The sequence below is a fragment of the Planococcus citri genome, chromosome 1 (assembly GCF_950023065.1).
Source record: "Planococcus citri chromosome 1, ihPlaCitr1.1, whole genome shotgun sequence".
In the NCBI taxonomy this organism is placed as follows: Eukaryota; Metazoa; Arthropoda; class Insecta; order Hemiptera; family Pseudococcidae; genus Planococcus; species Planococcus citri.
In genome coordinates this window covers 49,723,353-49,848,163 of record NC_088677.1, presented here as the reverse complement: position 1 = coordinate 49,848,163, position 124,811 = coordinate 49,723,353, and the positions used below count along the sequence as shown (strand labels likewise).

At 33.2% G+C, this 124,811-nt stretch overlaps 10 protein-coding genes across 17 annotated transcripts; 4 read left to right on the top strand and 6 right to left on the bottom strand.

Annotated features, from left to right (window-relative positions):
* Positions 1-3,670: 3,670 nt before the first annotated feature.
* Positions 3,671-7,726, bottom strand: LOC135832495 (esterase E4-like). The gene is made up of 11 exons (XM_065345771.1): positions 7,609-7,726; positions 7,043-7,187; positions 6,814-6,951; positions 6,546-6,705; positions 6,285-6,470; positions 5,994-6,205; positions 5,676-5,838; positions 5,411-5,577; positions 4,371-4,530; positions 4,104-4,248; positions 3,671-3,991 (listed from the first exon to the last, which is right to left on the bottom strand). Exons 2-11 carry the CDS (start codon positions 7,181-7,183, stop codon positions 3,724-3,726), a joined length of 1,740 nt encoding a protein of 579 aa, XP_065201843.1. The 5' UTR covers positions 7,184-7,187; positions 7,609-7,726; the 3' UTR covers positions 3,671-3,723.
* Positions 7,727-11,590: 3,864 nt separating this feature from the next.
* On the top strand, positions 11,591-39,438 carry LOC135832494 (ras-related and estrogen-regulated growth inhibitor-like). The gene is made up of 6 exons (XM_065345770.1): positions 11,591-11,909; positions 19,845-19,947; positions 20,026-20,082; positions 37,362-37,438; positions 37,702-37,890; positions 38,383-39,438. Exons 2-6 carry the CDS (start codon positions 19,863-19,865, stop codon positions 38,677-38,679), a joined length of 705 nt encoding a protein of 234 aa, XP_065201842.1. The 5' UTR covers positions 11,591-11,909; positions 19,845-19,862; the 3' UTR covers positions 38,680-39,438.
* Positions 39,439-41,632: 2,194 nt separating this feature from the next.
* On the top strand, positions 41,633-51,565 carry LOC135832493 (broad-complex core protein-like). 3 transcript variants are annotated; one of them, XR_010556322.1, is made up of 8 exons: positions 41,634-41,905; positions 42,108-42,301; positions 42,399-42,605; positions 42,687-42,920; positions 43,005-43,227; positions 43,303-43,395; positions 48,431-48,682; positions 50,227-50,367. XR_010556322.1 is itself a non-coding variant. In XM_065345769.1 (7 exons), the coding sequence occupies exons 2-7, from the start codon at positions 42,122-42,124 to the stop codon at positions 44,788-44,790; spliced, it is 1,227 nt and encodes a 408-aa protein (XP_065201841.1). In that variant the 5' UTR covers positions 41,633-41,905; positions 42,108-42,121; the 3' UTR covers positions 44,791-45,887. The 3 variants fall into 3 exon arrangements, 2 of the variants coding, with proteins under 2 accessions (XP_065201841.1, XP_065201840.1); XM_065345769.1 differs by lacking the exons at positions 48,431-48,682; positions 50,227-50,367 and adding an exon at positions 44,501-45,887 and having other exon boundaries at positions 41,633-41,905; XM_065345768.1 differs by lacking the exon at positions 48,431-48,682 and having other exon boundaries at positions 50,227-51,565.
* Positions 51,566-51,606: 41 nt separating this feature from the next.
* cnk (connector enhancer of ksr) lies at positions 51,607-58,750 on the bottom strand. 4 transcript variants are annotated; one of them, XM_065345761.1, is made up of 18 exons: positions 58,591-58,750; positions 58,059-58,201; positions 57,832-57,995; positions 57,551-57,732; positions 56,730-57,105; positions 56,431-56,666; positions 56,111-56,363; positions 54,815-56,027; positions 54,585-54,739; positions 54,320-54,512; positions 54,074-54,230; positions 53,759-53,992; positions 53,561-53,677; positions 53,111-53,316; positions 52,870-53,028; positions 52,614-52,796; positions 52,361-52,482; positions 51,607-52,292 (listed from the first exon to the last, which is right to left on the bottom strand). In XM_065345761.1, the coding sequence occupies exons 2-18, from the start codon at positions 58,114-58,116 to the stop codon at positions 51,966-51,968; spliced, it is 4,335 nt and encodes a 1,444-aa protein (XP_065201833.1). In that variant the 5' UTR covers positions 58,117-58,201; positions 58,591-58,750; the 3' UTR covers positions 51,607-51,965. The 4 variants fall into 4 exon arrangements, with proteins under 4 accessions (XP_065201833.1, XP_065201834.1, XP_065201835.1 ...); XM_065345762.1 differs by having other exon boundaries at positions 58,059-58,502; positions 58,591-58,746; XM_065345763.1 differs by having other exon boundaries at positions 58,059-58,137; positions 58,591-58,746.
* Positions 58,751-59,004: 254 nt separating this feature from the next.
* Positions 59,005-62,387, top strand: Pus7 (pseudouridine synthase 7). 2 transcript variants are annotated; one of them, XM_065345767.1, is made up of 13 exons: positions 59,007-59,388; positions 59,546-59,691; positions 59,764-59,912; positions 60,000-60,106; positions 60,194-60,332; positions 60,405-60,519; positions 60,604-60,807; positions 60,886-61,042; positions 61,114-61,308; positions 61,383-61,524; positions 61,603-61,789; positions 61,863-62,014; positions 62,114-62,387. In XM_065345767.1, the coding sequence occupies exons 2-13, from the start codon at positions 59,552-59,554 to the stop codon at positions 62,290-62,292; spliced, it is 1,866 nt and encodes a 621-aa protein (XP_065201839.1). In that variant the 5' UTR covers positions 59,007-59,388; positions 59,546-59,551; the 3' UTR covers positions 62,293-62,387. The 2 variants fall into 2 exon arrangements, with proteins under 2 accessions (XP_065201838.1, XP_065201839.1); XM_065345766.1 differs by having other exon boundaries at positions 59,005-59,388; positions 61,383-61,789.
* LOC135835263 (zinc finger protein 239-like) lies at positions 62,369-63,204 on the bottom strand. Its single transcript, XM_065349445.1, has 3 exons — positions 62,901-63,204; positions 62,658-62,827; positions 62,369-62,542 (listed from the first exon to the last, which is right to left on the bottom strand). Exons 1-3 carry the CDS (start codon positions 62,974-62,976, stop codon positions 62,369-62,371), a joined length of 420 nt encoding a protein of 139 aa, XP_065205517.1. The 5' UTR covers positions 62,977-63,204.
* A 2,196-nt stretch (positions 63,205-65,400) lies between these two features.
* On the bottom strand, positions 65,401-69,319 carry Orc3 (origin recognition complex subunit 3). The gene is made up of 16 exons (XM_065345758.1): positions 69,201-69,319; positions 69,068-69,103; positions 68,857-68,988; positions 68,680-68,785; positions 68,441-68,610; positions 68,133-68,368; positions 67,905-68,064; positions 67,734-67,847; positions 67,454-67,657; positions 67,269-67,385; positions 67,080-67,196; positions 66,528-67,013; positions 66,217-66,453; positions 66,026-66,142; positions 65,894-65,955; positions 65,401-65,805 (listed from the first exon to the last, which is right to left on the bottom strand). The coding sequence occupies exons 2-16, from the start codon at positions 69,080-69,082 to the stop codon at positions 65,697-65,699; spliced, it is 2,382 nt and encodes a 793-aa protein (XP_065201830.1). The 5' UTR covers positions 69,083-69,103; positions 69,201-69,319; the 3' UTR covers positions 65,401-65,696.
* Positions 69,320-74,043: 4,724 nt separating this feature from the next.
* On the top strand, positions 74,044-79,507 carry LOC135832488 (T-box transcription factor TBX19-like). Of its 2 annotated transcripts, XM_065345759.1 has the most exons (9): positions 74,044-74,266; positions 74,936-75,101; positions 76,731-76,826; positions 76,955-77,123; positions 77,210-77,344; positions 77,435-77,558; positions 77,645-77,689; positions 77,772-77,960; positions 78,620-79,507. In XM_065345759.1, the coding sequence occupies exons 2-9, from the start codon at positions 74,938-74,940 to the stop codon at positions 79,141-79,143; spliced, it is 1,446 nt and encodes a 481-aa protein (XP_065201831.1). In that variant the 5' UTR covers positions 74,044-74,266; positions 74,936-74,937; the 3' UTR covers positions 79,144-79,507. The 2 variants fall into 2 exon arrangements, with proteins under 2 accessions (XP_065201831.1, XP_065201832.1); XM_065345760.1 differs by lacking the exon at positions 74,936-75,101 and having other exon boundaries at positions 74,045-74,266.
* A 127-nt stretch (positions 79,508-79,634) lies between these two features.
* Positions 79,635-85,914, bottom strand: rad50 (DNA repair protein rad50). The gene is made up of 24 exons (XM_065345756.1): positions 85,356-85,914; positions 85,122-85,259; positions 84,925-85,037; positions 84,742-84,854; positions 84,315-84,657; positions 84,025-84,221; positions 83,703-83,956; positions 83,487-83,626; positions 83,281-83,406; positions 83,103-83,196; positions 82,815-83,024; positions 82,598-82,735; positions 82,366-82,517; positions 82,087-82,292; positions 81,830-81,999; positions 81,491-81,691; positions 81,197-81,403; positions 80,946-81,119; positions 80,754-80,879; positions 80,478-80,667; positions 80,310-80,395; positions 80,104-80,237; positions 79,877-80,005; positions 79,635-79,804 (listed from the first exon to the last, which is right to left on the bottom strand). The coding sequence occupies exons 1-24, from the start codon at positions 85,587-85,589 to the stop codon at positions 79,771-79,773; spliced, it is 3,909 nt and encodes a 1,302-aa protein (XP_065201828.1). The 5' UTR covers positions 85,590-85,914; the 3' UTR covers positions 79,635-79,770.
* A 2,185-nt stretch (positions 85,915-88,099) lies between these two features.
* Positions 88,100-93,867, bottom strand: LOC135832486 (uncharacterized). Its single transcript, XM_065345757.1, has 4 exons — positions 92,152-93,867; positions 91,917-92,046; positions 91,526-91,648; positions 88,100-91,335 (listed from the first exon to the last, which is right to left on the bottom strand). The coding sequence occupies exon 4, from the start codon at positions 91,236-91,238 to the stop codon at positions 88,458-88,460; it is 2,781 nt and encodes a 926-aa protein (XP_065201829.1). The 5' UTR covers positions 91,239-91,335; positions 91,526-91,648; positions 91,917-92,046; positions 92,152-93,867; the 3' UTR covers positions 88,100-88,457.
* Positions 93,868-124,811: the final 30,944 nt, after the last annotated feature.

The window sequence follows — 124,811 nt, the reverse complement described above, 5'->3', positions numbered from 1 at the left end:
ATGTAAGTAAGTAAAGTAGGTAGGTATCTAAGTAAAGTACCTCTGCCTATTCATATACATATTAGTTTATATGTATAAGTAACGTACGCACAGAGATTGTATAAACAAAAAGAAAGAAACACTTTTTAATGAAGATTTTCATTTCTAGTACCACCTATCGACTAGCACAATATACCTATCTCTTTTGTTCGTCCGTTCAGCGTGTTTGATATTCTTTCGTTCAACAACGTTCATTGGCCTTTGATACCTAAATGCTCAATTTTCTATTGATAGTGGTGGTAAAAATTGTTGAATAATAGGTATTCGTATATCTTTTCGCGATAGTAATATTGTCAATTTATCGTAGAAAATCTCGATCAAAATGCTTAGATAGGTGCAATAAATTCTCATCATACTCGTATTACTTATACATCTTGTAGTACACGATATAAAGATAATCGCGTGTACATTATAGGTACAATGAAAAAGAAGCCACCGAACGATCGAGTTTTTTTCTTCATTTTATCAATTTTACTCTTTAAGATATGTACGTATGTAGGTACGTACAAAAAAGAGACAGGAGTATTGTGAGAATACCGCACAGTGCAATATGTTTATCGTTTGATGTTTTCCAACGACGAATTGATAAGCTGGATATTATTATGGGTCAGTCACATCGCGCAAGCTGTAAAATATTAAAGTTGATTTATTGAAATTGTGAGACGAACATTCTTGAGGAGAAGTCGCACTTACACGTGCGACTTGCAAATACTCTCGATCGTAGGGTTACGTATATATTTTGATAAGAGCAATGAGCGAACAATGATCAATGTACAATGTATGTATCATAGAAGCGAAAATTTAGACCGATTATTAATAATAAGTGAGAGAGTAAGGGGTAGGGGAACTATGCGTATAATTTCGGAATCGACGAGAAGCATTTGAAATCATATGAAAATGTGGGACTGCTACGTGTGGGCATAGTTTTTTTTTCTACCTCGGTGCTTTAACCTCGTGAAACGAAAAGATTCCATGTAGGTATCTCGTGCGGTATCGTTCATTTTTTCCAATTATACTACTCTTCTCGGGTACCTTTACAAAATTTAATAAAACCTGCAAAGATTGGACTCGAATGAGGTTATATTATTGTATAAGAATGTTGGCATCCGATTTTTTTTTTTACGCAACAACATGGGCGACATAGGAGGGCCATTTTTATCAATGAAGCCTCCTCACGATATTTGAATTTTTTTTCTGGTCTATTTTATCAGACGGAAAGGATTTTGGTCTTTGAACTCATAAAAGGATATTGCACCGCGATATTGAAAAAAAAATCGGAGACTGTGCGCCTATGGATAGTGTGACCTTTTTATGGTAGGGGAAGGATTACCTATGTATTGAAAGTCATTCAACTTGACAATTATATCCATCTTGAACATCTTAATGATGCCAATTGTACCTACTTATACGTAGGCCTGTTGTTGAATTATATAAGTTTGAAATTTTCTCAGAACATAGACTTTTCTTTATATGTATGCGGAGGAAGTTATACTTTTGATTCTCTGCATGGCGATTCCAATTCATCGAGTTTTTTGGAAAAAGGCAAAAATAATGGAATAGGTACTTACTTCGCACATAATATAATTTGTAGGCTTATTTTGAGATAGGGGAATGGGCGTGAAAATGAAGTAGATAGGTTTCAGGTGAAAAGTTTTCTGACACGAAGTTTCCAAATTTTTTTAATTCTGCTGTTTCAGATATCAGGGGTTCCAAAAATCGCGTGATTCAATTTTTTTAAATAAAAAACATCGAAAAAATGCACGAGTTTAGCCCAAAACTTATGTTGATGGTGTTACCTATTGTCGCATCTAGATTTTGCAAGAAAAAAATTTTTGCAGCGAGGTATACAGAGACTCCATTTGAAAAACTAAAAATGCAATGTCATTTTACTATACTTTTGAAGGAGTCAGAGGGATCTAGCGAGCTGAAAACATCGACTCCAATTGATTAAGCAGGTAATTATTTCACAATTTCGGTTGAGGAGAAATTCACCATTCTACCCGCGAAAAAAGAGAACAAATTTTTTGTATTTTTTGATATTATTATCAGACTTGAAAACTATTTCCAATTTTTTGAAATGATATCAGAGAACCATCTTATTTAGAGTCTTGACTAGTCATTTGTATTTATTTTGAAATACCCAGACATTAATATTTCTAAGTTTAAAAAGTAACATCGCATCATCGATACAATTATTAGAGTAAACTGTCGAGTTGCAATTGCATTTTTTATGTTTCACGAATTACTTAGCACCTAAGTATTTCTGTCGAAATACGCTAATTTATTTTTGTTTACAACCAACGAGTTGATTGGAAATGAAATAATTTAAGAAACGTGCGTGTTACTTTTACGAGCTGCGACGTAAAATTGCAGTCATGTTGCATTCATATTATGCACGATATTATGCGACTTGAAACATATAAGGATTCTTCTAATATTCTACTCGTAATAACCGGAAAAATATATTTACACCAGATTCCATTTGCATTTTCATGTTATTCTACCGTCGGGTATGTGCCTACCTGTATAGTCAAGTTGACTACTTTTTTTTTTTAAAATATTGTATAAGTATAGGTAAGGGAGGAAAAATGTGAGACTTCGACACAGCCCTTGAATAGGTCGAATTTTGAAGAACATCTTTTTCATAAAGCTCAACGACTTCAAGGATTGTATATTTTTGCTATAAGAGATTTTACCGCATGAATGCAAAGCATTGTGTAATATGTTCTAATTGGCTTAAAATATATGGTTATAGAAATTGATTTTTAAGTTTATACATTTTTTCCCTATGTAAATTTCTTTTTATACAATATTATACCTACAGTCTGTTAGGCGGATTTATTTTTATACAAAAGAAATTTTGATACCTTTATGATAGATATTTAAGAGTAAGGTCAAGGAATTGAAAAAAATTGCTGTTTCCTTTTGTAAATTTAGAAGGAAAATCATTTAAATGGAATTAAAATGAGAGCCCAATAAATTGTGCCTGTCCTCTAAAAGTGTAGGTATGGGTGTAATAGTTAGGTAACTAGCTTTAACTATAGGTATACTCTCGAAGAAACTTGGACGATGATATCGGCGCACGATGTGATTCACGTTTGACCATATTTTTGAAATGAATCCAAAGTAAAAAGCGTTAAATGTTTTCCAAAGAAGAAGTTCCGAATTAAAAAGGATAATATGTGAAATATACTCACTGATGGGTTAGGTATGTTTGTGTTAAACGACTCAAAGTAAATAATTACTGCTTTGTCTGCGTCATTAAAGACCAAGTTCAATATAAACACAGTGAAAGCGGTAACAAATCATTCATTTCCGACATTTTCAAGATTTTCCATTCAACTTTTTATACGTCGCGGTTGCATCGAACGATCCCGATCTCATTAGGGTTGCCATAATTAAATGGAACTAAATAAACTTGATCTAAATAGACTATGCGAAAAGAATCGTGTGAGACAGAGTACCTACCTACTCTTATTTTAGCCATAATGGTTTATTCATAATGAACCTACCTACTTACATGTAAGTAGGTAGGTAGCTAGCTTGGTTTGGGGTACATTTCAAGTAATGTACCTAAAAAATTACTTGCGATCCAAAGTAGGGAATCCTTTCATCAAAATAAAGACAGTAAACACGTTAACATATTTCATTGGAAGTTGATTAAACCAAAATATCAGGTCATTTTCAAGGCTTGAACGAACTAAACATGCTCATAAAATTACTACCCGACATCTCATCCAGATTTGACATTTTAGTACGGTTTTTTTCAGGTTTGTTCACAGTAGGTTCTTCCTCTTTTATAATATCAATAAATTCATTCCATAAAGCAACTCGTTCAGGATTAATTCTATCTTCCACAATGGATAAATTTTCATCGAATAAAAGATGTGAAGGATTTTGAGGATGGAATGGTTTCCAGTACACTTCGTTAGTGGCAGCACTGTTGGGATTTCTGAGCAGAAATCAAAAATTAAAAAGTGAATTGGGAAGCAAGAATTAATCAAGTAGGTTATGGGTAAGAGCAATAAGCATTTATGTAGGTGTTAATGTTGAATTCTACTAACCCCGTTTTCACGAAATTCGTGACGAGTGAAACCATTTTTCTGATTATTTCGCTTTCTTTCTCCTTGTATTCAATGTTACCATCGGAATCTTCTAATAAAATTCGGTAAGTGAGTAGATATGAAGCATCGTCAGCGTGAATTGCACCTAAACAGATACTTAAGATGGAAATTAATTCCGAAACGATTTTCAATTTTTAAAAGTAGGTAGGTATCTGTAATAGGTAATTGTAAATAGACGTTCATTCTGAATTATGAGTTATTACAAACCTTTAATATCTTCTAATACGGTGTGTCCAAACCATTTCTTAGAAAAATTATATTCACCGTCAAATGTAAAATGATAAATATAAACTGGAGGGCTATCTGGATGAGCGGCTAACGAATCTATCATATTATTCCATTCGCAAAACCACATATCAGTGTAGAGCTGGAGAACAAAACAATACGGTGTAAGAAGTGCTGAAGACGAGTTGTAAAGGCTCCCCTTCTAGGTACATTTATACTTAATTTAAAAATTTATTGAGTAAAGTACCTACTTCAGAAACACACCTAATGAGTGTTCTATGTATAACACGTGTCGAATGAATATTGGTTTGCAGACTCTAGAAATTGGAGGGGCAAAGTAATGTGCATTGGTTGTTCTTACACAATATCAAGGAACTTTGATAGAAGCACTAAAAAAGTGTTTTTTTGTTGTCTTTTTTTTACTTTAGTACAAATTTAAAATATTGAAGAAGCCACGACTTTATAAATAAGTAAGTATACCAATGTAGCATGGTTTCCACTGTTTCCAGCTTCAAAATTGAAGACGTTACAACATTTTGAAAATTTCATTAACTTCAATCAATTACACCTCTTTCAAGTTTCAATTGTGAAAGTGAACAAAATCGAAAAGGGCAGCTTATGTAATACTTTTCTCAACATTCTTCAACGTAAAACACAATCACATTCTCAATCTACCTACAATTTTTGCGATGTAATGCAACTTTAGAAATTCAATATTTTGTATCATATATATTATAATACGTGATTCTGTTCCTTCCTTTTACAACGTAGGCAATCAATTTACAATGGCATCGTTTGGGTCGTTGATTATCAGGAGGATTAGGTATACTTGACCCGTGTTATTGAACACACAGTATAATAATCCAAGCAGAACGAACTACAATCAAGTATTCAGTAATTGCTTAATCTTTATAAAATTCCAACTTCCCTAAGTATCTAGATCTACCTATAGGTAGTACCTAATAGTTAAAATACTTAGTTCTTACCTATGAGCTAAAATTATTTACATCATGTACACTTACATTGGCTATTTCATCGGCCGTAGGTGCATTTTTTTGCTCAAAATAAAACGATCGAATTTTTTTGGTCATCATGGTTAAGGTATCTGGTGTTATTTTGTAATGCCATAAATTTTCTTTCACACTTTTTCCAAGTTTTTTGAATACAATTTTGAGAATGTTATTGTCAGCTGAATCACAAAGGAATAGTGGTAATTAGGTATGCACAGATATGGGCAAAATATATTTTTTCACTGTAAAAAACGCTTTTAATCATTCCTATACCTACCACATATAACTACCATTCCTTCTTTTTGGTTCATACTCAACAATGCAGGAACAGGTCTCATATCCGCAAACATTTCACGAGGAGTTTTCAACATAAACGCACCTTCCTCAATTCTTTCAATCGATGGAAGAAATGAAAATGCTTCAAATCTGATTACATCTTCCTTCAAAAATAACTCTCATATGAACTATTACATTAGTTAATTGAAGAAGTCCCCCCAGTATGAGAGTTTTGAAAAAATGATTTGAGTTTTGAGTAAGTAAATACCTAAGTAGGTACATATATAATAATCTATGATATAAATAAGTAGGTACCTACCGTTTTCTTTATATTACGTAGTACACCACTGCCGTTGACTATATCTGCGCCATTTTTACTCTTGAAAAATTTCAGCACTTGTTGAGGATTCTTCGAACCTTTGTACCCTAATACATTTGCCAGCTCTAAGGCTCTTTCATAAGGTGAAACTTGGTAACTCCATATGGGATTTAGAGCGTATCCACTTTGCAAAATAACCTTATGAAATAAACCTATAACAGACCAAACAATCATTTTTTTTCTTGAATGATTATACCTAATCGTACCTAATTATTGACAAGTCGTTCGCACCTTTGGACATGGGCGACATCATATGCAAATGCACACTGCTGGCCCCCGAGCTAATTCCATGTAAAGTGACATTATTTGGATCACCTCCGAAATATTTGATGTTATTTTGCACCCATTTTAGCAACATTACTTGATCTTTTAAGCCCATATTACCTGGGCATTCGGGTATTCCAAGGTTTAAGAATCCTATAAAATCTCTTTTGTCATAAACAAACTTCAGTTTATTTTACTAAAATTGTTTGAAATTTCTTAAGATCTTACCAAAAACATGAAGACGATAGTTAAAAGCGACAATAACGACATCCGATTTCATCATAAAATCCACACATCCGCATATCTTCGAAGAACAAGATCCCCAAGCATGACCTCCCCAATGAATTATCACTATCACTGGTTTCGGAGATGTTATTTTGCATGGCGGCTGTAATGTATAGACATTAGAGTAAAAAAAAAATATAGGTATAGGTACTTACTCGTTTGATGAGTTCGATATAAAAGTTCAATGATTATGATTAGACTTGATACCAACCTCAGGAGTGTAAATACTCGCATGTAAGCAGTCTTCTGATCCGATTAAGCTGAGTTTAAAAACTGAATATTGTAAGCAATCATCTCCTTCGATGGTGGCATCGCGAACACCTTGCCATCCATCAGCAGGCTGCGGAGGCTGAAATAAATTTCACGAATTACGAATTTGAGGATGTGTTTGAAAATAAGGGGGGGGGGGTGAATCATAAGATGAAACAAAATTCACTTACCATGAATCTTAATTCTTTTACGGGTGGTTTTGCATAAGGGATGCGCGAAAACCCATAATAAGTATCTCCGGTGAACGTGGAAATCCATTCTTTACCCAGCAATTTACCTTGAGGTATGGTAACATATAGCTCGTCTTTCATTATCCTGAAAAATTGAAATACATAAATAGATTTTAAAAATAGCTTTAAAAGAATGGGGTACCTAATGAGAGTATATTAATTCACTTTGGGATGAGATAGGATTAAATATGCGGAAACGTAGGTAAGTTAATTACTTATGTATAAGTAATCGAATGATAGCCATCTTTGTATACGCGCCACTGTGTTCAAATTTGGTGGGGGGGGCAGTCCTAAACGTAATTTACCTAGGTAGTATGGTGATGATTTTTCTTTGTGCGCTTTGTTACAAAATTTTCATACGAATGCTCTTCAAAAATGAGCAAAGCGTTCTTTTTTTATATAAATAAAACTTTGTCTGGGAGGGGACACGGCCGCGCCGGCCCCTTGGCCTCCCAGTAGTGGCGCCTATTTGTACCCATCTACTATCGAACGATGTATGTACTTACTTTATGAATATACGAGTAATTAAAATGCAGTACACTAACCACTCACTGCCACAATTGGTGAAATTTTCTCAACTTACTTCGAAAAATAGGTAGGTAGCATTTTTATCAAATTTTTAGTCAAAATAATATCTACCTTCTTATTTGTTTTTTTAGAACAAGGTGTTCGTACCTAGGTACTTGGAAGTCCTTATCACCTGTAACATTAATGTTATTGAAAACCCTAGGTAGATACAGATACCTACTTTTATTTATTATCACTTTACGGTGACGCGTTGAAATAGGTAGGCCTACTTCTCTGTTTGGGTTCGTCAATTGTTTAAAAATTATTCCAGGCAGTTGAAATTTTGGTTCCGAAAGTTTTGGAATATTATTCAACACTTGAGGTAGGTAAATCATTTATGTGTACCTATTACCTAGCTGCTTATTATATGAGTAAAAATACAACTCTCACGTAAAAAAATAAGTCCATTTTGAACGAGTATAGGTAATTATCATTACCATAGTCATTAGTCAAATAAAAAAAAAACTTTACGTTTCGTACTCACACGATTTTTGACTTATCAATATCTATGCTTACCTCTACCGACCGCTGAGTTGTCGTGGCGCACCTGTTGCTCGAACATTATTACCTCATGAAATTTCATGGGGTATAGGTAAACTGTTGTGGAATTTTCAACTTTTAAAAATCTTCTGGAAGTTTCAGAAATGCTGAAAACGGTTTGAAATCGTTTCCAATTGATTCGGGAGAGAGTCGAAAATAGAGTACCTACATGTCGAATTTCAGCTTTCTAGCTCAAGTTGAATTTTGTTTTGTTTTTGTTTTTTTTACATTATTTTTTAACCCTGATTTAATTTGAAGTTCACGCTAGGTAGATATAAAAAAGTGGATTTTTGCGCCCTTTTCAGAAGCAATTTTCTCCCCAATACACCCACATGGATTAATCCATGCGTTGAAATAAAAATTTTAAAGAATTGATTTTCAACATGAATTTGGATTCGAGCTTTCACAATTTATTCTTATTTTTTACAAAACATGATTTTATCTCATCTCAAATATCGATGGGTAGCTGACTACCTATGTCAGAATTATCAATCCTTTGATTATTTTCGAGCAAGGTAGTAAACTTGTCGAATCACCCTGTACCAATTTTTTGGAGCACGAAAAACGAATTTCTTCTAATTTCTCGAATACCTTTCAGTTCATAATACGAGTAAACAGTACGTAATACGTAAAGGTATTCCTTTTGTCATCTGTTTCTTATATTCTACATAGCTTTCAACATAAAAATATTGTTAAAAAAATAAAGGAAGACAAAAAAAAACACTTACTACCGTAGATGTTAAACAGAAGTACAAGTACATGCTCGAGTAATTTTCTGATGCGCTAATTAGTCTAGCCAATTTCAAAATATATAAATTGACAATTTTGAACTTAACGTGTGATAAATTAACGCACAGTTATTAATCGCTCAAAAATACTTGAGCGTTGTTTTTCAGTACTACTACACACTCACACACACGCGTAGACCAACGCAACAGATAAAGACAAGTCGTGTTTCCTCCCCCTCCCCCTCGCCCACGAAAATTTCGTTTTCTATAATTTACTCCCCGACCTTAACATAAGTTTACACATCGCGAAAACAAATCTCAACAAAGAAAAAGGACAGCTATTTGTAAAATTATAAGATTATAACGGCGCCATCTGTCTTCCTCCTCAAGGATAAAAGCTCGGAATTAATAATTTAGCAAATATGAAAATTTTTTAGTTCGATGCACCGACGACGACTAAGACGACGACAGTTATAAATCAACACGATGTTACCATTATTTATCCGGGTTAATTAAAATCGATTTTAAATCGAACGTGAGGTTTATTTTTAAAAAAATTTCCCATTATTTTTATAGTAAAAATTTGTATTTTTATGCACCGATCATCGTAATTCGTGGAATAAGATTCGTATTTACATTTTTATAATTAGAAAGTGACAGAAGAATGCAAATATTTTTTAAAAAACAAAATTTCGGGGGTGTGGTGTCCGAATAATTTCAACGCGTGGTTGAAAATTTGTTATCACATATTTGCGATATAAAATAAAATACTCGTTAAATTGTTGCGAGTAAGCTCATTTTTATTACGAAATATTCTAGCGAATGCGCGAATACACGTTTGATGACAAAATGAGACTTATATTTCCATATGTTACGCATTATTCTCGGAGCAAAAATTTTTACGACCTGCGATTCGCAGCAACAAAAGCTCAAATAGTATATCACTCGAACTAAATATGGGATACGTACTTTATTTTTAATGCCAGTTAATTTATATCGAAGAAAAAAAAATGAGGTCATTTTGAATCAAACCATTCAATTTTATTTTTATCATTTTTTTTACCAACTTAATACCTCTTTACTTGATGGAAACCATAGAACGTAAATTTCGTTAAGAAGGTACAGAGATGATGGCAGTGATGACAATGTAGATATAGAGATGCTGACGCAGGTAAAAAAACGGTCAAAAAGGTTACCCCGGTGGGTGGATGACGTCTGAATGAAGGGATTCTCATCCCAATTAAAAGCAGAATTTATGCATTCATTCATAAAATTTTAACTCTCATCTTCTTTCTGCATCTTTCGCTTATCAACACGATGAAAACATGACGACAGTAAACAAGCCGCCAATTTTTTTCTTCTTTGAAATGAGACTATTACCAAATAACTTTTGCTGCCATCTTCTTGATAGGCCAATATTTGACTGTATGTTATATTATGTACTCGTATGTGCCAGTACGATATCCCCTCGTGGGGTGTTACGTCACGATGGTGATGTGCTACGGCTATTACACTTCCGTTTGTGTTAGCAGATTTAGATTCGTGTGAACATTTTTAATAATAAATTCAAAATTCAAGTGTATGCACACGAGATCACGTCATGAATGCACAATTATAAAATTTCAATTGCACCTGATCACTGATCATGTACCTAACACTGGAAAAAGCTGATGAATAAGTAGGTACACATATTATGGTTCATTTATTGAGTTGGAGGGATAAATGCCTGTTAAAAAAAAAGTTTTTGACCACGACGAAAATAGGTTAGTTTATTGGTGAGTATAGCCTTTAAAAACTTAAGATAGGTATTTATGCAGAAATCATAACTTTTGGGTCTTTAGAAAGCTCGCAGTTGAGGAATCTCATCTGGCAAAGGAACCATTCGAAGTATTTTTGACTCTGATTTGAACTGGACTTTGATTTTTGAAAGCAAAATTATCTAAAACTTTCATAAACCACAATTTCTCAGCAACAGAAATTGATTTCACAATTCCAGTGGAATTTTTAAAAATATAAAATGACCATTTTTAGGGATTTATGCTCTTGCATGTTTGAAAAAAATTCAGGTAGGTATTTATTCAGTAAAAATGATGAAAATTAGCCCCGAAGATATGAATCAACTCCCTCGAACCGAATTTTACCATTTTCAGTCATTCTGAAGCTTCCAGCGTAATTTTAGATTTCCTCAGAATTTTTGAAATTTTTCAAAGGCGTGGAAATTAGTTTAAAAAAAAAACAAGAAAAACTGCAATCTAAGATTGTTTAAAATCCATGTAAGTACTTAATTAGGTGTGTCTGTGTTTTTGTAAAATTACGAAATAAATCAAATTGCTGTGAGGGACGAATCAAAAAAAGCTTCTCAAATTTTTATACACTTCCTGTTCGGATGTAAAACTGCCACCTTCGCCAAACATAATTTCGTTAATCGTTTCTGTACATACGCGTAACAGAGCGTGAAAGGTTGCTGCAGAAAAATTAAAACAGTACATCGAATAATAATACAAATCAATTAACTCCCCAACTTCTCCTGCCTTCCCTGCATTCCATCGGTGTATAGGTACATAGAACGGTAGAAGGGTGGCATCGACTCATGTACACACAGCGGAGCAAAAATTGCCAATTTTTGGCATGCGATACTTTGATATGGTTGTTGGCTGCCGTAGGTGGTCTGCACGAGTACACGTGCTCATGCCGGTGCTTAGACGCAGGCGCCAAACGTGTCCAATGTATTGTATAGTGTTAGTCTCGATCGCAATACTAGTTACACTTCGCAATTATTTCACTTGTTCACTTGAGTCGTACCTTGTCTAGTAGACGGTGGCATACTTGTGCTTTTAATATTTACGTAAAAATACGACGTGTAAACGTAAAGTATTTGTTTATAGTGCGTTAAAACGTTGATTTTTAATCAATTTTCGCGAGTTTTATTCACTTCGAACATTTTTCTGGAGTTCTATTTTGTCCTTTATTTGGTGAGTTTTTCACTTTTATTATCCTAACTTATAGTGTTATATTTAATTTTTTTTTTGAAAAGTTTCATATCATTTTCGTTGATTAAAATGTATTTTTGTGTGATGGTAGAATTAAATTAAAGGATACTCGCTTAAATTTAATGAATTGCAATATTTTTTAATAAGATGTAAAAAATTTTACAAACTAACGTTGAATGTTTTTTTGTGATTGTTGTTTTGATAGAATTTTGTTTGAATAATTCCTATATGACAAATTATCCATCGTTTTTGTACTCGTGAGTTTTTAAAATCATGAATGGAGCTGTAGGTGAATCATAAAATTGGTTAATCATTTTATCAATCTCACCTTCCTTATTTCACCTTTTTGTTATTTTGATTTAAACCACATGTTCCATCATTTTATGATCGTTATAAAAATTGAAATATACAAATCTAATTTATCTAAATTCTCAACTCGCATCTTCTCAACCTCTTACCTATTTATTTCCTCGCAATAAATCACGTAAAACTTATAAATATAGGTCAATGGAACATCATATTCAAACTCTAAGTCACCTAGTAATTAATATAAATTTTAATTAGCGAGTGAAAAATGACATCTAACGTAAAGGTCGTTCATATTTTATGGTCTCGTAAAATCGTACACAAAGAATTTCTCACAATGATTCATACTTTCCCTCGCGAATAATTTTTTGTAACTCGTGCTGCTGAGCTTTTAGACGAGATTCCATGGGATAGAAAAATGAAAAAAATTACCACATCAAAGAGATGTGATATTCTGTTGGCTAGAAAATTCCTCGCATTCGTCGTGTACACAAACAATTTAACGTTATTCGAAATTAAAATGGAAAAAGTAAACAATGCAAGGATTATACCATTTGCTCTTTGGCGAGCAACCCTGTGGCGAAAACTCGACGCGTTACTTAATCCATGGATAACGTTCAAAATCATCTACGGGTCAGGGTTGCATTTATAATTAGACTAAGATGGAATTATTTACAAGTTCTCGGCTGGAATGATTCATTTTTCAAGATGACTCTAACGATGAGATTTACCTAACAAATATAACTAGGTGAGAAATGGATAAATTATGAAAGGAATGAAAGTCGTTGAAAAGATTAAACCTTTCGCGGAAGCTCGAAAAAAATATCTGTGATCTTATCAATTATCATCCTTGAGACGAGAGTAATTGATGAAAAAGTTCAAGTAAAATACTCGTACACGTGAGGGGGCTGCACTTTGCATGGTTCAAATGAGCGAAAACTCGCGTGGCTTGAGGAAAAACTTTGGAATTAATTAAATATATAGGCTTCAATAATTGAAATAAATATAATTCAGTGATTAAATCAGTAAAAATCCACGATTGAATCGTAAATTTGACAAAATAAAATACCTAACCGATTAGATTAACAATAAAACAACTAAACTTAATGGATGAAAAATCACTGATTAAATCAGTGCATTTTATTTCATGATTATTTTGATGGTAGAATCTCACTTATTATCAACTTTATTTTGCCTATTTCATCAATAAGATTACATGTACTAATTCGAAGCCGAAGTTGCTATAAGGATTCAATAAAAAACCAACTGTAGGTAGAGAAACTATTCGAGCATCTGTTCTGTAAAATGATCTCTTCAGTTTTTCTATTTATTCTAGGTCTGAATGAAACCGGTGGTTTTCTATCCTGAAGATTGGTAACTTTCCAAAAATATTACCCGAGTGATTTTAAAATTTCCATTTTAAATAAGATGCTATGTATGTAAATAAATTTCACTATTTCTTCCTTATAGCCCAATGAAGGAAAAACATTTATATTTCAAAAGAAATTATTGTATAGGTAGTTGACAGTTGTTTTTTGGCCATATTACTTTAGGTTGAGATTTCCCCATTTCACGAGAAAATGAATCAAGTCCAAAATATTGTTCGTGACTGAATTTCCTACCCGGAGACTCATTTTTTTCAAACATCAAATCATTGATTTAATACGTATGTAGAAAGGGGAAAATGACTCTTTCTGAACTTTTACAGAATTCCGAATTTCATCCATTTTATTATCTACCTACCTTTATTCGAAAAAGAATTCCCTTGCTAAATTTCCTATCCGAGAAGTTTGAAACATGATCAAAAATTCGGCTAATAAGTAAATTACCTATGTTTCAAAATGCAACATTTAACCTCCATTTTATTTAAATTTTCAAAATTTAATTTATTGGCTGGATTTTTCATGAAAAATTTTATATTTTCTTCAAGGTTAAATAGAAAATATTCAAATTTTTAGCTATAACATATCGCAAAAAGGGTGAAAGTTGAAGTACGTAATTTGATCCGCATAGAATAGATTCAAATCTGGTGATGAAAAAAAACAACATTAATATGGCGAATAAAAAAAGTCCCAATGCATGTCCTGTAAGTATAATAGTGTATGTGGGGATATTCTGAAATCACAAAAATATTTAAATATTCATTTTGGATTTTGAATTACTTACCTACTTAGGTAAGTAAGTACCTATGTAGACCTACTCGAACTTTCACATATTCGTACAACACTACAAAACACGCCGGGGGCTTCTTAAACAATCGATTTTGAAACGTGCATTTAATTTCGAAAGAAGAAAGAACCTTGAATTTTTAAAAAATGCCCATAAATAGCCTATGAGATGAGATGAACTACCCGTGATGAAGGGTGTACCTAGGTGGAGTGCAATGTAGAGCGAATTATTTGCAGGAAAGTTTTTAGACTTTTGGGATTTGGAAAAATTATATAGGTATTCCACGTATCTACACATAATGTATTACTTTTAGATCTACGGCAGCCAACAACCATATCACAGTATCGCATGCCAAAAATTGGCAATTTTTGCTTCACGTGTGTCGATAGAGAAGACAGGGGGAATGGGGAGTTGATTGATTTGTATTCATCGGCGTCGATGATATGTATCCTGTCTGAAATTATACCTATCCAAAAAATTTCAACCCTACCAAAATGCATTCGTCGATAAATTTTATTTGAAACAAGCGTTCAATTTTCACACTCCAACGAACACGAAAATTTCGAAATTCGATACACATTATAAAATTCTTAGATACAGAGACTAAATAGGTACCTACTCGTAGTACATAGTTTTTTCCTCGCAAAAACCGTGCAAATTGGTATACTTAATGAGTTGACCTCCTCTTGTACCTATAAGGTATATTTTTACCTAAATTAACCTCATCAATCAAACTTTGGCAGGCGAAGTCGAACTGAACCAAAATCTAATCGAACAAGCGAGGCAGGCTTTACCGCTGAGAACATTTTGTTCTCCGCACGTTCGCGAGTTTTATGAAAAATGGTAAATTTAACCTCATCTCAGCGATCTATGACCTCGCGGTTATGTTTCGCGTTGAAATTTCTTGACAAAACCTTTCGTAAAATACAGGTAATTTAACGAGTAAATAATTTTTCATATTAGTCAACTCTTTCGAAATTGAGAAAAGTCGCGAGTGCTTGTGACAGAAAAATTACTGCTGGTGGATGAGGAAGAAGGGAGGAGGGAATTTCGTACATATAGTAGCTTTACGTGAATTATGGTGGGCGACGCGACTATGGTGATGGCGTGTACTTAGCCTACGTTCGAGATATCGAGAAAAATGATACGGAGGTATTTACTTAATTCGAAATAGGTAACTGAAAAAAGTGCAATGTGCATGTACATGGTTAGATTGAACTGATGAAGGTATTATTTAATATTTATACGAAAACCGACGACGTGTTATATTTTCGAGCCACAAGCTCGACTTGGTGGCGCCAATCTTTCGCATATTTTTCAATATTATAAATCTTGGCATAACATCGTATTACATGTAATTCGTCGTGTTCAATTTTATCGTACTTTTTCACACTTTCATAGTTGCATTTCTTAATCTAAAACGTCAAAGAACTCGTTAAAGAAAATACCTACCTAAATTTATCTTCGCTGCAATGTTTGAGAATTGGGATTTGACGTATGGGACGAGTGACAAATCATCAAATGGATGACTGCATACGGTTAGCAGTTAGCACTTTAGTTAATACTTTGATCTGTGTAGTGTTTTCAAGTACAAATTCTTTTTAAAAGATTCGTCTCAAGCTGTTAGTCTGGATTTGGTAATAAAAGAGTCATCATTCTTGATCCATAACGATCAACGCGTTTGCTGTGCATTGTGGAAGGGGTATAGGGTAAGGGCACCGCTGATACCAACGTTTATTTCAATTTTTATGGACTGTCTTCGATGATGGTATGGATTTGATTTTAACGCTCATTGCCAACTGACGATGAGTAACGTTTGCAAAATAATTTTTATGTTCGGTGGAAAATATTTTTATTTCGGAATATCAGCTAAAAATTACGTCATTTTTATTTTTTTGCGTTTTATTATGGCGAAGACAAGAGTGCGAAAATTATAAGTTTGAGGATACGGATAGAGTATGAAAAAATATTTTTCATTAAGCTAAAAAATAAACGAAACTACATATAAGAAACCCTAAGTAGGTATGTGATTAATTTTCTTACTGTACATAATTTTATATTGAGATTAGTAGGCTACTAAAATTGAAAAAATGCAAAAAAATAAAAAAAATATAGAACGTTTTTATTGAATTTTAAACTTGGTTGTGTCGTTTGTGAATTTTTCCATTACAATTTGGAAAAGTTACTTCATTCTCATTTTGTGTTTTATTATTACCTTCCAGTAAAATTGTCTGTACCTACTTCATGTTTTGAGACATGTACTTACCTAACCTACCTACTTGAAAGAAAATCTGGCTCCTTCCACTGAAAGCATAAGCAATTTAAATCACAGCGCCCATATAGCGCGGATGATGAAGTTGGGGGGAGGGGGTTAAAGTTGATCGATCTAATTGAATAGAGAGAATGGTCTTCGTTACAATTTCAACTTTCAGCTTTCGAAACCGATTCGATGATTCAAATCCTCCCCTCTTCCCATTCGATTCTCTTTAATACGAAAGTATTCGATACAACTTCTTAGTTCTCACGATTCAGTTAGTTATTCTCGATAAAACCGTGTTATCTCGCCCACATAAAATGTTTCAGATATGCGAAAATTAGTCTCCAGCTCTGTGAAAATATGTACAGACAGCCCTACGAATCCCTCATCTCTTGTCTCAACCTCACATTCGATCTCCTAAAAATAAACTACAAACTCCACTCGCTGAAAATATCACTTTACGTGAAAACTGTGTTGAAAATTTATGCGGAAGCACTCGCCCACTCGAGAATGTAAATCCAATAAATAATTAACTCAACAAGATACAGCATTTCAGCAATTAGACCATTAGACGCGAATTAATCACTCCATTCGTTGTGTATAGTCGTTGAGCATCGGCATCCTCCGCGCTCTTTGGGGCTGGACCGACACGCGTTTCCGATCTGCCAAAATACGCAGCGTTCAATGAGCTTCGATGTTTATACGACAAAAACGATAGTAAACAAGTGGATACTTTTGTTGATGCGGTCAGTGGCGTATTTACAAAATGTAGCAGCCGCTAGCCAGCCCCAGCCGGCGAGAAATGTAACGCTTACGTAACAATTATCCGGTCAGCTGGCCTTTGTAACCTTCTTTCCAACCGTTCAATTAATAATATTGTCTTTTGTCGAAAGTTTATTTAACGATGAAGACGATCATGATACCTACTTTGTTACCCAGCCACAGTTTTGTCAATATAGATATACTTATTCTGCAGTTCTTAACCTTTCGATGTCACGTAAAATTTTCCAAGATTTTACGCGTGTGGCAGGCAGATTTTGTCGAATGGGAATGGGAGACAAACTTCTTTACGTATCGTTTATCGTCTCGTCTCTTTTAGAATCATAATTTTCACTCCATAATTACTTACTTAGGCTTGAAACAAACTGATGAATTTGAATAGTTTTATTTACGCGTTTTAGGTTCTACGTTAATGAAACAAATTCTCTAGCTGTCTAGCAAAAAATAATATTTCACGTAGGATAGAATCTTGCCCAATTTACCTACTGGAAATTTTCAGTATCATTTTTCGAACATATGGAAGGTGTTTTTCAAGAAGTGTGCGTGTGGAAGGAGAAGTCATTGAAATTTTATTTCACGTGTTGAAAAAATTACAAAGAAATAAAATGATGAACGCGTCTTCGTCATTTTTTTCAATTTGCAGAAAATTGCATGCAAATATACGTGTAGATTGAATTCCTCAAGCATTTTTTGAATTGAACCGGGTTATCAAATTTCACCATTCGAGTTTTTCCTGAGACCATGATGATATTGGAGACGGTTTTGGTTCACATCTTCCGTGATTACATATTACATTTTTTACGTTTAATTTATCAGAGAATCTGGAAATAAGATTCGTCGCATAAAGTTTATTAAATACAAAAACAATTTGATTCGTAATTCTTCAGTCTCGAAAAAATTTCCTCGTTTAAATCGTGACAACGCAATAAGTGCCAAAGTTATACATTAAGAACGTGACATTTTCTTCAAATCAAAATTACTACGTTCCTAAATGAATTTCATAAACGACCATAATTGTTCAAATAAAATTACATAAACATACACAACCAATCAAGAAATAAGATTAAATAAAGAGATCAACTCGAACACGTGTTTCAAATTCAATAAGAAAAGTCGTAATTTACTTTGTGTAGCTGTGTACAAAATGTTCTGCTGAAATTATTGAAAAAAAAAGTTATTAATAATCTGCTAATTATGGACAATGATTTCACATAAATTGGACTTGTCACAAAATTTGAAAACCGGGTTCACCAATAGAATGTACCTACCTACAATAATTTAATATTCGAGACCGAAGGGAAGAGATGGCCAAATTTGACAATCAAAAGGCTATAATGACAATTATTTGGTAAGTTCTCAATGTGGGACTTTGTGTGACAACGTAACAAGGTGTCTAAAAATGTTCTCAATCAATAGGTACCCAGGCACGAGTCATCGGTAGGATTTTTCCATAATTTTTTTGAGTTTTTGGATATGATGATTCCTATTCCCTTTCCACTCAAAAACTACAGAATACTGATAGCATTTTTTGAAACAATAATGATGATTATTGTTATGTGGGTAGATGTTTATCAAGTTCAAAAAAGTCGCCCTCCCTTTTTAACAACAATATTAAAATTGTAATTAAAAATACCGAAAACCGTTGTCTCGACACTTTAATTATTTTTTAATATTTCAAAAACTTAATCAAAATTAAAATAAACATGAAAAATATTCGTAATTTACAAGCTTCGCCATTTCAAGAAGAAACTGGTATTTTTTCAAAGATAATGATCAACATTTCAAATCAAAATTTAATTTGTACCTAGCTAATTAGTAATAATGAAAATGTATCCAATCACCTCACACCTCGAATTTTGAAGGACTTGCGTAGGTATCATAGTTCAAAATGAATAAATTTGCTAATAAAAATGACGAACTTCGTTAAAAAAATTTAATAAAATTTAATTAAAATATTTACCAATTCGAATAATATGAAATGTTGAAATAGGTAGCAATGAAAAATACCCACATCACTTTCTTCGTCCATGACTTCTACCTTTGAGTTTTCAACTGTCCTTCAAATTTACTTTCAGTCGCTTTCATTTTTGACTCTGAAATATGTTATACTCGACCTCGAGATTTCCAGACGCCTTTGATGAGTACGTTTGTACAAAAGAAAAAAACATCAGGCGAGATCTCCATCTCGTTAATAAAACTATTTTCATTAATTTTGAAAATTTCACAATTCACATATTATTTAACCGTCCGGCGTCCAGACATGAGACCTTTAAATAATTCATTACTTTCTCATTAGGAAATAGTTAATTAAATAGATATCGTCTGCTCGCTATTTTTAACAATTAAATTAAATTTTTCTTTTCTAAAAAAACAACTAAATTGTAAACATATTTTTCACTTCGCAGGTAAAATTAAATTAATAAATGAAGACGGAAACGGAGAAAAGCACGACAAATTTAACTCGCGTCAGGATCGCCGTTTTGGGTAAAGTCAATGTGGGAAAATCAGGTAAGTTATCAAATTCTAAAGTACCCTAAATACACCTACGCCCTTTTAAGAAAAAATCTAACGCAGTATTTTCAACAGCTCTGACCGTTCGATTTCTAACACGAAGATATATTGGAGAATATCGTTCAAATACTGGTAAGTTTATTAAAGTATGCATTTTTTTTGGCAAATTTTTGCAGCTTTTTTTGTTGAAAACTTAAGTAAATAAACAGATATAGAAATAAAATATCGAGTGTTACGAAAGAGTCAAATTCTAAGCTTGTATTTATTTTTTTTAAATTCAAATTAAAAATTCTACACGAGCTTTTGAAAAAACAAATAAATTTATAGTTTTAATATCGTGTAGCTGCAAGAATTCGAATACTTTTGCCAGAGAATACTTTTGAAATATTGAGAACCTATTTCGTCAAAATTCCTCACACCTACTCGTTTGCTTATTTAGTTTAATTTTGAAAAAAAAAGTATAATTTTCAATCACGAGTAGGTACCTACTTTACATGTTATGAAACTCTAAACGCTGAAATAGCTGCTTAAATTGATGCCAAATTTATGAAATAAATTTAAATACAAGTCGTTTTATACATAGTTGTAAGTATGTATGGTATAATTCGAATAAGTTTGATGCGTTTAATTATAATAAATCTAATCTGAAGACTTTGGGATGTTGTTTATCAACATTTCTCGAGTACCTACCTAACTATTTTTACAAGCTTTCCTACTTGAATCTTCATGAAATAATTTTCAAAATCATACGTTCATAAAGGTTAAAATTTACGAAACATAGGGAACTAGAGGCACGCGAGCTTATCAGATGACAAATTCACTTTGCGGTCGGTTATAAGGATAATATACTAAATCCGGTTAATCTATTCAATTAAAGATTAAGAACATTATATACGCGTATTAATCCGATGAAAGGACAATGTTTTAACACGGTTTAAACATCGTTTAAAATTTTCGTGCTCACGTTTCATAAAGATAGCTTGTCCGAGATCTATTCCAAAAAGGTTACCTTTGAACCCAGGTTCTATAAATTTCCCTTGTGAAAGTTCAATAGCATCGATAAACTTTCCACCATGTAACACGTGAAAATTTGACCTTTTAAATTTTGTTTTTTAATCATAAAAACATTTACAATGTAAATCTCGCCTCCATCTGAAGGATTAAAGTTGGTTGACTTCATTTTTCTCCCCTAATTTCACGCATATTTCGATAGGTATTTCGGTAAAACAAGTAACAAAATGTACCAACCTATGTTGAAAGTTGAGCGAACATGAGGATTACTTGTTGAATAGGCTACGTTTCGCGAACCGCGAGGCAGAGGAGATTTTTGCGAATTAAAAATTCAATAAAACTTTTTACTTTTTGGTATCTACCAGTGCGTGATACGCTGTTAAATTTTCATTTTCATTTTTTTTTTGAACTCGAGACTCGAGTTCGACAAGATGAGAGTGAAAGAGAAGAGTGGTTAGGTAGCGTAAAATCATGTGCACGATATCTATGGCGTTTGTGAAACTTCTGTAGCCAAAAGTTCAAACACGAGTGATTCTTAAAACGATTAAATTCATTTTTAGATTCGTACTAAATGCTAGTTTTCTAATAATAACGACTTTAGGTACCGTAACCTGCCCGCGGTACTTCATCGTCTGCATTTTTTCTCGATCGAATTAATGGAATTTTCCCTGCCAGCGTCGCCTTCTTATACTCTTGGTTCGAAACACCGCTATATTTGCATATAACTTGATGTTAATTTGATTGGCAAGCTTGTCTGCTCGTCTATTGTTTTTTAGCACCCATTGTTGATGCTGTAAGTCAACGTCACTCTTCTAGATGTTATAAAAACCACCCCAAGGCTGGGAATACTTTCTTTTGTATTTAACAATACTAATTTCGGTGAAGACAATGCATCTGAAAAATACACACTTCGGTAATCCAATTTGTAACGGATCTTCATCTTGAAATCGAATAGGTATTTGAAGAATTCGCGATATTGCTAGAAGAAGAAATCCACTGAAGGGGGAAGCGAAAAGAAGATCTTGAGAATACCTACGATGATTTTTAATTCAAATGCATCTACCTAATACTTATACCGATCTTGCAATTAAAAAAAGAAATAAGGAAATAGGATCAGAAAAATGATACTTATCATCTTTGTTTCTGGTTGGACTTTTTGTATAAAATATTCGAAGTAATACCTCTACCTATGTATTTGTTGCATCGCAAGATGGCTCGAAAGATATTTTACTGTTTTTTTATTACGTAGTATTACACTTGTCGAACGAAAAGTGTACCGAAAGATTTTATAGCATACTTCGTACAAGTTACAAAAATTTTTATGGTTTCGCAGATTTTGTCCAACTTTGAAATTGAAAACACTACACCGTTTCAAAATTGAGTAGCGTCTTTATTAGAGCAAATTTTACATAGGTACTTTAGCTTTTTCATAGCTCGTAAAAAATTGTTTTCTTCAGGCAATACTTACCGTGAATTGAAACACACTTTGTTGGTAAATGTAGCTTTTTGTATGACCATTTCGGCGAATATCGTTCACCAATGAAACTTGTGCAGAACTACAATGATTCATTTTTAATTTTTTTTTTTTTTTTTCAAATTATAAAGTACCTACCTACAAAGAAACACAAAATATGTACCTATAGTTTCTCATCGAAATAGATTTTTATCAGAATATGGCACTCTCTCATTCTTGATACCTAGATGTAGATATATAGGTAGGTAGTTCAAAATCATTAAAATTCGATTCAGAGAAATCGTGACGCAGAGAAAAATCAGAAAAAATCTCTAAAATAGAATTTGTCCATTTTTTTGACATATTTTCAAATTTGTTGCGGAAGGTGTAAATGTGTGAAATTGGAGTTGATTTTTTATAATACCTATTTAAAATTTGATTAATACGTAGGTATACCTACCTATGTTCTGGTCAATTAAAACTTACCTGCTAATAAGTTATGTACGTGGACAAGCTTGGGGTACCTTATGTTTTAATTTTGAGTTTTTTTAAAATTGAAAAATAAAACAGAAAATAAACACGTACGACAAATAATTGAATTGAGGTTTTTTTATTTAGTGATTTCAACAATTAAAGCACCATTAAATTTGAAAACAACGCGACAAAAGTGAAGGGTTTTTTCGTTCGAATGAGAAATCGAGCCAATAACTCCTAATGAAAAAACCCCTCATCCCACTCAAATAATTGTATTCACTCCTTCGTATATTCGTCAACAAATATCAGAGGCCTAGATAATCCGACTTACAAATACCTACTCGATACATTATTTTGTAGGTACGTTAAATTCTAATATTAATCCATCGATTCGAAACAACAAAACAAAGTCAAAATAAACTATAACTCGAGCAAATGCTCACCGAATAAGGCGCAATATTATAATTATAATTAATCGAGATAATTATAACTCAGCCACGTTTGCCGACTAGTAGATTGAAAAATAACCAGCAAAAGACGTCTCTCTTTTTACCAACATAAGAAAACTTAGCAGGCTTCAGACTCTCGAGCACCTTGATATCTATAATGTATACTTCTGGGTACCTTAAGTATTATAGCTAAATATATAGGAATTCATTAATACTCGACCGAGCATATAATTAATTTTCATTGATTTTCAATCTTCGTCGAGTAGGTATCTCGAGACGCTTTTACCATAATAAGAAGCCGCCTGGGTGACACATTGTCCTATCTTTCACGCAAGAGGGTAGGTGTCGATAAACGAGAAAATTTACCAATTTATTAAAGAAAAACGATAAATTATCTTTCGGTCGATGCATTTCCCGCAACCTAAATCTGCCTATATTGAAGAGAACTTCGGGCAATGCTCGGAAATTACTTCACCTCATTATATCATCATCGAGCAACGACCTTTTATTAAAATTAAACACGTAAGAAACCTGGCGATTTTTACCACGTAAAAAATCACCGTATTGAGAGTATTTCTTTAGGTGTTTCTGTTTACATCCAAAGATTAATCAACCAGGGATGTCGTAGGTACGGTGTTGCCGCATCTCTGAGATTTATTTTTATTATAGTCAATTTTCGACCTATGGCTGAGCGCTGAGAGGCTGAAGACGACGTAAATATCAGATGTGTTTCTCAGACGGTAAATAATTTTTTGACCCGACTTTATATCTACATAGTAAATATTTACATTATCGGATTCGATTTTCATCTTTTGCATAAATCTTTTTTTAATTAAAATCGACATCTTTGTCGATGATTGTCAAGTTGAATTTTCTTGACATCTTTTCGTTTAGAACGCAGACGGCTTCGGGTGGAAAAATTTCACTCTTTAATCAAACAACGTCTCCGAGTTTTTTTTCTTTCGTAAATTTAGATTTTCGATGGTGTGAAATTATTCGACTTTTTCGGTTTCGCTCGCGACGACGTAAAAAAAGAGCGTATACCTACTCGTAGTAAAAGGGTGAAAAAATACGAAAAAATTTGCACAACATTTTACAGCGAAAGATATGAATGACAACATCGAGTATATGGGAAAAACAATTCGCTGAAAAATACGCAGTTATATTTTACCGTAAATTTTCTCCTATCAAAGTACATATATAAACATCATAATTTCAGGAATGTTTCGCTTCACTTACTCCGCGCATATTATGATAGTTTCCAAAGAGAGGCGCAGAAAAAAAGAACACGAGTTGCAACAAGCAACACCAAACACCTAATAATTTTTTTCGTTTAATTGCTTCGTATTCGTTCGCGGTGAAAATTTTTGTGAGGAAAAGAGGCATACAAAAAATTATATCCAAAATAGATAAAAACAATGTAACGAGAAACCGTGCCAAAAATTTTATTTTAATCAAGGTCGATTTAAAAGAGAAATTTTACGCGCCTAAATCTTCGCTCGCGTGCTTCGTATCGCTTCAGCAGCTGGGATTCGTTCATTTTTGTGACCTTTAAGGACCACCTCAGAGACGGGATGCATTTCATAACGAAATGACTCATTCCTCTTCCTTTTCATGACTACCTTGAACGAGGTATTTTTTTTTTGCGAAACAATTTCAATGATGACGTACCTAACTTTTTCCATTCCTTCTTTCCCTTCCTTCCTTTTACTCATTATTTTATGGCATTAATTGAAGAAAAGCACTTCGTTGAATCATAGAGGATGACCAAAAAATGAATGAACAAGCTTGATAATTGAATATTATCAATTTCGAGAAATAGGTATAGATACAAACTCTTCTCAATTAATTCTTTGAAATGAGCGTTTAACCATAAATGTTGATCAAACATCGAAAATTGAAAAATTCGAATTTGTACGTGAGTTTTTTCTCAACTTGCAAATTGAAGGTTAATACGAAGAAGCTCTTCGTTTTAATCTTTGAAAAATTATTCAAGTGGATATAATAACTCATTTGATGGAAAATATTACGTAGGTATATTTAACCCGAATTGCACAGTTTGTAAACTATAATGAAGGATGCAGATTAAATAAACATGAAAAATATATGTTAAAAAACACTATAGTAGATAAACCCCCCTTTTTTTTATAAATATCGAGGGAGAAACCTGACCTTCAAAAGAGTATATAAATATTTTCAACTTGACGGTAGTAAAAAAACTTCTCAGACGTTAGTTGATTTCAATTAGAGAAACTTTTATTTAAAACAAACCCCATTTTCATCAAAGATGAACCATTTATAAACGTTGTAAATCATCGAGTCGGTGTTTTTTGGAATAAGGAAGACTCCGATCAACGTTGAAGACGTTTCAACTGCAAAATAACTTTTTCTTTTTTAATGTACATAATAAAGTTGAAAGTATTTTTATATAGAATATTATACGAGTACCTATCAAAAGTACTTAATACATAGAAATTTTTTATAAATCGTGATTTGCACGAAAGGTACAGGTAGGTTGGTAGGTATTAAAAAGTTTCCATTTCTACGGTGTCGTTTTTCCTTATACCTACTTGAAAAATTCGATAGCCTTGTTCTTCTTACAGAACTATCCTATCCTTGACCTACTGATGGAAATTTTGTTTATTTGGTAAGTATAAGGGTTAATTCGTGCTCTAAAAAAGGAACACGATGCCAGCAATAGGATTATGTTTCAGCGAGATAGCCACAAAAATTTATACACTCGCACTCGTATGTTTCAACTAGCAAGTTTTGCAGTTTGTTTTCAACAAACTGCATTTGTAGGTACAAGTAGGTAGTTCTACCGCAATGTGTACGCAATAATTCTCGTTCATTCGTAAACATAGCATAATGTACTCGCATAAACTTCTATATAGGTATTCTAATTCATAAATCGCGATATACTACTCATTGAATGATGTAGATATGTATTTGCAAACCACAAATATTAAAAAACAAGATCGTAATTGAAACTTACACGTAGGGATCCATAATTAAAAACTCTTCTACTCGTTGACCAATCCACTAATAATAAAGTAGTTTGGCATTAAATTCTACAACGTAGTAACAAATGGACGCAATGTCAAAAACTTGATGTTTTCCCTGGTTTACTTTTTTTAAAGATGTTTTTTCTAGTGATTGTGCTAATCCGATGTTGAAGATTGAACCTTTCGTGGGAAGAAAATCATAATAATCTTAATCTCGCTTCAAATCTCATCTTAGAGCACTCAACTCTTGCAAATATTTCCAACGCAAAGGTGTAGGTACCTAGACCTACTGGGCTGTAGCCAAACTGATACATTTTTACAGATTATTTGAATTTTTTCGCAGCTTTCTGGGTTAATAATAAATAAAGGAATGTACCAAACATTCCATGTACTTACATAACAATAAAGTTGAAGCATCTTGTCAAAAAATTCATTTAAATGTTTTTTTTTTTCGCGGTTTTAATTAATTTTAAAAAAGTCGTCTCGAGTAAACAGAAATGAGAGTACGAGATGGAAGAAAAATTTAAAATTGAAGCTAGCGTGTGTTATGTTCAACCATGTGATTGTAGGAAGAAGAAGAGAAAGAGGCAGAAATTTTCAAATTCTTAAAAAATTGAAAAGTCACTAGGTAGATAAGTAATGATTACCTATTAGGAAAATACAAAATATTAAAAAGGAAAAAAACTTTAAAATGATTACTGGTTTTCTTACCTATACATACCGCATATGAGTGTCCCCACCCCCTCCTTCTACATTTAAGAACAAAAATAATACCACAATGAAGATCCTTTAATCTTGAAACAAATGTAACCGATTCAAAAATTCGATTATTCGAACCTTTTTAAATCACCCATTCAGAATTAAAGGAAAACACGGATTTTCTCCTGCTTTGGGAGTTTAAGATCGGTATAATTAGTGAAAAAAATCGCGAACCAAACATTAAAAAAACTCGACAAAAACTTGAAATTTACTAAAAGTGAAACAAATGGTAAATTTTTTAAATAAGATTTAGAACTGGATCATTTTTTGGATAAATATTTTGAAAACCAAAAAAAAAGTTCAAAAATTACATTAATGTTACAAAAAGTTTTTAGATGGTGACCATTTTGAAAAATTTTAAAAATTGTGAAAAAAGGCTGAAAAATCTGAAGAAATTGTTTCAAAGTAAATGGTATATTAATGACGGATTGAGAAAAATTAGAATACGATTTTTTATAAAATCAAATGAATACTTATGTAATTATTCTGCTGGTCATTTTTTTTCAATTTTTCTGGAGTCTTTAACATTACATTTATAAAATTTTTATATTAGAATAGGTATACACATAATAATTATTTACTTACCTGAAAAACTACAAAAAAAGTCACAAAAGAAATCGAAAAAAGTTTAAAACTAAAATAATGAAGAAAAAAACCAATTTAATAAGATGGGTATTTATGTAATCTTTTATTTAAATTCCAAAAAATGATAAAGTTTTTTTACCTTTTAAAAAAAAAACTTACAAAAAGTTTGAAAATCATTCTTAGACTAACAAAAAAAAAAAATCAAAAAAATTCACAGCAACCTTTAAAAAATAATAATACCAATGATCAAATCAAAAAATGCTTTATGACGGTCTATCAAAATTGATCTAAGGTTTTACGAAACATAGAATTTAGTTGAAATTGAAAAAAATTACAGAACATTTGCAAATAGGTATGTAGGTTATTTTTTATCTTTCTCGCCTTCTTGCTGCAAAGCAATTTTTTACTTGAAGTAGAAATGTTCTTAAGGCATATGAAAATTCAAGCCATATTTCTTCGCTTTTCTTCGACATAAAATTCGGGCGAATTAGTAAAATTACTTTCAGATCTTAAATACCTACTGAGAAATTCTTTCTGCTCCTTGTTACATACTTTATAACTTATGTTTCAACGTCCTTGTAGCAAACATTAAATAGATACCTACCTAGGTACACCTACTAACCTGAAAATTTGTAAAATTTTGCTTCTTAAATTAAAAACAAAACTATTCGCTAAATTTTATCAAGTCTGAAAGAAAATTTCAGGATCAAAGTAAATACCTAATCCGACCTAAATAGGCTTTTAAATTCTTATACAATTTTCAAGGAAATCGCTCGTGAAAGAATTCGTATAAATTTCATTTCGTTTTCAGGGTCATTCGTATCAAGTTTTTTACAGACATATAGGTACTTCTATTCATACTTTCCCATTATCTTCAATTTAAAGTTTTCAGACTATTCTGCGAATACCGAACTCAAACAAACGGAATTTACGAATTCAAAATGCTCCCATTCCAGAAGTATCGGTGGAACATAAGTTTTCTACTCGTATCAACATTTAAAAACAAAGACGCAAAATAAAATTCACGGAAAATTTCCATTACTGAAATACCGTCTGATATAAAAAATTAGATAATTCTCTGAATATTTGAAAATTTTATGCAAGCTAAACAAAAGCTGCCTTTTACTTAAGTTAATAATATTCCGATTCTAGACTTTAATCCTGTCAAGAGAATTAGGAACTTGAAACATTCGCTAACTTCGTTATCCAGCAATAAAGATCCCAATTACGAGAAATTTAAATAGACGCTATACCTACTACAAATACGAGTAAAATGGATTACCCATACTGGTAATTATACATCGAACCAACTTTTCTATCTATCTACGTTTCCTTGAAATAAGATACTTGCAGCTAATAGGTTAGGTAGATGCGACAAATTTAATCTACTTAATTTACGACCTTTTAAACTAGGTACCTAGGTATACGATCGTTCTTCTCTGCTGTGTTGTGATACGGGTAATTCATTTTTATACAATCATATTATAAACTATCGCATCAGATGCACGCAATGCGCATTTATGTGTAGGTACGTGGTTCACTTTTGCTGGTTAAATATTCATATGGGGTGGATACTTTTTCATTAATTTTTTCTAAGAATCACTGTTTAGTATACTGAGAAGCAAAAATCAATTATAAAGTCGCAGTTTCTATAAAACTACACACGAAATGATAGGTACCTATTTAGAAATTAGGTTCCTAGGCTATATGAATTCAAAATTATACCTACTACTTCATTCAACATGGAATCAGAGAACCGTCAATTATCAGCATTTAACGTAGCCTACGTCATCATTTTTTTCGCGTGGAAGGATGCTAAGGGAGGAGGGACTGAAAAAGTTGACCGACCACATACATATGTCAAGCTCAAGCCAAAAGTTCAGCATTCAACATAAGGTGTTTAAATTTATATTCTAAAATTAGTCCTAATTAATAATTCATTCAAAAAGCGGCACCGGGTACGGGGTACCTAAACCTATATGCTTAATGCTACACACTGAAACGTGCGTAATGAAAACAAAAATATTCTTCAAAGAGCCGTTTAATTTCTGTCGTATATATGTACTTACTTACAGAACTTGGATGTGCTATAAATAGGTGTGCAATTACGTAAATAAAACTATTTCAGAGGGAAGAACTATTTTCGGGTGACATTTAGTCGTACGTTTTGACTCAAAGTAGGTACGCCAAGATCAAGATGTGTGAAAGTTGAAGAAAAAAATTTTCGTCGTTGGTTAGTACCGTGAGAGTACTGGAAAGTGGAAAGTGGAAAAAAATTGGCACATCCTGTTCGCGGATATTTTTAACCGCGAGTTATGATTGAAAACAAAAGAATGGAAAACGTGTCTTGTGGAAAGACACGTTTCTGAAGGAAAAAATTGGGGTGAGAGAAAAAGAAGAGTACGTTTTCAACGTATCACACACGCTCGAAGTATGTAGTAATACGAGTATTAAATTAAATCGTAGTATAAGTCTCCGCAGGGGTTGTTTATCTTGAATGTGAACATTGTGAACAGCATGACCACGAGTACCCCTCTGCCGCTGCTTACTTGATTTACAATTTTACTTCAACTAACGCTAACGACGCATGAGTGAATAATTTTTGCAATTTTTTGCCAATAAAAATCTAGGCGAAGAGGTTATCTCAACATATTGTTCATGGTAATCCTCACGTAGTTGGGTAAATCTCTTGTAAAAAAATTAATCGGCTATTTTTATCGAAGGCACGTGGATGCAAAAGTAGGTATCCCATTCTGTGTAGCGGCAGAGGCAGACCCATGGATAGCCGAATTTTCTTTTTGAAATTTTGTTTTTTATTTTCCCACTAAAATGAGATGAAAGTTTATGCTATCTGAATGTGTTTTTAGCGGTGAAGGAAACCAATGACAATTTTTTCATGACTTATGGCATTTTGAAATTTTTAAGCGATCATTTAATAATAAATTTTTAGAGGTGTAGCCACCCTTTTTTTTTTTTTTTCATGTAAAATTGTCTAACCTTTAAAATTGAAGGAATTAAAAAACTTTGACATGATCTTCAGAGGACGAGGTGCGGTGAAAATATGAGTTTTTCAAGTCAATAAGTATTATCTCTTCCTTGTGTCTAGCTCTGAACTCTGTGCGAAAAATTGGGGTTTGTAATTTTAAAAAACATCCCGAAAATTTGTCATCGCAAAAAACCGAATTGTCTTCATTTTGAACTCGCTCAAAACATGTTTTGATTATTTTGCAATTTTTTTGATCCTTTGGAAGGAAAATTGTGACAAACGTGATTCTTCAATTGGTTAAATTTCAGAAGAATCTATCCCTTACCTACTGGTTAAAAAATTTGACCAAAAAAATGATCAAAATTCTCTAATAACTACGATGACGATACCAATATCAAAAAAATGTTCAAAAAACGACGATTACATTTTGCAAACAAATTCACAAAATTTGAACCGCGCCATTGATGACGCCGAAAAACATTGGCGACGACCGAACGGCGCCGAAACGTGTATTTAAAATTTTCATTAATAAAATAAAATGCGCCAGTGACAACAAGTTATGTATAAATGTCGCGAGTATTTGTAACTTTACATGTAAGAATAAATGTAATTCGTGGCATCTGTTACGCTGACGTCTGTGGCAAATTTTAATACATCGTCGTCGCATACTCGTACGTGTAGGTATCTTTTGGCTATCTTCATGTACAACTTTTCTCCCCGTCAACCATCTCCCGATTCAAGAATATCATATACGCGCTAATCCGGGGTAAAATTTTATTTATACGTGTAATTCCAGGAAATAAAAATCTATTATTTGCCGCAAAGTTTATAATTAAATTGTAAACAACGCGAAAATTTGTGAGCGTTGGATTTCTTTGAAGAATACGTACGATCTTCATTTCTTACCTACATACGTACTAGATAGAGAAAAATTAAAATTGACTATAACAAATTTATACTTATCGAGTTCGGTTACAGTGTACGTAGTAGGGTAATTTGTTACATCGAAGGGAAAAATTGATCGTTGTATCGGTCTACCTACTAAACCGTCAAACGTGCGAGCAAAAGTGACTGTTTTTAAAAAGCCTGCGAAGCAAATTCAATCAAACGTGGGAGACTTTAATAATTTATCGTACGTTCGAAGGACGTTTCGCCGTCGCGAGGGAAAATGTGACACAGTTTCAGGAAAAACCATAACCTACCGTTAAGCGGCAGCGTCCGACATCGCCGTCTAACTTGAACAACGAAAATGCCCCGGTATAAAATTCATTTTAAATTCGAATATTTCGTGATATTTTGCTGAATATGTAAATGAAACGAGTTCCACACAAATGTGCATGAGTAGGTATTCGGTACCTAGCATGCGAAATTAAACGTCTAGACGTTTGCTTTGATTTAGTAAGTAAAACAAATGATTACAGCTTTTTATTTGAAAATGTGCCATTCCAATTCGACGATGATAATTGATAAAAATGAAAATTTAATCTAGTACCTCTACCTATCCACCTAATTTGAAGTCATATTTGAGAGAACAAGACTTCAGAGAATGAACGAAGAGGAAAATGAGATAAAAATACATAGGTACCCTACTTATTATTTGGGTACCTATCTAATTATGTAAAACAAAAAAGTGGCTGATGCAATCCTATCTGTCGTTTGAAATTGAATCATTTTATCAATTTACCATTTTTTTACGCCCCTGCCCTGGTTACACATTTACGTACTTACTCATTAATACCTCTTAAAGACCTTGAATTTACTACGTAGGTACTGAGTAGGTAATAGGTATATTAGGTATCCACTTGTATCCTAAGTACCCGTGTATTTTAACGTAAACACTAGGTAATAAATTCCAACAAATTAAAAAATGTTCTCCCAAAACCTCCAGATAGAATGATCGAGGGAATTACCCATATTTTACGAGGGAAGATAATAATGTAAACACTAAACAATGCCTTATTTTGTTTGGTCGTGTAGAGAAAAATGTGAAAACAATACGACAATACCTATAGGTATGTTGTCGAGACTCCTCATCAACGTTGAACACCCGTAGTAAATGTTTATGATACCTATTCTGTACCTTAGTGTCTAGTTAACACTATTCGATATCTTATTTTTACAGCAGTTATGAACGCACTCAGGAATAATGAAACTAGAGAAGTGCCAAAATTCATACCTAATGATAAGGCCTTAAGGGTATTCTTTACACCGTTATCACTAAGTGTGGTTTCTGGTTGCATACCAGTTTTTCCTTAACATATATGTTTACATTTGGTGATTTACCTCGCGAACGACCAAAAATCACGAACTGCAGAGGTACATTTCTTCTTTCTATTCATTCACATTCAGACAATAGTGCATCTTTGTGCATACTACGCAACCTTTTCTTAACAATACTCACCCTCTCCTCCCCGCACTTGCCTAGTTTTTTAAACTGTCTAAGCTTCTTGTTGTACAGTATACTAGTTTTAGTGTGATACATTCGAGAGTGACTTTTCTGTACACCACCCCTACCTTCACCCTGCTGTGTATTTTTATACCTATTACCAGGGCTCCGATATTCTTTCCCTAAAAAAACCTAACAAGAATGATTTTTACGTTACTGTACTGTATATGTACACTCTACCTACCCATACCTACACCCTGCTGTGTATTTTTACACTTTTTCTCTCAGTTTGTTTTTTTTTTCTCGCAACTTCGCAAGTGTTATAGATACCTACAGTGAGTAAGACTACAGTAAGCTAAATTAGTAAAAGAAGAGAGGACATACTCATGCGAAATATGGAATTTTTGAGGGTGATTCTGATGGGACTTTTCACACTGATCTCGAGAATGAGAAAAATGATAAGAAAGTTCCACTTCATAAACATTTTCCGCAAAATCAATTTTCTGATGGAAATTTTTTTCCATTTTTCATCGTTTTTGAGGGTGAAAAATGCTACACGATCAAAACGTTTTTTAATTTTTGGGTCAATAATTTTTTTTTCAAATTTTGTTTCGAGTTGCGTAATAAAGACCTATTGCATTTTTGCGAATTTTGTTGATAAAATTTAAGAATGATGAGAGAGATTTTTCAATATTTCACTAAAGTTTGCCAATTTTTTGCCAGTGATCGTGTTCTAAGATGTCGCTTTTTTGATGGAAGTGCAGTGCTAAACCAAAATAGCTCAAACCAACAGGTTACAGGTGCCACTGAAAATCACCAAAACTGTCAAAACTGTGCAGTCCTCTGAAAACATTTCGAGAAAAACTTCATTCAAAAATGGGGGAAAAAATTAAAATCTTACCAAATAGACCTAGAAAGCTGACATTTGGAATATACCCTATTTTTGACCTGCCAAATCGATTGGAAACTGTTTCAGGCCGTTTAGAGTAGTTCTGGACCCTCCAGAAGATTTTTGAAATGAAATTCCCACAAAATTTCATGAAGTGGAGTTGGAAAGACGGAATTCATTCTGCAAACTAAATTCAATACGCTACGAAGTCGACTGCAGGTGGATTTCAAGTCATTTTAGAGTCTCCAGCGACTTTTTAAAAGTTACTGGAGCCTCCAGTATTGAAATTTTCACAAAAATTCATCAAATAGAGATGAAAAGCGGAAATTTACTCTCCAATCTAATTTTAGCACTCGTCGAAGACGACTTCAGGTGGGTTCAAGTCATTTTGGAGCCTCCTGAGACTTTTTGAAAACTATTCCTAGAGTCTCCAGCAGTAGTTGGAAAACCGAAATTTATTATGCACAGTACAAGCTAGAGCTAATTCGGACAGATTTTGTGGCATTTTAAAAAAAATTGAATTCAAAAAAGGCGCAGGAGAGGCTTCAAAATGACTTGAACCCACCTGAAGTCGTCTTCGGAGAGTGCTAAAATTAGAGTGCAGAGTAAATTTCCGCTTTTCATCTCCATTCAATGAAATTTTGTGAAAATACAAAATTTCAAGTTTCAGAAATCTACTGGAAGCTTCAGTAACTTTCAAAAAGTCGCTGGAGACTCTAAAATGACTTGAAATCCACCTGCAGTCGACTTCGTAGCGTATTGAATTTAGTTTGCAGAATGAATTCCGTCTTTCCAACTCCATTTCATGAAATTTTGTGGGAATTTCATTTCAAAAATCTTCTGGAGGGTCCAGAACTACTCTAAACGGCCTGAAACAGTTTCCAATCGATTTGGCAGGTCAAAAATAGGGTATATTCCAAATGTCAGCTTTCTAGGTCTATTTGGTAAGATTTTAATTTTTTCCCCCATATTTGAATAAATAAAGTTTTTCTCGAAATGTTTTCAGAGGACTGCACAGTTTTGACAGTTTTGGTGATTTTCAATGGCACCTGTAACCTTAGTTTGCAGAATGAATTTCGTTTTTCCAACACCATTTCATGAAATTTTGTGGGAATTTTAAGTTTTAAAAATTTTCTGGAGGCTCCAGAACTACTCTAAACGGTCTGAAACAGTGTCCAATCGATTTGGCAGGTCAAAAATAGGGTACATTCCAAATGTCAGCTTTCTAGGTCAATTTGGCGAGATTTTAATTTTTCCCCCTCATTTTTGGTGTTTTGATTTTCAAAAATTCACCAAGAATCGTAAAAGGCATTTAAGCACTTGAAATTTTGTCAGTTCCTTAGGACTCCCCTTTAAAAAAAGTTGTCCCGGAGGATAGGCTGCGGGCTGCAATTGATCCTTATGCGGGTCCCCCAACTAATATAAGTAAGTACTTTTTATACGACCAGCTTCGTCTTTTATTGCAATTGAATGTTCTTTTCAGACGTGCCAATTTTCCTCAAAGAGAGGAAATTTTTCAAAATATGCATTGTGATTTTTTACTTCTACTACTACCTCCACCTCTTTTCAAAAAGAACTGCCCCAGTTCTAAAAGATAGTATACTTGAGATTCTGCGTGGCGTCGATCAATGATCAAGGTCTTCATTGTCCTCAAAATCCAAGACCTCTTTTAGAGTTCTACTGAGTGGTTAAAAATGTATTCTAAAATTGCTTAGTTTTGGGTAAATTAGTATTTTGAAAATTGTTTCTTCCCAAATATTTTGTATTAAGGCAAAACATCGAAAGATATAATTTCTGAAACTGGTGGAATACTTTGGAATTCAGTTGTGTCAATTTTTCGATCATTATTGCCAATTTCATAAACTCGAAAAATTTGTATCAATTTTAACCAATTTGTCATTAAACTAAAATACTAAATATTAGAAACTAGTAAGTAGGTACTCAAATAATTTCAATTTATTGATGAAAAAAAATGAAATTTTACTAAGTAGGTAGTACACTAGGTACATACATGACAAACGTATCAAAAAAATTTCCTAGGTGAAACTCGAGTATTGTTGAAAAGAAAACCAAACAGGCCTATACTTACGTGAACTGAAAGCTTAAGCTTTTAAAAATTGATAATTCAAGAAGTAAAAACATCAGTTTTGACGATCAGAAAAGTCTATTTTTCAAAATTTGATACTTATTTTTAAAAAATTGAACAAGAACAAGCTTCTGAAATTTCATACTTCAAGAAGTAGGTAAAACAAAATTTTGACAATAGGAAAAAAACACGTCAACTTTTCTCGACGTTGACTATTGAGTTGATATTAAGGAACGTTTTTTTCTATTTTTTATTTTTGAAAAAGAAAATTTTCCATAATTTGTTAGTTTTGTAATTTCTTCAAATTTTATCCCCCTCCCTCCCTTCATAAAATTTACCACTCTAGGCGGCCGCCTTGCCTTGCCTATTGAATTAGAAAACTAAATCGACACCCAGTACCAGTAACCTCAAAAGAAGTCGGAAGAAGTAAACTGTAAAACCGGTTGCTTTAAATACACAAAATCTGTGAAGAACGAAACTACCCTTCTTCATAACGTCCAACACCCACACACACCCTCTATATTTTTTAGGCTGAACTGTTACTTGGAATGTCTCATGTCCCGCCACCCGCTCCCGCCCATCAGAGTACAGAACTTATACACCTGATTACTCCGCAAGTTTCAACATTTTTAAAAAAAATTTTTCACAGTATGGTTCAAAAAAAAGAGATCTAGCCGAGTACGTCGCCACATTTTTGATATATCCCTTCAGTTGCCTGCTTGGCGATTCGCAACTTACCATACTTTCGAGGCTTTTTTTGAGAAAAATAAATTGATAATTGCAAAAAATCGCTACGTAATCGGCTAGACAAAGGCATTAACATCATTTTAAAACAAATCGCAATAAAATCGGTTGAGAATTCACGGAGTAATCAGGTGCATAAGTTGGGCATTTTTCGCGAACCGAACCTACTGATAACGCGTGGTAAAGAATACCCTTAAGCATTTAAAAAAGATACGAATCTCAAATAAAAGATATCATGTCAATGTCATCAATCTCTCGACTTTTGAGTAACTAGATAGAAAAATTTTCAATTGTAAAGTTAAGCTATTCAGTCGAAACCAAAACTCGTGACTTTCTTTTATTTAACGCCGCACAATCAACGTAATTTTATCGTAAAGTTTTTTTTATTAAAATGTCACCTAATTCACTTGAATGTTTTCATCATGTGTGTAGTATACGTATTATACTTTTCCACTGTCTGTTAACTTACACGCGTGTCAGTATATTGAAAAGAAAAATCAAACCGTAATTTAAGTATGATATTACAATACCTACTTTTTTATGGCAAATAATTAAAACCATGCGCGTATTTTTTTCTGTTTCAGATCTCTTATACAGGCAAACTGTTACTATCAATAATACACCCTTGGAAGTGGAAATAATTGATGTGTCCGGAGAAACGGTAAGATTTTTTTATTATGCTAAATCATGACTGCCGAATTAGCTTAATTTTCAAAAGAAAAACAAATCTACCTATTTTTAGAAATTGAAACTTAATTTACAAATTAGTCGTTCATTTTTTTCTTAAAAAAAAAAAAAAAAAAAAAAATCAATTGGGACTGTATAATAACAAAATTGTTCGCAAATCGCATAGGTAGCAAGTTTATCGTATAAGTGTAACATTCCAGCATTTTGATATTTATTTAGTTTTTTATGCGTTTACAGAGAGACTGTATTTTACCCGAAGAACAAGTTCAGTGGTCCGATGGCTGTATTATAGTGTATTCAATCACTGACAGAGATTCTTTTAATTACGCATTAGATACTCTGGAAAATCTTCACAAAATGCGATCATCGATACAAATCCCGATAACGTTGCTGGGGAATAAAGCTGATCTCGAACATTTACGAAAGGTAATTAAAATTGATTAATTAAATACCGTTTAGATACCTATTAAAAATCGCAATGTTTTTTAAATACATAACCAACATTTTTGATATTTGTTATTGTTAAAATTGCTTACAAAATCTAAACGAATTCCTAAAACCAAACCAAATGCCAATGTCGAAGAAATAAAATGATGTTAAAGTTGGTAAAGCCAATAGATACCTATGTTGTAGATACCGGGTATCATTAAAAAAAAATTATTTCAAAAATAATTTCATGAAATTCTCAAACATACATTTTTCCTGCTTAATAGTCAAACATTAAACACCTATAAGTAGGTTAGTAGGTATATCAATCTAATACTCGTACCTAATCTGTCTGAAGTTTCAACTGGAAATTAATTCAAAAAAATAAAATGAAACATATTTACTCGATATAATTTACGTAGGTATATCAATTGAATATTTCAATTTTTTCCATTAATTATTAATTAATAAATTTTCATGCTATGTTCACAGGTTGATGTCAAAGAAGGTAGAAATATCGCCGCACAATATGGTTGTCAATTTTACGAAGCCTCGGTGGCTGAAAATAGCAATGAACTGTACCAAGCATTCGAAGCGATCATGAATGAATTGAAATGTACCAGTAGTAATAACACAAATGGTATCGGCAGACTGCGGAAATTCTCAGTGACCAAAATGATTGGAACGTTGATAGGAAAAGAATCGAATAAGAATCATCAACATATGCAAGGTGGCACCGTGATGGTGATACAGAGATCAGATCTGCATAAAAGTCGAGATACTAAATAAAAAACCTGATATCAAAAAATTGTCGTCTTGAACTGTGGAAGGAAAAAAAATCATCGAAGGTTTCATTGAATAATAGCAAGTTTTGTGATCGAAATGACTGAATATGTTATCGATTACTTCAACTATTCCATTGTATCGTATCGTTTTTTTAATTTCCTGTTTCCATTATTTGTAAATGTACTGTTTTTAATGTTTTCTCTCGCGAACATTGTAAACGAATAGAAAATTAGCGAATGAGATGTGAAACTATCGAAGGTGTACCATACGAGTAGGTAATTCTATCGCCGATATGAAATGTACCCGCGCAGAATAAGTAAGAAGTGTTTCATTTGTAAAAGTGTGTGTTATTTTTAACTCGCGTCTTTAATGTTTTTTCAAACAGTAGGCGTTTCGTTTGAGTGTTTTACGCCAAAAACTTTTGTATATCGAATTTTGTTTAAGTTTCCATGCATGAAAGGGTCTTTAAAAGTGAACGCGGTGCGGCGCTGCAACGTATAATATGTATGTATATGTATTGCAGGATATTCAAAAGTACGAATACTAAATGCCTACCTATCCATTCTTTGTGTTGTGTGTATACTTTATTTTGCTTTCATCATTGTATAATAGTTTTTGTGTTGGCTGTGATTATATTTCTTTTTGAACATTCTTCATGTAAATTAGTTTTAGTGTTTGATTTTCGGAGTGCGTGTTTTATTATGTTTTCTACAACCTGTACTTGATGTAAGATTTATGTTAAATACAAAAGTTGGTCAAGTATTTGTTCTTTATTTCCTTAGATACTCGGTGATCCCATTTCAGCACATATGATTATACTCAATACTCATATAGTTCATAGAATGTGAGTAGGTAAGTAAACAAAATTCTTCAACTTAAACCTCGATTTAAGGAGAATAAATCAAACCTTATAAGAAAAGAAGTTATGAGATATTTTTTAAACATTCGTACAAAATCGCAATCAACTTGGTTCGGTACTAACTTTCGGGCCCATTGAGAGGAGATTATACTGTTATATAATTTGCAAATTTATTGATATAATGAGATTTAGCGAGCTGTGTCAACCACACGAAATTGATGTAAACTGTTGGTTTAAAAACTGAACAGTTTTTGCTCATTCATTTCTGCTAACAAATATTTTTCAATAATTTTCGTGGCCGATAGGCCTACTGTGTTTTTCAACTTGGTACGTGTAAACACAAATGATGGAATTGTTGAAAGCTTAACACTTCGCAAGAGTATCTAAACGCTGCGCCTGTAAAGACGACTTATGCAACTTATCAAATTCACGAGTAGGAAATAATGCAGAATAGTGGATATTCTGAGAAACAAGTACCAAATTATCGAGACACGAACAGAAGAAGACCAATTTGCATTGAGTCAATTTCTTTCTTACTTCCTTCCTACAGAAAAAAATTAAAATAAAATAAAATACATATCAATACTTGAATTTGAAAACAATGAGTTCATAATTTATTTTTAAAAGATTTAATACAGAAATATAACAAAATAGGTACTGAGGTTGTTGTTAGCACTCCGAGGCATCCTTGGATTTAAAAATTGCAATGAGGTTTTTTTAAATTTTTACAGAACAGTTTTATTTTTTGTTTGCATCAGGTTTCAATGATTAAATAAGCAGTTAATTCAAGAAGAACCGAGATGGAACGGTAGAAGTACTGAAGAGAAAATTATATGAAGGTCCATATTTCGGACCTCGACTTCCCGTCCAAAATACAATAATACCCTATCCCCATTTCGTTAAATTTTATTCAACGGCTTATCATAATTTGCAAACATTTTCTAATCATTACCACAAATTTTCTTCTGGTTACTTTAAGATCAGTTTTGTCAATTTTGAGAGCTTGAGCTGACATTATCCATTCTCCAAGTCCCGAGCTAAGTCTGGCTCTGTAACTCTGTACTCATTAGAATGGAACTAACTGACAACGGAACCTCGGAAGTGCGCAGTAACCGAGTTGATCCGATTTTTTTTCAAAAGTAAGAGGACCCCTAGTGCAGCTCACCACAAAATTTATAGCATACACATTGCACAGTTGCAAAACTATGAGTCCCACGGGGTTTCAAAGGTCTCAAAATTTTGATTTTTGGCCAATTTCGCCAATAAAAATATATTCCGAAAGCAGTAAAATAGTAAACCTCAGGATACATCAATAATCAAAAGGTCATAGGGCCCATGAGATAGGTAGGTACATTTTGGATCCCAAGGCCCAAATATTCGAAAAATTGTCCAAGAATGGTTGAAAAATGCGATTAGGCAACTATAACTTTTGGAACCGCCTGAAACTTGACTTTTGATTAGAAAACTGAAAAGACGATTCCCAAAGTTGTAACTGCCCAGCTGCATTTTTCGGTCATTTTTATACATACAATTTTTCGAATATTTTGAAGCGCAAAAAAAATACCTCATATAGGCTGTAGGCATATGCCCTATGACTTTTTGGCGCGCTTGGTGATCCTTGGAAATATTACGTATTTTCTGTTTTAGGCACATTTTTTTCATTTTTTTAATCCGAAGAATTGGACAAGTAACTATAATTATTTTGAGACCTTTGGACGTTGACCCACGTGGGACCCGAAGTCTTGGGACTTGGTTATCTTATCTTATCTCATACAGAAATTATCTTTCTGTGACAACCAATTTGATTGAGTCTGATAGTCTGAAAAATCTCGGCGAGAATTCGAAAAAAAAAAAAAATCAAACAAACAAAATCAAATTAGAAGAAATGACGAAGGAACGAAGGATAAAGGACGGGCAACTTTGTAAATTCTAATTTACGAACCACTGAAATTGCCTCAATAGCGAAAATGTTGCATACTTCTTTTCCTAAACATACGTTTATGGTAGGGAATGAGACATTGTAGTAGTAGTGCATAAAGTGTATGTAATTGCATATGTGGTAGTAATTCAAGAAACTAGAGAGCGCTGCACTCAGGTTAACTGCTCACATTTGTTTATTTTTAACATTTTGGAATTTTGTTAAATATTTTGTAATTAGTTATCATGTTAATTTAAAATTTTTACGTATATTTAAATCATGAAGGATCTTGAGGATGCAGTGTAAAGTGTGTTCTGTGATTTGATATCGATGCTGCAATAATCGCTGCTAAAATACTTGAACCTAAGTCAGTAAAAACTCCATGTGTAATCACTGCAAATAATTCAGTTAGCAGAATCAAAATAAACTTCACTTTTCTTTCAATACTTCACGTAAGATTCGATTTATCATTATTTGTTCTTTTGTAGCTTTCAAATTGCGTTTCTGTCTAGTGTTTATTGATACTTACTACGAGATGTGTTTATTCCTAATTATGGCGCTTTATGGAGAAAAAAATACTCATTGTTGTGCTTAAATCGATCATGTGTTTTTCTAGTATATCATAACTCTATATCAATGTTTTATCATTTTTAGGTTAGAGTGTCGCCATGGCGGATCACTTTTGTTTACGATGGAATAATTACCAGAGTAATATGGTCTCTGAATTGGATAGTCTGAGATCCGACAAAGACCTGGTAGATGTAACGTTAAGCTGTGAAGGCCATTTACTGAAAGCACATAAAGTCATACTTTCAGCGTGTAGTTCCTATTTCAGAAATGTATTCAAGGTACATGGAATTATATAATGTTAATCGACGGACTAGTTTACATAATACTAAAATAATTTCAATACTTATTCTCGAATATTATTGTTATTGATTACAGGATAATCCATGTAAACATCCCGTAGTAATTTTGAAAGATGTAAATCATGAAGATGTCGAAGCGTTATTAAATTTCGTGTATCAAGGCGTAGTATACATATCGGAAAAGAAACTAGCATCATTTTTGCAAACTGCCGAGCTTTTACAAATTAGAGGCTTAACTGGAGCCGCAACCATTAAAGAGACTGCATTCGAGGATTCTGCAACGGTATTTTGGACTTTCATTTTCATATTAATGTCTTGAAAAAATTACGCTTATGTCTATACATTATCATCGCGTTCGTTACAGAATCAGAACAAATTAAATGACAAAACCAGTGTTCCCCCTCCTCCTCAGTTATTGACAGCAAATGTGATAAATTCGTGGAAACAGAATGCCTCTCAAACATCGTGTTCGTCATCAAAATCATCTCAGAGTAATCCTCCGAGTCCTTCGCTTCCTTCGGTAAAACGTAAAAAAAGTAACCCTAGTAGAATACCGCAGAAAGAGAACCTCGATTCGACTGATACTAACAGTAACCAAGTACGTATTTGATTCGTCGTTGAAGTGTTTCATTTTCTCTTTTGATGGGAACGTTACATCGTTAAATTCTATTTGATTTTAAAGGATTGTTCTGAAGCTGAGAGTGATACAGCACCACTTAAAAGAGAAACCGTCGAAGATGCTGAGATGTCAGAAGATTACAAGTATCTAGAAGATATTTCTAAAGAAGAAAGTAGTCGTGATAATTCGGCATTCTACGATAATCTCGAATCAGACGAAACTGAGGAAGAAAATGGCGACCCGAGCAAACCTAAATTATCGAATATGAACGCCGACAAGCTCTTAGGTATTGTATCGTTTAATTTTGCATAGGCGACAAACATACAAGTACGACTATTTATTTAATTTATTCTGAATTCAGGTCTTTCAAACTCAACGAATTCGAATTTCATGAATATGATGGCCAATTATCCTTCATCTCAATCTACATCAGATCAAAATTCCTCTTTATCTGGTGAGTTTTTAAATCCCAGTGAAAGTATATTATTGTGTATTTAATTGCATCGAGTTTTCTTCGTATTCTTTCCTCTTTATTTTTTTTTTCGAACGTGTTTTTCGATTTTGCCTAATTCGCATGATTTCTGCGCCTGTATTCCGTAGTAAGTAGATTTTTTTGAAATTTGTGTGCTGATTGCTGAATTAACTCACCACTTTCATATATCTGTTTCAACTATTCACCTTATAAATCGTGTAAATGTGAACCAGTTTGTTGCATTTTGAATGTAGGTATGTATTGCTCTTGTGAATGTTGAGCTGAGAGGTACCTTTGATTTTTGATTAAAGATAAGCTACCAAGTTATGGGTACGTGCATTTCCCCTTCCAAATATTTCTCGATTTTGTGGTGTCCTAATTAGTAGTTTTTATTGCATGTCTACATATTTCGATGAATTTGAATGAGGAACTACCTGTTTTGATTTTCGACATTTTGCATCTGTAACTTGTGTATGTGCATTGATTTGTGTAACAGACATCGATCGCAGTGGATTGAAAATCTTTTTCATAATTTTGGTAAACAAAAAAAAGTAATCATTTTTTGATAAACTGACAGTAAAATTGATTTTTTTTCTTTCATTTGCTTGAAATGTCTGTTAAACTTGGAAAGAATGATTATAAATAATTTTTTATTAATAATTGGTAACGGATATTTTCTTCATCTTTCGTATTGTATTCGTATGTGATATGTATTATTAGGCGTAAACCGAAGCGAGTCGATACAAATGGCTTCCCTTCGAGAAATAAGCCTTATATTATTTATAAATTCTATTGTTACATTTAGCTATTGGTAAACTGGTTTTAAATTCTTTTCTATCTGTTGCCTGCGAAATGTTATTTGTTTCAACAACGTAAATTACTTTTGGTGTTCGTGTATCTGGACATACGAGATGAGATGGAATACGTCATGTGTTGTTTTCTCGCTCATCTGGAGACATTATGGTGAAATTCTCACCAGGGGGTAATCTTGTGTAAGGGTATTATCGAGCGATGATCGCATGGTGTTGCTGTTTCGAGCCAGTTCGTGATCGATTTTCACAAATGTAATGTGAAATATTATTTACAGAATCCAAATGGAAATGTATGTTACCTCAAGAATGTAAAATTTGTCATAAGATTTTTTCCAATGCTGGAAACTTACGTCAACACGTAACTAACGTTCATACTCCTGGACAACCGGTTCAGTGCGAAGTTTGTAAAAAAGAATTTAAAAACAAGGAGTACCTGCGGAAGCACAAAGTCATCATACATAAGGCTCCTTTACGCAAACAAAAAATGATCTCGGCGGCGTTCCCTATTAATCGCGAGTCACTTCCTCTCGCTTGGAACCTATGGGAACAAAATTATCAACAATAAGGATACATCTAGCTGCAAATAATCTCGCGCTTATATTAGCCGATTTTCAACGATCTACGTAATCGATTGTTCCTATTTATTTTACTAGTTTTGTTTTATTACGTAATCTTTTGCCATAACAGTGATTTATTTATTTTTTAATTTTTATTTATTAGATGGAATATTTTCTATGACATAAGAAAAGACTGCGGTTATTTATTTATTATTAACGTTTTAATTGTATTTTCGTATTTAGGTATCGGATATCGATTCTGATACTTTTTTGTTTGTTTGTTTTTATTTTATTTTATTTCATTTCATTTCATTTTAATAGATTACTCGACGTTAGCGTAATATGATCAATTTGCGATACGATTATAATAGTCTTGATATGGGAAAAAAGTCTTTTGTTTTTTCTAATATACCTATACTTTTGTGATTGTATGGTGATAATTTTTATGTCCTAGAAGATAGTTCGTTGATTTTTCTAATTATTATTGTTCATTATTGTGATTTGTTTTGTATATGGTAAATTTTATGTGGATTTATTTAGGTAGTAGGTAGGTACAAGGTACTACTCATTCGAGTTTCGTACAGTGAGGTCGAATAATTTTGAATACATTCAAGGTAGGTCATGATTTCAACAATTTATTTTGATAATACGAACATCTGATTCGTTGAGAACACGAAAAACCTCTTGTGATTGGACGAATTCATTATCTACCTAAAATGTATCACTCTACTTCATGTAGTCGTACTGATCAACTAGTCTGGAAAGTGCTCCGGAGAATGCTTAATTCGTATTTTATTTAGAACTGGATTGAGTCGTTCTACTTATTGATGTAAAAGTAGACAATCAATTTTTTCGTACAGACTGAGGTATTTTGTGATAATTACGTGTAAGATTGTATTTCATTTATCGTAATACCTGTATACGTAGAATGTAATTTTAATTTTTTTTTCAACTCGATGAACGACAACATTCGTTATTTTACGACTAGATCGTATCTTTAATGATGTCTTATTGTGTTGGTTTTTGTAAAAATAGGTTTAAGGAACTGGAAAGAATTTTATACCATAATGGTTTTCGATGTAATTAAATATACTGGTTTATTGAATCCTCGGCTTGTGTATGAGTTTAGGTACCCCTTTTCGGATGCACGTACTCTCCATTTATTTTCTCGTAAGGTTCGCCAATTTATTTTATGGGAACTTGAACAAAAAAATTGTTATACCTTAAAATACATAGCTGAGAAACCAAAAAAGGTTATCTTAGGGTTGTAACTATTCCGAAGGCATTTAGAGTACATTACATAAATGCAAATATGTAGGTATTGAGAATATGTGAGGGCGCATACGGAAAGGGACCTACCGACCAAAAAAAAAAAAAAAAAAAGTTCTCTGAAATTGTTGTAGGAACCCTTATTTACGTTATCGAAAAGAAATTTAGAAAAGTAGTCGAGAAAGAAAAGCAAAAAGAAATAATGATTTTGAAAAAATTGAAGTTTTCAAAATCATTATTTCTTTTTGCTTTTCTTTCTCGACTACTTTTCTAAATTTCTTTTCGATAACGTAAATAAGAGTTCCTACAACAATTTCAGAGAACTTTTTTTTTTTTTTTTTTTGGTCGGTAGGTCCCTTTCCGTATGCGCCCTCACATATACCCTTGAAATTCGATGTGCGAGTGCTTCATACGAATTGTACATATCAGTATCAATTTCTGAGCGAATCTTGGTTTCTTCGAGTGATTTGAATCATTTTTACGATTCTTATATCAAACTATCAAGTATTTAAATTTAAAATTTGTGAATTTAATTCTTGTACATTTTCTCGACTGTTTCAAATCATCTGATTTTGTGTACCTTTTGTGTGCTTTACCTATTCGGAGCTGACGAGAATCAAAACGAGCCCAGTGTAAATGCCATTCTGCCCCCTTCTTTTACATTAGAAAATACCTCGAGGAAAAATGATTAAATTACTCGTATGAACTTAATGTTTTTTATTTTTGAAAAAAAAATCAAGTTTTCAATGAATTTTGAAAATTTTACATCTGCACGTTTAATCATTTCTTCGTTCATCTAGGATCCTTCATTTTTTGGGCTCTCCGCGAAATCGAGACCTGCGGCAAATTATCCATTTTGCCCACTCTCCCTGTCTATAACCCTTCCTACAAATACATATGATTGATTGATTGTGCCATAAATTTTATTTTTCATTTCAACCATCTTGTTTTTTGTTATTGTAAAATATGCAGGATAACTGCTCGTTAGGGTACGTTTTGAAAACTCGATTGCACTTTTTTGCGTGCGTAACTTTCATAAGACTATTGTAAACATGAATCGTTGATGTTAATTATATGTAAATTGTTCTTATTAAAGGGCAGTACCGCTTATTTTTTAAGTATTGCCAAAACTTGATGGTTGTCTGAACACGAACTCGAGCAGTTCCCAAAGAATGGAAAAAATGCAATAAAAATTTGTTTCAATTATTTATTAAAAAAAAAATTGTAAGACAATTTATTTGAGCTCATTCTTAAAATTTAGGAATTGCAGGCCTGTAGGTTTCTCAGTTCCTCATTTTCAAAAATATGCCAAATGGGGGGAGAATTCCATCTTCTTTATTGAAAAAATTGAAAGTAGTAGATATTTCGTCGAAAAAATTTAGTTCAAGATGGAAAAAGTGTTTTTCATCAAGCAAAAGTCAGAAAAGAAATGCACATGAATTGAAAAAATGTAGTAAATGAAAAATAAATCTTCTCGAAGTCGTGTAAAAATGATTCTAAATGTCAAAACAAAAAAAATTATTTTAATTGAATCCAAATGGTTTAAAATCTTACAGTATCTAGATACTTGACGATCTATTTTGAATTCAATTTTGAAAATTTTTTTGAGTAATTACACGCGTTTTTTCAACAGAGTAGGCAGGTAAATACTGAAATGAAAATTGATTTTAGATTTAGATAGTCCCGATGAAGAACTGATTTAATTCATAAAATTTCCTGAAATTTAAAATAAGATGAATTGTGAAGTGTTAATTTTATCTAGAAATTTTCTGAACTATTAATGCTTGACTGATAATTTTTTATTTAAAAAAATGGCAAAATATCAAATCCTTATTTTACTGGATGATTTTTTTCGAAATGAGTCATTACTCATTTTTCATTTTTTGTGTACCTATAATGCCCCCTTTTTTTCTCCGTCCCATCCTTGTATTCTCAGTAGTGATACGAAAATTCAACATACGCAGAAACATGCGAATAATTAAGTACAAACGTAGGTATTAAGGGAATTTTCCCAGTTTTTTGGTACTTATTATTTACTTCGGGTTTTTCTTTAATCATTTCATAAATTTGTTTCTTAAATTGCTGTATTTAAATTTCTCTTTTTTTGTGAATGTGTCTTTTGCAAAATCATCAGTTTCTGAGAAGTTTGCCTCACCCCCCTCTCCAAGTATATTGAATAAGTACGTCGCCTTATTACATGCTGCTGATGAACTGATTTAAAAATTTAAAAAATGAAAACAACAAAACTAATACACCATTTTTTTTTCCATTGTGTTACTACATAAATGTGTAGACATACCTAATTACCTAGACCTAGACCTACCTAATACTTGTAATTTTTAATTCAGAATGTTTGAACCTATAACGATGAACTTTCAGGTTCGCACTTAGCACAGTGCGGAAATTGCCCCCATTGCGGAAAAACTTATTCGAATCAGTCTGCATTAAAGTATCACGTTCGTCTGATGCATTGCGATTTGACAAACCAATTCAGTTGTTACCTCTGTCCGATGTCTTTTGCGCATCGGGATGATTATAAGGCCCATATGTGGGAAATACATAAAGTGAGAAGTTAGCGCGCGAATTCGCTCAACTTTTAATGCAATTCTGTCTACTGCCATCGTTCAATCCGTAAGTTCGACAAGTTTGTTAATGAGTCAGCATTTTTTTCTTTTACATTCATCACCGCAGCATGTTTGTTATGTGATGGGGGCATTTCTATAAATGGTACTTTTCGGGCGCCTTTCATGTTGGTCATTTATGTATCTGAAAATACTTGAAGGGTTCAGAGGTGTATCATATTAACGTACTGTACTTATGCTTTGCTTAGGTCTAACACTGTGCTCGAGTTTTACTATATTTTATTAACTTAATACGTATTTCTATATTATCTGTGGTGTAATTGTACTCGATTAATTCGATAATCAGTGAGAAAAAAGATTTCACCTATATTTAATCGATAGAGTATCTATAACAATAAGGAATTTTTTCACCAGTCCCATTATCTTTGCCTTCTCGTAGATGTTAATTTTATTTTCTAAACAATCAGCGTAATTATTTAGATACCTACTTACCTATTAAAATCAAATCTCAAATGTAAGTTTTTTTAAAAGTAGGTGGGTAATGTAGCTTATTTTGACGTTGTTGGCAACTATTTGCATATTTTTCAATGAAAATGATATAGTTTTTGATGTTTTCTTATGCACTGTGTGAAATGGTGTGTAAATTAATTGGGTAGATGAGCCAATCCATTATTTATTTTGTTTGAGAATCGCGAGCAGCATTTCAGAAATTTAGATAGCAATGAAAAAATGGCAACGTAGCATTCTAGATCATTTGCTTTTGTGAGTAGATTGCGTACCTACTACCTATGTGCTTGAAACTTTTGCTCGTGATGCTTTTGTTTAAAAATTACTAAGGCACGACAATTTATCTTATAAATCAAATGTTCCTTTGAAAAATTGTAAACATTAGGTAGTAGGTACCTACCTACCTATCTACCTATCAATTTGGCATAAACGGCTCATCATATCAACTCATCGTCTGCGCGTGTGCCGTATTTTCAATCCTGTACATGTAGGTAGGTATTTTACTTACCTTGGTGCCAAAATTAGACTTTTGAAAAAATGTTGGTTTCAGTTGAAATTTTGAATGTCTAAATGAGGTCCCTGATCAGCTATACCTATTTCGTTTTACGATCTAACTAATTCCGAAGCTAAAAACTGTTTATAGTATGTTTTAGCCTCTTTCCCTGAATTATGAAATTTCAGAGGTGAACTAGCCTGATTTTTAAAAATATCTTTTGTAGGTTATAGGTGTAAATTGATCGCTTTAATCCTCCGCTGGTATAAAATGAATACCTTTATTTAAGAAAAAAACTATAGGTAAAAGTGTGCGTAGCAACGGGTTGTTTTTTAAATTTGAATTAGGTATTTTGAGTTGATTAGTCGTTTTATTTGATTCATTTTAATTATTTTTAAATTGATGAGTCGCTTCGTTTGCAAGTACCTAAGTCGTTTCATTTGCGAGTAGATCACTTTGTTTGCGTGTTGCTCGCCTAATGTGCTACGCACACTAAAGAATTATAACACTGGTACGTGGGTATATTAACTTTATAATAATTGTATTAAATAGGTAATTGTATTTATTCACTACTTCATTTATCCATTTTATAGAGACGAGACTGGGAAGACGTCCGTGTCCATTGTGTCAGAAAATCATATCGAATAAATCAAATTTGCTGAAACACATGAGGATTCGACACAGTGACGAGTATAACCCAGCTGGTTGTAACTTGTGTGGCAAAGTTTTCAAAAACAAGTATAGTCTTCGAGCTCACGTTAATATTTACCATAAAGAAACGAACACTAGTAATAATTACCCATTTTCATCGTATCCTCAAACAAGCTCATCTGAGTGTGGTCATAGTTTATCCAATAATAATTCTAGTCTTTGTCCATCTAATTCACCACCTGTTTCGGTCTTTTCGTCTACTCTAATGAATAGTAATTATGTACTACCTTCTGCAAATGATATCAATCCTCTAACACTTATGTAGAAAATTAACACTGAATGAACACCTTCGGAGTTCTTCAATGAACAGTCTCCTGAAATTAACGCAGCTGGTTGTATTTTTTGTACATCTACCTACATCAATCTATCGAAAAATACCTTTATTATTGTAAATCTATGACGAAAATGGTACGAAACTGAATATGATTTGATCAAAACGTAAAATTTTTTGACCTTGTGTCGAATAAGGCTGTTTATTAAAATTATAGGTAACAATAATCAAAATTACTTACCAAACAATTTGTTTTTTAAACGTTCGTTATCATTACGTTTTATGTGTACTAGGCTCCCAATTTCTTCTTTAATACCCAAATTGCAAAAATTTCGCCACAGAAATTGTTCTATTGTAGTAAGTAAACAATTTGTAAATATTTTTATATACATATTTTTTCTTACGCAGGCATTCTTGCTTGAAAATGTGTTCGTATGGTTTTGTTTTTCTTTTTTTTTTTTGGTGTGTAAGTTATTGAAGTATTATTAAGTTAATTTGTTAAGCTTTAAGTATATCTACAATCTACATGTGTGTTCGAAGATCTAAAAACTATTTACTCAGTTTAGGGAAATAAAGGTGATTTTCTCCTCGTATACCAAAGTGATAAAAAGAAACTTACTAAATTGAGTTTGTTTTAGGTACTTAATTAGTCTTTTTTTTCCTATTTTATAACTCGATCACTCTATTTTAAAATTTCAATAGCGTATATTCTGGTTACTCGTGTTACGAAGGCAAAAAAAAACTCAATTTAAGGTTTATTCTTAAACGTAATTTTGAAAAGTTCGATTAGATTAGAATGTTTGACTAATATACACTTCTGTTTACGTAAAAAATAACGAAATAGATGATAATTGATAACTCACTATCGATGTAACAAGAACAATGGCGACTAATGTGCCTTACGTTTTAGTGATTCACTTCTTTTCCCAATAAAGATTTTTTTGTAATAACTTGTTTTTCATCGAGCCTTGTTTAAAAAATTACACGACTGAAATAAAATATATAATATAATTCACAACAGAGAAATAGAAAATACTACGGATATTGCACAACTTTTGTATAGAAAAAATTAAAAATTACCTGGGAAGAAAAAAATGAATAAAATGAGTATAAAAAGTGAACGAATAACAAATCTGTCGATATAAAAATTAACAACATTCAATACTAAAGAAAGAAAATAAGACAAAAATAGTAAATCGAAATTCTCGAATAATTATTCAAAATGACTATTACGAGCTACATACGATAAAATTTATGTTAAAAAGGGTAAAACAAGTAATATAAAATACATAGAAAATGAAAGATCACGAAAATTGAGATTGAATTTTCGTATCAACCACCGACCAGTCGTTAGAAACGTTTGAAATTATTCGAACGGAAAAACTCGTCGTTATTTCTATCCTCTCTACGGTTAGCGAAATTGAAATTATTGTTCTCGTTATCGGTGTGGAGCACGTTAGAAAATGGCACTTGAGTAGAAGAAGCATCTTCTCCGAAAGGTTCTCCTTGTCGTAAAGTTTCTAATTCGGAACGTTCCAGCGTTCTCATACGACGATTACGAAGCACATCTGATAAGCTGTATGTTCCTGGTTCGAAAACTGGAGGGTATTCCAGACCGGGGTATTCGGGTGTGCTGGATACAGACGGTTCAAGAGAATGAGATGTCGTTGCAATTGGCTAAATAAACGTAATAAATTGCATTAACAGTTGGAAAAAAAATTAAATAATTAATATTGTAAAATTACCGCATTATTTGATGCAGTATGTTCCAACAATGAACTGGGATTTTGTGATGTAGCAGGGTTGGGTGGAAAAGTGGTATGCGATTTTTTATCTCGAAACAGAACTCTTCGAAGACGTGGTGAACCTATGAAAAAAAATTGGTATACGTTTTACTTCACGTGAAACAAAATATCTTCAATGATCATTTGGGAAATACGAATTTTAAAATCACAAACAAGAGGCCAGCTTCTAAAGACGAATAAAAATAGTTCTCACTTATCAAATTAGTCTTCTGTCCGTCGCTTTTGCTGCTACCAAATAAACTCTTGAAACGGAGAGTTGAACTGGATGTTTCTTCAGTTTTCTTTTGTTTCACGTTAACGGTATTAGTCGCGGGGCAGTTACGATCCAACGTCATTTCAAACGCAGGTTGTAGACGAGAAGATTCTTCATTGTGATCTATCAATACCCAAAAGCATTCTTGAGTTTCCGAAAAAGATGAAAACGCACGTCAAGATATCCACAAACTTACTGTTATTAGAGGTTTCCCATGGAGGTGGTTGATACTGAGCAGGTTTTTTGAGAAATTTAGAGCGAAAATCCGTCGAAGATGGATTTTCAAAAGATATGTTATAGTGACTAGAGAATTCAGATCTTGATCGAGAAGGAGGTAGAAATGGATGCTCATGACCTGTTGCGATAAAAAATTCGAAATTATTATCGAATTGGAAGCATTAATTATAATTTCATAAATTTTCCATCATCACAGTTACCAGTAGCAACAGCAGCACTGTGGCTGGCTATGGGTGTGGGAGGTGGGGGAGCATGGCACTGGGGTACCCGTAAAATGTTCGTTGCATGAGGAGGATGTGGTTGTTGCTGTTGGTGCTGTTGTTGTTGTCTCCTCTCTTCTTCCTGTCGACTCAGCATGAAGGATTCCAGAGTCATAGAGCCACCAGGTTGAGAAGCCTCTGGTGTTCTGTAACAATAATACACAGATGTTAATAAAAGAATAAAAAATTATTCGAAAATACCTTTTTAAAAAAAAAAAAAATCAAATCCCTCAACAACTTTCACAGCAACTTACTTTGTTATTATTCAGAGATAAATCCCTGAGGTAAGCGTGTAAAATAAAACAAATACTCAAGATTTTTCAGACTTAGAATTAAATATCGACATCTTCAAAATACTTACGTATAATTTCAACCTAATCTTTATCTTACCTTTGATTATTTGCATTACACTTGGCTAACGACGCTAATCTATAATCAGCCATATCCGGAGGTCTTGTTGGACTAGCAGATGGCATAGGAGCGGTACAAGTTAACGATTCGGGTCGACTAAACAATCAGAATAAACGAATACGTGAAATTCAACTGTTATCTTGAACTGTTCGAAAAAAGAGCCAGGTGATATCATACTTGGAATCCAATGACAAACTAGGTTCGGGTAATTGAGCAGGAGGTTTCTCCATCGGAGGTATTCTGCGGTAACTCCTGAACTGAGCGGTTGGAACAGCAACGATGCTCTGTTTACTTCCCACGGGAAATAGTTTACGATATTTACGATCCAAACTGGACACATGATTGCCATCGCTACTTTCTTCTTTGGCCAGTTTACGGGAAGGTTTTTTCAACGAATTGAATTTTTTATCTCTGAAATGCAATTCTATTATGAGTCACAAGTACAAATGAAGCTACTATGAATGATTTGAAGAACATTCTGACATAGCTCACCCTTTGTTATCTTGAGTATGACTCAAGTGGCCGGAAATAACGGAGAATATTTTCTTGGCGGCGACATGAGGACCATGTTCATGACCACTTTTATCTTTTTTCGTGGTGATCGTTGGACTTTCATCTTCTTCGCCGTCAGTTTCACTCATGACGATAGCTAAAAAAGATAACATAACAAGAATTTTGTTTGGTTACGTAAAAAGAACAAGAATTTTATTTTTTTGGAATATTTCATTGATATCTCACTCTGTTCTTCTTCAGAAACGGTAACTTTAGAAAAAGAGTCTACCCAACCAGCCAGATCTTCTCCTGATTCAGCAGCGAAGTAAAAAGTAGTTCCTGTGTGGTATACTTTGAAAGCAAAATTTTTAGATTTGACTTCCTCTGCAGGCGAAACAGTAAATCCCGGAAGAGAAATCATTAATCGGGCGTGTGAAGCCTGAAACAAAGATCACAATTATTTTCTCAAAACCATTTTTTTTATAAATAGCACAAAAGAATTAGGCCTCACATCTCGAGAATTGAACCCGTAAAAAATAGTCCCTTTGATAATGAACCATCCCTTAATCCAGTGAGGAGATTCTCTGTTGTTTTTACGAGCCCGATGGTAAAGTGTTCCTTCATGATCACAAGTTCCCAGTTCTTTAACACTGACGTTGCGTCTTTCTAGAATACAACAGTATAATCGATTAAATTATATTTTTATAAAAAGTGAAATGAGCCACGGTTTCATTAACTTACTCGCTAAAAGAGGATTTTTCTTCCTCGGCACCTTAGGACTCTTATGAGAAATATTTCTCGAAGCTGATTTGGTAACACTGACGGCTTTCTGATTAGCTTTCGAATGGCTGGCTGCATTTTTTAAAGGCCTAGGGGGCGGTTCCGGCGGAGAAATGGGTTTCTTATCGATTTTATGACGAGGAAACGTAGCCGGTACGTCGATTGTAGTATGGATGACTAATTTCTCCGTCGGTGATATGGGACTGTTGATGATCTGTTTAGGAATTCCATCATGAGGTAAATCATTCAGCTCGTTTTTGGGTTCTCTGTCAAAGATATTCGATTCGGGGCGTATTTCTTGGACAGGAATACTTCTTTCTAAAGGAGGACGCAATTTGGGAGATTCTTCACTCAGCGAATTAGCTTCAGATTCACTATCCATAATCATCAATGACGAATCAATCGTATCCAGTATTTTATTTTTATTCGAAGATAATTCTTGTTCTGAAGGTAACGACGCGGAAGACTCGGTCAATTCTGGCTCGACAACACCATCGCTTCTGATTTCCAGGTACTCGTTTTGCTCGGATTCTATTTCAAGCGAATCTTGTTTAATTGGCTTGGTGAACGGTTTCATGTCCAAGGACTTTTTAAATTCGCTCAATGAATCAGATTCCGAAGTTATATTATCCGGGGCCGATTTCACTTTCTCCTCTGGTAACTTCATATTGAACGTCAATGGTTCTTTGGAGTCAGCCGAATAATCGTACGAAGGAGTACTGTAGCTTTTATCCAATTTACCACGTTCTCGTCTAGGACTACGGTCGTTTTTCTTAGCCATATTGCTTCGCAATGGAGATGAAGGTTTACTCGAGCTTTCCATTTTAGCTACGGTATTTTGAGCGTTGGATAAAATAGGCTTGGGAAACAGTTTGGGTTTTTTGGCATTCTGACTAGTTTGCTCGATTGCTTTGTTCAGGGAATCGATACGTTGTTTGAGCGGAATGAAGCTGTTACCGTCTGCGTTTTCTTTGTCGGGTTTTGGAGTTTTTTCTGAAGAAGACGAGTCGCTGACAGACGAATCCATTTGTTCGCATAATCGAGCTGACCAGGTTAACGAGCAATGAGCCGCAGGAGGGGATCTCCTCAGATGAGTTTCACTGTTAGCTTTCTCGCAAGCTTTTTCGTCGCTATTGCTTCGCCATTCTTTTTCTAATTTCAACTCGTGCCAAAACTAAAATAATAAACGGTAATAAAAAAACCTGATTTTTCACGATTGGAGCATTCGATCATTACCAAAAAAAACAAAAAACATACCTGTTCCAAGCTAAGAGGTGCTTGTTTGCTGACTGGACTTGCTCCGGTAATAGTGGCTCGACGTTGAACGGGTATGCGCGGTTTCGGTAAATAAAGACGTACGCTGTTAGGCGATGAAGGTCCAACCATCAGTTCACTTTCACTACTTTGACTACTACTGCTAGATACCGTACTCGGTGTCGGAGAAGGGGGCGACACTCGATCAGCAACTTGAGTTTCAACAGTATTTGCAATTGGTTTGGAATTAAGAATTCTGCAATAAAAAAGAAACTTTTAACAAATTGCGATTCGGCCTAAGCTCTTTATAGCACGATACAGACTTGAACTGCAATCCAAAATGAGGCGGAACGGTCAATAATTCCGGTCTAGATGGGGATAAGAGATCGTTCCATTTGGTCGAATAATTAATTTGTTTTCTGCACGGTAATCGATATGGCTTGATATAAATTTGACCGAAAACTTTACTATGACGGGGTCTTTTCTTTAACGTCATTAAAATCTCTGTCGAAGTTTCTTCAAATAATAACGACATTACTTCTTTAACTTCCCAGCCAACCTGAAACGATGAAATGTTACTCAAACGAAAAATAAACTTATTTTTCAAGTGAATAATACGTACGACAGTTTGATAATTAATTTGTACTATTTCGTCACCGGTTTCAATTTTTCCACTCTGATGAGCAGCGCTATTGCATTTCAATTCTCCAACTTGAAGGATACCGTGAAATGATGGCACAATGTAGAATCCCAAATGATCGCCGGGTCGCTTTTTCAAAGTAGCGAGGTCTAAAGAAGCAGGTTGTAGAAGTAACGAATCGTCGATACTTTGGATTATTTTATCCACCAATTCAGCGAGTTGTTTGCTACTTTGACGAATGTATTCGATTGGTTTATCGACAAAACGATCTCGCATTCCGCTCATGGCCATTTCTAAACTCAATTTCAACAGTTCGGTTTTTGTATCGACATACGAAGATTGGTCACAAAACGGTGATCTGAAATAGGTAATTAAATATCAATAAAATAGCATTGGTTGACCTAGAAAATACAAGGCAATCACCCAAAATAACACTGCGAATTTTAGCATCGGATATGAATCATGAAATAAGTATGATTTTTTTAATTCAATTATTATGAAAACGTAATTCTAAGAAACGATGATCGAGTTCGCAAATATGCGAAGAATTTTTCCCACGAATCAACTTGATTAGCCATAGTTGAAGGCAAAAGGCAAACTAGAGTTCTAAATTCAGATTGCAGTGCTATATACAATAATTTACAAGAGAGTGATACCCCACCTCCTCCCACATTAATTTCAGAATTCTTTAAAATTGTCAATATTATGTGCTTAGATAATTATTATATAAAGATGTAATTTAAGTAATTTATTTTGTAGATTTAATTAATGAGACTTGAATGTATGGCAATGAAGCAGCATACCTATCAAGCCAACAAACAAGCGGTTTTACAGCGGAAACTACATTAGCTACATCAGCAAGTACTTGTGTGGATACTACGCTACTGTTGATGTGATTTCTCCAAAGCTCATTGTGAAGACTATGGGCTAAACAGGATAACCGGAGGGCCAACAGTTGCAGATTCTCTCGATCTAAATCATAATACTAAGAACACACCGATATTGATTAGTGTTCCATGTCAGTACATAACCCTGCTCAACAAGGTCTAAATTGAGAATAATAAATAAAATATCATATTCTTACAAAATTTTTCAATAAATCGATCGCTTCTAAAATTATTTCTTGATGCCCAATTTTATAAACTCCGATCTCTTCCAAGTCATTAGGTTGCAAATCGAGTAGCTGTTGTCCATTTATGTTCTTCTCCACGAATAACCGTATGTATTGCAGAACTACATTATCTAAGCCTGTAAAATGAAAGAAAACTCTAGTTATGTCAAGCAGAGCATGGTTATTTAAATTGGACTAACCTTTCAACCATTCTGCAACTTGTTCTGGCTTCCAGTCAGCTACATTTACGTATGCCATTTTCAAATAGCGAAAATGATACTGAACATAAGCGAAGAATATGAATTTTATTCATACAGAATTCTAGTGACAGTCCAGCAGATTACTGAGCGGAGGTTTGAAATATTTGTGAGACAATGTAATCATTTGAGGAGCTCATTGCAAAAGTAGCCCTTGTCACATGAACTTTTAGACCCTTTTCACTCGATTGTACCTATTGCCAACTGCGGAGATCATGTTGTAATGATGAAATGACCGTCAAGTTGGTCTACCCTGAGTAGCCCTGAGAAGAATTGCTTTATAGAGTTTACATTCATGATACTGGGTACGCTCAAGGGAGAGCTTTGGAGATTGCATAGGTTCATGTGACAAGGGCTACTTTTGCAATGAGCTCCTCATTTCAGAGCCTGTGTAGAATCGAATAATGGGGTGTAAATTGTGATATTTTTAGACATCTAACAAATAATTGATAAACCGTAGTTATATTTTACTCACAAGATACGATTGCTGAATGATTTACAATAATGTGAAGCCTGTAAGCGCGTTTCTAACGTATTTTAGAGTTACGATATGAAAGAAAAACTAAAAATTAACAAATTTAATCGAACTTATCTTTTCTACTTCCTTTCCTGTTTTCATTTTTCTAATCTGCCTGCACCTGCGATGTAATTATTACCCTAAACTGGATAAATAAATAAAATAGATTTATCCTACAGTCGCTCGAGTGATCAAATGCGCGTTTTCTTTTCTCGTTTGGATAAAATATGTTATTCAACTAGTGAAATAAAGTGATTTTCGACGATTTTTGAGGTTTATTTCCCGAGCAGAGCGAGAGAAGTAATTAAAAATCGCCGAAAATCACTTTATTTTACTAGTAGGATAAAATACCATTTTGGTTTGTCACTTGTGACGTTAGTGCACTGCTACATAAGCGGCAACTCGGCAACTTAGCAACTTCGTTTCGCGTCAGTGGAACGAAAATGATAAGAAGTTGCTCGGTTATTGGCTGGAACTAGCAACCAAATCAAAATTTTTTGATTTGGTTGCCAAGTTGCCAGTTGCTGGTTGCTAGTTGCTGCTTATGTAGCAGTCGACTTAGACTTTATTTTTCAAGTTCGAGCACTCATCCAGTATTTTACAAAATGTTTCCACGTGTTTCTCTCTCTTCCCTTTCACACTACCGGTAGATTTATGCGAATCGCGAATGATAAGAATGCTGACTTGAACAAAGTTTGATTAATACTTAATTGAAAATTTTCAATTGATGAGTGATTAATTGATATTGTAATTATTGTGAGTACCTACTTTGAAGACAAGGAAACACCAGCGATTCTATTCAATTCAAATACGAGTTCATCGACGTTCTCTTTGATGAACTTGCGTTTTATTGAATGGCGAATACGAAAATGTTCGAGCATTGACGTTTTTATATTTTATATTTCTTTTTCAGGACATAATGCCGAAAAGAAAGCTAGAAGATTGTGATGAAGATTCCGAAGAAGTGAACCCCATTTTTACTAATCTAACAGAAAAAGATGTGTTCATCTCCGAATACATCGATGCATCTTGTTCGTTTCGTGGTATCATAAAACAACGGTAAGTCTTCTCATCTTTGAAATTCATGCACTGTGATTTCAATTTTAATAATGCGTTTATTTACATCGTTAGATTTTCCGATTTCCAAGTCAATGAAATAGATCTTGATGGTAAGATTGTAGAATTAACCAGCGTAGATTTCAAGAAAAACAATAAGACCGATGAGAATAATGAGGAAGAAAAAGATCCTGATGTTGTGGATGAGGAGTTGGATATTGATGGTGAGTAGAAGAAGCGAAATATTTCTGCTCCTGTGTATTGTTTCTCAAGTATTCTACATTCGGTTAAAAAAACAACTATGATTTTAGTCGCTCCGGTGAAAGAATTGACTTATCCTATCACCTCCGATGATCAGTGGAGACAGTTAACACTGTTATTGAAGAGAGGAAGGAAGGATGAAACCATCAAAATTGAAGTGTGATATTTCATTTGAAAATGATAGGCTCTTAAATTGTCTGTTGAATATGTTTGTTCAATGTATCCGTATGTGCATTTGTTTTAGGTTACAGATGTTGATAAAGAGGGTCGAACTAAAATACATTGCGATATAAAAACCAAGTATAAAAATAAATTACTCACTTCTACCGTGTCTGAGAAAGATGACAAAAAATACATATTGATTGGTGTCCATTCAACTGATAGTAAGTTTTACCTATATATTGCGAAATGGATGTTTAACGGAACAAAGATTGTCACGATTGTTCTTTTAACAGAAAGAAACAACTGTCAGAGATGGCCTAATGATTTACCTCAGTATTTATACGCGGTAGCATTCAAAGAAAATATCGATACGATGTCTGTTGCCCAAAAGATCACTAAAAAATTAAGGTACTAGTGTTTATTATGCCTACTTTTTTTTCATTAAATGAATATTTATTACGCATTAATCCATCTTTTTGGGTTGTTTTTCAGAATAAATCCAAAATTAATTACCTATGCAGGGACTAAAGATCGTCGCGGTGTCACTTCGCAATGGATAAGTGTATGTCGCGTTGAAGCGCACAGATTAGCGTCATTATCTTACCAGGATAAATTATGCTTTGGTAACTTCGAGTATAGAAAGGAACCTCTACAGTTGGGTGATCTCCAAGGAAACAGATTCCGATTAGCTTTACGGTATTTAGAATATTTCAGATAGATACGTAGTAACATGTTTTTCCACATGAAAATTTCAATTGTTTTATTTATCTATAGCAACGTTGAATCATCTTCGGAAGATATCGAAAAAACCATGAAAATTTTCGAAAAAACTGGATTCATAAATTATTTTGGCTTGCAGCGTTTCGGTTCCTATTCTACAGCTCCTACTTACGAAATAGGAAAATATTTACTCACCAGACAATGGAAAGAAGTAAGTTCAGTCAATGAATAACGTACGTAATAATTGCTGAAATTTCCAAATGATCACGTTGACAATATTAGGCAGTGAATTCAATATTGAGAACTCGTCCGAAAAATGACGAAATAAATGACGCTTGTAAAATCTGGACTGAAACTTGTAACGCAACCGAAGCATTGAAAGCATTAAGAAAAAATCGCGACCATTCTATTGAAGGCAGTATTCTACAAACTCTTTCTACTCAAGGCAACACAGCTTTTATGAATGCCTTGCAAAGGGTAAATATACTGTAGGTCCTTATGCTTATTCATCAACAATTATTCTTTTCAACTTGCCTACTCGTGTATTTCAGTTACCCAGAAACATGAGGTTATTGTACTTGCATTCGTTTCAAAGTTTAATTTGGAATCAGATAGTTTCTAAAAGAATTAGAGAATTTGGTTTGAAACCATTAGTCGGAGATTTAGTTTACGATACGAAAAATGATATGAAAGGTGAATTTTTCTCCAATATATGTACTACTAATCACGGTTTGATTTTCAATTCGAATAATTTTATGTATTCTTTTTCAGATGAAAATTCTAAAAAATCCGTGAAAGTAGTAACTACTGATATATTGAATGATGTGAAAATTGAAGATATCGTTTATCCTTTACCTGGATCAGCTATTACATACCCCGATAATATTATTGGTGAATGGTATAGAGAAATTTTTAAAGAACAAGACATAGATTTCGATCAGTCTGGTGACGGTTACAAGTGAGTAATTTTTTCAAATATACCCCTGATAATTTCACTCGACAGAAATTTCAATCCATTTCTTTTTTTTTAGAGCTTTTAGTTTATCTGGAGATTATCGAAAAATGATAGTGATTGCTAAAAATGTGCAATGGAAGAGCGTTTATTACAACAATATTAACGCTGATTTGATTGCTACTGATTATCAGAGAATGAAGCAATCAGACTCGATAGAAAATTTAGATGGTAAAGAAAATTCTTCCGTTCATTTCCTATTTTATTAATAAATGTATCTTGTTTCAATTAAGTATATAATACGTTCCTATCTTTTTTATTATTTTGCAGCTGGAAATTTTAAAGCTGTGATATTAGAATTTTCATTGCCTTCGTCGACTTATGCTACAATGGCGTTACGAGAGATCACCAAAATGGATACCTCGGCCAGTTTTCAAGCATCTTTAACATTAACTCATTTCAAAGAGAAAAATTCGAAACATGATTTGAAAGATGAGTCGATGTCCTAAATAAAACATTGTGTTTATGATACAATTATAAATTTTTATACGTTTTTCAAGTGTTGGAAACACGGTTGAATAAAGTTTATTTTATTTTGTGTAAATTTACGTGGTTTTTCAGATTAACTTGTTTTGAGAACATTCTGTTACACAAGTTACATTTATACGGCGATAATCCTTCGTGCGAATATTTATGTGATCTTAGATTACCAGGAGTTGGGAAAGACTTGCCGCAAATATCACATTTGTGAGGTTTTTCCTGCAAGAAAATCGCGTGTATTAATTACATAAAATTATGATTTTAATTCTCATTTCGATTACGTTACCATAAACTTATTAAATCTATAATTATTTTTCCAAAAAAGTCTACTCACTGCAGAATGAGTGAGTCGGTGGTAGTATAAATTTGAACTGGCTGTGAAACGTTTTCCACAAATCCGACATTGATGAGGTCTTTCTCCGCTGTGAATCCTTTTATGAGTATTCAGAGAACTAGACGTAGAGAACCCTTTTCCACAAATTTCACACACATGTGGTCTCTCGCCTACATTACAAAAATATCGAACAAAAATGCATAGTCGAGAAAAAGATAGGTTCCTATTTTCGGAGAAATTTACCTGTATGAGTCCTGATATGTCTTTTTAGCAACGAAGGTCTGTCGAATTCTTTGCCGCAAATATCACAAGGTAGCATATTCTTTGACTTCCCATTATTTTTTTTCGGCAACGAGCACTGATTTTTTGTTGTAAAAGTGATCGATAAATCTAAAGGTTTGCTAATATCTAAAAATAATTGAAATAATTTAATTTCCGAAGATCCAAATGAATAAATATGGACGAGGGATGTGGGAGGGGGTCGAAAATAAACTCACTTGTACAAAAATCTGCGTTATTATTTTCAGAAACCAAAATAATATCTTTTAGAGAAATATTGTGAAATAAGGCTCTAATCACAGATCCGTATTGTACTTGATGAGTGATTTCCAAAATTAAATAGGTATTTTCTTTAAATACTAAAGCATTCGAAGATTCCATTATACGTAAATCCTTTTGAGAAACTTCGCTGTACAAGTATAAAATATGGAGCCAGTGTATTTGTTGAGAATTCGAGTGACCGAAGCAATTCTAATAAAATCAGGGAGAAAATTTCATGAGAAAATCTACTGTGAGTGAGAAATAGGTATTAGCGATCGGAAAACTTACTTCGGAAAATACCCATCTTCCTTGATTAGAAAAAAATCTAATTCCTTTGGTGAAATACGTTTCTGCAAAAATATTCAAATCACCCTTATGCAATTTTTGCACGTTAAACTGCTCTGGTATGAAAACGTACATATTTGGTTATTCGAAATATAGACACATACTAGAAAATGTGCCGATATTTTTCCCTTACGAACCATCAATAAAGCACTAAGGAAATTTTACGTTTATTGAGTGTTGGTTATAGTGTAATTTGAAAACAAAATAGACATGATAAATGATTTCGGTGTAATGTTTCGTATGTAGGTTCTTTATAAGCACCAATTTCTCGTAATAAGTCATTCAAACACCGCACATTAGATTTTTATCGACCACTCAAGCTACATGTTTCGCTGTATATGATTAATGTATGTTATGATTTGTAATTTATTAGAGGCTTTGAATGGTGTTGTATATAAGTTACCGTTCTCTCAACAGAGAGGTCATATATATTTCTAGGTGTTGTAAGGGATATCCCTCCGTCATTTGCCATACACTTAGCCTACAAGTATAGCTATTTTGTTGAATAGGTTGCATATGTTTCGCCTGTTTGTCGAACGGTAATCGTTTTTTGTCACCTACTTACTTAGCTAAGCTAATTTTCCACACTTTTAAGCAGGGGGGAAAATGTATCTGATTATTGTTTCATACGTAAAAGATACCTATATTTTTCTATTATCTTTCAGATAAAAATAATGTGCACGCAATTTATCTACATTATTCAAATAAAACATTCACTTTTCTCACTTTTTTTTTTCTTTCTAAAAAGTAAAAACCTACTAAAAAATTTGACCGTTCAAGAACATCGACAACATAGCGCGTATCACTTTGCCTAGCAATTAAATTTACACTTTACTCGAGCATTCCACATCTCAGCAAGTACTTTTTCAAGATGTAATTATTTGTCGTAGAAATTTGTAAAAATGAAGCCATCGAAGCCACAAATCAAACTAGGAGATAAAGAGCTGGAAGTCTTGAGAAATCATGTACGAGTTCTTCATGGTTTGGATGTACCTTGCCAAAAAATGAAAAAAATAGTCGTAAAAGAACCTCGACTAAAATTAAATTCTGCTCATGCAGTAAGAATGGAATGTATTAAAAAACGCAGGCAATTCATGAACAAAATAGTAGCCGATGAAGAAAAAGAACGAATTAGAATAAAACACCGCATCAGCAGAAGAAGAAAAAGCATACAGTTTCATTTGAATAAAGCATTTCATATGAGATGGAAAAATGTTCGAAGACTTCCAGTTCTGTCGTCCTACGATAGAAAAGTTTTCAACGATACGGGAAAATTGCCATTCGTTGTACCTGCTTTTTATAAACCGTTCCGTCCTCACGACACTGACTGGTCGAATCAAGAATTTATATTTTTAGACGAAAATGAAGAGAAAAAGAAAAAAGAAGCGGCTTCTTCAACGCTTCAACCAACTCCTCAATTGAGCACGTCTTCATCGTCCATCTCCACCGAAACACTCAAGTCGAGTATTTCAACTACTGCGTTACCGGATACTATGGTGTTAACTACAACGTTAGCGATTAAGTAGCATAGGAGAAAGCTTTTTTCAATTTTTATACCATAAGATAGGTAAAATATTTAGTAAAAACTTCAATCGAACTGAAAAGTGAAATTAATGGAAAGCTAGGTGATGAAATGATATTGCGGTTCAACTTGGAAAAAAACTTAATATACGATTCTTGTTTTCGAAATAAAATTGCAATTTGTTGGTTATTCAATACTCTGTCATATTAATACATTAGGTACTAAAAAAAAATATCGAGAGCTCTTCAATAAGGGTAAGAATCCCCGCATACATACAAACAATAATCGCTATTCGATGATTCTGTGTTGAAGAAAAAAAAAAGGGGGAAAACAGAATTGTGTCGAACAAATCTTTATTTTATTAAAAACCAAAGAAGTACAGAAATGGCGCAGCTCACATTATTATTATTACTATCAATTACATGATTACTAGAAAGTCACAGTATAATATAATCACGAGATGAATAAATATGCTTAATTTTAGTTTAGTTATGAATCAACTTAAATTATCAGACAATTTGTACGTACACATAAAATCCATCCAAAGAAAACTAAATAAAAAACTAAATAGTCAAAAATAAATAAATATCTTCTAAAATATCACAATGACGCTTCAAATTTGAAATGAATGTTCAAAAATATGCCAATTTATTTACATAATCCACACCATTCAATTTCTTCCTAGGGAGTGATATGTATCCTAAAAAGTGTAACTCTTTCATGGCGAGAGAAAACCGACCACTGAAAAAAAAGTTCAAGTCGAAGGAAAATGAATACATAATACATATCAACGTGGAGGTACATGAAGACGATGATTGAAAATACTTACTATATTTCAGCACTGATATCTTTGTCGTTATAATTTTTCTTATCCACATAATATCTGAATTGCTGTAACAAAATGAAAAATTACTCATCTATCAAAAAAAGATTTGGCACTGCATGCTTGGAATAAGCGTACCTGAAACCAGTCATATAAATTAATAACATTGCCTTGTTCCTTGTGCAATTTAAAGAGAATGGACAGGTCTGGCATTGATTTTAAAACTTCGCCCGGCGTAGATTTACAACATGTACACTGCAAAACAATCGATGTTTTGTGATTAGAAATTCACCTTTTGCAAATTTTTATTATATAAAAACTAGTATTACTTCTAAATAAGTGATGGGATCTTGTAAGGCGTTATTCAACGCTGTTCTGGGATAAGGATCTAGAAGTCTCATAATGTTTACGTGGTCATTATAAATAAACAATTCGCCTAATGGGATATCATCCAATGATTTAAGATATAAATTCAAGAAATCGCGCCTAAGAAATTGCAAAAGATCTTTTCGCGTGTCTGCATATTCGCTTGATGGAGTATCTTTGCTCGCCCTTTTTTTCAGATCCTGCAAAACACATTATTTAAATTAACCAAAATGAAGAAAAAGGAAAACAAGAGAAGAAAAAATTTAAAAATTACATTTGTGAACAATGCTCTGCGCATCGCTGGACTTTGTTTCACATCATCGTTTCTAAAAGGAGTAAATTTTTTTCCTGGACTTCTAGTTGATGGACTGAGCTTCGTGGTGTTAGGAGATTCGAGAAGGCATCTGGGAGTAATGTTTTTAGCTGGGCTTCTTGTCGATGGACTGAGTTTGGTATTAGGAGACACGAAAGGACATCTGGGAGTAATTTTTTTAGCTGAACTCCGGATTGTTTCTAAAGGACTTTTATTCGCTTTCATTGGACTCCTTGTTTTCATTGGACTGCTCGTTTTCACTGGACTTCTTGTTTTCATTGGACTCCTGGTTGATTTATTAGGGCTTAGAGCTGTTTTGATGGGACTTCCAGGATTCTTCTTAATAACTTCTAGTTGACTTTCTTCTATTCTTTCAATAAATGAAGATAGTTTGGAACGTATTGATGACAACTCTGAATCTGTGTACTCGTTCAACATTGTTTCAACCTACGATGAAAAATGGTAAAAATCACTGTATTCGCAACTATTCAAACAACAGATATATGTTCATACATTTTTCAAAGCTTGAAGAAGCGAGTGTTTTGTTGAAACATTTATATAGTTGAAATTTGAATCTAACCATTGCTGTCTCTTATCAAAATCCATAACGTGTTGATAAATTTTCCGGATCTATAACGAGATGAACAGTATTTAAAAACTGAAATGCGCACCACAGAAAAGGAAAAAATTCAAGTAACTTACAGGAGTAGTCAATTTGTCATGTTTCAAAGATTTCATCAGTAAATTAAGACATCGCACCGCAGCGTTGAATCGAATCACACCGGTATTGAATTCATTATACAATTTCTTTAATTCATCCTGTAAAATTTCAACGATGTAACACGATGTCTTGAAAAATATATACACAGACGACACACGGTACGTACTTTAATAGTAGGCGATGAAACAGTTAAATTTTGCTTATGCATTTTACGTTTCGAGTTGTATTGATGTATAGAAGGAAGATCCAAAATTAAAGCGACACTTTCATCGCTCAGGTTATCAATACGATCAGATATGTCGTTAGATTCACCATCACAGCAAAATGTTGAATGAACCGAAGATTGAGAAAAATGTTCCAGCATGCAAAGCTATGAAAAAAACCAAAAAAAAACCATATTACAAAAACAGAATACATATTAATAAAACATCAAATCAAAGCAGTACTTTAATTCCTTTGATGAATTCTTTCACAGAAAAATTGTAATTCTCGTAGGAATGACAGAGAATCTCAAACACATTGGAACCCAAATGGAACACGCATTTTTCTTGTAAAAATATCTGTAAATAAGTCAAATTAAGTAATGCAACTTTGAGAGTTTCAATTTAAGAACATACTTCTTCCAAAACTCTATCTAAAAACGCAGCGGAAGGTCGGGATTGGAACGGAAAAATAGCTAGTTTCGAGTACACTTCGGATGTGAATCGTTTTTCCAGCGTATGCAACGTGTAAGGTACTCCGATTAGGAACATGAGTGGAAGACGGTTTCTAACAGAACTGCAATCACGAACTTGATCAATAAATAATAATAATGACTCACACTTTTCATGTTATGTATTACCAACCTTATTGTCTTCATGAAATCATTTAAAATTTGTTTAGGTATAGTTCCAATATCCTGAATGACCATTACTAAATAAGTTATTCCGAAATCATCGTCGGAATCGTTGTTCGTTTTATTCAATTCATCTAGTAATCCGTAATTGTTCAAATACCAATCAGATAAACGCAACAAAGAGCATTTAGACTTCGATACCAGCACGTTATCGGCGTCTTCTTCATCTTCAACAAATTCATCTCCCTAAATCATTCGTCTCATTAATACCAAACATAAACCATTACACAGTTTCAAATAATCAGAAAAGTAACTCACTTTAACGCTTACAGCATTTACAAAATCGTAAACGACACTTTCAATTAAAATTTTCACCGATGATGCCTTAGCAGGATTCAAGTTCACCATATGACATTTTACTTTCTCGTTATTGTCTAGCTGCTCTAATACCGCTGATATCATTGAACTGTGATCCGGCAAATTGTAACCTAGAAATATTAACATAGCAAACTTCACATCACGTTTATAAATTATCCAGCTTTAACTGCGCGACTCACCAGTGAATAAAGAAATGACAGGAACACGTTCGACGGTGTACTGATAATTAGAGACAAACTGGACGACATCTTGTACGGCACAGCTACGTTGTTCTGAGTGAATCCTCTAGAATACCATAACAATCGGTAACTTACTAGTTTTAAAAAATTACAATTATGCCAGATGACCAAACTCACCTCTAATTGACCAGTCAAAGTTTCACATATTGCTTCATAATCACGATACCAAGGCTGGGAATCTATCAAGTCAAAGTTACTAGGAGCTGACCTTTTCTTCGTGGTCTTCTTGGGTTTGAATACACTAAAGGCCTATCAATACGAAAGAAACAGTTACTTTGAATATCAATATCAATAAGTAGAGAAACAGATGAATAGTGGAGTTCCTTACCACATTGTCGTCCATATCTTTACGAATAATTCGAAGCTAACAATGAATAACAATCAAAAATAAAGTTACATACATAGTAAACTTTTCCATATGCATACAAGATACGAAAGAAATCACAAAATTACTAGTAAACCTTAGCAGCTTAGCTATGGAATGAAACTGAATTTAATTTTTATGGAAGTTGGAAGTTGGAACTCCGTTCATTTTCAGTTATTTTCCCGCCTTTGTTTTCCTTTCCCGCTTGCCCCTGCTTTCTACTTGCTACTTGCACTTCCTGTTGGCACTTCCTTTATTCGCTTTTAGCACGTGGAATTTGTATGACATTTTTTGATAAAAACTGATTGATTGGTTGCATAGCGATCATCACAAGGCAAAAATTGTCAACATTTTTACGATTACGTATTCGGTATTTTATTTTAAATTTAAATTAAAATTTCAAATTTGGCTGGTGATTTCAGTTTAAATTTGAAATTTGAGTCCTGAACTTTTGAATGATGAATGAATAATAATTTTAAAAAGAATGGGTAACATAACATAGTCTATGAAATCAATGAAATGAAATTTTTTAAGAGGCTGAACTTGAAGTTGAAATAAATAGGTAGGCACTTATAAAATAATGGCGAAATCATCATTATTGGGAGCTAAAAATCAGATTCGGTTGCTAAATATGATGGTTTTTCGAATCGTTGTTCCTATAAATTTTACGCTTAAAAAATTAAATATGTAGGTAAGTACTTGGAGAAAAATTTCTTGGACTATAAATTATTGTTCTTTCTAAATAGCGGCTATAGCGAGCATGGTGAGGAAATCCCCGCGCAGTTGGTGTCTGGTGAGTTATGTGTATGGAATGGATATGGATGGCTCCTCCGGAATGTTTTAATGAAGTTTTGTAATTCGTATTCCATATTATTCTTACCCTGTACAACAATTACGAAGGAGTAGGGTCACGGGTGGTTAGTTGTCAATAATTGTTAGTTGTCAAATTGCGTTTTTAAAAGGATACATGAACGCTATCTCCACGAAACCTTCATAATAACTTCATGCTATACCTACTAATGTTCCAACATGCAAAATTGGCTACAGAGCTTTTTATTTGGGGATACAATTTTGAAAAAAGTGATTTTACAGGTGCGAAGTTACACATGTTAAATTGGAACTTTTCGTTTTTAAACATCAAAAATATGTCAAAAGTAAATAAATTATACATCAATTTAAAGGAAATCTTATCACGGATTCAGTAATCACATGTTCAATTACAAAAAATTTTGAAATGAATAAAATTTTTTGGTACAAAGATGAAAAACGAGAAGTTGTTAGTTGTCAAAAAAGGGAATATTGTTAGTTGTCAATTATGCATCAAAGTGGGAAAATATTTTTAGAAAATTATCTATCGCATTATTGAATCATTTTTTTTCTGCCTTTCATTCTATAAAACGAATAAAAAGTTGCATTGATCGATTTACCTACGCAAAAAAAAAATTCATAGAATGACCAGTCAATTTTTAAGTCGTTTATGGATATTTTTTCAAGTTTTTGGGTTTATCTAAAAGTTTAGTCCTTCTCACGTGTTATCTTTTTGAAAATTTTCGAAAATCGAATTGTAAGTTTTTTTAAATCAATACTGAATGCGTGTTTGACAACTTAAAACAGGGGTGGTTGTTAGTTGTCACAAAAAAGTATCTCACTAAATCCACCATTAACTATTCATCACATGAACCAAAATTCAATTTTAAAAAAAGAAAACATGCGCAAAGAATCAAGCTTTCAAATGAGCCCAAAACCGCAAAAAAATATTCATAAATGGCTTCAGAAACTTCAAAAAACTTTTTTTTTTGACAACTAACCACCCGTGACCCTATGCTGACCTGCTCAGGCCCTACAAAAAAGAGTAAAAAGACGTATAGCACCCTGGACCCTACCCGAAGACGGATTCCCTCACCATGTTCTCTTCGCTCGTGATCTTGTTCCCATATGCTCGAATTTAAGGATTTAACATAAGTGGTACTTACTCCTCAAATTATTTTTCACCGATAATTCTGTAATTTCTGCAATGTACGGTCTACTTTAGAAAATTCCTGGAAATTCTGTTTTCAACCCATAGCGTTATTGTTTTAAGGAAGAATTGGGCCACAAAAATAGTTCTTTATTTTTTCGATTTTTAGGAAGTACTCGTCTTATTCGAACAGTGGATGTTTCAATTTTGTTTTTCAACGCTATCTCATCATCTGAAAATCGAGAGTTGCTGATCAGAGTATATCGTTTTTGTAGCTTGTTGTAGAAATAGAGAAAGGCCTAGTTAAGGGAGTGGAGATAGGTATTAAAATTCACTTCAACATCTCAAATTCTCAATCATTCCACAACTTGAAATCACCCCAGAATTTTCAATACCATCTCTCGGCTCTGATTATATCTCCTGATTGAAGAAACTGCGAAGTGCGAAATAAATTCTGTTTTTAATGTAGTGTTAAGCTGATGTTGAAATACTAATTGCCGACTTGCGTATTGCAGGCGTCGTTAAACTTTTTTTTGTTGTAATTTTATGCTTAAATGAGACTTTTTTTCAAAAAGAAGTTCACGCGTTTATACCTTATGATTTCTATTGGTAGGTAACGGTACCTTCGTGTACAGACACACCTGTATTTTTTCATTCTATCAAGTATTGAATACAAATGATACACAACTTCGGAAAAACAATGAACGAATAAAATACGAGTTCATAGTTCAACAGTTGAAAAAATATAATTCGAAGCATCGCAGATTCCTTTCACTTTTATAAATGTCGAGGTTCCATTAACCGATGAAAAAAACTTGAGCGCCATATACCTTACCTACTTCGATACAACAATATGCTTCCTGTTTATAGATTTCTTAGGTAGCTTGAGTAAAAGATCTCTTTATACTGGAATTTTCAACCCGACAAAGGTAAATTGTACCGCCCCAATAAAGCAATAAATATTTATTACATACATTAGATTGGATGAGGATCTTTACCTTCTTTGAAATCTCGCTAAGCATATTATTCGTGTGTACATTGGTAATAAAGCTAAATGACGTATTTTTCGATTTAACTCGATATACCTAGAAGTATTTTTAAATGCAATAACGTAGTATACTGGAACGAGTACGTGTAGGTTTTTTCGTAGATTGGGTAATTAAGGCAAATTATTCTAGCGGTAGACGAATAATTTCTTTTGTTTTATCTTTAAGAATACGAAAAGACAACTGAATAGGTGCATTTTGAGATCCTATATTATTGATGCGTACCTATAGATTCGATACCTTACTGAAAACCTTTTCGCCTAAAATTTGATCTAGTCGTGGTTTAAAAATGAAAGACTAAAAATAAAGAGAAACGATGAAATGAACGTGAGCTTGTTGTACTTTAGTAATATAGAAACTCTTTGTACAATGTTTATTTAGTCAATTAGCGTCTGTTCAAGGTAGTTTAACCTTTCTGTACCGAATATGTAAATGAATATGCGTTCAGTTTCAAGTCTTCTTCCATAAAAAAATAGAATTTTTGTTGTACCTATACTTATGTGTTGTTTGAATGAAGCAGGCATACCTACCAACAGGGTTGGGCGTGATCCAAAGATCAAAATCATTCTAATAACTTAAAATGACCCCTCTTTGATCCAAATTAAATAACTACTTATTAGATGCTTTTTGCGGTGAATCAATGTGAATCATGGATCTTTTTCTGATTTTTTTGGGTGCTCTAAAGTAATGCCTTGAAAATTATATCCACGTGGTCGTCCTGCAGTTGGTTTTCTATTAGGCCAGCTCCGTTTAACACATTTCGATTCAGTTGATCGGAAAATTATTCAAAATCATTCATCACTTCATCATAACATTCATGATACATACATCATTTGAATCAAAAATCTGTAGTGCGTACCTACCTACACAATATCGGTATTTATGTACCTACCTACCTAACCCAGGTTACTTACCTACCTGGCAGAAATAATCCAAAATCAAATGTCGTAGAACAATCGAAGGAACCGATGGATGACATAATGCCTTAGGTGCCTATCTGTTTTGTAAAAAAAAAAAATCGGTCGAGACGACATTCAAGTACTTGTATCAGTTGTACCTAATTTTTTTTTTTTACATCAAAGAAAGGTTATCTATATAACATTTCGACCACCCAACGAAATCCATTTACTTACCTGCTTGAACAGGACCTTTTTTTTCGTTTAGGAACCTATATAAAGTGCAACAAGTGATCTGAAAAAGGAACCTGAAAAAAATCATGGTCTTTTTCTTTTTCCTGAATCGGCATTTTTGAAAGGTAAAGTATTGTAAATCATTACACCAAAAGACTTTTTAATACTTATGTTTTAATATATTATTTCATTAAACTTGCGCAGTTATTCAATTTGAGATATCTCAGGTTTATTTATGTAGGTAACATTTAAAATATATTTTTGCAAATCGATCGGAGAGTTTTACAGAGCTAGGCCACTTTTAGAAATAGGTGATCAGCATGTAGGTATATACCTGAGATGAAAAAATACCGATGTACTTATGGTAATACACTTTCACATTATTAAATTGATCCTAGAATGTGCGTGTGAGTGTTTATAATTTTTTTAATTTAAAAAAAAAGTCAAACAGTAGGAAATGTACCTAATTTTGAAAAATGAATAACACATTATAAATTATCAAACCGATGCATCAATTTCAGCATTTCATCGTCAATTTAATAAAAAATTACAACAAACTGCATCACTTTTATACACCGAAAATACCTACACGACACAAATTCAACTATTGAAAAAATCTTACGATATTATATTAATTTCAATGAAAATCGCTACATAGGTACGAATTATTTCCACTAGAATCATCGGCACCGGAACTCTAGTTGAAATGGCCAATCGTAAGCTTAAAAAATTAAAAGCACTGTCCAATAGTAAGACCAGTTATGGAAAAAACACCACGCCACAGCCTCAAGTTCTGCCTACTTTCAAGGTGTGCCATTGCTGACTCGAAAACCTCAACAGGTAGACAACTTGTTTACACACTCACACATTGAAAAAAATAATACCATCAGCAATCTAGTATCCAGTTCGGTTAGTGTAGTTTCGACAGCTCGGTGTGAAAATCTGCCAACACTATCTTGTTTATTGATGTAATTTGTTATACACAACGAAAGGATCATTTTTCACACACAGGTGTTTCTGTGTAAATCAGGTAAAATTGAGATATTACAATTTTTCATCTTATTAATCGCCTGTTAATAATTTAATGCGATACTTTTACCGTGATGTTCACAATTTTGTATTATTATTTGCATTTTACGTCGGATTGCAAGTTTTCTTTTTTATGGCTATCTAAACACCTCGTACAGCTGTTATATAGGTTGATTACATTTTTTTTTTTTTTTGGTTTTTGAATCCAAGTTGGAAATTTGAAAGTTTAATCAAGAAAGTGTCGAAATTGTTTTATATTTTCAGGTTTAAATTTTTTCATTGTAGGCTAGGTATTTTTTGTTTTTCAGGAGAAACATGAATCATCGATAAGAAATTGTTTGCCGTTCTATGAAAGAAATATCATCATTGAATAGGAGGAACTCAGAGGAAGGAAGGGATAGGAAGTAGATTTGCATTATTCTCTTTCCAAAACTTTTTCTAAATTATAATCTGGCGAAATAAATAATTTTTTAAAAGTTTATAATAGAATAAGTAATGGGAAAATAAAACCTTAGACTAAATCCTTCTACAGAACTTGATTTCTAGTACCTACAAAAGACGATCAATTTTTTTGAATAGATGCTATGGCTTAATAATTTTTTTTAATTTATAATAACATTTTTCTCGTTTGCTTATAATTAATTAATTTTTAATTTGTTAACATTCTAAGATATGTCTCAGTCGCATATTCTAACAATGATGGAAGCAGGCGTGATAGCAGGAAAAATGAAAGGCGATCCTTTTGAAAATGATGTGAGAATTACATTAGATGATAAAGATCTATGGGAAAAATTCCGAGCATTAACCAATGAAATGATAGTCACAAAAACTGGCAGGTAATTTCAGCGTTACTCTCGTATAATTTATAATTTATGTACCTACCTATAGCTACTGATGGATTTATTCGAAATTGAGAGAACTTATTGAAACAGAAAAATTGAATTTTTTACTGTTAATGGGTATGTTCTCTGCCTCCCCCCCCCAAAATGAAGTTGTTTCAAAATGATAAAATAATGTTTTAAAAATGACAAAATGTTAAAGATGCTTCTTACGAAAATTTTTCAAAAATTTCTCACCGGCTTAAATACCTACCGTTTGGAATTGTTTATTACCTATCTCATAAAGTGTACATAAAGTGTAGGTTTCTATGGGCTAACATCGTCAACTACTGCACATATTTTTGCTTTTTTTAAAAACAAGTACGTAATGGAATTGTTTTCCCATTTAAAAATCACTATCCCCAGAAATTATTTCGCCTCAATTTCAGCACACGTTGTAAACCATTTAAAATGAAATATTCAGTTTCTCCATTCTTGTGCTAATTGAAGCAAAACAGATGATGGAATGTTCATACATCATCAAGCATATAGTTAAATGCGATTGGGAGATTGCGAAGAGAATAATGAAATCATATATTTTACCAGTTACTAAGTAGGTGTAAATTACTTGTTAGAGTATATGTACTTTATCTACCGTTTGGCGTTTGTAAGTTTGAATGAATAGTTAGCACAGTGGTGAAAATTTTCACCATCGTTTAATTCCCTTAAAACAATGGATAGGTATCTGTTAAATGTCTCATGCGTGGATTTTTTTTTCTAGTAAGCATTATTATGTCATAAATAAATATACGAAAATTCGTATAGGTGCCTGTCTATGTTTGCTTTGAGGAGAGATTTGCTTATTTTTTCGTTAGGTAGGTTATCGATAAGCTTTCCCTTTTTTCTCGATTTAGGATCTGTTTCTAAAGTTTGTTTGAAATAATAACCGAAGTCTACAATGTTATCAGAAGTAGGCCTGCTGATAGATACCAATTTTGACTTGCATTTTATTTTCTTGCTCTTCAATTAAATTCATTGAATTCTGATCTCGGTTTAAGTAGGTATTGGTAATGTCAATGAAGACGTAGCTTTTGTTTCATGATCGTTAATGAAAAATGAAGAATGATTTTTTTTTTCATCTTTGAGGTATTGACCAGTTGACAAATAGGTAATAAGACCAAAATATTTGAAATGAAATTACTCGGTGAAAAATTAAAATTTCTGACCCGGTACCTATGTCAAGTAGAACACCCCTTTGATTATTTAAAGAACAACTTAATATACCTACTTACCATTTTTTAATAGTTTTTTTTGGAAAATAAAATAACGAAGCAACCTCTGCATTTTTAATGAGGAAAATTCTGTAAAACGAAAATAATAATTTTGTTTGAAACAAAATTAGGTGTTTTTCATAGATAACATTATTACTTGGAACGTATCTATTTAGTGAAGGCAAATTAGCATATTTTTGAAAATATTTTCAGCCAGCTAAGCTTTTAATGCGAAAAACTGTCGAGAGTAATCCAGTGATCCCCTGAATAATCCATAAGAGTTACAACCCTCCAGACCCCTTGCTAATTATTTTATGAAGGGCCCATCCTCTCAAAAACCGTTTTTTCAATGTCGATTTTCGTTTTGAATTTTTAGGAGAATGTTTCCCGTCGTGAAAGTCACAGTAAATGGGTTAGATCCTGCTGCAATGTATACATTACTGTTGGAATTTATTCAAATCGAACAGCACAGGTAAATTTATGCATGGATCTGAAATTCTGGATCTACTTCCTGCTTACTTGAACTGATACACAGGGAAACTATATTTAAACAACAATATTCTTTAATTATTTTATAAATTGCGCGTATTTTTTTTTTAGATGGAAATACGTGAATGGTGATTGGGTTCCTGGTGGTAAAGCAGAACCACCTCCTCAGCATGCTGTATATGTTCATCCAGAATCACCGAACTTTGGAGCTCACTGGATGAAAGAATCTGTTTCATTTGCCAAAGTGAAGCTAAACAATAAGCAAACTTCTAATGGACAAGTAAAATGCAATTGATTTTTTAAAAATGAGATACCTACGTACGTATTTCAATTTCAATTTCAAAACTTGTTGACTTATTTTCATAGGTGATGTTAAATTCTTTGCATAAATACGAACCTCGAGTACACATAGTTCGAGTCAGCAGTGAGCAGCAAAGAGCTTTCACGTTTAATTTTCCAGAAACTCAGTTTATCGCTGTAACAGCTTATCAAAATGAAGAAGTAATTTTTCTCTAAATATTTCCCACTCTAGACATGATGATAAATGATAACATTACTCATTCAAAATTGAAAATTATTTTTTATTTTTAGGTGACTTCTTTGAAAATAAAATATAATCCATTTGCGAAAGCTTTTCTAGACGCTAAAGAAAGAACCGAATCTCCTTCAGCATGTCATAGGGATTCCAATCAAGAACAGTCGTCTTATTCTGATTGTAATTCATTCGTAAATTTATTAGGTACCTACTTCAAGTCAGCCAACATTATGACTGTTTTTAATGCTTTTAAACATTTTTTTCAGGTGATGAAAGATCTATGCGTCGTACGCCATCTTATCACACTCACGGTAAGCCCATGATTCTTTGATAACTTTTCGCCTGAAATGGTTAGAATACCACCTAATTAACACTCGACGATAAATTATACAGAATCACCAAACAACGTATGGATATTTCCTCAGTCATCTTCTGCGGCAAATTTACCAGTTCCATCCGAGCACCCTGTACATATGAAAGAAGATCGCCATGATAAACACAAATACCGATTTTCTCCGTTTTATCGACCAAGTAGTCAAATGTGCAACCAAAGATCATTATCTCCAGCTAATTCACCAGCAGGTAAAAACAATACCTATTTACTGCAAGCTGAACCACTTGAGGCGACCGGCTTCAATTTCAGTGAAAGTTGAAATTTTTAAACAAAATGTTCAAAACCTTGACCTTGAGGTCTTATTACCAAAATTTTAGTTTTATTGGCTGATTTTTCAAATTGTTGAAAGTTACCATACATTCATAAAAATCATGATTTGGAGAGCGTAGGTAATATTTTGTGGAATGAAGGGCTGTTGAATTTAGGAGAATTTATTCCTCGAATATCATATTCCGATTTTTATCTCAATTTTTTCTATAAATGTTCAAAATCATACCTAATACGAGAAGCGTAGAAATTTGTCAGGACTGTTAAAAATTTGGTTTCTTCCTACTTTCGATGTGGCCAGCCTAAAAAATAAATACCTATTGTGATTCAAAAAAATTACACTACGTTTCAAAATTTTTTAAAAAGATGAATGATTTTTAAATTTCGAAAAAATGTACAAAAATCAAAAAGTTTGTCGGAGCAATTGAACTGCTAGTCGCGTAACTTCGGGAACAAACCACCCTTTGCTGAAATTAGGACGTTACCTACAAACCGTTCCCTCAAATGCTTGGAATATTCATAAAATGCCGGTATTAGGCCTACGTAATTTTATTTCTCTCATAAAAATTTTCATTTTAAGGAATCTGCACTTCTGAGTCAGAAGACGGCGATATGCAACAACCAACCTCGAACGCAGTAGTCTTCTCTTCAAATCATTCAACCTGGTCAACCGAACCCATGGATACACCGGTAACCCTAACACCGGTACAATCACAGATCACTCCTTCGCCATCGCCAAATCACCTCCCAATACCATCGTCATCAAATGTGAACACTACCAATGCGCCAACGCCTCCGTTTATGAGTTGGTACTCTCTACCAGAGCAATCCTATCAATTACACCATTCTCATCATCACCATCATTACCAGCCTTTGGAGTATGTTCCTTTACCCATACCTCAGTCACAACCAGAATACATGAACTCGGATATTTTGATTCATAAAAATAACTTATCGTCCACGCCCAATCGCGAAGATAGCACTTACGATTGTAACATTGAGCAACGTTTGTTTCCGAAGAATAATAATACCGTCGAAATGAAATCTACGTCTTCGTGGATGCCTTCGAGTAATGGAGATACGTGTTTGATTAAAGATTTATGAATTTCTGTGCTGCACAATACTTCTCAAATTTTTACGGCAATGATTGAATTTAGACCATAGTTATTAGGTAGACAAATCTCTTTTTATTCGACCAATTTAAATTAAAATAACGACGAAAATAATGTCTTTTCAAGCGTTCATTTGTACGATATAGTTTTTCTTATATGTGTGTAGGTATAGTATTATTTTGAAAATTGATATTGAATCACAGCGTCTCAGGAATTTTGATAACATGATAGGTAAGGTACCTAAATTCTAGAAACATGTATGTATAAGAAAGTCTGGAACGACTTTGAAATACACCTAGTATCTACGTAATTTCATTGTTATTTCATGTTAAATATATATTACCTGTATTTTATGATTTACTTTTTTTTCAATAAAATGAGTTATGATAATCATAGATTTTGGTAAACTACTCGCGTTATCGGCATAATAATGGAATTTGAAGGTGTTAGCAGTTAACCACACACAAATTCAACAAACTAGAATGCAGAATTTAGCAAATTTTTATAGGTAATATAAAAGGTTACAAATATAAAAGACATTAAGCGTAAAAGATTAAAATAAGTAACGAACGGTAAGAAAATTCAGGAACCTTATACTGTTGAAAAATCGAATTTTTGATCACAGTTTTATTTTTCTCACTTCGGATTTACCCCTGTAAAAAAAATGGAAATTAAAACACAATTACGTGTATTAATTAATTTAACAGTAAGTATCTATGCCTTACCTATCATTACGGTAAACTTTCAAATAATGATCAATTCTATCAACTCGAGTTAAATTTCTTAAAAATTCTTCATCGTGTGTGATGATAATTAGCTGGAAATTCTTTTGACACATTCTTTTCGACACAATACTACCAAAAAAAAAATTATATAGATGGATAGATAAGTACAATTATTTATAATTTTTGCAGTTCAATCTAACGCGACGTATATAAATCCATTATCTTACTCGGATAAAGCAATGCTTAAACTTTCGATATTTTCACGATCTAGATTGGTAGTCGGTTCATCTAAGGTTAGAATACCACAATTCTTACTGAAGGTCTCTGCCAGCGCCATTCTTATTATCAAACAAGCCAGAACCTTTGAAAAAATTGACATTTCTAGCTCGCGATCATAACAATACCACTATTTTTCTCACACCATAAGGTATACCTTTTGTCCAGCGCTGCATCTTCCTGGCATATCCAATTCATGACCGCCTTTGATTTGGACCACGCGGTAATTGTAACTTCTTCTTCCTACATGAGATTATTTTTTCATTAATATTCTAGATATCATTCATACGTACAGCTCATTGAGACACAATAAGAATATTATTACCGCCGGGAGTAGGACTTGCTTCATCGGTTTTGATTTCTATCTGGTCTATGTCATTTCCGCGATAAATCTGCCTCCATAAATCGCGTACCATAGTATTGATCGTTTTCATGCGTTCTTTGTGGAAATAGATCATCGCCCAGTCCATAGCTTTCTCGTATTGTCTTAAATCATCGATCGCTAACCCCAGAACCTAAAGAGTAAATTAAAATCACGAGCGTTTAAATGTTTTCTCGGAAATATTTTTGAAACACATAGCACATTTTGTAATCAACTTACTTTCAAATTAACAACACTTTTTCGGTAATTTTGTTCAGCGTTTTGATATTTGAGGTCTTTCAGTTCGTATTCAGCTTCTTTGATGGTTTTTTTCAGTTCGAACTGCCTACCTTCTACACTCGATTTCTAAAATGGAAAAATGCTTTTAATCGCAAAGAAAGGAAAACAAATTATACAGGGATGATTACTTACTTTTTTTTCCAACTGATCTATCTCCTGTTTTAACTTGGTTTTTTGCCGATTCAATGATTGCAGCGTTATTTCACCAGCTTGGCCTTCCAATTCGACAATTTCGTTTTCTAATTTCGATATTTCTTCTTGTTTTTTTCTGAACTGCAGATTATTTTCATAATCCATTTTTTTCAGCTGTAAAAACATAAAATTATGGAACTCAATTCGAAAAACAAAGAAGTAATCCGAAAAATAATTTGTGTAAGATTTACCTCTTCGGCTTGAAGTGTTTGTTTAATGGATTGAATTTCTTTATCGATACGATCTCGTTCACGAGAATTTTCATTTTTTGTTAGCTGCAATTCGGCCAACTCTTGGCGAGTTTTATCTAATTTGGTAGTTCCTCCTTTATTGTTATATTCTTCGATAGCTTGGTGAAGAGTGGTAATTTCGTGAACTCTTTTATCGAATTCAACCAACTGTAACATAGCAGAAAATTATCGAAATTGAAAGAGAATTTTAGGCATGAAAACATAAATCAACTCATTAAATATGGTATTCAGTACTTTTTTCTTTTTCTCAACAATTTTCATTTTGTGGTCCATTTTCATTTTATTTAAATCCTGCGTAAGCTTAATCAATTTCTCCGACGTTGGGTTGAGTTCTTTTTCCATGTTACTCAATTCGCTTTCGTATAAGACGGTTGTCATTTGTAAATCATCCAATTTATCAGATAGTTCTTTTCTTTGTTGGACATTTCCTTTTGTCTGGAAAATACGAGAAAACATTTTTCCCGCATAAATATTTAGTTTTTATGAACATATTAATTTTCCTTCTTTTGTTAAGGACTTAATACGCAAACAAGAACATTAATTTTAAATGCAGTCAACAGTGAATGAGCTAACCGTCATTTGTTTAGTGATAATTTCATTTCTTCGTTCCCGAAGTTTATTTAATTTCTCGTGATACTTGGACAAAGCACTCTGAGAATTTTCCAATTCCATTCGACAAACATTCAGCTGCGCTTTGAAATCATCTTCTTCGTCTTGCGCTTGCTGCATGGTTTTATTCGTTTCTAAAAAAAAAATTGAAAGTATTTAATAGATCATAAATTCTTGCAATTGCAAAGAACTAAACAAATTCAACAAGTGTCATGTTTTACTAGAAACTGGAATTTTCTGTTCTTGTGTTTCTATATCTTGTTGAAGTTTTCGCAATTCTTGATAAAGGTGATCCAATGTTGTACAATCCGATAGGAGACCGGTAGCTATTGCCTGATCTGTTGAAGGCGCCGTCAATTCATCTCGCAAAGTTTGAAGTTCCGATTCCAATTCATCAATTTTTACTTTAATGTCGTTAACCTCTTTCCTATGCGTAAGAAAGATGCTCGACTTTAAACTATGTTCTCTTCAGTTTGCTCATAAATTAAAAATGTATCTACTTTAACTTAGGTAATTCATCTTTTTTGATTTGAGATATATTTTCATAAACTGATTGTAACTGCACCGCTCGATTTTGTTGTTCAATCGCTTCTTTGACTTCTTTTTCGGCTTGAGCAATTTGATCCGGTAACGTTTTCAATCGTTTATTCAACTAAAAATTTAATATAAGTTAGCAATAACCAAGTCCAAACTACGATGAGACTGCGTACCTACATGTTCTCAAAAACTTACATCGGTGACGACAAGACGAATTTCATCTTCGTTACTAAAATCTCGGCGACATGTAGGACAAATGGGATTTTCCGAATTTAATTTATCTAAGTATCTTTTATACATGAACTGAGACGCACTGCTGGTTCCTTTTGAATCCTAATGAAATAGAATATTTTCTCAGATTAAAAAACCATAAAAAATAAATTAAAAAACCATGAAGATCAATTTTAATTACTTGTGCGGAGCAGAGTTTTTCTTCCGCTCGTTTCAGGAATGTCTCGAAGTCGTTATCGCCACAGAAATCGGCAATGCGATCTTCATCATCGGCCAATTTTCGTTTTTTTAACAAAAGTTGATTATCCAAATTGCGTTTTTTCTCTTTCAGAATTACGAGCTGCGTCTCTTTATCAGAGATGAGTTTTTCTTTCGTTTTTACATCAGAGGACTAAAAAAAATTGAAGGAATAAAAATACTGAAACATTCATTTCAACATTTTTCAGATCATGAATAGTTGAATACTTACAAGTTTATCAAGATGTGCTTGCACTGTCTTTTTGAAATTATTTTGAGGCACTTCATTCAGTAAATGCTTTAGAGAGTTGCTATTTTTCTCTTTTCTGTAATCATATCCAAGTTTTTTATAATTCATCATCATAACAACTGTTTAATTATCAACTAGTAGGTAATTAATAAAAACTAACAATTCATTGAAAGTAGTTTCTTGTTTACGTTTCCTATCCAACAACTGATCCAAGTTTGCTTTCAAAATGCTGAATTTTTGTAACGTTTTTATTTCTTCGCTAAGTTCGGTTAATTTGGATTCCAATCTGATATAATATTTAAAAATTAAAACATAAAGCAAAATAAGAATAATTAGATACTTGAGTACTAAAAAATTAAAACAAACCGGTTTCTTTTAGAAGTGTTTTCACTGACACGAGTATTATGTTCGTTCACGTCCAATGATTTCGTAACTTCTTCTAAATCTTTATCGATTTTGGCCAATTCTTTTTCTAATGCAGCAAGCGTTTGGGCTGATTTATCAACCTGAATAAAAACAAAACAACAAACAGCAATAAATATAGGCACAAAGAATGCTAACCCAAAACCATTTCCAACTTACATCTTCGATTCTTTTTTTTATCTTTATAGTTTCGTCTTTGTTATCTTGGATATTTTTTCGTTTAACTCTAATTTCGTGCTCCATACTGGTCTTCTTTTCGCGAACTAAATATATTTCGTGTTGAAGTTTTTCCTCCTCAAGCTCTCCTTCTTCTTGCATTTTGTCTAAAGTTCGATTTTCTTCTTTCAGTTTTTGTTCGATTGATTCCAACAATTGGGAAGCTCTGTCTTGATTCATGTCACAGCTCGATACGACTATAGTAAAATTATTTTTCAAAAAACAAAATTCAACACTGATTCATAATTAAAAATACTTCAGTCACCAGTAAGTTTCAGTTCATCGGCGAGCTTATTCATGTATAAATTCCTGTTTCCAACTCTTTGATCATTTTGATCTTTTTCATTTTGAAGAGTTCCCAACGTCGTTTGTTTCGCGCCGATATTCTTTTGGTGGCGTTCTTCTTCTCTAATCACTAAATCCCTGTCTCCTTGTAATGTTTCCAGTTTGGCTTTCTCATTTCTATAGACATTTTGTAATACGTAAGTACATGTTGTACAACTCAGCAATGGAGTTACTTGATATCTTTGATAAGTCATAGAAATAACACAATACCTTAAATCCTGCTCAAAATTTTGAAGTTTTGCTTGTAGCTCTTGCGTAGTGCCGGGAAATTCATTTTTGATTTTCTTCTGCAGGTCTCGCTGATTTTCTTTCAGAAAATCTCGTTTATCCTTCATTGCTCGAATCTTTCCAAGATGATTGCCCAAGTTCATCTCTTTCTCGAGAATCTCGTTGTATGTGCTGTTTAATGGTGCCAGTTCGTTTTCTATTTTGGCTACTTCGTCACAACTGGCACATAAACTCGCTTTGTGACTTTCCAGCTTAGACTTCTTCTTTTCGGTTTCCTTCCATATCTCTTCGTCGAGATCAACATCCTTTTTAGCCAATGCTCTCTCTAGAATGAAACAGTATGATAGGGATTTTACAAAATATTCTTCAGTCAGTTAACATAGGTACAATGATTTTTTTTAGTACATACCTCCTTCATACTTTTTAGCCAACACACGCATATAATCGAGACATTTATTATACTCAGTTATTCCAAAAATCGCATCGAACCGGTCTTTCATTTTTTTACCTTTTTCCAGGGGCCTGAAACGTCCATACAGCAGAATTAATAATGAGTTTTGATAGTTAAGATAATGTCACTTGTGATACCAACCAAGCGGAATCTTCTTGATGGCAGAATATAACATTAGTAAGGACAGCTTTGGAAACTCCAAGGGCATTACTCATCCAAGAATCTATGTCATTGCAGCGAGTACTGATACTTTTCTTGATGTCATTCAAAAAAAAAAGAACAACACCGAATAAGCATTACATTGGTAATAGCTTCCTGCAATGTGGTTTAAAACTTACTCCATGAGCATCGGTGAGTGTCGTATCTAAAGTTTTGAATACAAGTGTTTTAGCTTTTTGAGTGACTGAGGAAGTACGAGCAATTGTATTTTCTTCTCCTTTGACATCCTTAAATTTCAACTTCACGTGTCCTTTAACCTGAAGAGGAAAAAACTTATATAATGGGCTCTCTGGTTTGGAATATAGAAACTAAAATCATCATGTAAGAAGTATCAATTTTTCTAATTTACTTACATCGATGCAACCACATAACTTCGGGTCGTGAAGAAATCCGCTTCCTTGATCTACACCAACAGGTAATTCGCCACATGTGGCGTATTTTAGGGCTTCGATTATAGTAGTTTTACCACATCCATTTTGACCCAAAATTAGAGTTAACGGAGTCGAGAATTTGATCCCTTGTTTGTCTCTATCATCTGGTCCAAAGCTACGAATTCCTTGCAAAAGTAGCCGATCGATTGATGACATTTTAAACAATTCTCAAGGCTACCGGATCACTTCGATATTGATAGAAATTGAAAACTTTGTAGCTGCTAATCAACAAACATGTGCTGTGTTTACAGCAGCCGTTGAACACCGTGAAACACTTGATCACAGGAAAGAAAATTACCTTTACTTACCAAACGCGGGCAGTAAAGTCTATTGAAAAGAACGCAAATATGTAATTGAATTGAATAAAGTACTAATAATTAATCTGAATTACATCTCACGATTGTAATAAATTGTTATAGAATTTTACATTCACACGACATGCGAATTACGATTGCGAAAAACTTTCCGCGGGAATTGTTGATAACAAGTTTGTCTTTGCAGCGGGAGTGGAGAGGAGAGGAGCAAAACGTTTTTGAGCGTTCTCGTTTTGGTTATTTTATTGGTAATGGTATTTATTTTAATTTTAATTGAGTTGAGGGTTTTCTTTTCACTTTCCTTGCGTTTTTTTTCAATGTTTAATGAATTTTGTAAATCATTTTGATTTTGAGATTTTTGTGAAAAATATTAATATTATTAATAATGCGCAATTGCGCATTGAAATTATTGAAAAGCGCAATAAATCAGGAATTCAGGATATTTGCTAGTAAACTTAGCTCTTTTAAAGAAAAAAAGAACATTGTTATAAATGTACTTACCTCCTAAACCAAGTGGATAGTGGTTTGTGAATAACAGTCTAATGTAAAAACTCAAGATTAACTTGATCTTGAAAGTGATGAAAAAGAATCAACAGGTTGTCAAAACTCAAAAGTGGAAACTGCAACTTCAGAAATTAATGTAAGCATCAAATTCAAGCCATTATCGCAGAGATTTTCTCTCAATAATTTCACTTCATTCCAGCATTGGTTGAAAATTCTTGTGAGGTGAGATGAACAGCTTTATCAAAGCGCAAGTGCTCAGAAGACGAAATATCTGTATCCCCACCTTCTCGGATAAGGCCACTAAAAAATGTTGGTACCTAACTACCTATTATAGAAATATTTAAAAAATAGACAGAACAAGGGCGACGAAAGAAAGAACGACAAATTTCCTGTAAGAAGAAAAACAAGAACAAAGAACGATTTGGAAATTTTGGAAGAACAAGAACCGTCAGTCATAGGAACGGTTCTTCAAAATTTTCGTGTTCTCTCAAAGCTGGTATTCCTATTATACGTATTATACATATACCCTTGGAATTGAATGTGAAATTTTTTAGAAAATTTTTATGGCATGAAAGGTATTTCATCACATTAATTTGAAGCACTTTGAAATTTTGTGTACAACTGTTCTACGTTTTTTCCGTAGCTTTCTACGGTCATTATAAAAAGGCCTTTATTTTAATTTTAAATGAAAAAAAAATGACTATTTCGTCGTTTCTGCATCGTCAGAAATATCACCATTACCGCATTCAACTTATTCAATCCTTTAAGACTTTGTAGTTTGTATATTTATGAAATAATTAATAATTAATCATCAATAATATTATTCATCAAATAAGTGCTTTTAAGCACTTTAAAATTTTCTACTATCAATTCAAAAACTTTTCATTGAAAACGAAAAACTATAGATAGACGAACAAACAAAAAACATAACTTCAAATCATTCTAAAAATAATTAAATCGAAAAAATAAAAGTTACACTTAATTAGTCGACTTAAAAAAACATTTAGGTATGCACAAAAACATGAAAAACTAAGATCCTTAAACTTAAATATGTACTTAGTTAACAATACCTCAAGTAACATTCAATAAATACAGGGTGTCTGGTGAGTGGATGGCAAATGGAAAATACTTCAGATTTGGATACAACCACTCTATGTAGGTAGGTAGGTAGGTAGAGGTACCACTAAGAAAACAGGGTATGTGAAGGTGTTGTCTATCTTCGAAATTAAAGGGGCAAAAAATGTACTTTTTCAAAATCTGAGAGCCAAGATCAAGATCCAATTTTGACCATGGCGTCGGTAGTACTTCGAAAAATGAACACAAATTTCCTATTGTGATTTTTTGCCCAATTTATAAATTAATTGAAGGGGCTATAAATTATTTTTAATTTCGAAAAATCGCGATGGAAAAAATGATTGTTGAACCAAAATGAATAGTAAGTCGAAAAATAAACAAATTATGTTATGATCATTTTTTTCTAATCCTAAAATTTAAACAGTTTTTGGGAACTCGTAAATTTTTGATTTTTTCAAATTTTTGAGTTCCAAAAACTTTTAAAATTTTAGAGTAAGAATAAAAATGATCATAACAAAATTTGTTTATTTTTCGGCGTACTATTCATTTTTCCCATCGCGATTTTTTGAATTGAAACTGAAAACGATTTTATAGCCCCGTAAAAATAATTAACAATAAAGCACAGAATAGCTATATATAAAAAGCGCCAAAATAAAATTCTGCACCTGTAAACTCAAGCTAACCGACATCAAGACTTTATTTAATCAATTTCTGTGCAAATTTTTAAAAATCATTCTCGCCAGTTGAAAAATATAATCAAATTTTACATAGATATTTCATTTAGAAGAGACATTCAAAAATGTTGCTGAAAGTTCTATTTAAATGGCAAAATTCATAAATTTTTCAAGTGACAAATCACTCAGAATGATTTTTCTTTCCTTCGACTTTTTCATTAGCATCATGATTTACAGTTTTCAAAAAATAAGCTAATTCAATCACCAAAAAAATTAGATCAATTTCAAGAAATTGGCACTTGAATAGGACTTTTTCGGATAGTTTAATTACAAACATAATTTCCATCACTGAGTCGATTCTTTCTGAATTGAAAGAAAGACAAAACGAAACCTAATCCAAACATTTGAATGGTTCCAATAAATAACCACAAATTCGAACAATTGACTTTTACATCAACTCAGTTTTTCTGCTTCATTAAATCAGCCACGAATTCTTCAGCACCTAGCAAGTTTTCAGTTTCCCATTTAGACAAAGCATTCAAACTATTGGAAACAGCACCCGCATCAAAATCGCAAACTGTTGAATTCCCTTGACTAATTAACCTAGCAATGAAATCTTTCGTCCCATCGAACTGATCAATGTTCCACTGAGATAGAGCATTCAAGGTATTAGCTATAGCTCGAAAATCGAATTGATTGACCGTTCGACTACCTACTTTAATCAACGCAATGACAAACTCTCTGCCTCCTTGTAACTCGTCGACGTTCCACTTGCACAAAGCGAACAAACTGTTGGAAATAGCTTGAGGATTGAATTCCCCAATAGTTGAATTTCCTCGTTGTATTAATCGAACAATGAATTCTACCGATCCTTCGAATTCGTCAATATTCCATTTGGACAATGCGTTTAAACTATTGGAAACAGATTGAGAATTAAATGCTTCGATTGTTGAATTTCCTTGTTTCACCAACTCAACAATAAATTCTCTGGCTCCGTATAATTCATCGATATTCCACTTGGATAAAGCGTTCAAGCAATTAGAAACAAGTTGAGAATCGAATTCAGCAGCTATTAAACTGCCTCGTTTGATTAATCGATTAATAAATTCTTTAGCTCCTTGTAATTCATAGACTTTCCATTTAGATAAGGCATTTAAACAGGTGGAAATATCAAGAGAGTTGAATTTATCGCAAATTTGATTACCGGAAATTATCAACTGGATAATGAACTCTTTGGATTCATGGATTTCATCGATATTCCATTTAGAAAGCGCGTTCAAGGCATTTGATATTGACAAAGCACTCAAACTGTTGTCGTTATTTTGCGAATTAAATTTGCTAACCATCGAGCTCCCTCGTTTGATCGTCTGAACAATGAATTCTCTAGCTCCTTCGAACTCGTCGATTTTCCACTTCGATAGAGCATTTAGGATATTTGTACTCTCCTGAATATTGAATCTGCCACCTGAGGAATTGCCTTGCTTTAGTAGCTGGATGATGAACTCTCTGGTTCCTTCGAATTCATCGATATTCCACTTACTGAGAGCGTTCAAGTTGTTGGAAATACTCTGTGAATTGAATCTATTGATTGACGAGCGACCACGTTTTATTAATCGAGTGATAAATTCCCTGGTTCCGTCTAATTCATCAATATCCCATTTAGAAAGGGCATTTAAAGAGCTAGAAATGTCAAACGAGTCGAATGTGTCAGCTTTCAGAGTTCCACATCTCACCAATTGAACGATGAAGTGTTTACTTCCATCCAACTCGTAAATATTCCATTTGGACAATGCGTTCAAGCTATTGGCAATCTCCTGAGGTTTGAAACCTCCAGCTAATGAGCTTCCTCGTTTTATCAAATGAACAATGAACTTTTTAGAACCCTGCAATTCATCAATGTTCCATTTGGAAAATGCATTTAAACTGTTGGCAATACCTTGGCAAGCGAATGTATCGATGATAGAATCTCCATTTTTAATTAAATGAACAATAAAACCTCTAGCCTCTAGCATCTTGTCGACATTCCACCTGGATAGAGCGTTCAAACTGTGCGCAATCTCCATGGAATTGAATTTATTGGCCATCGAAGTTCCTTGTTTCATTACATAAATTATAAACTCCTTGGCGCCTTGCAATTCTTCGATGTTCCATTTGGACATTGCGTTCAAAGTTTTGGCGATACTCAGGGGAGTGAATCTGTTATCAGTCGATGTTCCTTGTTTGAGCAACTGAACGATGAATTCTCTGGATCCTTCGAAATCGCTCAAATTCCACCTAGACAAAGCAGTCAAGTTGTTAGAAACAGCCACAGAGTGAAACTGATCGGTAAATGTGGCGCCTCGTTTCACTAAACAACTGATAAACTTCCTGGATCCTTCGAGCTCGTCGATATTCCATTTCGATAGAGCCCTCAGACAATTGGTAATACCTTGAGAATCGAATTTATCAATTGTATCGTTTTCCAGTAGCCAAGTTCCTCGGCATAACAATCCATTAATGACAGATTTAAATAAATCAACCTTGGCAATTTGATTGTTGACAATGTGAACACGACCTTCCCATACATTGCTATTCAAAACATTCCATTGGGATAACGCATTCAAACTATTAGCAACTTGCCAAGAGCTAAATTTAGAAGGAGCTCGGCTATTTGGATGTAATAATTGATCTCCTTTCTCCGCCAATCTAACGATTAACCGTTTGAAATTTTCTTGACATTCAGTGTTCCACTCGGTACCAAAAATATTGAATTTTAATAAACTATTGAACGTTCCAGAAATTCCGGTAGCCTCAATTCTGCCCAGAGAATCGAAACGTTTAAGCCATTCTTGCACCAAATCACCAAGCTCCTCGTTCGAGTTTTTCTTCGTAAAATTTAACTGCTTGGAGAAATCCGCGTGTGTTCTGAAGTTAACGATTTTCGTGTGCATGTAACATACTTTTTTGGAAAAATTAGCGCACTTTGATAAGCTAAGAAACACCGGTTTCACATTAAAATTAAGAGTATGATGAACTTGTTTAGGAAAATCAACACGATCTCGTAAGTCAGACAGCACTGTTGTTACTGTTTCTTGCATGTAATACGATTTTTTTGAGAAGTAATTACGGCCTCGAAGATAAGGAAACATCTTCATCGTGCTACCTTCATGGAAGTAATATAACTGCTTCGACAGATGTGTATGGCCTTTGCAGATAGAAAACATTTTTACCGTTTGCTGAACTTTGTAACAATTTTCCATCAACAAATCTCAGCAAGCGTTTAAACGGTTCATCCGCAGTAATGGAAACTGATCAATTGAAGCTCGATGGTTATGAACAATGCAACATCAGGGATTCCTGTAAAATATTGCAAATATTTAATTAAATTCGCACTCTAAACTTTGAATATTGACTTAGTTTATGATATAACTACAGATAAGAAAAGTTGATCAAATTTGGGTATTCAAAACTTCACAGAATAATCAATTTCGATACAACATGCTTGGTATATGAATAGAAATTATTTTTAATGTGGAATCCTACTCACCAATCTGAATTTTCTTCGGTCTAGAGGCAAATGAGGCATAAAATATCTTGGTTTCTTGTTGTATAAAACACATAAAAGTTTTCAAAGCACTACACCATATGCTATGCAGGTTTACAGAAATTTCTGAAACACAAAGGAATAAAATAAAATTAAACCGAAGCACGAGTACCAAAGTTCCCAAGCATTTTTACAAATACTAAGTAATAACGTAATATGAACAATATAGAATACTATTCCTGCAATAATACATGCTAACGAACACGATTCTATATTGCAACTTTGATTGTTTATTGTACGATAGTTAAAACTGAATTACACACGATTCTATTGATTATTTGAATTAAATCAATAAACATTTGTGATTGATAACATTTTCATGATGAATACTTACGAATTGGAACACGACGAACGATGACAACTCCTAGATAACGTATACAGTGATCTAAGGAAGAAATTATCGAAAATACAATCACCCTTAGTATTAATCTTGGAGCACACAAGTAGTCGGTGATTAAATCCAGCTACAATGGAAACAGATTTCAGCAATTACTCAATTAGCCATCTATCTACATCAGTATGCATACATGTATATAAACAACTGTGAATTTTACTCGAATAACACTTACTCATCAATAATTTTTGAACATTTATTAAGCAATTAAGTTGGTGTACTTGCAATTGAGATGATATTGATATTCTTCATGAAGAAGGTCGTTTTATTACCGGCGTTCAGTCAGCTAATCGGTATTGACGTATTGACTATTGAGTAGAAAAAGTAAAAGTTCAATATTTATTAAATGATTAACAACTTTGATAGACGACCTTAGAAGACGAAACAACAACGACTTCGAATTTCCAATTAATTTGAACTGAAATGAAAATCCGAAATCCAAAATTTGAAAGTTGAAACGAAAAAAAAAGCTTATCAATATCAGTTATCAAGCGCGTGAGATAGTGGACTGCTACATAAGCGGCAACTAGCAACCAGCAACTGGCAACTTGGCAACCAAATCAAAAAATTTTGATTTGGTTGCTAGTTCCAGCCAATAACCGAGCAACTTCTTATCATTTTCGTTCCACTGACGCGAAACGAAGTTGCTAAGTTGCCTAGGGCTCTATATAAACCAGGTGAGCGCATCCACCATTTTGTTCCCTGAAGTGATAACGAACCAGTAATTATGCATACAATTTCTTATGTAAAAAATGCAATTTTTTAAATTGTTCGCGAGTTTGGGTGAACTGTTATGCAGTCTTAAATTAAAGACAATAAAATTCCCTATCGATTGATGTTAAATTTTGATCATTTCGCGTAAAAATAACGATTTTATGAATATTTCTATTTTACTGATTTTTGCATACTACGTACGTCATCTTTAAAGTAAAAATACTCGAAATTTTCAGTGGACACATAGGTATTTTATTACAGTAAAATGTTCGTTATTTTATCCTCTTTAAAATGAGCTATTACCGAAAGCTCTACATGCAACCGTTCAAAAGTTTTCGAAGTTGAAAGTTGCGAAAATCAGCTGCGGGCACTCGGGCAGTAAGTATTTGACTTTGAACAAATTTTACTCAAAATTTTCAACGGACACATGGATATTTTAATACAGCAAAATGTTCGTAATTTTATCGTCTTTAAAATGAGCTTATAACGAAAGTTCTACCTCTCATCGTTCAAAAGATCTTGAAGATCAAAGTTGCGGAAAGTAAAATACTGATCAAAACTAAGTGACTGATAACAGTGATAACACAATTTGGCCACTTTCCGCAACTTTGAACTTCAAAAACTTTTGAACGGTTGAAGGTAGAGCTTTCGGTAAACAACCATTTTAAAAAGGATACAATTACGAACATTTTGATGTATTAAAATACCTACGTGTCCACTGAAAATTTCGAGTAATATTAGTTCAAAGTTCAGTACTTACCATCCGCAGCTTGTTTTCCCAACTTTCAACTTCGAAAACTTTTGAACGGTTGCATGTAGAGCTTTCGGTAAACAACCATTTTAAAAAGGATACAATTACGAACATTTTGCTGTATTAAAATACCTATGCGTCCACTGAAAATTTCGAGTATTTTTAGTTTAAAGACGACGTACGTAGTACGCAGAAATCAGTAAAATTGAAGTACCTATTCATAAAGTCGTTATTTTTTCATGAAATGATCAAAATTTAACATCGATCGATAGGAAATTTTATTGTCTTTAATTTGAGACTACACGTAAGTTCACCCGGACTCGCGAACTATCGAGAAAATTGCATTTTTTACGTGAGAAATTGTATCTATACTTACTAGTCCGTTATCACTCAGGGAACAAAATGGCCGATGCGCTCACCCACTTTATATAGAGCCTTAAGTTGCCGAGTTGCCGCTTATGTAGCAGTCCACATATGCGTTAATTCTACTATTTACAAAGGGTACTGTACATTATGTGGAGCATGTGGATTCGGATTGTGGTCAGGGATTTCCAGCCAATCATCGATTAGCTTTTGGCTATCAGCTTTTAGCTTGATTTTCATTAGCTTAAATAAAGCTGGCTATTGGCTGGCAAAATTTCATTGGCTGGCGATTGGCTGGCTTTTGGCTTACGAAAACAAAAATACATGTGACCCCTCAAAATACTCGTTATGATAGAGCGTCGGATTCCAGAGACTGCAACACTACAAACTTAACCAGGTAACCCTTCGAGGTTACATATCGTTACCTTAATGCCAAATCCGAGTATGTCCAAGAACGTGAATTTTTCAGGAGAGGAAATTGAAAGTTTGAAAGATGATAAAAACAAATGGAGGGGATATGAAGTAATAAAATTTTGAAGTATGATAGCTCAATCTCTTATGAAGAGATTGTCTGAGCTACATTTGTAAAATTTCTCAATTTAGTACGTGTAATTAAATGTTTTTCAAGCAGTGATGGACATACTCAGGTTTTGATTCTATATGTCCATGTTGTTACGAATTGAAATCCGAGTATGTCCCAAATTTCTTATGAATTTCGGGTATGGGTGAACTGTTATGCAGTCTTAAATTAAAGACAATGAAATTCTTATTCGATTGGTGTTGAATTTTTATCATTTCGCGTAAAATTAACGATTTAATGAGTACTTCTATTTTACTGATTTTTGCATACTACGTACGTCATCTTTAAACTAAAAATACTCGAAATTTTCAGTGGACACATAGGTATTTTAATACATCAAAATGTTCGGATTTTCATCCTCTTGAAAATGAGCTGTTACCGAAAGCTCTACATGCAACCGTTCAAAAGTTTTCGAAGTTTGAAGTTGCGAAAAAGAGCTGCAAGCTGCAAGTATTGAACTTCAAACTGAAATTACTGAACGTTTTGAGTGGACACATAGGTATTTTAATGTATCGAAATGTTCGTAATTTTATCCTCTTTAAAATGGTTGTTTATCGAAAGCTGTTCCTTCAACCGTTTGAAAGCTCTCGAAGATCAAAATTACGGAAGGTGGTCAACTGTGTTATCACTGTTATCATGCAGTCACAATGAGTTCATTGAATTCTGTTTAGAATATTTTGTAATGCGGATTAGGTATTAGGTACTAATTTATTTACCCTGATCTATGAAACCAGTTGTCTGGCGTACGAGATGATAAACAAGCTGGAACACAATCATTGATGGTTTTATTTTTAATGGACATACTCAATGGACATACTCGCTTTTAGCTTCTAAATGGACATACTCAATGTTTAAAATTTATTTAAATTCAATTTTCTTACATTTTCATAATAATTATAAGGTTTATTATTTATTTCACTAGATTCGGCTGAGCGTCAGCTTTTCAGTGATACCAAAATCAAAAAATTGAAAATTTTGGACATACTCGGATTTGGCATTCGGCGTTAACATCTCGTGGCCGCGCCACCATCGCCTTGCTGAAAGGGGGACTTTTTGTAGAGAATCGCATTCATTCGCATCTCGACAAGTCGAGTGTGCGCGTGTGTAAGCGTGCGTAAGTATGGAAATATCCCCCTTTCAGCATGATAACACGTATTTCATGCATTTCACCGCCAGAGTGCAACACATGTTTGTTGACGCCGAATTAAGGTAACGATATAAAAAAAACTGCCGCAACTCTTAAACCAGATCTAGGACCTCATTATTTAATCAGTGCTGTGAGAACGAACGAAAACGGGAACGGGAACGCCTAAAGAACGCTACTTTTTAAATTTCCTTCAAAGAACGAACGGACAATCACACAAAATAAATCTTCTTGAAGAACGTTCTTACTCAAGAACGGGGACAATAAAATTGCGGGAACGGAACGGGAACGGGAACGGAGTGCTAATTTGGCGTTCTCAGATGTTCTTTCAGGTAAAGTTCTAGATTAGGGAAGTATACGCATACGCCATTTTGGTTCGACACAACGGATGTAAACAACATTAGAACGTATGTACGCATACAATCTTACGTGTAAAAAATGCAATTTTTTCGATTGTTCGCGGGTTCGGGTGAATTTTTAAGTAGTTTCCAGCTAAAGACAATGAAATTTCCTATCGATTGATGTTAAATTTTTGTTATTTCGCGCAAAATTGACGATTTTCTGAATACTTATATTATCCGATTTTTTCATACTATATGTGTCAACTTTAAACTAAAAATACTCGAAATCTTCAGTGAACACACAGGTATTTTAATATAGCAAAATGTTCGTAATTTCTTCGTCTTTAAAATGAGTGTTTATCGAAAGCTCTACATGCAACCGTTCAAAAGTTGTAGAAGTTTAAAGTTGCGAAAACAATGCAAAAACCAACCGCGGATGGTAAGTATTGAACTTTGAACTAGAATTACTCAAAATTTTCAACGAACACATAGGTATATTAATACAGCAAAACGTTCGTTATTTTATCCTTTTTAAAATGGGTCTTTACCGAAAGCTCTACCTTCTACCGTTCAAAAATTCTTGAAGATCAGAGTTGCGGAAAATGTTCTACAATCAACACTAAGTGACTGATAACAGTGATAACACAATTTGAACACTTTCCGCAACTTTGATCTTCAAGAATTTTTGAACGGTAGAAGGTAGAGCTTTCGGTAAAGACCCATTTTAAAAAGGATAAAATAACGAACGTTTTGCTGTATTAATATACCTATGTGTTCGTTGAAAATTTTGAGTAATTCTAGTTCAAAGTTCAATACTTACCATCCGCGGTTGGTTTTTGCATTGTTTTCGCAACTTTAAACTTCTACAACTTTTGAACGGTTGCATGTAGAGCTTTCGATAAACACTCATTTTAAAGACGAAGAAATTACGAACATTTTGCTATATTAAAATACCTGTGTGTTCACTGAAGATTTCGAGTATTTTTAGTTTAAAGTTGACACATATAGTATGAAAAAATCGGATAATATAAGTATTCAGAAAATCGTCAATTTTGCGCGAAATAACAAAAATTTAACATCAATCGATAGGAAATTTCATTGTCTTTAGCTGGAAACTACTTAAAAATTCACCCGAACCCGCGAACAATCGAAAAAATTGCATTTTTTACACGTAAGATTGTATGCGTACATACGTTCTAATGTTGTTTACATCCGTTGTGTCGAACCAAAATGGCGTGGCGTATGTGTATACTTCCCTAATCTAGAACTTTACTTTCAGGGTCCTCTAATTACCTCCCAAAATTCTGAAAAATAGGGAAAAATAAGCTTATTCTACAAACTTTTAGTTGTTTTATGGTACAATTGAAGAAAATGAAAAAATTTCCATCAAAAATTGCTTGGCTTGTACCACAGAACACTATTGAGAATGGGAACGGGAACACAGGAACGTGAATTCTGGAAATTTTTTTGAGAACGAGAACGGGAACGGGAACGCTTCTGTCTATGGAGCAGAAGAACTAGGAACAGGATCAAGGTGTTGCATTTGGGAACAATAAGGAACAAAGAACGGCGTTCTTTATAGTGAGAACGAAGAACGGGAACGGGAACGAGCACTTCCGCGTTCTCACAGCACTGATTTAATTGTGCCATTTTTTGAGAATTTTCTCCTCTTTCCAATGGTATAAATTTTTTTGAAATCCTCAAAACTCTTAAGGAGCGTACACATGATCCAATATATTTGACAAACTCGATTTGTCAAATCAAATTGAATTTAATCAAACATATTCGGTTGTGTGGACGCTCTGATGATGTCTTTCTCGAATTTTTAACGTTTTGTTGATCGGAGACACCATAGACACAACTCTGAAAATAATTCTGAAAATATAAATAATTTCTATTTTCAGAATTGGTGTCATCGATCAACAAAACGTTGAAAATTTGGAAAAAAAACCAGGGGTTGAAACTGATTGAAAATTGATTTTTGGTTTTTGGTTTGGTTTCAATTTTCACCTTTTGATAATTGGTTTTTTGGTTTTTGGTTTCAGTTGTTTGCTACCTTTATTTGGTTTTTTGGTTTTTGGTTACAGTTTTTTGCTACTTTTATTTGGTATTGGGTTTTTGGTTTCAGTTTTCAGGTTTTTTTTCCTGCCAATTATTGCATTATGCCGCCTAATTCTAGGTAGTATTAGTATTATTAATTATTGTATTCATTTCTACTAGTCAATTAATGCATAAAATGTCAAAACATTACACATATTTTGACATTTCTGATGATTTAAATTTCAAATTTTTTATATTTGGTTTTTGGTTAAGTGGTTTTGATCAAATATTTTTATTTTTGGTTTTTGGTCAAGTAGTTTTGATCAAATATTTTTTATTTTTGGTTTTGAGTTTTGCACAAAACAGATTTATATTTGGTTTTTCCTTCATTTTTGGTTTTGGGGTTTTTAACAGTTTCAACCCCTGAAAAAAACTTAGATTATCAGAGCGTTTACATGATCTAATATATTTGACTTTGCATGCAACCAAATATATGTTGATTATATGTTGATAAATTTTATCAACGATGTCAATTTGACAAACCTGGTTTGTCAAATATATTGGATCGTGTGTACGCTCCTTTAATGGAGAAAATTGCAATTATCCGAGCTGATACAACACCACCTATAGTAAAAGGCCTGGGCGCAGAAAAAGTTCTCGAAGGTGGCAACGTCGCAAGGAGGCTGAGACTTACATGGTGTACTATGGGAAAAGCACCGTTTTCTTGTTTTTCGCGGATTTTTCAAAATTTTGAATGGGCACATGGGTGTTTAAGGCATGAAAAATGATCTATTTTTTACGCTCTACAACGTCATCTTTCATTTGAAGCTCTAGCACTCATCAATCGAAAGATATGAAAGCTCAAAGCTCAAAAATCACAAATACCGAACTTTTGAATGAATGTTTCTCAAAATTTTGATCGAGCACATGGGTGTTTGAAACATGAAAAATAATCTACGTTTCACGCTCTACAATTTGGTTTTTTCCCGAAAGCTCTAGCATCAATAGATCAAAAGTTGTGTAAGTTCAAAGTTGAGCTTTTTTCTAACTTTTGATCTATTGATGCTAGAGCTTTCGGGAAAAAACCAAATTGTAGAGCGTGAAACGTAGATTATTTTTCATGTTTCAAACACCCATGTGCTCGATCAAAATTTTGAGAAACATTCATTCAAAAGTTCGGTATTTGTGATTTTTGAGCTTTGAGCTTTCATATCTTTTGATTGATGAGTGCTAGAGCTTCAAATGAAAGATGACGTTGTAGAGCGTAAAAAATAGATCATTTTTCATGCCTTAAACACCCATGTGCCCATTCAAAATTTTGAAAAATTCGCGAAAAACAAGAAAACGGTGCTTTTCCCATAAGACACCATGTAAGTCTCAGCCTCCTTGCGACGTTGCCCTTTTTGTGCGCCCAGGCCTTTTACTATAGGTGGTGTTGGCTGATAAGGGTAGCTAGATTGAGGTTAGGCCCGTAACACACTACTGCGATGCAATGCGATGCGATGCTTTCAAAAACGTAGCATAGCATCGCATTTCAACATAAGACAACACACTACATAATATATCTCCGTGGTGTGCATGTTTTCAACGTTATCATGTACCCATCACCCGAATTAGATTAACAATTTTGATCTTGTAAATAACGTAGAAGAATCATAAATTTGTGGTTTGTCACTAAAGAATAATAGCGAGAACTGTATTTCCATTGTAGGAAGTAATTTGGAAGTCAAATTTTGTGATCTTGGCCAACTCACTTGCACTTCAATCATTCGTCTGTGTGCTTAATATTCTCAAGTGTTGCTATTATTTTTCAATAATACTTATGTGATGAAGAAATCTTTTCAAAAAAGAATAGAAAATAAATCACAATAATAATTTTTTCGTTCATGTACTGCTAAAATTACAAGTGCATCTCGCTTATCAGATTATCACAATTCGTGGAGGTAAAATCAACCAATCACAGGAAAGCATCGCATGCGACGTCTGCGACGTCTCAGACTTTTGTACATCAACTACAAACCTTGCTACGCGTTGCAAGGATTTAGCCTTCTGAAAAACGTCCCATCGCATCGCATCTCATAGTGTGTTGTCCGCCATATACTTCAATGCAACTAACATTGCGATGGGACGTTTGAAAACGTTGCATCGCATCGCATCGCAGTAGTGTGTTACGGGCCTTACTGTTCAGTCTACTTTATACTTCGAGGTGTCAGAACTTTTAAACTAGATCGGGGACCACATTATTTTATGGAGTCTTTTTGTAGAGAATTTTATGCCCTTTCCAATGATATTAAAATTTTTTAAATCCTCAAAATTGTTCATCGAGAAAATTGCAATTTTAGTCAATTGTACTCAAAACAAAATATGTAACTGATATTTGGCCATTTTTCAACCTTTTTCATCTCGTAAAATTGAAATTTTCTCGATGAAGAATCTCGAGGATTTAAAAAATTTTTATATCACTAGAAAGGGCGTAAAATTCTCTACAAAAAGACTCCACAAAATAATGGGGTCCCCTATCTAGTTTAAAAGTTCTGACGCCTCGAAATATAAAGTAAGTATATAAATACTAAATGGTAACCTCAACCTAGCTACCCTTATCAGCTCGAATAATTGCAATTTTCTCCATTAAGAGTTTTGAGGATTTCAAAAAAATTTATACCATCGGAAAGAGGAGAAAATTCTCTGCAAAATGGCACAATTAAATAATGAGGTCCTAGATCTGGTTTAAGAGTTGCGGCAGTTTTTTTTTATATGTAACCTCGAAGGGTTACCTGGTTAAGTTTGTAGTGTTGCAGTCTCTGGAATCCGACGCTCTACTCGTTATGACGTGTAGACGGTGTAGACGGTTATTAAAAGGACAATTTTCATTTCTGTGGTGTCAGTGAGTGAAGACGTGAGTCACAAGTGAAAAAAAATAAAATCTTGAGAAAAAAATTTTAAAAAATAGAAAAATTTGAAAATTACTCCCAAGTTCATTAGCTTTTGGCTATTAGCTATTGGCTGGCAATTTTTCATTAAGCCAGCTTTTGGCTATTGGCTTAAATACCATTAGCTTGCATCAGCTATTGGCTTTTGGCTTTTAGCTATTGGCTGGCTGGAAATCCCTGATTCGGCGTCAACAAACATGTGTTGCACTCTGGCGGTGAAATGCATGAAATACGTGTTATCATGCTGAAAGGGGGATATTTCCATACTTACGCACGCTTACACACGCGCACACTCGACTTGTCGAGATGCGAATGAATGCGATTCTCTACAAAAAGTCCCCCTTTCAGCAAGGCGATGGTGGCGCGGCCACGAGATGTTAACGCCGAATTGTGGTTGTGGAGCAAGAGAAGAATCACTTTGATTGGCCGAAGTAGTGATGACGTTTTTTTCAAACAGCAAACTTTTAAATTTATTTAATTCAACTTTGTTTTAATTTATGTTTCATTACTTTCATTTTCAATATTATTATATTTTTATTAATTTATTTTTTGAAATTTTCGAATTCGAACTTTGACTTTGATTTTACAAAATATTAAAGATGGATAGGATAGGACTGATGATACCTAGATGTAATGTAATGTAATTTGTTTACACTTTAGAAAGTAGCAATTATTTTTCAATTTTTCTTTTTCTTTTTTCCACGTCGTCGTTTTCTTCATTATTTTATATTTTTCTTAGAAATTTGAATTGAGAATTTTCAATTTTTTAAATTTTTTATTCTAAAAAATTGACTAAAAAAAAAGAAATACCAAAACATTGTGAATTCATTAATTCCGGAAGAATTGAAAATCATTTTGATTTTTGTAGGTATATTTATGTTTTACGTTTTAGTAATAATTGCATTTGTAATTTTGTAGTCTTCTCTTCTGGTCTGGTGAGTCTGAAGCGGATCATCTACTTATCTCAGTTAGGTATCTCAATTCAGGCAACTCTGTTTGATGAAATGATGAGTGTCAAAAAAATATTTAATAAGTAGCTACATATGTTAATTTAATAATTACTTAGGTACCTACTTTATAAAATCGTTGAGAAAAATAAAACGCTAACAGTAAAGCACTCTTTGAAATTTGAGGGCCAGTAGCTCAATGAAGGTTTAAACTCAGTTTAACATAAACTCGGTTAAAATTCGAATACAAATTATTGGATACTTTTTAGCATAGGTACCAAAATTTCTATTGACACGTCATTTTAACTTGATTCGAGTTTGTTCACAGACGAGTTAACCTACAACTCTGGTTTAAACCCCAATTGTGCTAACAGTACTCAGGGCCAATTGCACCATACTGGTTTAAACCAGGAACATGGTTTGAAGTGAAATTTAAACTTACTTAATTCCGAAAAATTTCTCACATTTTCACTGCTTGTTATTCACTAAAGTGATGAGCAATTTTCCTAAAATTTATTTTATCACTAATCACTAAAAAGTACAAAGAAAGTACTGATAAACTTGTATTTTCTGAGCGACTGTTGCATCGGCGGCTTGCCTCAATTTATTCGTTCCTTTTTAAAATTTGTACTTTTTATTTACAAATATTCAGGCAACGTAATGTACTTAACGTGATGAATTTTTATATTGGGCATTTGCTTTTGTTTATTTTTGTAATGAGTTTCATGCTGATTCAACAAAGTTTAACGTTTTATGTTGAAAAAAAGCTGACTGCATTGCTTTTCCAACGCGATATTGTCCCGGTCTAATATGCAAAGAAGCCAAAATGTCAAGATCCATATTCCAAAGTGAGTGATGAAAATTGACGATGCAGAATATTTTTTTCGAAATGCATCCAAAAATACATTGTGTCGACTGTTGTATGTATTTGATTCATCAGATGAATAATTAATATCTATTCGAGAACTCGACTTCACGGCTATCTAGGCACCTACCTATTTACCTCTGAAATTTGTTTTTTTATTTGTGTGTGTAATGTATCTTAATAACGATTACTGGGTGGTCGAATAATGCCCAGTCGGCAATAATGCAACGCACAAAAATTCTCTTGGTGTACCCTTCACAAAAATGGGCAAGTCTCCTCTTCAAGGAAAGTTTTAAATCACAGATAAGGTTTTTGCTTTTCTAAAGTTTTTGAATGTCTGACATAATATTGAAATGTCAGAAATTGGACATTTTTTCAAGTCAAAAGACTGGCATAATATTGACTTACGAACTAATCGTAATTTTTTTCAAACGTTTTGAATCCTGACATAGATTACCCAATTCTGAAATGTTGAAAATTGTAATCACTAATTAGTTCTTAAAAGCCAGATTTAATAACTAAAAATCTATCGATTTTTTTCAAGTTTTTGAAAGCCCAACATTACGTCAGATTTTTAAAATAATTTTTCAAATATTTTTCAACCTTGTGAAAGTTTTACATAATATTGAAATGCCAGAAATTGTCATCAGTTCTTTAAAAAGTCAGACCTAATATTTAAAAATCGATCGATTTACTTCCAAGTTTTCGATTGCCTGACTTTATGTCAGAAAGTCAACTGAATTATTTTTGTTTTCAAAAGTCAGCGTCGCGTAGATCAGAGCGACGCGGACTAGCGTTACCCGGACCAGTATCACGCAAATTTTCGGAAAGATCTCCGGTGCAAAAAACATAAGCTATCCAATTATCCATGTCAAAACTAAACAATTATAAGTACATATTATGTAGGTATTTTTCAAAAATTATGTTAGATATGAATAATTTGTCATGTAATAATTCGTATTAAGTATTGCAATAAAAAATTCAAGACGGCTTTTCCACCCGTTAGTTAATCATTTTAATAAAAATTGGAAATGTTGGAAACCTTTTTTTAAAAAATAAAATAACTAAGTAGGTACATCATTGCTTTCTAAGTGGTATTAATCAGCCACCCGGTATGCAGCTAATGAGAGTGATGTTGTAGGTAGGTATACTAAGTACATAGGCACCTATGTACAGGGTGCCCAGAAATATCGAGTACCCCTAAAAAAGTTTTTCATTAAAAATATAGGTTGGCAACGTGAAATAGATGCATATGATTGGTGGAATGTTATTACTTTCAGCAGTACGGTACTGACGCGAGTTTATCAGTGACACAACCGTAATATCAACAATACCTATGTGAGTATGCATAAAATGGCGATTAGTGAATCTTTATAACATTTTTCAGACGTTTTTGAGCGAATCTATTCTAACTGAACTATTAAATTAAATATTCTTCTGTACTTTCAATACTATGATTAAGGATTTGGGCCAGTTCATTCCTCATATTCGTACATATTCGATGAAATTTAGTTTCAACTTTCAAAAGATATCAAGTTACGTTGTTAAATTCTTTTATGAATAATTTTTTCAAAGTAAGAACATCATAGACCACAGTACCTGTTGATAATTCCTTGGGAGAGTTGATTTACAAACAAAACACACATTGAGAATGATCAAGTGAAGTGTAACTAATTTCGAGAATAAACGGTAATACATAATATGAGTATATAAGTACTTTGGTAAAATTCACATCACTTTGTTATCATCACATTATAAACAAAACAAAATTCATTTTCTGATACCTAGATAGAAATTGAACATCCACGATTTATTTCAAAACTAAACGAACTAAACGAAGTAAAATTCACTCAAAGAAGTAAGAAATCACATGTACGTAAATCTGTAATCTACTTTCAGCCAGTTCATTCGAAGGTATTCGATGAAATTTGTGTTCAAAAGATATCAAGTAACCATGTTTTAAAATTCTTTTTTGAAGAATAAATTGTATGTACGAGTACATAACTAAACTACTACGTACTTCAGTAAAATTCACATCACTTTGTTATCATCACTTCACATTTTAATGTAAATACTAAAAATCGAAATTGATTTTGTGAATAAATAAACTAAAACAAAACGGAATTCATTTTCTGATAGATAAAAATCAAACACCCATTGCTTTATTTCAAAATTAAACGAATAAGAAGAAAGAAATTCATATTCAAGAAATCAAAATCACTACCACATGTACGTACGTTATCTTTTCTATCTACTGAAAAACACGCTTCGAATGTAAAGCAGGGTTGCCATTTAGATAAATAATTAAAGAACTACAATTGTAATTTTTTTTACATTTTTGTGTAATTTTGTACGCATAGTGACTTAAAGACAACTGCCTTGTTTTAAACATGCCTCACTGTTTAAAACAAGGCAGTTGTCTTTAAGTCACTATGCGTACAAAATTACACAAAAATGTAAAAAAAATTACAATTGTAGTTCTTTAATTATTTATCTAAATGGCAACCCTGCTTTACATTCGAAGCGTGTTTTTCAGTAGATAGAAAAGATAACGTACGTACATGTGGTAGTGATTTTGATTTCTTGAATATGAATTTCTTTCTTCTTATTCGTTTAATTTTGAAATAAAGCAATGGGTGTTTGATTTTTATCTATCAGAAAATGAATTCCGTTTTGTTTTAGTTTATTTATTCACAAAATCAATTTCGATTTTTAGTATTTACATTAAAATGTGAAGTGATGATAACAAAGTGATGTGAATTTTACTGAAGTACGTAGTAGTTTAGTTATGTACTCGTACATACAATTTATTCTTCAAAAAAGAATTTTAAAACATGGTTACTTGATATCTTTTGAACACAAATTTCATCGAATACCTTCGAATGAACTGGCTGAAAGTAGATTACAGATTTACGTACATGTGATTTCTTACTTCTTTGAGTGAATTTTACTTCGTTTAGTTCGTTTAGTTTTGAAATAAATCGTGGATGTTCAATTTCTATCTAGGTATCAGAAAATGAATTTTGTTTTGTTTATAATGTGATGATAACAAAGTGATGTGAATTTTACCAAAGTACTTATATACTCATATTATGTATTACCGTTTATTCTCGAAATTAGTTACACTTCACTTGATCATTCTCAATGTGTGTTTTGTTTGTAAATCAACTCTCCCAAGGAATTATCAACAGGTACTGTGGTCTATGATGTTCTTATTTTGAAAAAATTATTCATAAAAGAATTTAACAACGTAACTTGATATCTTTTGAAAGTTGAAACTAAATTTCATCGAATATGTACGAATATGAGGAATGAACTGGCCCAAATCCTTAATCATAGTATTGAAAGTACAGAAGAATATTTAATTTAATAGTTCAGTTAGAATAGATTCGCTCAAAAACGTCTGAAAAATGTTATAAAGATTCACTAATCGCCATTTTATGCATACTCACATAGGTATTGTTGATATTACGGTTGTGTCACTGATAAACTCGCGTCAGTACCGTACTGCTGAAAGTAGCCGGTAAAGTGTAACAATACCGCTCTGAAAACAGTGCGGTACTGAGAGTTTTACCTATACCTATTAAGTAATATACTATGAATTATTGATGCTATGGTGCTTAAATATTTTTCCTATTTTTTGTACACTTCTGCCTTCTGCGCATAGGTACTTAATTTCATTTTTAATGCATATATGTATTATATTAGAGGGAATCAAATCAAAATCTCCACAACCGTAAAAACATTCGTCTTCTGACCTTACTATCAGATGATCACTTTCATCCCTTTCTATAAGTTAGCCATGTTTTCATTCTGAAACTAAAAGCTAAAAAAGCCGTACTACGCAACAGACAATATTGTGACAGTTCGGTAAAAAAATCCTTTACAAGTTTCGCTTTAGAAAATTACCATCACTAATGTAGATACCGTTGATCAATTGTGTATTAACATGTACACATTTCCTCCTCCAAATAAAGAAGAAGAACGCATTGAAAGAAAAACCTTCGCTAAAAAAACACCTTCTCTAAAAAAAGTAAAAAACTATCCTTTTGAACGTGCTTTTTTTATACAGGGTGCAGTTTTTTATTACACTGTTGTTTGTTTCAATACTAACGGTCTGTACTCTGTAGGCTTGTGCCTTGTACTCTTTTCCGTAGGGACCAGATATCTGCCGCTCAATAGTATAATTGTGTAAGTAGTAGGAAGTGTACCTAAAAAAACTTAAGACTATAGTCGAAAGTAGTTTCATGATACAGACTATTAGGCATTGAAATATACAAAAGGAAAGATTCGGTCTGATTTATTGATAGGTTCTCGTACCGTTAGGTTGTTCATTTAAGACGCGACCTTGGTTTTAAGGGTTGTTTATTATTAAACGCGAGGGTTGCGTGGGCTAAAACGACGGAAACACGTTGGGATATATTCATTGTCGAAGTTACATACAAATCATCCTATCTTTCCTTATCCTTATCCTTATTCTCTTCTTACCTAACGGCATATGAAGGGCATAGGGTATTTCTGCTAAAGAGTTTTTCCCTTTATTTCTGTACTTTGTCTATCGTCGATATAGAGTAGATAAAAGTACCGTAAGTAAACATCCGCGTGTTAATTTTATGCGAATCTTTGTCTTGCAAGTTTTTCTTTGGGGGATTGTTAATGCGAAGATAAGGTTTGTCGCAGGTGATGCGAGAATAGATAAATTCTCAATCCGCTTGCTAAGCCTTCCTGGAGTTCGAGGAAGTGATAAATGATGATCGATTGTGTTTTAAAGATTTTTCGAATAAAATTAGTCCATATTTTCAATGGGTTTGAATTTTTATAGAGTAGTCGCGGGTTAAGTTAGGATACCTACATATGTACCGACATGTGGGTATGTAAGTATGTTTGAATTTTTGTTCGTTCAAGCTGCGACTTGATAAGAAAAGAAAGAGGAAACAAGAAATCTACAGCAATCTCATCTAGGCAGTCGGAATCAGATTTTGGAATTTTAATAATAATAAATATACCTAACCTTATGTTTAAAGTAAGACATGTTTGCATTTGAGCACGAGAAATGCGAGATTGACGAAAAAAATCATGGGCCAGGGCCAAAATCTAAAATCATAAAAAAATGTAGCCTAATACTCAGCTGTCTCAAGTAACCAACTTTATAAGTTATTACTTCAACAAAAATCAACTGTCTATATTTTCTGAGGTAAAAATTGCCTTTTTCCGATATTTTTTTCCAAAACCTAAAATAAATTCTGTCTTGGTTTAAACTATATTCTCGATTCCCTATGTTTTTTTTTGTTTTTTTTTCTGGATCATGCGTTTGCTTATCCTGTAATTTTATTGTGCAAGTGGACTTAGCATACACTGCTGAGCAATGAGCATCTCGAATCTCCCATATGAAACTAATGGTCAAGTTTTCGTGAAACTAATTTCAGCCAATACATACCTTATACACATAAATAACCTGAAGTACCTACTGCGATCTGAATGGTTTAAAAAACTGATAACAAGATACCCATAAGTGGTCGAGGTGGAAAGCATTTAAAAAAATATATCCAGATATATAGTCTAGGTAACTGTACTTTTCCGGTAGTAACTATTACCGGATTGTTATCTAAAAGTCTAACGTGTTCCAGATGTGTTTTTTTTATTTATTTTGAATTTCGATGCTCTTATAAGAACATAACTAACATCTGTTGCTTCTCCACAGATTTTTTTACCTACATACTTACATACGAAGGCGTGCGGCGCGACGTAGTATATTGTTTGGGTAACGGGTGCCATTCATTAAAAGGTTAACTACTTTTGTTGTCAGGATAAGTGTAACGGGATCGGCTCAACACTAGGAAATAAACACGATATATAGGTAAAGAAACAAATGCTGTGTACCTATATTCGGTGATAATTACTTTGAACCAGATATGGGCTTTTTCATTCTATTATGCGTAAGTATTGATCATCTTACCGAAAAAAGCATATCATGTATAGTTATACGAACAAAAGTCCAAGGTGGTGGAATTCAAAACATCGGCATGGGTTAGCATGTGGTACTCGTTGTTTAAGATTATATCTCATTAGAATTGGGTCGAGTTTTTAAAAAATAATAATAAAAACAGGTAGATTATATACTAGGTACCTTGTTTTTATTTGGATTATTTTTTTCGTTATTTAAAAATGTAAGTATCAGTTTGATGATTGGTTTTTGATGAATCATAAGGTGTTATTTCTAGTTACGAATAACGCAGGTATTTCGAGTCATGATGAGTAAGATTACGTCCATTGTAAAAGACTGACCATGACGCCTTCAAAGCATTATGCAAGCAATTCATCGAACAGCTGCGTGCACGGTACCTCTACCCTTCTTCTGTCTACTTACATGGTTACAAGCTCGTGCTGCGATGTTATTGCACTTTACCACGGAATTGTGTATGCAATTATACTCACATCGGGAAACATTGAACGTGAAATTTTTTGTGCTTGACCTACGGAGCAACATTATCAATGAAATGAGGGTTGTAGTGACATAAGGTACCAACGAATGAAACAATGAAATTTTATTTAAAAAAGTAAATGAATTTTTCTCTTTGAGATTATTAAATTCATGAAAAATGAAACGTAATTTTTACAAATTTTGGTTCCTAATAGCTTTTTTTTACGTAATTTATCATATGTACAACGTGTTTTGAATTTTCAAAATACATAGTAGGTAGGTAGGTACCTACTTACTTGAAGATACACTAATACTGTTCAAAATAAATTATCTAGTTTGTACTGCATTTCATTTTGATACCACAAAATCAGACCCATTACGCAGATATTCTATACTTAAGCTCCTGCCATGTACCTAAGAGTATAATTTTACAGTCAATAAAGCGAATAAAATCAATGCACAGACACGAAGCTGTCGCTTTTAATCGTAATATAGGTATACATACAATGCAGATTGATGTACACTAACATACTGACACACATTGTTCGACAAGTTATCAAGACCAAGAGTAAAGAGAGGTAATAGCAATGTACTAGCTCTTGGTAGTACGTATGTAGGTACATATACCAAAGTATTACTATGCAAGTGCATATGTCAACCTGTGCAGTATTCATTTTCAAATACTTTCATCGACTGTTGGAAGGCATAAGAAACTGCATTTTCAACATAACGCTCTAAATGCAACATTTTCACTACCTATCTTCTTGATTCAATTTTGAAAATTGTTCGAATTCGTTATCTTCGTTAATTGCGATACCGAGAAAATAAACAACATCTAGTATAAGATGAAATGTTTTTAATTAGGTGGGCTGGCAATTTAAACAGTTGTAGTAGTATTAAATTATGATAACAATTCATTTGTAAAAGTTTACACTGGTGAGTGCACAAATGATTTACAAGCTATATACATATAGGTAGGTACGTATTAGGTCTACTAGGTAAATTACTAACCTGATTCGTACTGTGATGCAACAGGATTAGGCAGGTCTAGTACATACATACCTATCTGTGAAACAACACAGCGATTAAAAATATCATGAACAGGAGATGAGATGAGGTAGGTATTTTTTGAATTAAATTAAATTACGTGGGTATACTTACTTTCAAATAAGTACTTAAGTTAAAATCAAAGAAACATCAAACAGAAAAGACAGCGCTGAATTTCAAAACTTAATTTCGTTTCAGTGAAGTTTTAAATGCTCAGAAACCTTGAGACGATGTACATAGTATCATTCGTATCGACATCTGTTTGAAGAAAGCAAATTGATTACAGTTCAACTCCCTCCCTTCAATGATCTGAAATAGCATCAAGAATTTCATGGTTCAAGAAGTGATATGTACCTACATACAATATGGTTTTTTATGCAAGTCAATATTTCCACTCTTAAATTTTTTAAAATTCAAATACTTTCATATTTGAGTGCAAAAACTTTCGAATTTTTTTTATTCAATCAGTGTCCGAAGGAAATCAGGGTGGTAGTGGCCAAAAAAATTTGTCGTAAGGTTATTATTGTCATTTTTCCCCTTAGAAATGGTTGAATCGTGTTCTCTCTCTTTTTTTTTTTTTTGATAGGTATTTCTTAAACTATTTTGAAAAATACATTTTTGCAAATATCTATTTAATTTAACGAGTGTCTATGCCTAGAGGAGGGTGAATAGGACAATTGTACCTCTCAAGTAGATGAAAATTTGATTCAAACATAGATAGGTAGGTTGCAAAAACAGGAGTTTTTCTGCTTTATGAATCAATTTCTTTGAAAAACGTTTGCACTTGGTTGGCTACAGCAACTTTCATGCAATAATCACATAGGTATAGTTGATGTGTTTTTTAAAAAAAAAATGATCTTGAATTTTGATTTCCACGCTTATTCTTTGAATTTATAGATAGCTTATTTCGGTCATTTAAAAGACCCTCGACAGATACCCTATTCCTTCCTCCCTCTCAAGAACCTCCTAATGTAGGTAAACAACAGAAATTCCAAAATCCAAAACAGTCAAAAAATATTTCCTTTTTTTCCAAAGTCTTATTTACTTAAGTAGGTAAGTATGTATTAGTTACATTTTTTATGGTAATGAGTTGGAAATTTTGAGGGAATTAACGACTTGAATTGAAAAAAATCATGAGTAAGGACAGTAAGGTAGCAGGAGGTGCAGCTTTCAATTTAAAAAATACTTTCTGTAATGAGTTGTGAATTTTCAACAGTCTTTCTTTTTAATTGTTGCATTTTTCTCAAATTTTCACGGGTATTTCCTAAAATTTCCATCATTAGTGACCTCATTCTGGACGGAGGAGCGGATGAAGTTCTATAGGTTTAAACTCATCGCCAAAATTTTCTTGACGAACCTACTTACACCCATTGATTTTAATGCTTACACCTACCTAATTTTGTAACTCTCTTACTCAAATCTCTCTCTAAACAGTATGAAAATAATTTGTGAGTTAGTAACCAATACCATTCCTTATTTTGAACAAATATTTTTCCACTCATTCCAAAAACTGGGTATCTACCAATTCCAACAGCATGTACGAGTAAAATCAAAGTTTTAATCTCGCGTTAAATCATCCTCGTACAATATATGTATGTACATTTATGTACCTATTTATTCTCCAGTTCTGAATTCGAAAAGCCAATAATGCATCCAGTTTTTATACATAATAACGGTACATTGTATTATAATTTGAATATATATGTAATGAAGGTAGTGTAGGTGGTTGAGTATTCTAGAAATGTTTTTTCAATAGTCACAGTCAAGAATATATTACGTTAGGCGATGCGGTTATACAAAAGTATTACAATGTTGGAAGGATTTAACGTGTCACGTGTTCGTGCTGTTCGTTTGTGTACTTCTACTTACTGTAGTTTGTACCTAGACCTCTACGTAGGTGACTTTGTTTGTACATATTGAACATTTTTAGGATGAAAAAAAATCCAGCATATTAATGAGTTGTACTAAAACAAAACAAAGTGAACAAATGGGTCAATTGAATCAAGCACAATATTATCTAAGTACGATATGTATGTACATACCATGTAAGCTCAAAAACAACGACCAATAAGCATTATGGGCGATTAGTTTGTTATCGTGTGGTTCGTGCTTCGTGACGCGATACATTCGCACCTCTTAAATTCAAAGAGAATTGAATGCCAGTAAAGAACAATTTGAAAAAAAGTGTCTGCCTGTAAAACGTACGATATTGATCACGAATTTAACCTAATAGCGCATGCCTACTTATGTGATAGCAATGTAATAGCATAGTCTACTGTTTTAGTACTGTCGATCGTTAATTGTATTACCAATCATGGATTTCACATAAAATTCTATATCTGCTAGAAGCAAACCTGTAGATATCTGTCTGTGTAGAAGAGGTTTTTCATTATACGTAGATAGGTATTTGAATATATTCATACTTATGTATAATGCTTAGGCTATACGAGTATATCTTGTATGAAGCATCTTTCGTATCTTCAGCATATAACTTCCCGAAGAGAAAGGTTACTCTCGGTCGTTGTAACAGTTTCCTTATTTTTGTTGCCAGTGTACCTCGGTTGCATGTAGCGGTACCACCAGTGACGTAATTCTTACAACGGTACTTATTCCAGCTCCGAATCAAATGAATTCTTTCTCTTATAAAGCGTCACGACGCTGACATCTTTACATTTATTACATGCGTTCGCTGGTTTTTCTCGCAAACTTTTTTCGTGCCACTTTTACACGTACATAATTAGAGTTTTTAATTTGATCAAAAATTATATAAAAATGCCTCGAATTCGAATATTTAACTAAAAAATAATAATAATAAACATGCCGACCTCCCATGAAGATAACATAAGTAATTTAGAGGGGAAAAAATCACAGATTTTTTTGAAAATGAAAGAAACAGTTCCGTAATTTTGGACCTTTACAGATGCTTTTATTTCCTTGAACATCAACAAAAACATTCTCTTTTTTCAATAGATAGATTTGTTAGAAGATGACCGTTGAAAATTGCGTTTTGTTTAAACAGATGATCTACTTTTTAAACTGTGAACGAGGAAGTTTCTCGTACGTTTACGTGCATTGTGCAACCCTTGCGGAAAAGATTGCCTTTTCTGTATTGAAAACAATAGTTTGATTTAGGAAATGCAGTTCTTGGAACTCGTACGATGGATCTTTCATAAGCAATAAAGTGACATTGGAACTGGAGTCTTCAAATTTTATTTTTTTGCCGAAGTGAGAAAAATACCCTCCCTTTTAAAAAAGATGCTTGAAATAAAATTGAATCAGAAAATAATTTTTTTGCCAAAAAGTATAAAATTATGATCATGTTTTTTTTTATTTTTGAAGAATTTTAAAAAATCGCAAAAAAGGGCCAAAAATGTGAAAAAATCAATTCTGTACCAAACTGACCTTGAAAGTTAAAATTTGGCATGCACCTATTCCCGACACCGCGAATCGGGCAGTTCTGGAGCCTTCAGTAGGTAGGGTTTTGTACTTACGTTGAAATTTTTCCAAAATTTTACCTAATGAAGTTGGAAAGCTAGAGTTCACTTTGGATCTTAATTTCAACATGCTGAGTCGATTAAAAAAAGTTTCAATCCGTTTCGGAGCGTCTATAGCTATATTTTGGAAATTCTAGTTTCTCAAGATTTGTCAAAATAAACATTAACGTCTATAAATCTTTCAGTGCAAGTTAGTAATTCACTTGGCCAATTTGTTCTTTCGATTCAAAACTTTGTCTGGAGTTCAAAGTTCGCGAAATTGTTTCTACTGATTCGGATACTTCCTAACCACGTAAGCTTCTTCAAACTTCTTAAAAATTGGAAAATTACCTAACGCATGAAAATTTTAATCAAACTTCTGTACCATATAATAATTGTCGCTAAAAATAACTGAAGCACTGACTCTCCAAAATTTTGGATTTGGAAGCATTTGTTCCATTCATTTCACCAGAATAAACCTCGAATACAAGATAGGAGAGTTACTTATATATGTAGTGTACCTCGGGTAAGCAATGCATTGCCTATTTACTTATGATTATGAACGCAACTATTCAGCGCATTTTCTGTGGAGGCATCAAGACCCTTGTAGGCGACTTCTAAATCCTCGTAATTTCTACGATTCAAACCTTTCTTGAAAAAAGAGAAAAACACCAATCAAAAAGTCTCTATTTAGAAGGATTCGTGACCAAGGTTGATTACCCATTCACATATGTGTCACAAACTGTTATCTTATTTACCTACTTTTACAGTTTTACACAACGGGTGAATCGTGTTTAGATTTAGACGTCATCGAGAGGATTGTTTTGGTAGCCCTTTTTTCTCTCTTTTTCTGTGTAAACTTCGCGGGCGTATTTAATGTAGTTTAATAGAACAAAGGGTGAATATTCACTTGGTCAGTTAACGTTATCTTATTCCGGTTACTACATATCTATTTTCTATGTGACAGTCTTTTGTGACGAAAAATGTAGCACGTCGCACGCTGCTGGATCCTTTTGGCGTACCAGGGTCGACCTTTGTTTGATCGTAGATATTCTTCCTTGATTCGTATCGAGGAAACAAGGAAATAAAAAGTTTTTTTCAAAGAATGACGCAATACAAAAAAATCTCTTTCTAGGGCAAATCTGCGTGAGAAATTGAACGTTTTCTTCCTATTCCTCCCTAAATGAAGTCGATTCCAGAAAGAGAGAGAAAAGCGTGAAGTGTTTTTTTAACGGGGATTGGTTTTTGTCTTCGGAGTTGGAAATCGACGGTGACTTTTACCAAAATATTTTCGTCGTGTGAAATTTCTCCGGGTTCACACACGCTGCTTTTTGTTCAAAGTAGTGATGAAAAAATACGACTTGATCTGTGTGGTATTTTTTACCCTCAAATTGCACATATGGATAGGTACCTACCCACAATGTTTAGATATAGATACGAGATATCTAAGGTACGTATCGATATATTTCATGGTAATGTAAGCTGTGTTTATAGATATACTCTTATATACGTACCTACCTATATTGATATACGATCATTTGCCAATGTTATCTTACGTTTGTATGGATATTCTCAAAAATGTTTGGGAATAAAATTCAAATAAATTTTCCTTCCATTCGCAAAAAACCAACATTCGTTTTTTCATTGCGAAATTTCTTTTAAATGTTTATCGCTTGCGAGTTTACTATGTACTTCAACAATATCAAAGTAAAGTATAATAATAATTTAGATAACGTTATCTTGACACATTTTCTGGAATTCAAAGCCTTACCTAAGGATACTTCCTTTCACTGGAATATAGCAGTGCTCGCGGAGCGGAGCATTTTCAATTAAGTACCTAGTACCTACCTACCTACGCCGAAAAATAAATTTAATTATAAAATAAAAACAATTGAAAAAGGAAGCATCTGCATAGCATAACAAACGAGAAGTACAAAATAAAGTAGTTAATGGAAGCCCATAGATAGCGTTATAGAAAAGAAACACCACCTATGTACATGAACCGAGATTTTATCTGCTCACGGCCATAGACGTTTAAATACTTAAACTGATCCGGTTAACCGGTCGATACCTTGTCTTACTTTCGATTGGCTGTCATTAATCAACAAGACGGTAATAAACTTCCACAAGGGTAACAGAAAATCGCGCAAATCAGCGCGATATGATCAATCTCTGCTACATTTTCAAACTGTAATTGCATTGCAGCAGCAGAGATGACAGATGTATCGGCCATTGCTCGGATACAATTTGCTGTTCAGTAACACAACAACAACTTTTTAAAGAAAAAATTACTATTGAGGTACAACAACCACAACGCTTTCTTGAACAAATGGAGGAAGCGTTCTATTTTTTAAAAAATTGTGGAATTATCATTTTAAAAAACTTGTTAAGCTTCAATATTTTGAAAAAAACTTTAAAATCTACCCAAAAAAACACACGCACGCACACACACACACAAAAAGTAAATAGGTAAGGCGTCTATAAGTAAGTATCTGTTTCATGATATTTTTTCAAGAAGTCACTTGGAGAGAATTTTGTTCCACAGAACGATCTTTTGTCAAGAAATCATTTTCAAAGAGATATGTTCAGGTAAGGTCAAGATTACTCCTTCCTCCCCATCGTAAACCCTCCGGTCTGTGTGACCGGGGAAGTGGTGAGATTAAGTTTGTGCACCATATATCAGTAAATAACAGTTCGAATAAAAAGGTACCTATCTAAGATTAACCAAACAAAACAGTGAAGTCGAGCTTTCATCTAAAAAAACTGCTCCTTAAAAAAGCAAACCACACTCTAAAAGCGGCCGGAAATCTTATGCTCCGCAACTTTGTTCTTCTTTATATTTTTTCTCGTATCACTCTTCGTTTTTTCCAAAAATAGGTTCACCTTTTGTTGAGAAAAATTTGAAGTATGTCTCATCACATTCAATTCTAGTTGAACTTCCTAATTTTTGCTCAAAATAGGCATCTCAAAAAATTTGATTCCTCAAGATGAAAATTTTAATTGCTGAAAATGGAAGGTACTAAAACTTCCGATACGACCTTTTTGTTGTAGGTACATAATTTGTGTAGATATTAAACATAAAAAACTGGTAGTTAAGTAGATTTTTATTTTTATTTTCTTAATGTTTTCATTGCAAAAAAATAATCTTTACTTGAGAAAAACTATAAAGATTTTATAGGAAAAAAAAGAAAAAAAATTGTGGAGGATAAAATGTTTCGTCTTTACTAGAATGCGTCGTTTATTTTTTGATAAGGAGGGGTGGGTGGGGTCAAAGCATGAGTAATGCTTAGGTAGCTCAAATTTACTGGGCCATTTTTCTTTTGAAATCTTAACACCGAAAAAATGAAAATGTGCTGAGAATTCATTCCAATTGAAGAAGAATTATAATCAAAAGAATTATAAGAGGAAGGCCCGGAAACGATTAAAAATTTAAAATGAACGAAAATAGGTGTTCCTCCAGGTTTTCCCTATTTGATCCTCAAAGAAATATCCCCCACTGCACCTCTGCCACCAATAGACAATGTTTTACCAACACTTTCTGCACGTCTAGACAAATTTGAGTAGCACCCAAAAAATTGTTCTTTTCTCTCGCATTTAAACATCTTTTTGCCTATTGATAAGAAAAAAATTATGATGAATGAATATCATACCTAACTCAGAAAAATTTAACAAAACTCGCGATCTTTTTTTGTTTTTGAATGTAGATACTAGATACGTATACCTATGAGTCTTATTTTGAAAATTTTTCATCTGCCTTAAATATGATTTTCAGATTGAAGACAAAAATGTGTACTTTAAAGTTGGGAAGTAGATACTTAGTTAGGTACTTCATGGGTCTGAAAAAAAGTTTGGCAAGCATAAAAAATTATTATTTCACATAGTTTCAAAAAAAATTCAAAATAAGTAGGTTTTGTAGCTTCCTAACTATCTGTAACATTCAAAATTTGGAGTAGCACAGACTAAGACAGCACAGTAGATACTTGTGACTAAACCTTTACACAATCTATTGAAAATGTATCTTATTCCCTTTGACTAATCCAAATTGGTCTTAAAATCATAACTATGTTCAAAAAATAAATATTAAAAAAATCAGTAAAAACATTTTTTCATGGTGTTTTTTTATGTCGATGTCGTTCAGAGAATACAAAAGAATTGCTCTTGACTAATATTTCTAGATAGGAATAGGCTTTACATACAATATTCCGCCCACAACTTTCAGTTGTATTTTATTTCAGAATATTTTTTTGATTTTTCAAAGTAGGTAGTGATATGATTTAGTTGAAGGTTGGGATTTTACAAGATCATTTTAAAATCTGGATATCTACTCATAAATTTTGTGCATCTTCGCCCTCAGGTACCTACTACCTACTTCAACTAAGCATTCTTTTCAATAATTTCATAACTCAATATTTACACGTTTATAATTGGTGGAACAAACATGGTCATCAAAACAAGCAAGAGCAACTTACCATTTCATTTTCGTAAGAATATCAAACTCGAAAGTTTATCGACCCGAATGCTAATAAAATCCTACTTATATCGTCCTGTTCCGCGTCGATCACGAGTTAATTCCAGTAGCTGAGTAATTTTTTCCTAAACCTAGGTAAATGCACTTTTAATTACTTTTTAATCAAATTATAAAAACTACATTCGCAGTGGAGCAATTTTATGTGAACCTTGTAGTAGGTAGGTAGGTAAGGTATGCTTACCTTAAACGCACACGTCGTTTAAACGTTTACCTGTATGTGACGTAGGTATATGTTATCACCGCTATACTTGCCGGCCATCTTAGTTCATTCACCTTCTTCGTCTTGCAGCTCTTTTCGAAATTTTCGTTTAATTTATCAATTATCATTTCCACAGTATAAGGTATCACTAGGCTCATGCTTTTCTATTTTCTCAGAATCGATCTGTAAAATGATAGGTTCGCCACAATAAATTAAATTCATGCTGCCGATACCTATTAGGTAGGTACCTCTACCTACATAAATTACCCCGTATTTCGCAGATATTTTTCGTACCATCTAGTAGTAATCTTGTTGTATTTTGCACTTTTAAGGCCTATGCATGCTATATCTATTCCTGGAATGCGATAATTGTTGGTACCTATTGTATTAGTCACAATAGTGTAATGAGCTAGCGTGTATCTTAATGTATTTTACTTAAAAATCATCATCGTCAATATTTTGAAGAATTACACACGCAGTACGTACATAAGTACTTACTTAACTAGGTATGTTAATAAGCAGAAAAATCAGTTCATCGAAAGTGATACAAGCAAAAGTGACTTAGGAAGAAAAATTCTTTACTGTAGGCCTAGCCAATACTAAAGGTATGGAAACCAGTTTAAAAACCCATCGATGAACGATTCATCATCGGAAACAAAAGATCAAATCCTATTAATTAATCGTCGTAAAAATGAATTATCTTCTACTTTTAGTATCAACAATATACCGAAAGGAAGTGGAAAAAATCTCGTTTTGATTATAATTCTTCGGTAGGGTATATGAAGTACCATAGGCCTCAGTTAGTCCGATTTCAAAGACTCGGAAAGGAAATGCGGTAATTAATTATAAGTATAATTAACATCGAATCAAACCACTGGATGGTATATATTTTGAAGAACCCAACAAAACAAAACGATGATCATTTCCTACAAAAAATGTTGCATATATAGTTAACCTAGGTAGTATCTCTAACATCGTTGTATGTATTCGGCAACATCATCAATAAACTACGATCAGGTATACGCAAAAGAAATGCAAAAGTCCGTAAAAGATATCTTTTTGAAAGCCATTCACTTTCTTGTGGCGTTTACCTGAATCGAAGGCAAAATAGGTATATCTACTTTTACTAGAATTTTCAGCAGTAGCTGTAAGTAAAAGTAATAAAATGGGCATAAAAGTAAAATAAGACGTATTTTCATTTTACTTTTGTTGAAATAGACTTTCTTTCAAAATAGAAGGAATTTTTAGTTGTATTAGCTCAAGGGGTATACCTCTAATAATAACCTTTTTGGAATATGCACGCCATGTAACGGAGCGGAGCAGAGCTAAGCATTTTTGTTTGGTAGGTACACGATTATTATACCTGCGATTCCTCATCTACAGACGGTATACTCGTTTACTTTGGAACTCACTTAACAACCACGAAATATACAGTTAAACCTGTTCGGCCTAACTGTATCAATCATAGAGAACGCTTATACCGTTATATTTGTACCACTTTGGTACAAAATGTAATCTTTGCTCTGACCATAAATCACAGCCTACTCCTTTTCGAGCGCGAATCGAAAAAAGGGCGAGGATTTTTCTGTACGTGGTCGTCGCAAGTACTTATGCTTATGTTTTTGCTTACTTCATTCTTATTTTTTTTTCTTTTCGCTTCTTTTTATAATGATGTAATCTGCGGAGTCACTGTAATATTAAGAATGGCGTTATTCTAACTGAAAACACACGTAACTATACCTATCTGAGCTATAAAATGGTAGCTATTATAAACGAATTTTACGCGATGAGAAGTGATAAAGAATTCGTCTACAAGCCTACGAAATGTAGGCAGGTATTATTTTTGTGCAAGTTATCCTTTAAGAATAGCTCAGTACTGCAGTAGTGAGATGATGGATGAATGTATGAGGTACTTATATTAAAATATGATTTCAAAAAATAGTTTAAGCGTAGGGTCAACTTTTTTTCTTCCTCTTCTCCCATCTCTTCCTCATCACAATCCTTTCCCTCAAATTTTTCTTCAGACTTGCCATTTCGCACTGCTTCAAGTACTTTTTGTTCCAAGAAATTCCCCACAACCAGGGCAAGCTTTTGCCCTATCTTCGCAAAGGCCAAATTTACCGTCGTTTCCGTAATTTGAAATTTCTAGAAAAACATTTCTCAAGTTGAAAAAAGTTTATGGCCTAAAAAAAGAAAAAATTAAAATTTTTATCCGCCGATGATTTAAAATGCAAGAGGTTTGAACACCTCTCCTGAAATTGGAAGTAGGAGGGATGTTCGTTGATTGAAAATTCAATCGGTACCTACCTGTTAAATTTATAAATTACGCGCTTCTCAAGTTTAACTTGAGATTAATTGTTGGAGTAGTGTCAGTCAGTAATTTATTGGTTTCTACGTCCCCCTCCCGCCCCAAATAACACTAGGCAACAATTTTTGACCTTTTTTTTGTTTTCGGGTTGAAAATGGGCTTAATCGATAGTTTAGACCCTAAAACAAAAAACAGAGTGGGATTTTTCAATTTGAGTTGTTTTTGTGGTCAGGAGAAATGATCAAAGTTGCAAAAATGGCCGTTTTTGCCCTATTTCACGAGTTTGTGGTGACATCAGTATTATGTTTCAAAAAAAACCAAGGTCATATTCGGATTCTACGCACTTTTTTAAGTAAAGATCTTTACCCGATTTTTGATTTTCGAACATTCAAGCGCATACGGAAGATTTTCATTTAAAACACGAGATTTTTACTGCACGAGAGCCTCGCCCGCGCGAACACGGTTCCGCGCCACGAGTACGTCGTGGAGTAACGTCAGCGTTGCGCGCTCCAAGTTTTAAAATATGTTTCAAACAAAAATCATCCGTATACGCTTGAATGTTCGAAAATCAAAAATCCGGTAAAGATGTTTACTTAAAAAAGTGCGTAGAATCCGAATATGACCTTGGTTTTTTTTGAAACAGAATACTGATGTCACCACAAACTCGTGAAATAAGGCAAAAACGGCCATTTTTGCAACTTTGATCATCTCTCCTGACTACAAAAACAACTCAAATTGAAAAACCTCACTCTGTTTTTTGTTTTAGGGTCCAAACTATCGATTAAGCCCATTTTCAATCCGAAAACAAATATGCCGTTGCCTAGTGTAATTCTTCATCAAGTTCTTCTCGAACCCTCATAATGTGTGAAAATTTGAAGCCCCCAGAACCATGAGCGCACACCTGCCCTACTAAGATTTCAAAACAGTGCCAATAACTCGGAGAAGATCGTAATATTGAACCAATACCTACTATTTGTACCTATACGTACTTTCTCCTGAAATTCCTTTGGAAATGGAATTTTTTAGAGCCATCATTGTTCTTAAAACTTTTTCAGATTTTTTTTTTTTTCATCGTATTATAATAAATAGATATGTATTTTGTTGAATTTGTTGATCCTAAGCTTGTTCACATTCTTGGTTTTCAATTGACTTCATTTATACTGAATTAAATTCTATTTAGGCAATACAGCAACTTTCAACAAATACCTACGTGTGATTTTTTACGAACTCCAATTGTTTGAAGAATAAATTTTCAGCTCAAAGGTAGGGAAAATAATAATGAATTTTAGCGAGAATAGATATTGATGTACGTAAGTTACATACATAAGACCTCGTTAGGGATTGAAAACGAGAAGAGACGAATAATTCTTCAAACATTTGGTGCTTAGGTAAGTTCATATAAAATTTAAAAAAACCTCGCAACAGGTACCTATCCTATTTTCCACCAAAGACGAACTTCCAAAAAAATTTAAAATTTTTATCATATATTTAATGGTTCATTTCTGAATTTAATGTGACCTTTTGACAGATGAACACCGAGGTCAGCGTTGGTTCAAATCAGAAGAGCTCCATGAGTGTTTCAATTTTTTCGCATTTTTGAAATTTATAAAAATGTTTGGACCGCAATGATTCAAGATGTAGATACTTATTAGTTCTTACTTTATAGAGAATTTTCAAAGCAAAAAAAGATGGATTTTTAACCTGTATTTTCTGTTTTAAAATTGCAAAAAATAGATGCTCACTCAAGACATTGCTTCATTTTTATTTGCGATCAGTTGATAAATATAGGTAGTTACTTACTCGCATTAAACAATTTTTGAATCGAGTTTTCTAGTCATATTCTAGTTTTTCCAGCCTTTTAATGCACCCACTCGATAATACATATACATAATACATATAAGCTGTACCAAGGGAGTAGGTAAGAATAGTTTTAAAATTCACTTATATCGCATCATCCCAAGGACAGAATCACAAAATTATCATACTTATTTTGAAGGAATGAACTTGAAAAAAAATGGGGAAGAGATGGGTCAAAGGAGCCAAAAGAGCTATAATTTTGTGAATTTTTCATTTTTCAGTTTTTCTAGAATTTTGAGGATTACCTGATAGTATTTTCTAAAGATGAATTTATTGGAAAATTCACTAAAAATTGAGAAAGAAGAATTCATTGAGCAGCTGATAACAAAACCTCTCGGTCACTCATTAACTGATTTCGATCATTTTTCAATCAGAACATGAAAACCTACTCCCTACACTTCTGCATGGCAGCTCTCAAAAGTGAATAAAATATGATTGAGCCGCTTACACAATTTCAAATGTATAAGTAAGTAAGTAAGTAAGACTAATGGTTCAGGAATGCATTTTTCGCAATTTTTTTCAAAAAAAAAAATCGTACCTATTTCTTCTTATCACTTGCATCAAAGGCAGGTTTCAAAAGGCTAGAGAATTGCAAATAGGTACCTATATGCATGATCTTGAAAAATACCCAAAAATCAATACCAGACGAATAGAATTTTTGAAATTTTTTTGTGACTTGGAAATCTTTATTTTACAATATGAACATTGAAAAATGTTAACAGCCAAAGTTTTCGATTGAGTGGACGGAATTTTTTCCAAAAACTAATTCAAGTAATACTCGTATACTTACATTGTTTTCTAGCATTAAAAAAAAAGTTAAACATACTCGTACGAGGAGTTTGCATCAAGAATTCTCTGGTGAAAGAACATGCAGTGTATGTAGGCTTTCCAACAATAAAAGGTACCTACCTAATACGAGTACAAATCAATTTTTAAAAATAATAATAATAATAATATTAGTTCAAACCTTAAATAATAAAATTGAAATGATTATTCAAAGGCATAATTTATGACCGTGAAATGCAACGGAAAAGTTTCAAGTGCAATTTATTACCTTCTTGTAAGTATGTATGAGCGGTGTAAAAACTCATTGAGTCAATATGAAACTGAAAACTAGGTACCTACTACTAATTTAAACGAACGTGATATGATATTTTAATAGCTAATGAGATTATAACGCTAGTACTTATTTTTCATATTCGCGTTTAATAAGACTGGTATGGAAACAAAAGAAAATGATATCATCGTTTCATAACCGTGACATATTCACAAAACTGTAGAATAGTTATACCTACCTACCTACCTAACTGTCTAACGTTTACCTTACTTGAAGATCGCACCATCTGCTCATCAGCATGTGGATGATTGAATATCGATGTGTGAGACCAATAAGTAAATACAAGTAGGATAGGTGTAAGAATAATAATGTACGTACGTAGGTACTTATTTTTGAAAAAATCTTGTCATGAATTTTTATATCGAACAAATGATTGAGTGGGCTGATTATTTAAAACAAAAGTATTCAAATAGGTAGGTACCTTTTAGTGAACGATACGGACCATTTTATCAAATTCAAACGCATGTCTATTGTTTTATTTGCATCACATCATACCTATCTATAACTTTGAATTCTTGTATTTATTCGATTTGAAAGGGATAATTACTCTCTTCCCTCCAAATACTCTCACAAAATAATGAAATTTTTTCACCATGTATCTACGTATGTATCATACATTCCGTAACAAAGTATCAATATTCTACGAAACATATATTACATCAATCTCAACCAATCACCTTTGCTCGCAGGCCGGAAAATCTCCACCGCCATCGCCGCGGCCACAATGTTTTGCTTTCGTTGATCGAAAGTTGAAAAGCGAAAATTCAGCCGAAAGTATTTTTGAAAATGAAATAAAAGTTGATTCATAAATATTTATACCGGCGTTATGTGTTGTTTGCTTTTAAGTGTATTGGTTATAGATGTCTGCAATAGCTGTACTAGCTGTGTTGTGTACCTTGTATCAGGTTACTCTTGGTCATTGTCCTACTTCCGTGAACTTCTGTACAGCATTCTCATTTCTTGTTCGTTAGTTTTGGGTGGGATGAGCAACTAGGTGAGGTTTGTGTAGTGATAAAATGTCCGAGAGTCTAACTAGGATTACTTAGCTATACGTCGTCGTCAGTTGACTGACCAAAACCAAGTGTAATGGGTACCTCTGTATGTAGATTCGTGCACCTATACCTTCCTAACCATGTCTTGTTTTTCCCCCATGAAATAAACCAATGAGTTCATAGGTATTTCCAAGAATTAGTACCCAAGATGATAGGTG

What these genes read in the sequence shown, in the direction of transcription:
- LOC135832486 (XM_065345757.1), bottom strand. Translation starts at nt 91,238, where the DNA reads ATGGAAAATTGTTACAAAGTTCAGCAAACGGTAAAAATGTTTTCTATC.
- LOC135832494 (XM_065345770.1), top strand. Translation starts at nt 19,863, where the DNA reads ATGAAGACGGAAACGGAGAAAAGCACGACAAATTTAACTCGCGTCAGG. An exon ending in TTGATGTGTCCGGAGAAACG is followed by an intron (nt 37,439 to 37,701) that starts GTAAGATTTTTT and finishes ATGCGTTTACAG; the next exon opens with AGAGACTGTATTTTACCCGA. An exon ending in ATCTCGAACATTTACGAAAG is followed by an intron (nt 37,891 to 38,382) that starts GTAATTAAAATT and finishes CTATGTTCACAG; the next exon opens with GTTGATGTCAAAGAAGGTAG.
- LOC135835263 (XM_065349445.1), bottom strand. Translation starts at nt 62,976, where the DNA reads ATGCTACCTTGTGATATTTGCGGCAAAGAATTCGACAGACCTTCGTTG. An exon ending in ACATATCAGGACTCATACAG is followed by an intron (nt 62,828 to 62,900) that starts GTAAATTTCTCC and finishes TTTGTAATGTAG; the next exon opens with GCGAGAGACCACATGTGTGT. An exon ending in ACCGACTCACTCATTCTGCA is followed by an intron (nt 62,543 to 62,657) that starts GTGAGTAGACTT and finishes ATTTTCTTGCAG; the next exon opens with GAAAAACCTCACAAATGTGA.
- cnk (XM_065345761.1), bottom strand. Translation starts at nt 58,116, where the DNA reads ATGGCATACGTAAATGTAGCTGACTGGAAGCCAGAACAAGTTGCAGAA. An exon ending in CATACTCAAGATAACAAAGG is followed by an intron (nt 53,993 to 54,073) that starts GTGAGCTATGTC and finishes ATTGCATTTCAG; the next exon opens with AGATAAAAAATTCAATTCGT. An exon ending in TGTAATGCAAATAATCAAAG is followed by an intron (nt 53,317 to 53,560) that starts GTAAGATAAAGA and finishes TTATTGTTACAG; the next exon opens with AACACCAGAGGCTTCTCAAC.
- rad50 (XM_065345756.1), bottom strand. Translation starts at nt 85,589, where the DNA reads ATGTCATCAATCGATCGGCTACTTTTGCAAGGAATTCGTAGCTTTGGA. An exon ending in AAAAACTCTGCTCCGCACAA is followed by an intron (nt 82,736 to 82,814) that starts GTAATTAAAATT and finishes CTATTTCATTAG; the next exon opens with GATTCAAAAGGAACCAGCAG. An exon ending in AGCAAGTCCTACTCCCGGCG is followed by an intron (nt 80,396 to 80,477) that starts GTAATAATATTC and finishes AATCTCATGTAG; the next exon opens with GAAGAAGAAGTTACAATTAC.
- LOC135832495 (XM_065345771.1), bottom strand. Translation starts at nt 7,183, where the DNA reads ATGAAAGACGAGCTATATGTTACCATACCTCAAGGTAAATTGCTGGGT. An exon ending in AGGAATGGTAGTTATATGTG is followed by an intron (nt 5,578 to 5,675) that starts GTAGGTATAGGA and finishes TTTGTGATTCAG; the next exon opens with CTGACAATAACATTCTCAAA. An exon ending in ACGAATTTCGTGAAAACGGG is followed by an intron (nt 3,992 to 4,103) that starts GTTAGTAGAATT and finishes ATTTCTGCTCAG; the next exon opens with AAATCCCAACAGTGCTGCCA.
- Orc3 (XM_065345758.1), bottom strand. An exon ending in TTTCATCGCCTACTATTAAA is followed by an intron (nt 67,386 to 67,453) that starts GTACGTACCGTG and finishes GAAATTTTACAG; the next exon opens with GATGAATTAAAGAAATTGTA. An exon ending in TTCTTCAAGCTTTGAAAAAT is followed by an intron (nt 67,014 to 67,079) that starts GTATGAACATAT and finishes TTTTCATCGTAG; the next exon opens with GTTGAAACAATGTTGAACGA.
- Pus7 (XM_065345766.1), top strand. Translation starts at nt 59,552, where the DNA reads ATGCCGAAAAGAAAGCTAGAAGATTGTGATGAAGATTCCGAAGAAGTG. An exon ending in TGGTGTCCATTCAACTGATA is followed by an intron (nt 60,333 to 60,404) that starts GTAAGTTTTACC and finishes TTCTTTTAACAG; the next exon opens with AAAGAAACAACTGTCAGAGA. An exon ending in AGATTCCGATTAGCTTTACG is followed by an intron (nt 60,808 to 60,885) that starts GTATTTAGAATA and finishes ATTTATCTATAG; the next exon opens with CAACGTTGAATCATCTTCGG.
- LOC135832488 (XM_065345759.1), top strand. Translation starts at nt 74,938, where the DNA reads ATGTCTCAGTCGCATATTCTAACAATGATGGAAGCAGGCGTGATAGCA. An exon ending in AGCAAACTTCTAATGGACAA is followed by an intron (nt 77,124 to 77,209) that starts GTAAAATGCAAT and finishes TTATTTTCATAG; the next exon opens with GTGATGTTAAATTCTTTGCA. An exon ending in CAGCTTATCAAAATGAAGAA is followed by an intron (nt 77,345 to 77,434) that starts GTAATTTTTCTC and finishes TTTTATTTTTAG; the next exon opens with GTGACTTCTTTGAAAATAAA.
- LOC135832493 (XM_065345768.1), top strand. Translation starts at nt 42,122, where the DNA reads ATGGCGGATCACTTTTGTTTACGATGGAATAATTACCAGAGTAATATG. An exon ending in CATTCGAGGATTCTGCAACG is followed by an intron (nt 42,606 to 42,686) that starts GTATTTTGGACT and finishes CGTTCGTTACAG; the next exon opens with AATCAGAACAAATTAAATGA. An exon ending in GAACGCCGACAAGCTCTTAG is followed by an intron (nt 43,228 to 43,302) that starts GTATTGTATCGT and finishes TTCTGAATTCAG; the next exon opens with GTCTTTCAAACTCAACGAAT.